Source organism: Bufo gargarizans, chromosome 6 (assembly GCF_014858855.1).
Source record: "Bufo gargarizans isolate SCDJY-AF-19 chromosome 6, ASM1485885v1, whole genome shotgun sequence".
Taxonomy (NCBI): domain Eukaryota; kingdom Metazoa; phylum Chordata; class Amphibia; order Anura; family Bufonidae; genus Bufo; species Bufo gargarizans.
Window position 1 is genome coordinate 61,926,012 of NC_058085.1, and position 144,179 is coordinate 62,070,190.

The 144,179-nt window shown below is 47.4% G+C and overlaps 3 protein-coding genes across 7 annotated transcripts in view; 2 read left to right on the top strand and 1 right to left on the bottom strand.

Annotated features, from left to right (window-relative positions):
- XYLT2 (xylosyltransferase 2) overlaps positions 1-3,097 on the bottom strand; it is an 11,653-nt gene extending 8,556 nt beyond the window's left edge. Inside the window, exons 1-2 of one of the 2 annotated variants that reach the window (XM_044296584.1) lie at positions 2,829-3,097; positions 676-1,087 (exon numbers count right to left, since the gene is read on the bottom strand). In XM_044296584.1, coding sequence (XP_044152519.1) covers positions 676-1,087; positions 2,829-2,960 — 544 coding nt within the window. In that variant the 5' untranslated portion in view covers positions 2,961-3,097. Of the gene's footprint in view, positions 1-675; positions 1,088-2,822 lie in introns of both variants that reach the window. The other variant, XM_044296583.1, reaches the window with a different exon arrangement.
- Positions 3,098-40,118: 37,021 nt separating this feature from the next.
- On the top strand, positions 40,119-97,987 carry RAB37 (RAB37, member RAS oncogene family). 4 transcript variants are annotated; one of them, XM_044296134.1, is made up of 10 exons: positions 40,119-40,272; positions 44,191-44,301; positions 66,725-66,835; positions 69,666-69,707; positions 79,388-79,454; positions 79,529-79,581; positions 85,540-85,605; positions 86,931-86,987; positions 95,767-95,843; positions 97,081-97,987. In XM_044296134.1, exons 1-10 carry the CDS (start codon positions 40,213-40,215, stop codon positions 97,181-97,183), a joined length of 747 nt encoding a protein of 248 aa, XP_044152069.1. In that variant the 5' UTR covers positions 40,119-40,212; the 3' UTR covers positions 97,184-97,987. The 4 variants fall into 4 exon arrangements, with proteins under 4 accessions (XP_044152069.1, XP_044152071.1, XP_044152072.1 ...); XM_044296136.1 differs by lacking the exon at positions 66,725-66,835; XM_044296137.1 differs by lacking the exons at positions 40,119-40,272; positions 44,191-44,301 and adding an exon at positions 46,027-46,109.
- A 34,228-nt stretch (positions 97,988-132,215) lies between these two features.
- Positions 132,216-143,006, top strand: SLC9A3R1 (SLC9A3 regulator 1). The gene is made up of 7 exons (XM_044297140.1): positions 132,216-132,538; positions 133,270-133,305; positions 134,898-135,059; positions 137,639-137,792; positions 140,237-140,277; positions 140,356-140,463; positions 142,081-143,006. Exons 1-7 carry the CDS (start codon positions 132,257-132,259, stop codon positions 142,252-142,254), a joined length of 957 nt encoding a protein of 318 aa, XP_044153075.1. The 5' UTR covers positions 132,216-132,256; the 3' UTR covers positions 142,255-143,006.
- Positions 143,007-144,179: the final 1,173 nt, after the last annotated feature.

Consider the following 144,179-nt stretch of genomic DNA (forward strand, 5'->3'; position numbering starts at 1 on the left):
TATGCCGGCCTGGATTCCTGCTGACAGCAGGAGCGCACGGCGTCATTGGTTGTTATGGCGCTGTGCGCTTCATGCCGCCGCTGCACTACAGTAATACACTCGTATAGATCATACGAGTGTATACCACACCTGTATAGTTTTTTTTGTTTGTGTTTTAATACTTAAAAAAATATATATAAAACCTGTAGAAAGAGAATTTTTTCTTTGCATCATATACTATGTGAGGACTCATTTTTTGCTCGGCGATTAGTACTTTTCATTGACACCATTTTGGGATGTGTATGACTTTTTGATCACTTTTCATTTAATTTATTGTGGGAGGTGAAGCGACCAAAAACGGCGAACTGGACTTTTCTCCCGTTCAGCGTACAGGATAAACATTTTTATATTTTAATAGTGCAGGCATTTAGGCACGCGGCGATGATTATGTATTTTTATTTTAATTTTGGGGAAATTGCACTGACCGGAATCTGTCTCATAGGAATGAATAGAGAAGTGACTTCCTGTCAGTTGGAGATCACTGTGCTGGTCACATGACACAGCTGAGGATCAGAAGAGAGGTTATAACTTTAATAAAAGTTAACTTCACTACAGTTTACCTTTGAACCATGTACCTTTCTGACAGGTCAGAAAATGAAAAAAAATTTGGGAGTGTTTCTTTAAATCCCAACATACCTCTTATCTGGCAGTAGCCTGGCAAGCTCTTTGGCATGAGCAGTCCCTTCTGGTGTAAACACACCAAATTGGCAATCTCCCGCTGGCACTTTTGGGTGGGTGCTCTTGCCAGGGCGGACAAGGCATCCTTCCCTTTGATGTCACATTTTGGGGTGAAGCGGTCAGTGGGGTGAGGTCCTTCCACACTTCCCGTGTCCCCATCTCTGGTCAGATTGGCCCAGGTTTCTTGCGGCACATGGATACGGGTGCTCAGCTTGGACTTCGTATTAGCCTCTTTCGCCACTCGGGCTACCTCATTGCCTGCTCGCCCTCCCTTCACTCTCGATCTCCAAGATCTGCGCCCTGCCGAGCTGTCGGGGTCCTTGGAGTGTTCTGCCTTATCTGGGCTCCTATTCCTCTTCTCTGGGGCGTTCTGGAATACAAAAAGTTGTCACGGCAAAACAAGAAGGGAGCGGGCGAACAAAGACGCCAAGAAACCGCCGGGTGCTCGTGTATCAGCGCTGCCAGGCTCTCAAAGCCAAATTCTGCCTTATTCATTCACTGGCTGGTTACCTCCCACTACAACAGCTCGCCCCTGTCAATCGTGGACCATCACCGGGAAATTCACCGAAAAACCAGGAACAGTGCCGCATAGGGCTAGCTCAGCTGAATGTAATGATACTTTTTACTTACTGATCTGCTGCTTCATTCTAGAGAAAAGTACTTTAAACCCATATCCAAACGAGCAGTTAAGTGCACTGTGGGCGGGTCCAAGACACTCTGTGCACCCTTGCCCCTCCCTCTCCTTGACTGGCCTTGTCAATCAAGGAGACAGAGGGGTTGGCAAGGGTGCACAGAGTGGCTTGGCCCCACCCACAGTGCACTTAACTGCTCATTTGCATATGGATTAAAAGTACTTTTTCTCTAGAATGAAGCAGATCACAAAAGCTAGTGTTACATTCAGCTGAGCTAGCCCTACAAGGGACTACGGCTGGTTTATCAGTCAGTCCTTTAAGGAGGAGCTCTCCCCTCTCCTAACATGTCTGTTCATTCTGGAGCATCTATTCTTATGACTCTAGGTTCTGCCATTCCTCTATTATTCCTGCTAGAAGTTTACAAATGAAAATCGCCAGCAGTCTGCAGTAAAGGCTAGGTGTGTCTGTCCAATCAGTGCTGCTGGTGTCAAACTGTGCAGGGACACTCCCCCAACTGGTATCACCCATCTGTACCTTTACTGCAGACCGCTAGCAATTCATTCATAACTTCCAGTAGCAATAATAACGGAATGACACAACATAGAGTCATAAGAGAAGATGCTCCAGAGAAGAGCTGACAGGTCCTCATTAAAGGGGTTGCTTACTTTTGGGAATGGGGGGGGGGCCTTACCTTCTCCGCAGCTCCCCCAGGATGTAAACTTGCATTCTGACGCAGCTGCAGCCAATCCCCGGCCGCAGGGGTGACCTGCTCCCCCTTCTGTCATGCGAATGGCTACAGCTGCGTCAAAACGGACGTTTACATCCTGGGGGCACAGGGGCGAGAAGGAGCTGGGAGCAGGTAAGGAGGCTTCCCTTTCCCAGGTCTGTCAAAAACACCCCCAAAGGTGCACAACCCCTTTAAAATTGACACCTGTCAGCCACAACATGTAATCCTCGCTGCGGGAGACCCCTGCAGTAAGAGCGCCATATGCACGTGCTTCTCTCTCCTACTTGTAGCGATTGGTGGGAGGTCTCGGCGCTGACCCTTTAAATAATTAGAAGAAAAAAAAACTATACACCCTGTCCTAAACCCCCACTGCTGCAACCAGTCACTGGCCTCAGTGGTATATGGCATAAGCGATTGGCTTCAGCGGTCACACATGGCATATGGGTACATCCCTGCTATAGTCCAGCAAAGGGGCTGGAGGTGGAACAGAGGGGGTGCCCTTTAATGGCACGATATACCTGCACCAAGGGGTGGCAAACATTGGGCGTCCTCTATCAGGGTGCCAATGTGTACCCAAATGCTAAAACTGCACTGGCAGCCATTATACCTGTCCATCATAAAGGGTTAATGTACTGCCATTCCGATCCCTTCAGAAACATATGGCTCCGGGCACCACTGATACACAAGCCCCAGAAGGAGGTGCACCCCCATCATCCTGGCATCACGTGTGCCCCACACACACATACTCTTACAATCTCTCCGTCCTCTTCCAGCCCGCTGAAGCTCCACACCACCAGGCCCTGGACCAGCAGCAGAGCCAGCGCGGCAGCGGCCAAGTATTTATAACGGCGCCCCAGCTTCAGCACCCTGCCGCTGGCTGCCATGTCCGCCGTGTGCCCGTCAGTCACCGGTGAGTTAGTGGCAGCAGCAGCTCCGCTCCCAGCACCTCCCCGCAGTGCGCGCCCACAGCCACATAACTCCGCACTGGCGCTCCTAACAGTGCTGGATAGTATTTGCCCAAAAGCAAAATGGCCGCCGGCTCTAGTCGTGCAGGGACACGTCATCAAGCGGCCGAAAGTGACTTCCGCTGAGCGAACGGAAGTTCGACGTGGCGTCTCTGGTTGCCTGGCAACCTGTGACTAAAAAACCACGTGGCAGTGGGGTTTTTATTTTTTATTTAATTTTTTTTTATTCTGTACAGATCACATTGTAGTGTAGGAGTAATTCGCTGTTAATTAACAGTCTGCTGTAGAGGCAAATTATCATAGTTACATAATGACTTGGGCTGTGACTGGTAATTAGCTCCGAGGGATAATAAAGCTCCATGGAAATTAGGGCAGAAGAGCTGTTTACAGTTGGGTCTCATAAGGCTCTGTTCACACAGTATTTGTCTTCAATCCGCTCAAAAATGCTGCATGTTTTTTGAACATCCAGCAGGGTTACCAACCAGATTTGTTTCCTTTTTCTGGACAACTTATCCCAAAATCATGGACATGTCTTTTTAGTTTTTTTTCCACAGAAACTGGAAAAAAGTTGCCTATTTTTCGGACTGTGGATAAATTTCTGGACGGTTGGCAACTCTGGTGTCAGGCTTTATTCAGATGTGGGTTTGGCGCAGTTTGTAGCCTACCCATTGATGTCAATGGGACACGTCGGTTCTGCTTCCTTGTGGTGTGTGGATTTTAACACTTTAATGATCAGATCCTTTTGCATTAGGCTACTTTTACACTAGCGATTTTACTGGATCTGGCAGGTTTCAGCAAAAACACTTCCGTTACTGATAATACAACCATCTGCATCCGTTATGAATGGATCCGGTACGCCATTCAGTCGGCGCAGGCACACTGAGAGGAGGACGCTCGCTCGGCCGCTCCATCCTCAATGCGCCTGCGCCGATGACGTCACATCTACACCTGGCGCAGGTGCACTGAGGAAGGAGCAGCCGAGCGAGCGTCCTCCTCTTAGTGCGCCTGCGCCGACTGAAGACCTGTACCGCACAGGCGCCAGCTTTTGAACACAGACAGTGCTAGCCTGAGGACGAACGTGTTCGCTGGCCCTGTTAATCAACATGAGGAGGGGGCGTCTTTATGAAAGGAGGATGCGGCTGCTACCAGCAAGTAGCCGCCCTACTCGCTGGTAGAGAGGTAATTTACATATTATAAAAGTCGTTTTTTTGAAGAAACTGCTGAACGAAAATGAGTAAGAGCATTATATATTGATATATCGCAGTATAAGGAATTTAAGTAGCCAAAAAGGTTGAAGGCGGGTGGGGAGGGGGTGATGTTATTTACATGGGACTGTATGTTGGAAGGGACAGGAGAGATAGTGTGATGTTATTTACATGAGGCTGTATTTTGGAGGGGGCTGTAGATAGAGAGGGATGTTATTTACATGGGACTGTATATTGGAGGTGGCTGGAGCGATGGTGTGATGGTATTTATATGGGACTCTATGGCAGAGGGAGGGAAATAGTGTTATTTACATGGGACTGTATGGCGGAGGTGCTGAGGAAATATAATTTCTGAGGACACTAAAGGGAGAAATGTAACTACAGGGGGCACTGTGGGGGCATTTTAAATCTAGGGGCTCTATAGGAGGGCGTTATCACTGTTGGGTCCAGTAGGGGGCAGTATTACTAATGAGAGCATTCTAGAAGGGAATTACTATTGGTGGGAATATGAGGAGTACTATTACTATGGGGGCACTCATTTTTCTTCATGATAGTATTTGGGGGTACAGAAAAGTGAGGAAGCTAAGTTGTCTGGACCGAATGGAGAAGATGATGACAGGGAAGATCTACATCAGAGGAGACATCACCTAGGAGGAACTGGATGTGAGAGGTAAGTGCTGCTGTTGTTCAACTTAGAGAATTAGCCCATATGTATTGGTGCTTGGGCCCCAGATCTTTTGAGACCCTAGCAATGCCCCTGATCGCAACCACCCCTTAATTGGATAACATTGGCTACATTGCTTTATTAAAAGGGTTACCACATAAATATAAATTAACCACAATAAATTATTTTAAAAATCCCAATAATAATAAAAATTCCCTAATTTACTAATTAATGGCTCATTATTTACACCAAAATAAAATGATTAAAATTAGTTTCTTATTTTGTGTTGCTCATTTTAATATATAATATGTATAGTTTCACATGAACAGCGATAATGGCGACAGTTTCTTTTGACGTAGGTGTTTTTATTTCTTAACTTTTTCTTTTATTTGTATTTTAATATATATATATTTTTTACATTTATTTTTGCTACATAATATGTGCAGCCAGCCAGTCGCAGGGGCAAAACACGTGAGGTGTACAGTGTCGGCCAAACATAAGGTAGTAGGGTGTATACCCAGTAGAACAATGGATAGTGTTGTTGTAGGTATACATCAGCTGAGGCAATAAAGTAGGCCAATCATTTCTTGTAGCAGGTGGGACTGCTCTTAAAGGGAACCTGTCACCGGGATTTTGTGTATAGAGCTGAGGGCATGGGCTGCTAGATGGCCGCTAGCACATCCGCAATATCCAGTCCCTATAGCTCTGTGTGCTTTTATTGTGTAAAAAAAAAACAACGATTTGATATATATGCAAATTAACCTGAGATGAGTCCTGTACGTGAGATGAGTCAGGGACAAGACTCATCTCAGGTTAATTTGCATATGTATCAAATAAGTTTTTTTACACAATAAAAGCACACAGAGCTATGGGGACTGGATATTGCAGATGTGCTAGCGGCCATCTAGCAACCCATGTCCTCAGCTCTATACCCCAAATCCCGGTGACAGGTTCCCTTTAACATCTCAATGAGGGTTTGGTTCATCTTCTCACAAAGTCCATTCCCTTGGGGATGATATGCTGTGGTCCTGATTTTCTGACAGTTGTGAAAAGTACATAGTTCTTTAAAGAGTTGTGATTCAAAGGCAGATCCCTGATCTGTGAGGATTCTCTCTGGACATCCAGAAAGCATCTGCAGTTGTTTTTGCGGTCAAGTCTTTCACAGGCACAGCTACAACAAATTTTGGGTAGTGGTCAATGATGGTCATAGCATAGGTATAACCTGAGCGACTTGGTTCCAATTTCACATGATCAATTGCGACTATTTCTAGCCGTGTTCTGCTCACAATGGAATGTAAGGGAGCTCTTTGCTCATGTTTCTCACCTTTTCCAACAGCACAGGTGGAACATTCTCGACACCATTTTTCAAAGTCTCCTCTCATCCCGATCCAATAGAATCTTCTACGGTTGGTGGCTTCTGTTTTCTGCATGCCAAAGTGTCCTGATTGATCATGGTACATCTCCAGAATGATTCTTGCATCACAGCGTGGTATTAGAATTTGGTATAGACGATCCCATGTAACTGGATCTAGAGTTCTTCTTAGTAGTAGGCCCTTTTGTAGAAAGAGGTGTTTTCTGTGCCTCCATAACTTGGACAACTCTAAGTTTGCATTCTTCCTGCGGATTCCCAAATATCTTTTTGTGAAGTATAGCCTTCCTTGGTTGGCAGACGAGATAAAGCATCCTCATTTTCGTTTGCATTTCCTGTTCTGTATTTTACAGTAAAATTATAATTAGCAAGGCGTGAGGCTTATCTTTGTTCCAAGCTCCTAACTTGGCTGTGTTAAGATGTGCTAGTGAATTGTTACCAGTGAAGGCCATGAAGGGTGTTGCGACAAGGTAGTCTTTAAATTTTTCTGTGACAGCCCACACGAGTGCGAGGAATTTTAACTTGAAGGAACTGTAGTGTTGGTCATTCATTTCACTACCTCTAAGTGATCTACTAGCGTAGGAAATGACTCTTTCTTTACCTTTTGTACTTGTGACAAAACAGCTCCTAGGTCTTTCTTACTTGCATCTGTATAAAGATGAAATGGCTGTTGATAATCCGGGTAACCTAAGATCGGTGGTTCTGTTAATTTCTTCTTAAGGAGCTGGAAGGCAATTTCTCTTTCAGTTTTCCACTCCACAGGTATGGGAGTTTTCTGGTATCTTTTAGGATGCCCTCTCAAAAGTTCCAATATTGGCTCTGCAATTTGGGCAAGTGAGGAATGAAACGTCTGTAAAATCATGTGAAGCTGAGGAAACTTCTTACCTCCTTCACCGTAGTAGGAGTAGGCCAATTACGGACGGCGGCTATCTTCTCTGGATCCGGTTTAACACCTTCAGAGCTCACGATATACCCTAAGTATTTAACTTCTGGTTTCAGTAGATGACACTTGGATGGTTTGACTTTAAGTCCATGCTTGATGAGAACTTGAAAAACTTGGGTCAGATGTTTCAAGTGATCTTCATAGGATTTGGAGTAGATGATGACATCATCTAAGTACAACAGGACGGTTTCCAAATTGTTGTGGCCCAGACAACGCTCCATGAGTCTCTGAAAAGTTCCAAGCGCATTGCAAAGTCCAAAAGGCATGCAGTTGAACTCAAATAGGCCCATAGGAGTAGTAAATGCAGTCTTCTCACGATCTTCAGGTGCCATTGGTACTTGCCAGTATCCACTGGTTAAATCGAGAGTAGAGAAGTGGGCTGAAGATCCTAAAGCTGTCAAGGATTCCTCTATGCGTGGTAAAGGATAAGCATCTTTGTGAGTAATTTAGTTGATTTTTCTGTAGTCCACACAGAATCTGATGTTGCTGTCTTTTTTTCGACCTAGAACTAGTGGTGCAGCTCATGGGCTATGGCTGTCTTTGATGATGTTTGAGTCTTTCATCTCTTGAATCATTTGCTTGACGGATTGGTACATAGTAGGTGGTATAGGCCGACACCTTTCTTTGATCGGTGGATGTGAACCTGTAGGAATGGAATGTTTTATGATATCCACTTCCCCATAGTCTGTAGAATGTTTGCTGAAGGCACGGTGATGTTCTTTAACGACTTGCAACACACCTTCTACTTGGTGTTCTGGTGTGGAGGCCTCTCCCACATGAAGTTCTTTCCACCAGGGGGTGTTTAAGTTCTGACCCTGTGAGTGTGGTTTCTTGAGATCTGTAGTCACACTGAGGACGTCCTGAAAGGTGATTTGGATCAACTGTGCAATGGGACGGTATTTGGTTAACGTTACACTGTGATCACTCAAGTTGAGGAGACGAATAGGCACTTTACCTTCAGTGACAGTTACCAGGCTTCTTGCAGCTCTGACTTAAGGATAGTCTTCCAAGACAACGGCTCTACCAAGGCTTGGTAGTCTTGACCTTGAATTCTAACTACAGCTCGGCACCACAAGAGGGTTTCGGTGTTGGGCTTGAGAATCACTGGTTGATTGTCTCGGATGCGGACACAGCAAAAATTCTCCTTTCTCATTAGCTAATCTCTGTTGCGCACTCAGTACACGGATGGTTTGCTGGATTACCTTCTTAGAAGCAAAAGAAGCAGTAGGCACTGACTGGTGTAAGGCTTCCAACATTTCAGCGTAGCAATTCCTAAGGACATTCATGCCTAGGACTATAGAAGGGTTGTTGTTATTTTCCTTTACTTGCACTACAATAATGCCTTGTTGGGATAGGATGGTTCTTCCTATTTGAATGGTAGGTTCCCAGTAACCCAGTATTGGTACAGGTTTGCCGTTACTGGCTATGAGACTCAGCCAGGATTCTAGTGGCTGGGTAAGTTGATTTTGGTCCCAGTATTTCTCAAATGCTGTTTGTTGTATGGTAGTGACTTGGGATCCTGTGTCAACTAGGGCAACAAAAGGAACTCCATTTATTTGAAGTGTCACTTCTGGACGGGATCCTACATATCTTGGCATCCAATAAGGATCTTCTGGACCTATTGATCTACCTCCCGAGGGTTGGTCCCTGACCTCGGGGGTCGCCCGTTTAACTGCCAGCAGGTGGCTTCAGTATGGCCTGGCTTGCGACAGTATGTACAGATAGGCCGCCTGGGGGTACTAGTGCCTGAATTTCTGGAATAAGTCTCTTTATAATCAGGGGAGAAAAGCCTTCTGGATACTGGTTTCTCATCCTCTAGTAGTAATATTGGCTTTTCCCATTGTTCCAATCTCTTATGAACTTTCTCCAGACTTTTAGTCAGGAATTGGACTTGCTCAGTGTCATGGAACCATGAACCAGACGTACAACAAGAGATAAGTGGAAAATAAGAAGGTTTTATTGAAGAGCAAGCCGTAAGCAAAGTCCGAACGGATGGCTAAACCGAAGCAGGGTCTTGCGGAGACAGAGGTCAGGAACCAGAAGGGTAGTCAGACGAAGCCAGGAACAGGAACCAACGGGGTAGTCAGACGAAGCCGGAATCAGGAACCAACGGGGTAGTCAGACGAAGCCGGAATCAGGAACCAACGGGGTAGTCAGACGAAGCCGGAATCAGGAACCAACGGGGTAGTCAGACGAGGCCAGGATCAGGAACCAGAAGCAGCAGCAGTCTTGGAAGCATGTGAACACAGGAGGACCAAGCAAGGAACTGAAGCCACAGACCTCCTATATATATGAGCTGGGCATCCAGCTCCTCCCAGTGGGAAGGAGGAGCCGCAGGGTGGGAGGCTACAAGAAAACCCAGAAACCAAGATGGCCGCCAGCACATGTCAAACGAAGGGAACAGCAAGGAGGTAAGACCATGACAGTACCTCCCCCTCAAGGGCCCCTCCTCCGCGGAGTAAGGAACGGTTTCTGAGGGAAGCGTGCGTGGAAGGCTCGGAGCAAGACAGGAGCATGGACATCTGCGGAGGGAACCCAGGAACGCTCCTCTGGACCATAACCACGCCAATGGACCAAAAACTGCACCCGGCCGCGGACCAGGCGTGAGTCCAGGATATTGCTCACCTCATACTCCTCACGATTGCCCACTTGGACCGGACGAGGCCGAGGAATCGAGGAAGTGAAACGATTACACACCAGTGGCTTCAACAGGGAGACATGAAACACGTTGGAGATCCGCATGCCAGGAGGAAGCGCAAGGGCATAGGCTACCGGGTTTACCCTGCGAAGCACTCGGAAGGGACCAACAAAGCGAGGCGCCAGCTTGGGAGTGGGCACTCGAAGGTTGAGGTTGCGGGTGGACAACCATACGCGGTCTCCGACCTGGTAGGAAGGAGCGGGCGCTCGTCTGCGATCAGCCTGGAGTTTCTGGCGCTGCGCAGAGACCTCAAGGGACCTCTGGATCCGTACCCAAGAAGCACGTAGGACGGAAAGGTGATCCTCCACAGCCGGAATATCCTGGGGAGAGAATACCTCCGGTAACACGGCAGGTTGGAACCCATAATTGGCCATGAAGGGAGACGTCCCAGAGGAAGAGTTCACCGCCGTGTTCCTGGCAAACTCAGCCCAAGGCAGGAGGTCAACCCAATTGTCTTGGTGATCGGAGACATAGCAACGAAGGAATTGCTCCAAGGCCTGATTGGATCGTTCTGCGGCCCCATTGGACTGAGGGTGGTAGGCCGAGGAGAAAGAGAGATGAATCCCCAACTGGGAGCAAAAGGCGCGCCAGAACCTGGACACAAACTGACTCCCCCGATCCGACACAATCTCCTTGGGCAAACCGTGCAACCGGAAGACCTCCCTGGCAAAAATCGAGGCCAACTCTTGTGCAGAGGGTAACTTCTTGAGAGGAACACAGTGGCACATTTTGGAAAACCGATCCACAATCATGAGAATGACCGTATGGCCTCGGGATGCAGGGAGGTCCACAATGAAATCCATCCCCAGGTGTGACCATGGACGCTCCCCGGTGGCTATGGGTTGCAAAAGGCCCAACGGAAGGTGCCGAGGGGACTTACTCTGGGCACAAACGGAGCATGCCGCTACATATGCGGCGATGTCGGAACGTAGAGAAGGCCACCAGAACAGACGTGAAACCGCCCAGGACAGCTGATTCTTTCCAGGGTGCCCCGCGGCCTTGGAGTTATGGTAGGTTCGCAACAACCGAGTGCGCAACTCCTCAGGCACAAAACATCTGCCGTTGGGTCTCCCAGAGGGAGCACCAGATTGAGCCGCCAAAATCTGCTCACCCAGAGGAGAAGTCAGGCTGGTGCGAATAGCGGCCAGGATCTGATTCGGGGGTATGACCGTAGTCGGAATCGACTCCTCCCCGGACAGCTCGGAGTACTGCCGTGATAAGGCATCCGCTCTGATGTTCTTGGAGCCGGGTAGGTAGGAGACCACGTAATTAAAACGTGACAAGAACAGAGCCCATCTGGCCTGACGTGGTGTCAATCTCTTGGCCTCAGAGAGGTAGGTCAGATTCTTGTGGTCCGTCAGGATGAGAACCGGAACCACCGAGCCCTCGAGCAAGTGCCTCCATTCTTTAAGGGCCTGCACGATGGCCAATAACTCCCTGTCACCAATCTGATAGTTGCACTCCGCGGAAGACAGTTTCCGGGAGTAAAACCCACAAGGAAGCAGAGGACCCTCTGGTGTTCTACGCTGAGACAGGAGGGCGCCTACTCCCGTCTCAGACGCGTCCACCTCGAGGACAAAAGGCAACCCAGGGTTGGGATGCGACAGAATCGGAGCCGACACAAAGGCGGACTTTAGAGCCTCAAAAGCTCGGATGGCCTCGAGCGGCCAGACCTGAGGATTACTGCCCTTCCTGGTCAGATCCGTGAGAGGCTTGGCTAGCATGGAAAAGTCCCTGATGAACTTCCGATAATAATTGGCGAAGCCCAAAAAGCGCTGCAGGGCACGAAGCCCACTGGGCTGGGGCCACTGTAAGACAGCCGAAACCTTCTCAGGATCCATGGAGAACCCCTCAGCGGAAATGATGTAACCTAAGAAGGTTACCTGGGATCGGTGAAATTCGCATTTCTCAAGCTTACCGAACAGCTTGTTCTCTCGTAAGCGTTGCAACACTCGTCTGACATCCAGAATGTGGGCCTCCATGGATGCAGAATATACCAAGATGTCATCCAAATAGACCACCACACACTGCTGCAACAGGTCACGGAAAACATCGTTGATGAATTCCTGGAAGACTGCGGGCGCATTGCACAACCCAAAGGGCATAACCAAGGATTCATAATGACCGGTCCTGGTGTTAAACGCGGTCTTCCACTCATCGCCCGCCTTGATCCTTACCAGGTTATATGCCGCCCTCAGGTCGAGTTTGGTAAAGACCGTGGCCCCTTTGAGGCGATCGAACAGCTCGGAAATCAAGGGTATCGGGTAAGCGTTCTTGATCGTGATGCGATTGAGACCCCTGTAATCGATGCAAGGCCTCAACTCGCCGCCCTTCTTTTTCACAAAGAAAAATCCAGCCCCTGCCGGGGACGAGGATTTGCGAATGTGTCCGCGTGAAAGCGCCTCCCTCACGTACTCCTCCATGGCCTCATTCTCCGCTACCGACAGTGGATAGACTTTGCCACGAGGAGGAACGGCACCGGATTGTAACTCTATGGCACAATCGTATGGGCGGTGCGGAGGTAGGGCAACCGCGCGCACCTTATCGAATACATCCCGGTACTCTTCGTATTCAGGAGGCAACAGAGAGTCCGAGGAAGTACACAGCAACTTGACAGGCCCATGGATGCAACTAGCCCCACACTGCGGTGACCACGAGAGGATCTCGACCGATCTCCAATCGAAAGTCGGATTATGCTTCTGGAGCCAGGGGTACCCCAAGACCACCGAGTAGTGTGGAGACGAAATAACCTGGAGACAGACCGACTCTCTGTGAACGGCACCAATGGCTATCCCCACTGGAAGGGTCTCATGAGTCACGTGTGGCGGCAGAAGGGGTCTGCCGTCTATCGCCTCAAGAGCCAGTGGGGAACCTCGAGGCTGCAGAGGAATGGAATTGGCGGCAACGAACACTCTATCAATGAACAAACCACCAGCACCAGAGTCCACCAACGCCTGGGTCGTCACCGAGCCCCCGACCCAGGAGAGGACAACCGTGATCAGTGGTTTGTCAACACGGGAAACCGGGGACGAGGAGACTCCACCCAAGATCTGCCCCCGACAGGACCTCAGGTGCGAGCGTTCTCCCGGACGGTTCGGACATGCCAACCGAAAATGCCCACCGAGACCACAGTACATGCATCGGCCCTCGCGTCTCCGGAGTACCCTCTCCCCCTCAGACAGGCGAGCAAACCCCAGCTGCATGGGTTCACCCCCAGACAAGTCATCCCCAGGAGGCGTGGGAGGAGAGGGAGGCACGGGTGGGACAGCAAACGTAGGCGCCAATCTGTTAGGAGACCTCCGCAGGCTCTCCTTAAAGGAAGGTCTCTCCCTGAGTCTGGTGTCAATCAAAATCAGGAAAGAAATAAGAGACTCGAGCTCCACTGGTAGGTCCTTAGCTGCAACCTCATCCTTCAAGGCATCCGAGAGACCATGAGAGAAAGCAGCGACCAGAGCCTCATTATTCCAGCCCACCTCTGCTGCCAGGGTACGAAACTCAATGGCGTATTCAGCTACGGATCGTGAACCCTGTCTGATGGACATAAGGAGCTTCGCAGCAGAGGCAGCACGAGCCGGCACATCGAATACCTTCCGAAGAGAAGCAACAAAACCGGAAAACTCGGCAACCACCGGATTGTTGTTCTCCCATAAAGGGCTGGCCCAGGCCAAGGCCTTGTCCGAGAGCAGCGAGATCAAGAAGCCCACCCTTGATCTCTCAGTAGGAAAGGCATGTGGCAGCAACTCGAAGTAAATGCCCACCTGGTTAAGGAAACCTCGGCACTGAGTTGGCTCTCCCCCAAAGCGCTGTGGAAGGGGGGCAGAACCGGTCATACCCTGAAACACCACAGGCGCAGCAACAGGTGTCAGGGTAGACTCTGGCGCAACAACCGGAGCGGCAGTAGGAGCGGGCCCAGGAGCGACAACCGACCCATCGGCAACGGAAGCTAAATGAGCTGTGCGTTCAAGCAGGGTTTGCAACGCCACAGCGAACCGACCCAACAGGTGATCCTGCTGATCAAGTCTGGCAACCAGCGTAGGTAGCGAGGGTGGCCCTGTACCGTCAGAATTCATGGCTTGGTCCTAATGTCATGGAACCATGAACCAGACGTACAACAAGAGATAAGTGGAAAATAAGAAGGTTTTATTGAAGAGCAAGCCGTAAGCAAAGTCCGAACGGATGGCTAAACCGAAGCAGGGTCTTGCGGAGACAGAGGTCAGGAACCAGAAGGGTAGTCAGACGAAGCCAGGAACAGGAACCAACGGGGTAGTCAGACGAAGCCGGAATCAGGAACCAACGGGGTAGTCAGACGAAGCCGGAATCAGGAACCAACGGGGTAGTCAGACGAAGCCGGAATCAGGAACCAACGGGGTAGTCAGACGAGGCCAGGATCAGGAACCAGAAGCAGCAGCAGTCTTGGAAGCATGTGAACACAGGAGGACCAAGCAAGGAACTGAAGCCACAGACCTCCTATATATATGAGCTGGGCATCCAGCTCCTCCCAGTGGGAAGGAGGAGCCGCAGGGTGGGAGGCTACAAGAAAACCCAGAAACCAAGATGGCCGCCAGCACATGTCAAACGAAGGGAACAGCAAGGAGGTAAGACCATGACACTCAGTGAGGGCAGCAACTGCGTCAGGAATTGGGGCTTGAGTTGCCTGACTGACGACAGGTAAAGGTTTGACAGGGGTGACCTGCTGTGTTACTGGCACTACAGCGGATCCAACTGGTTCTGTTGGTGAGCTTTTTCCCAGTATACTGATAGCTAGTTCTTTAAAATCTAGGAAAGCTGCACTTGGATGCTTCTAATAGCGCTCCTGACTAGCGGTGCTTCTCTCTGAAGTGGCAAGAGTGAGTTACAGTTAGCGATGGTTACTTGAGGGCAGACAGGCAATGCGATGCGCTCCGGCAGCTTGCCGCTGTAAATCTCGCGATACTTTGGGGATGCACGCACGTCACACTGTCCTCCCGTGCGCGGCGTCTCCCTTTGATGTGGCCACAAGCAGAGGAGGCGGTGCTGCGTTTTCATACAGGGCTGGCCTTTTAGAACCCACACAGTACAGGTAGGATGGGCTTTGACCAAACAGTTTTGCATAAAGGGGCGGCACACTATTTTCCCGCTCTTCTGGGGGTGTCGCCAACTTGTCCACAGTGATGGCGCAGTATTTCTTTTTAAACAAGAGCTCCGGCGCCCATCTTAATTGCATTTAAACCGTCTATTCACTGACAGCAAGCAGTTATAGTGACACACAAATGTTGGATTTTCTCACTTTTAACACTGCGGTTTTGATGCTGAGGACTAGTATAGCCCCTCCATACACTTTTCAAGCAGTTTAAACAGTTCTGTAGCCCAAAACAGCGCACAATAAGCAAAAGTCTTTCAATCAAATAAAGGGGCTTAGTCAAATGCGACAGTCTCTCAATTATGGTGCAGGGGTTAATATCCTGTTCGTGACGCCAATAAAAAGTTATGCAGCCAGTCGCAGGGGCAACACGTGAGGTGCGCGGTGGACCGATGAGGGGCCAAATAATATAACACTAGTGATGAGCGGGAGGTGCCATATTCAATTTCGCGATATTTCGCGAATATTCGATTGAATATTCGTCTTATATTTGTCGGAATCGAATATTTGTCATTTTTCTATTTGTCGGGAATAATATACGATTTAATTATTCGCGTATTGCGATTTTTCTTTTGACAGTATAAGGCAACGTTCCTGTGACTATGGCTAGGCTAATATGTGTATTTTACGATTATTCATAATATTGCTCTAACTTTGTCTTTTAGAATATTACGAATATTCTAAAAGACGAAGTTAGAGCAATATTACGAATATTCGTAAAATACACGTATAGATTGTAATTTAGCTAATATAGTGCTATAATCTTATTTTTTTTGTCTAATTTTTTTTGCCTCTTCTGAACTTCAGTTTTGGAAAATATATACACAATAAAAAAAAATACTATAGCACTATATTAGCTAAATTGCAGTCTATATGTGTATTTTACGAATTTTCGTAATATTGCTCTAACTTCGTCTTTTAGAATATTAAGAATATTCGTAAAAAACACATATAGACTGCAATTTATGTGTACTGTTATTCCACTTTGGCATACTGCTCATGTAACCATGAGTGTGTTAGAATATACCATCGGATCTGAGCTTTCACGATCTCAGGGAAAACTCAGATCTGATGGTATTTTCTAACCCACAGGCGTTCCCATGGTGACGGGGACGCTTGTCGGGGAGGAGTATGAGAACAACTGTACAGATAGGAAAAAAATAATGCCAAAATTCTAAATAACGAATATATTTACTATATTGCTATGTATTTGTTTTTTAGAATATTGGTCAATTTATTTTCCATATGAAAACATGATTCCCCCTGCTCAAGTTGCTTGTGGGCCAATGGCTTATTGACCCACAAGCAAGAAGCAGGGAGGAATCATATTTTCAGATAAAAAAAAACATGAATATTCGATTTCGCGAATATATAGAACTATATTCGAAATATTCGCGAAATCTCTAAGTTACGATATTTGAGAAAAAAATTTGCAATTTGAATATTCGCGCTCAACACTATATAACAGACAGTTCATCAGTGTACTCACGGTTAGCAGATAGCCTCCCTGGGCCGGCAGCACAGTGTTGAGGTGGACAGCACGAAATCCTCCGTGGCACGCTCTGTGTAGGGAAGCATCAGCCAAGATGGTGGTTGAGGTGCCCTTGATGTTAGGGCGGCTGAGTCCCTTGATGGTTTTTGTCGTGACGCCAGTATTGTTAATGGTGGTACAACCAATAGTGGTAATAATGAGGTAGACAGTGGTAAGGTGCAACTCACAACTTTTACTTTTGGTGACTTTGGTTGCAGTAGTACAAAATACTGTCTTTTGAAGGTACAAAGTTAATTCTGCAAATCCACTGTTTCTAGGCTTTTCAGTTTTTTTAGTTTTGGGAGCAGTGGGATATTTTCAATATCAGTGTAATTGGGTGAGGTTGCCGGAGGCTGTGGTACCCTTCACCTCAATATCCCAAAGGTCCTTCACGCCTGGTTTGCGGCTTTTATCCTTTGGATGTATATAAGTCTGTCCTTTTGTCCTTGCTGGACTAAAACTTTTCCTCAGAGCTGAAGGGCTGGATCTGCACCTTTTTACTCTCTCAGTATCAGTCTACTTACTGATCTCCACACTGAACTCTGGTCTGACTAACTAGGCCTGACCTAGGTATATATAGGACCTGAACTATATCCCCATCTAGTGGTGGGATGTATAAATTACACCTAATCTGCCTGGTAACAGGGATTTTGCAGATACATACACACAAAATCATACATTACAACATAGTACTGTTGACAAGGTAAAAAGTGCTTTTAAGCAGTGCCCACACACGCGTAGTGGGACGCTGCATATGTCTTCCATGATGGTGCTTGGTCATAATAAAGTTAAGGCCGAATGCACACGGCCGTTTATTACGGCCGTGAGCGGTCCGTGGAACCGCGGCCTGGATCCCTCTTGAGAGCAGGAGCGCACGGCGTCATTGGTTGCTATGACGCCGTGTGCTCCCTGCTGCCGCCGCAATACAGTGATACACTGGTATAGATCATACCAGTGTATTACTGTACTGTGGCGACAGCAGGGAGCGCACGGCGTCATAGCAACCAGTGACGCCGTGCGCTCCTGCTCTCAGCAGGAATCCAGGCCGCGGTTCCACGGACCGCTCACGGCCGTAAAAAACGGCCGTGTGCATTCGGCCTAAAGCCATGAGAGGGGAAATTATAAAATGCACTGTATAAACAAAAAAGTAGTTTTCCCATTGAAATCAATAGAGGAGTGTTGAAAGCAATTTCCACACATATTTTAGGCGCAGAATCTGCGCCAAAATCGTTGACTGAAAATCTGTATTCGCGCAGTCTAAATACTCATCAGCATCATGTTAGCGGTCTGCCATGACACGCCACCTGTATTCTATAACAGTACCTGCAGGACCGCGCCAGTAAATTTTACCCAGCATCATGGCTCTTACGAGTAAAGGCCCCTGCTTCTGATAATAATTATGTATTAAAGGGGGTCTCAGCTTAAAAATCACTTCCCAACTAAGCATAATGCCTTCTAGAGCTGGTTCACCGTGCAGTAAAAACACCATTCGTATTAAAATCCATGTCTGTCATGAGGAGTATTTTGTTTTTTTTAAAAATATGTATGCTGATGAGGATTTCGGTGCACTCTGGGCGGGGCCATGCCATTTGGTGCATCATTACTCCGCCGCTTGCCCCGCCCATCGCTTCCCACTCTGCTTTGATTGACAAGGCCAGGTTTCACCTGCAGCCTCGCTCTGAAATCCTGCGCCGATGGTGCAAACTTTGGCACCTGCGCAGTACAGTCCATCAAGGCCAGGACTTAGGGTTGCTCTCGGCACACGCCTCAAAGTTTAAAATATCAGCGCAGGCATGGGATTTCAGGCCCAGGAGCAATGATGCAGGGGAAACCCGGGCCAGTCAATTCAAGGGGTTTTCCAAGATTTGTATCTGATCGGCGGGGGTCCGACACCCAGGAGACCTCCGCTGCTCAGAGTAGCGCCGCTGCCTTCTCTCAAGTCACCAAGCGCAGCGCCGTACATTATATAGCGGTTGTCCTTGGTATCGCTCTCAGCTCCATTCACTTCTATGGGGCTGATGAATGTGCCGTCACTGGCCTAGGGAAAGCGGAGAGGAGGCCGAGGAGCTACAGCGAGCGCTGGTGTCTTCTCAAGCAGCTGATCGGTGTGGATTTAGACAAAGAAAGCCATGTTTGTTGTACGGGGAATCAGCCCTGCGGGGCTTTCGTTTGGAAAGTGATATTTTAGCTAGCAGATACTGAAAAAGTCAAAAAGTGGGTCAAAAACGGTATAAACAAGGACTGTCCACCAAAATAAAAAAATCAAGTAGCCTAATGGGGTGGTCTTATCAGAATGTTGTAGTTTTTATTGGTATGATTTTGGGTACATACAAAAACTTTTAAATCAATAGTTATTCAATTTATTTGGAGGCGAGGAGACGAAATGATTACTCGGGGTCTGTTGCTCAGTATCCCCGTCTTAGTGTCTTCTTCTGGTCACTCATGCACACTGGCATCGGTCCCTATCTGCAGACATCTAGGGGGACTGACTGCTCTCGTTATATACAGTTTGTAACTGAACTAGAACCAGAGGCGCATCTTTAATGAGGCAAGGTGAGGCGGCGCCATCTACGGGAAAAAGGGGGCGGTGGGGGCAATGTGAAACAGTAGTTCACAGTAATAGCGCAGTACTCTATGCACTGTCACTGTGCTGGAGGAACAGTCTCGCTCTCAAGACATGCCACACATGCACTGCTGTGGTATATTATGGAGGAGCGAGCGGCATGACCCTGCTCCCCTCTGACAGCTGCCTGACTGCACTGCACACTGCATGGCCAGCCTAAGAGCGCTCCACATCCACAGAGCGACAGAGCACGGCCAGCCTAAGAGTGCTCCACATCCACATAGCGACAGAGCACGGCCAGCCTAAGAGCGCTCCACATCCACAGAGCGACAGAGCAGGGCCAGCCTAAGAGCGCTCCACATCCACAGAGCGACAGCGCACGGCCAGCCTAAGAGCGCTCCACATCCACAGAGCGACAGAGCACGGCCAGCCTAAGAGCGCTCCACATCCACAGAGCGACATAGCACGGCCAGCCTAAGAGCGCTCCACATCCACAGAGCGACAGAGCACGGCCAGCCTAAGAGCGCTCCACAGCCACAGAGAGACAGAGCACGGCCAGCCTAAGAGCGCTCCACATCCACAGAGCGACAGAGCACGGCCAGCCTAAGAGCGCTCCACATCCACAGAGCGACAGAGCACGGCCAGCCTAAGAGCGCTCCACAGCCACAGAGAGACAGAGCACGGCCAGCCTAAGAGCGCTCCACATCCACAGAGCGACAGAGCACGGCCAGCCTAAGAGCGCTCCACATCCACAGAACGACAGAGCACGGCCAGCCTAAGAGCGCTCCACATCCACAGAGCAACAGAGCACGGCCAGCCTAAGAGCGCTCCACCTCCACAGAGCGACAGAGCACGGACAGCCTAAGAAAGCTCCACATCCACAGATCGACAGAGCACAGCCAGACTAAGAGCGCTCCACATCCACAGAGCGACAGAGCGCGGCCACCCTAAGAGCGCTCCACATCCACAGAGCACGGCCAGCCTAAGAGCACTCCACATCCACAGAACAACAGAGCACGGCCAGCCTAAGAGCGCTCCACATCCACAGAGCCACAGAGCACGGCCAGCCTAAGAGCGCTCCACATCCACAGAGCAACAGAGCACGACCAGCCTAAGAGCGATCCACATCCACAGAGCGACAGAGCACGGCCAGCCTAAGAGCGATCTACATCCACAGAGCGACAGAGCACGGCCAGCCTAAGAGCGCTCCACATGCACAGAGCGACAGAGCACGGCCAGCCTAAGAGCGCTCCACATCCACAGAGCGACAGAGCACGGCCAGCCTAAGAGCGATCTACATCCACAGAGCGACAGAGCACGGCCAGCCTAAGAGTGCTCCACATCCACAGAGCGACAGAGCACGGCCAGCCTAAGAGCACTCCACATCCACAGAGCGACAGAGCACGGCCAGCCTAAGAGCGCTCCACATCCACTGAACGACAGAGCGTGGCCAGCCTAAGAGCGCTCCACATCCACAGAGCGACAGCGCACGGCCAGCTTAAGAGCGCTCCACATCCACAGAGCACGGCCAGCTTAAGAGCGCTCGACATCCACAGAGCAACAGAGCATGGCCAGCCTAAGAGCGCTCCACATCCACAGAGCGACAGAGCACGGCCAGCCTAAGAGCGCTCCACATCCACAGAGCACGGCCAGCCTAAGAGCGATCTACATCCACAGAGCGACAGAGCACGGCCAGCCTAAGAGCGCTCCACATGCACAGAGCGACAGAGCACGGCCAGCCTAAGAGCGCTCCACATCCACAGAGCGACAGAGCACGGACAGCCTAAGAAAGCTCCACATCCACAGATCGACAGAGCACGGCCAGCCTAAGAGCGCTCCACATCCACAGAGCACGGCCAGCCTAAGAGCGATCTACATCCACAGAGCGACAGAGCACGGCCAGCCTAAGAGCGCTCCACATGCACAGAGCGACAGAGCACAGCCAGACTAAGAGCGCTCCACATCCACAGAGCGACAGAGCACGGCCAGCCTAAGAGCGCTCCACATCCACAGAGCATGGCCAGCCTAAGAGCGATCTACATCCACAGAGCGACAGAGCACGGCCAGCCTAAGAGCGCTCCACATGCACAGAGCGACAGAGCACGGCCAGCCTAAGAGCGCTCCACCTCCACAGAGCGACAGAGCACGGACAGCCTAAGAAAGCTCCACATCCACAGATCGACAGAGCACAGCCAGACTAAGAGCGCTCCACATCCACAGAGCGACAGAGCGCGGCCACCCTAAGAGCGCTCCACATCCACAGAGCACGGCCAGCCTAAGAGCACTCCACATCCACAGAACAACAGAGCACGGCCAGCCTAAGAGCGCTCCACATCCACAGAGCGACAGAGCACGGCCAGCCTAAGAGCGCTCCACATCCACAGAGCAACAGAGCACGACCAGCCTAAGAGCGATCCACATCCACAGAGCGACAGAGCACGGCCAGCCTAAGAGCGATCTACATCCACAGAGCGACAGAGCACGGCCAGCCTAAGAGCGCTCCACATGCACAGAGCGACAGAGCACGGCCAGCCTAAGAGCGCTCCACATCCACAGAGCGACAGAGCACGGCCAGCCTAAGAGCGATCTACATCCACAGAGCGACAGAGCACGGCCAGCCTAAGAGTGCTCCACATCCACAGAGCGACAGAGCACGGCCAGCCTAAGAGCACTCCACATCCACAGAGCGACAGAGCACGGCCAGCCTAAGAGCGCTCCACATCCACTGAACGACAGAGCGTGGCCAGCCTAAGAGCGCTCCACATCCACAGAGCGACAGCGCACGGCCAGCTTAAGAGCGCTCCACATCCACAGAGCACGGCCAGCCTAAGAGCGCTCGACATCCACAGAGCAACAGAGCATGGCCAGCCTAAGAGCGCTCCACATCCACAGAGCGACAGAGCACGGCCAGCCTAAGAGCGCTCCACATCCACAGAGCACGGCCAGCCTAAGAGCGATCTACATCCACAGAGCGACAGAGCACGGCCAGCCTAAGAGCGCTCCACATGCACAGAGCGACAGAGCACGGCCAGCCTAAGAGCGCTCCACATCCACAGAGCGACAGAGCACGGCCAGCCTAAGAGCGATCTACATCCACAGAGCGACAGAGCACGGCCAGCCTAAGAGTGCTCCACATCCACAGAGCGACAGAGCACGGCCAGCCTAAGAGCACTCCACATCCACAGAGCGACAGAGCACGGCCAGCCTAAGAGCGCTCCACATCCACTGAACGACAGAGCGTGGCCAGCCTAAGAGCGCTCCACATCCACAGAGCGACAGCGCACGGCCAGCTTAAGAGCGCTCCACATCCACAGAGCACGGCCAGCCTAAGAGCGCTCGACATCCACAGAGCAACAGAGCATGGCCAGCCTAAGAGCGCTCCACATCCACAGAGCGACAGAGCACGGCCAGCCTAAGAGCGCTCCACATCCACAGAGCACGGCCAGCCTAAGAGCGATCTACATCCACAGAGCGACAGAGCACGGCCAGCCTAAGAGCGCTCCACATGCACAGAGCGACAGAGCACGGCCAGCCTAAGAGCGCTCCACATCCACAGAGCGACAGAGCACGGCCAGCCTAAGAGCGATCTACATCCACAGAGCGACAGAGCACGGCCAGCCTAAGAGTGCTCCACATCCACAGAGCGACAGAGCACGGCCAGCCTAAGAGCACTCCACATCCACAGAGCGACAGAGCACGGCCAGCCTAAGAGCGCTCCACATCCACTGAACGACAGAGCGTGGCCAGCCTAAGAGCGCTCCACATCCACAGAGCGACAGCGCACGGCCAGCTTAAGAGCGCTCCACATCCACAGAGCACGGCCAGCCTAAGAGCGCTCGACATCCACAGAGCAACAGAGCACGGCCAGCCTAAGAGCGCTCCACATCCACAGAGCACGGCCAGCCTAAGAGCGCTCCACATCCACAGAGCGACAGAGCACGGCCAGCCTAAGAGCGCTCCACATCCACAGAGCACGGCCAGCCTAAGAGCGCTCCACATCCACAGAGCGCAGCCAGCCTAAGATGCGGACAGCACACAGCAGTCTTCTCTGCTGGAATTCATACCGTTAGGGTACTTTCACACTTGGGGCAGAGGATTTCGGCAGGCAGTTCCGTCGCCGGCATTCTGGCAAGTGTTCAGGATTTTTGGCCGGAGAGAAAACTGCAGCATGCTGCGGTATTTTCTCCGGCCAAGAAAACGTAAGAGGGACTGAACTGATGCATCCTGAACGGATTGCTCTCCATTCAGAATGCATTAGGATAAAACCGATCAGTTCTTTTCCGGTATTGAGCCCCTAGGATGGAACTCAATGCCGGAAAAGAAAAACGCTAGTGTGAAAGTACCCTTAGTGTAAAACTAGCCTGCGCAGTTTTTCCAGATGTAAAAAAGTCAGAAGGTCAATGTGTGTTTTTCCTTCCAAATATCTGCATATCTTCATATAGTCTCCCAGTATCTTCTGGCTGCGCATTAACCCTTTCCACAGCACAGTGCAAATAAACCGGAAATATTACAATAAACATAAAATGCAGTTCAGCACTATGAAACAATATAGGTGCACACAACAGCATAAATGCCAGTGCAGGTTATACCTTCAAAGTGCAATAAAGTAGGGCGTTGGCTTTACATACCGTAATAGCAATAAGGGCAAATGTTCACAATTATCCATAGTCCAAAGTACCCAAGCTCCGGGGCACTGTGCTGGATAGATAATGCATTTGTTTCAGGCTTCATGCACACGACCGTATGTATTTTGCGGTCCGCAAAAAATACGGATGACGTCCGTGTGCATTCCGTATTTTGAGTAACGCAGGAGCTGGCCCCTAATAGAAAACAGTCCTATCCTTGTCCGTAATGGGTTCTATTTTTTTTGCGGAATGGAAAAACGGAAACGGAATGCACACTTTTTTTTGCGGACCCATTGAAATGAATGGTTCCGTATACGGTCCGGAATATATATTTTTTCATTTTTTAACCCCTGAATTGACATTTTAGTAAGCATTCTGTATTAAGAATGCTATTATTTTCCCTTATAACCATGTTAGAAGGGAAGATAATACAGTGATTAGACTTTAATGGGGTCCGACGTTGCTTTCATCCCCATCATCTCCTAGCAACCATGAGTGAAAATCGCACCGCTTCCGCACTTGCTTGCGGATGCTTGTGATTTTCACGCAGACCCATTCATTTCTATGGGGCCTGCGTTGCGTGAAAAACGCAGAATATAGAACGTGCTGCGATTTTCACGCAACGCACAAGTGATGTGTAAAAATCACTGCTTATCTGCACAGCCCCATTGAAGTGAATGGGTCCGGATTCAGTGCAGGTGCAATGGTTTCACCTCACGCATTGCAACCGCGCAGAATTCTCGCCCGTGTGAAAGGGGCCTAAGGGTTACATAAAATCATAAATCAATATAATGCTATGCAACCCCGTCAGTGCTGGGAGGTCAGGGCAGGAGCTCTGGCTGTATGTCCAATCAGAGCGCAGAAGGGGTTAAACTGGGAAAATTATTGACGTGCTTAATGGACTAAGAGCGGAGGTTTAGAGAAGCGGACGCGGAGACTGGCAGAGCACGTAGCTCTCAATTATCAGGACAAAGTGAAAATACTAAGTGCAGTCTGCGAAAGGATGCAATCTAATAAATGCTCATTACTGCACGGGGAATACAAAGGGATGGGCAGAAGTGTTACACCGCCGGCCTCTACATAACTTCGGCGCATCCACCGCCGATTCTAAATGTCAAGCAGCTTCCTTGCTGGCGTAGATTTAGACCATTTTCTACACCTAAAACAGGCCTAGAAAATGATAGAAGAGATGAGCCTGCTGCCCCACCTCCTTCCCCATCCACATTTTAGACCTGGCGTGAGCGGGAAAAAGAGCGAGCTCAACAATCTGCACCAGAAATACGCCTAAGGCTACTTTCACATTTGCGTTCGGGGCTCCGCTTGTGAGTTCCGTTTGAAGGCTCTCACGAGCGGACCCGAACGCATCCGTCCAGCCCTAATGCAGTCTGAGGGGATGCGGATCCGCTCAGAATGCATCAGTCTGGCAGCGTTTGGCCTCCGCTTAGCAGGCGGACACCTGAATGCTGCTTGTAGCGTTCGGGTGTCCGCCTGGCCGTGCGGAGGCAAACTGATCCGTCCAGACTTACAATGTAAGTCAATGGGGACAGATCCGTTTGAAGTTGACACAATATGGCTCAGTTTTCAAATGGATCCGTTCCCCATTGACTTTCAATGTAAAGTCTGGACGGATCCGACTGCGGCTACTTTCACACTTAGAATTTTTTTTACAATATAATGCAGACGGATCCGTTCTGAACGCAAGTGTGAAAGTAGCCTTACAGAGGATAGTAAATAACCCCCATGTCTTTAGTGTGACATCACTGTGTGTATTATCCCAGTATTTTATATCACTGTGCACATTATTCTGTATTGTGACATCACTGTGTACATTATCCCACTACTGTGACATCATTGTGCACATTATTCCTGTACTGTGACATCACTGTGTGCATTATCCTGTACTGTGACATCACTGTATACATTATCCCTGTACTGTGACATCACTGTGTACATTATCCCAGTACTGTGACATCACTGTGCACATGATTCCTGTACTGTGACATCACTGTGTGCATTATCCTGTACTGTGACATCACTGTATACATTATCCCTGTACTGTGACATCACTGTGTACATTATCCCAGTACTGTGACATCACTGTGCACATGATTCCTGTACTGTGACATCACTGTGTGCATTATCCCTGTACTGTGACATCACTGTGTACATTATCCCAGTACTGTGACATCACTGTGCACATTATTCCAGTACTGTGACATCACTGTGTACATTATCCCAGTACTGTGACATCACTGTGTACATTATCCCAGTACTGTGACATCATTGTGCACATTATTCCTGTACTGTGACATCACTGTGTACATTATTCCAGTACTGTGACATCACTGTGTACATTATCCCAGTACTGTGACATCATTGTGCACATTATTCCTGTACTGTGACATCACTGTGCACATTATTCCTGTACTGTGACATCACTGTGCACATTATTCCTGTACTGTGACATCACTGTGTGTATTATCCCTGTACTGTGACATCACTGTGTGCATTATCCCTGTACTGTGACATCACTGTGTGTATTATCCCTGTACTGTGACATCACTGTGTACATTATCCCTGTAGTGTGACATCACTTTGTACATTATCCCTGTACTGTGACATCACTGTGTACATTATCCCTGTACTGTGACATCACTGTGTGTATTATCCCTGTACTGTGACATCACTGTGTACATTATCCTGTACTGTGACATCACTGTGTACATTATCCCTGTACTGTGACATCACTGTGTGTATTATCCCTGTACTGTGACATCACTGTGCGTATTATCCCTGTACTGTGACATCACTGTGTACATTATCCCTGTACTGTGACATCACTGTGTGTATTATCCCTGTACTGTGACATCACTTTGTACATTATGCCTGTACTGTGACATCACTGTGCACATTATCCCTGTACTGTGACATCACTATGTGTATTATCTCTGTACTGTGACATCACTTTGTACATTATCCCTGTACTGTGACATCACTGTGCACATTATCCCTGTACTGTGACATCACTATGTGTATTATCTCTGTACTGTGACATCACTTTGTACATTATCCCTGTACTGTGACATCACTATGTGTATTATCCCTGTACTGTGACATCACTGTGCGTATCATCCCTGTACTGTGACATCACTGTGCACATTATCCCTGTACTGTGACATCACTGTGTACATTATTCCAGTACTGTGACATCACTGTGTACATTATCCCAGTACTGTGACATCATTGTGCACATTATTCCTGTACTGTGACATCACTGTGCACATTATTCCTGTACTGTGACATCACTGTGCACATTATTCCTGTACTGTGACATCACTGTGTGTATTATCCCTGTACTGTGACATCACTGTGTGCATTATCCCTGTACTGTGACATCACTGTGTGTATTATCCCTGTACTGCGACATCACTGTGTACATTATCCCTGTAGTGTGACATCACTTTGTACATTATCCCTGTACTGTGACATCACTGTGTACATTATCCCTGTACTGTGACATCACTGTGTGTATTATCCCTGTACTGTGACATCATTGTGTACATTATCCTGTACTGTGACATCACTGTGTACATTATCCCTGTACTGTGACATCACTGTGTGTATTATCCCTGTACTGTGACATCACTGTGCGTATTATCCCTGTACTGTGACATCACTGTGTACATTATCCCTGTACTGTGACATCACTGTGTGTATTATCCCTGTACTGTGACATCACTTTGTACATTATGCCTGTACTGTGACATCACTGTGCACATTATCCCTGTACTGTGACATCACTATGTGTATTATCTCTGTACTGTGACATCACTTTGTACTTTATCCCTGTACTGTGACATCACTGTGCACATTATCCCTGTACTGTGACATCACTATGTGTATTATCTCTGTACTGTGACATCACTTTGTACATTATCCCTGTACTGTGACATCACTATGTGTATTATCCCTGTACTGTGACATCACTGTGCGTATCATCCCTGTACTGTGACATCGCTGTGCACATTATCCCTGTACTGTGACATCACTGTGTGTATTATCCCTGTACTGTGACATCACTGTGCGTATGATCCCTGTACTGTGACATCACTGTGCACATTATCCCTGTACTGTGACATCACTATGTGTATTATCCCTGTACTGTGACATCACTGTGCACATTATCCCTGTAATGTTGCATTACAGTGTGCATTATTTCTGTATTGTGACATCACTGTGTGCATTATTCCTGTATTGTGACATCACTATGTGCATTAACACCAAAAAATAAATGGGCAAATAACAATACAATTTCCCGAGCTAAGCCGATAAATAATAAACACCAAAAAGCAGCAGCCGAGATGACGGTAAAATAATGAATCTTTATTACATAATTACAATAAAATCACATGATTAAAAGATTAGATCTGTGGTCGTACAAGAAATACATAAGGCACATAGCCAAAGCAGTGAGTCACTACGGACGGCACATGGTTACTATTATAAAAAAATATTAACCATAGGGGGCTTTGGTACATCCATGATTTAGGCCTCATGCACATGACCGTATGTATTTTGCTGTCCGCAAAAAAACGGATCCGCAAAAAATATGGATGACATCTGTGTGCATTTCGTATTTTGCGGAACAGAACAGCTGGCCCCTAATAGAACAGCACTATCCTTGTCCGTAATGCAGACAATAATAGGACATGTTCTATTTTTTTGCGGAACGGAAATACGGACATATGGAAACGGAATGCACACAGAGTAACTTCAGTTTTTTTGCGGACCCATTAAAATGAATGGTTCCGCATACGGTCCCCCAAAAAATGGAACGGACACGGAAAGAAAATACGTTTGTGTGCATGAGCCCTAAATGAGAATAGATATGCATGCCTGTGGTTATTTGGGAAGATGGCAGAGGGTATCTGGAGAGGCTCAAGAAGGATTATCACCATCATTACCATTGCCTATACATAACTGTTGTGAAAAAACCTACTCTGTAAAATGCACACAGAGTTAAGGCTACATGCACACGAACGTTGTTTGTTTCCGTGTCCGTTCCGTTTTTTTGTGTGAATAGGATGCAGACCCATTTATTTCAATGGGTCCGCAAAAAAAGCGGACAGCACAACATGTGCTATCCCCATCCGTATGTCCGTTCCGTAGCCCCGCAAAAAAAAAAAATAACATGTCCTATTCTTGTCCGTTTTAGGCATTATTACAATGGATCCGCAAAAAAAACGGATGGCATACGTTTTTCTTTTGCGGATCCGCAATTTTCGGACAACAAAACACATACGGTCGTGTGTATGTAGCCTAACTTCCGTTTTCTTTGTGGACCTATTGAAATGAATGGTTACGCATACGGTCCGCAAAAAAAACTGGAACGGACACGGAAAGAAAATACGTTCGTGTGCACGAGCCCTTATACTTCGGATTGTTCTCTGGTCTCACTGGGCGCTTTGTACTTAGCCCTTGGTCACTGAATTATATTACGTTTTTATACCATATATGAGTGTTGCCAGTATGGCTGATATTTATTATAATAGTAACCATGTGCCGTCCGTTACGACTCCCTGCTTTGGCTATGTGCCTTATGTATTTCTTGTACGACCACAGATCAAATTTTTTAATTATGTAATTTTATTGTAATAAAGATTCATTGTTTTACCGTATTCCTGACTGTTGCTTTTTGGTGTGTTTTTATCACTGTGTGCATTATCAGACATCTCTGTGTGCATTATCCCTGTACATTACATGACAGAGAGTAAAGACCAAAAGAATCATCATTTTTATTGTTCTGAACTGGCTGCTGAAGGTAGTCACAGAGGTGTGAGGCCCCATTCCAAGGTCTGCTATGGGGCCCCATGGTGACTTGTGATGCCCCTGCTTGGATGGAATAGAGTCACAAGTCTATAATGCAGCGGATGAGAACACAGTGAACACATTAAAATGAGATTACGTCCTCATTTCCCCTCAAATATCTGCGTTTCATCCTCCAGCCTCCTGTCTGTGCCAGCGTAATACACCAGGGAAACGCATTTAGTCCATGGATTATTCTGCAGGAAGTGAAAAACATGGAGCTATGAAGCTATCACAGTCTAGAAGAAGAAAAACGACCACAATGTCTGAAGACGTTTGCTGACCTTACACGTTAGATTTCAGAAGGGCCACCTGATGTCTATGGAGGCTTCCCAACTCTCCCTCAAAGCCGCGGATGTTGGGGACAGAGGGATCCGGCTGTTGAATTTCAATCCAATCCTTTTGTTCTCAGGAAAGAAGTCTCTTCCAGAGGAGTCTGACAGCGGTTAAAAGGGTTGTCCCATCTGGATTTTCATGGCAGATCAATATGGACCATCTCCTATAAAAGAAAAAAAAAACGGGGCTCAACTGTGAATGGAGAGCATGACACACATGTTTGTCCACCTCTCCATTCACTGCTATGGGCTCTGCTACTTTCAGTAGTCCCATAGCAGTGAAAGGAGAAAGCCCTGCATGCACGTCTTGCTCACCATTCATGGTGGCCCCCGTTCTTGAGACAGGAGCAGGTCCCTATCGATATGCCATAAATGTCCAAATAGAAAAACCCCTTCAAAGCCTTTTTCCATGGAAAGATGATCAGTCGACTGACTGTTCTTGCCCCATGTAGACATGTCCCGCAATCAGCAAACAACGATAACTGGCGATTGAAAATAAAAAGTAAACAAGCGCTGAGAGATGGGAGGAGGGAAGTAGTAGTTGTGACACTGATAGGAGTAGTGGTGTTTCAGGGTAGCTGTCCTCACTCCGTTGCTCCGTAGGGCCATGCAGAGAATATCCTCGGAGCACATCCTGGACTTTCTGGGGCTCCTGCCTGGTATTGGGTGGGGTATCCTGGATGTTAGGTAGATGGGTGCAAGGCAGGAGGGCAGATGTAAGGACCGGTGAATGGATGGTGGAGTCAATGACCAGGCTGAGGATGATAGGAGTTGCAGTAGATACGGCAGCAATAAGCACAGTTCTGGTGCATTTTACAGAGTATGTTTTTTCACAACAGTTATGTATAGGCAATGGTAATGATGGTGATAATCCTTCTTGAGCCTCTCTAGATACCCTCTGCAATCTTCCCAAATAACCACAGGCATGCATATCTATTCTCATTTAGGGCTCATGCACACAAACGTATTTTCTTTCTGTGTCCGTTCCATTTTTTGGGGGACCGTATGCGGAACCATTCATTTTAATGGGTCCGCAAAAAAACGGAAGTTACTCCGTGTGCATTCCGTTTCCATATGTCCGTATTTCCGCTCCGCAAAAAAATATAACATGTCCTATTATTATCTGCATTACGGACAAGGATAGTGCTGTTCTATTAGGGGCCAGCTGTTCTGTTCCCCAAAATATGAAATGCACACAGACGTCACCCATATTTTTTGCGGATCCGTTTTTTGCGGACAGCAAAATACATACGGTTGTGTGCATGAGGCCCAAATCATAGATGTAGCAAAGCACCCCCTATGGTTGATATTTCTTTATAATAGTAACCATGTGCCATCCGTAGTGACTCCCTGCTTTGGCTATGTGCCTTATGTTTTTCTTGTACGACCACAGATCTAATCTTTTAATCATGTGATTTTATTGCACACAAAGGTATTTTCTTTCCGTTCCGTTTTTTTGGGGGGGACCGTATGCGGAACCATTCATTTCAATGTGTCCGCAAAAAAAAACTGAAGTTACTCCGTGTGCATTCTGTTTCCGTATGTCCGTTCCACAAATAAATAGAACATGTTCTATTATTGTCCGCATTACGGACAAGGATAGGACTATTCTATTAGGGGCCAGCTATTCAGTTCTGCAAAATACGGAATGTACATGGACCGCAAAATACATACGGTCGTGTGCATGAGACCTAACTCTTTCTTTAATTCTCAGTCTGGTGTCTGTAAATAGTAGATCCAGATGTTCAGTCTGTCTCATAGTGTGGTGGGACCTGAAGGCAATTAACCCTCTCCACAAGCAGTAAAGTCTTATTGCCATAAACATGTGGTACCTTACTGTCTTTGTTCTGTACGACCTTACTGGTTCTAAACCTTCTATAAATGTTCGTTCTCTTTCTCTCAGGGGTAGTTCTTTGAGTTCACTTGCCTTCAGGCAGCTTTGAATGTAAGGAATTGTAGAGCACATACGAAAGTGTTTGCATCTGTTTTTATTCTAAAAAATGCTGTTTAGACTGTCTTTTTTAGTCGCATTTTCTACTGAGAATTTTGGAGGCTTTTGTGCCTCGTCGATCTCTTACAGGGGGCAGCACCCGATCTCTTACAGGGGGCCGTGATCCGAACAATTAACCCCTCAGGTGCTGCACCTGAAGGGGTTAATTGTGCTATCATAGCCCCCTGTAAAAGATCCGGGCTGCCAGGCAGCAGGGGGCAGACCCCCCTCCCTCCCCAGTTTAAATTTCATTGGTGGCCAGTGTGCCCCCCCTCCCTCCCTCTATTGTTTTAATACATTGGTGGCAGTGTGCGCCCGCCCCCCCCTCTTCCTCCCTCTATTCTTTTAATACATTGGTGGAAGTGTGCGGGCTCCCCCCTCCCCCCAGATCATTGGTGGCTGCGGAGTTCCAATCGGAGTCCCAGTTTAATCGCTGGGGCTCCGATCGGTAACCATGGCAACGAGGATGCTACTGCAGTCCTGGTTGCCATGGTTACTTAGCCTTAGCAATGGTAGAAGATTCATATTTACCTGCTGGCTGCTACGATGTCTGTGTCCGGCCGGGAGCTCCTCCTACTGGTAAGTGACAGCAATGCGCCGCACAGACCTGTCACTTACCAGTAGGAGGAGCTCCTGGCCGGACACAGACATCGCAGCAGCCAGAAGCCAGGTAAGTATGATGCTGCCACCAATGATGGGGGGGGGGGGGGCGCACACTGCCACCAATGCTATTATTACAATAGAGGGAGGGAGGAGGGGGGCGGGGGGGGGGGGGGCGCACACTGCCACCAATGCTATTATTAGAATAGAGGGAGGGAGGGGGGGGCACACACTGCCACCAATGCTATTATTACAATAGAGGGGGGGGGGGGGGGCGGGGGCGCACACTGCCACCAATACTATTATTACAATAGAGGGGGGGGGCGGGGGGGCGCACACTGCCACCAATGCTATTATTAGAATAGAGGGAGGGAGGGGGGGGGGCACACACTGCCACCAATGCTATTATTACAATAGAGGGGGGGGGGGGGCGGGGGCGCACACTGCCACCAATACTATTATTACAATAGAGGGGGGGGCGGGGGGGGGGGGCGCACACTGGCCACCAACGAGTTAACTACAGGGGAGGGAGGGGGGCCCACTGGCAGCAGGGGGCAGTCATGTACACAGGTTTTCAGTATATTCTAACCTGAAGCGTCCCCATCACCATTGGAACGCCTCAGTGTTAGAATATACGTATTTACAAATGCCTATGCAGGCAATAGAAACCTATCTTGGCCCGGGTTAATTTAATACTTCACTTTTATTAAACACATCGTTAAAAAGTGTCACTGTTCATTGTGATTCACATTTGAAGAGACACAGACAAAACACAAAATAACTGCTGAGGTATTAAAAACACAGTTATGGCCCACCACGAGAGATGCTGTATGTCATCGATTGGAGGCGATATAGTGAATCGCTCACTCCAATGATAGGGAGAACAGCAGAATCAGTTCCATATACCCACAAGGGGTGATATTAGTAATTACCGACTTAATTGGTATTGACAAATGTCAATGGTGGGAGACTGATGTCATCATACCACTTATGTACTGATGGGCTATTTGCCAGTCTACTGTTTGCCAGCATACAGGGCTCTTGTCATATATGCCCTGGACTGAAAAGGTATATGGTCCTGCTAGTGCCAAGGAAATTCCTGTGAACCAAACACAGCCACTATTATTTATTAACTGGGTGCATAACCACGTATCGGTGTGCTGTTACCAACACCAGTTGGTTAGCAACAATAAGCGACAGATCGCACAAATTGTTGCCCATTAGATATATGGGGGGATTTGTGGCATCCACCCTCTATATAATTAGGCATACTCTGGGGTAACTGACACTTAGATAATGGCAGTGGCTGTACTGTTGGTGAGTGGGATGTGCAAGCTGCTGGTGAATACCAGACAGTTCAAACCAGCACAATCGAAGCTCACGGCTAGTGCCAATGAGATGCCAATGAACGAACCCAGCCACGGCTTGTTGCTGACTAGGTGCGTTCCCACGTCTCAGGATACTGTTACCAGCGAAACCTGGTTAACAGCACATAAGGCAACAACTAGAGCAAAATACTGCCCTTTATTACGGAGGATTTATGGCATCCACCCTCAATACTGCCAGGACGTGATCATGGTGCAGTTTAACCCTAAACAGAGGCGATCGCTATACTGTTATAGCCTAAATGTACAGGCTGCTGATGAACCCAACCGGTTGGAGTCAGTGCAGTCAGAACTGATGTGATCTGTGTCTGACTAGAAACGCCGCCTGTTAGTGCGGTTAGACAGATCAGATGGCATACACAGGGCTGGCAGGACTGCTGTCCTCCTATGAGTGTGACCAGTCATGAACACTGGACGGGTCACTAATGATGATCGTCAGATAGGGGCCACATATCTGCTGATTAAAACCTAAGACTGCCCCCCAACATGTTTCGCCAGTCTCGCTGGCTTCCTCAGGGGTAACGGGCAGCAATGAATGAAAACCTACACCGGAAGACTAAATAGTGTCCTCGTGATTGACAGAGACGACTGACCAGTGATGGAGGCAAAACATTACAGTAACCAATTGCTGTAAGCGGAGCAGGCTGACATCATCTCCCTGTGCCAAGCCTCTCCATTAACTCCCACTTAACGTCATCACGGCGTCACACTGCCACAGAGGGCATGCGCCGGAACTCCGACATGAGCTCTTCACTGGAGCGGCTCAATGCGTATGCGCTGCGCAGCGAAAGAATGCGCGCGGACTCTGAATAAACCGGATCTCCCCGCAGGGCTCAACTGCATCATATCTGCCATCACGAAGGTGGGAAATGGTTGTGACTGTCATTGTGGGAAAAATAGAAGATAATTCACTGATGTTAGACTAGAAGTGTGCTTGGCACAGGGAGATGATGTCAGCCTGCTCCGCTTACAGCTCCGCTTAAGTGTCAGTTACCCCAGAGTATGCCTAATTATATAGAGGGTGGATGCCACAAATCCCCCCATATATCTAATGGGCAACAATTTGTGCGATCTGTCGCTTATTGTTGCTAACCAACTGGTGTTGGTAACAGCACACCGATACGTGGTTATGCACCCAGTTAATAAATAATAGTGGCTGTGTTTGGTTCACAGGAATTTCCTTGGCACTAGCAGGACCATATACCTTTTCAGTCCAAGGCATATATGACAAGAGCCCTGTATGCTGGCAAACAGTAGACTGGCAAATAGCCCATCAATATATAAGTGGTATGATGACATCAGTCTCCCACCATTGACATTTGTCAATACCAATTAAGTCTTGCCGGTAATTACTAACATCACCCCTTGTGGGTATTTGGAACTGATTCTGCTGTTCTCCCTATAATTGGAGTGAGCGATTCACTATATCGCCTCCAATCGATGACATACAGCATCTCTCGTGGTGGGCCATAACTGTGTTTTTAATACCTCAGCAGTTATTTTGTGTTTTGTCTGTGTCTCTTCAAATGTGAATCACAATGAACAGTGACACTTTTTAACGATGTGTTTAATAAAAGTGAAGTATTAAATTAACCCGGGCCAGTTTCTATTGCCTGCATAGGCATTTGTAAATATGTGTATAATTAACCTTGCCCTGGTTGGTCCTGAATTTATGGATTAATGTGTTAGAATATACTGTTGGATCTGAGTTTCACGATGTAGCTCATATCTGACAGTATATTCTAACATAGAGGCGTTCCCATGGTGATGGGGACGCTTCAAGTTAAAATATACCATCGGATTGGAGAAAACTCATATCCGATAGTATAAAAGAACTCCAGACTTTACATTGAAAGTCAATGGGGATGGATCCGTTTGAAATGGCACCATATTGTGTCAACGTCAAATGGATCCGTCCCCATTGACTTGCATTGTAATTCAGGACAGATCCGTTTGGCTCCGCACGGCCAGGCGGACACCAAAACTACTTTTTTTTCATGTCCGTAAATCCTCCAAAAATCAAGGAAGACCCACGGATAAAAAAAAGGGTCATGGATCACGGACCTACGGACTCCGTTTTTGCGGACCGTGAAAAAATACTGTCGTGTGCATGGGGCCTAAGGCTGGTTTCACACGAGCGTGACGGATTAGGTCCGGACGCAGGGTGCGTTCAGTGAAACTCGCACTATTTTGCAAACAAGTTCAGTCAGTTTTGTCTGCGATTGCGTTTAGTTGTTCAGATTTTTCCGCGCGGGTGCAATGCGTTTTGATGCGTTTTTCACGCGCGTGATAAAAACTGAAGGTTTACAAACAACATCTCCTAGCAACCATCAGTGAAAAATGCATTGCATCCGCACTTGCTTGCAGATGCAATGCGTTATTAACGCAGCCCCATTCACTTCTATGGAGCCAGGGCTGCGTGAAAAACGCAGAATATAGAACATGCTGCGATTTTCACGCAACGCAGAACTGATGCGTGAAAAACAAGGCTCATGTACACAGACCCATTGAAATGAATGGGTCAGGATTCAGTGCAGGTGCTATGCGTTCACGTCACCATTGCACCCGCGCGGAAAACTTGCTCGTGTGAAAGGGACCTAAGGGTCCATTCACACATCCGTGTGTGTTTTGCGGATCCGCAAAACACGGACAGCGGCAATGTGCGTTCCGCATTTTGAGGACCGCACATTGCCGGCACTAAGAGAATATGCCTATTCTTGTCCACTATTGTGGACAAGAATAGGACATGTTCTATTTTTTTCAGGATCGGAATTGCGGACCCGGACCCATAGAAATGTATGGGTCCGCAATTCTGTTCCGCAAAATGCGAAATGGAATTGCAGATGTGTGAATGGAGCCTAAGGCTTCTTCCACACGGGCGTCCCGGATTTGCTCCAGATGCGTCCTGTGTGCATTGCGGGAAAACCGCGCGAGTATGCACGCAATTGCAGTCAGTTTTGACTGCGATTGGGTTCCGATGTTCAGTTTTTTCCGCGCGAGTGCAATGCGGTACCCAGACCCGAACCCAGACTTCTTCACTGAAGTTCGGGTTTGGGTTGAGTGTTCTGTAGATTTTATAATTTTAATCTTCTATCTTCATTCAGCAGGTCCTGCGCTGACGTCACCGCGCTCACCACGTGCTTTTGCAGGTCCTGAAAGAAGAAGCAAGAAGAAGATGCCGGCTGCGCAATCAATTGGAGGAGGTGAGTTAATTATTATTTTTTTTTAACCCCTCAATCCACAGTTTACTAAGCATTCTGTATTAGGAATGCTATTATTTTCCCTTACAACCATGTTATAAGGGAAAATAATACAGGGAATAGACTTTAATGGGGTCCGGGGTTGCTTTCATCCCTATCATCTCCTAGCAACCAGCACTTGCTTGCGGATGCTTGCGATTTTCACGCACACCTATTCATTTCTATGGGGCCTGTGTTGCGTGAAAAACGCAGAATATAGAACATGCTGCGATTTTCACTCAATGCACAAGTGATGCGTGAACATCACCGCTCATGTGCACAGCCCCATAGAAATGAATGGGTCAGGGTTCACCTCACGCATTGCACCGGCGCAGAATTCTCGCCCGCGTGAAAGGGGCCTCATTTCTACCCCACTCCAGGGCGGATGTACTTTTTCAGTGTTGAAACGTAAATTATTCGCATTAAAAGTCGCACTTTCAGGGGAACATGTAACTTTTTACAACACAGATGCAACTTTTTTCATGCGCAAATAAATTATATAAGTGAATATGAACATGTCTAACTAAAAAACAACCACCAGAGGGCAGACTAATAGCAGTACGCCAGATCTAATTCATTAACAGCAGCATTTCATGCTCCGATGCGCTCCCTTGCCCTAGATCGCGCAGGGCAAGGGCTCTTTTGTTTACAATAACACAGTGCTGGGCAGAAGCTTCCGCCTGGCAGTGTGTTCGGTGACATCACCGGCTCGGATGGGCATGCTTTAGCCGTCAGTGCCGGTGACATCATCGGGCTTCCTGGCAGCCCCATGGAGAGCCCGGTACGACACCGGAACTGCCTTTGCCCTGCGCGATGCTCATGTCAGGGGGGCTGCCTGGGTGAAAATGGAGGTATGTCCGGGTTCAGCTCTGAACCTGGACAACTTCTTTAATAAATACTTGGCAAAAGTAAGACAGACAAATGAAACACAGGCGAGCTTGATAAATGTGTCCCTGTGTTTTCCGGCTTCTCTTCAGGCCTCACCCCTGAGGAGCTCAGACACGCACGGGTTGCCTCTAGCTCTGCTCAGCTCAGACTCCTGGACCAGCCCATCACTCTGGGAAACTGGCCCAAAGCTGCCAGTGTTAACTATTTCTTGCCTATACATAACCATGTGGGATAATGAAAGAAGGGCTTTAATAACAAACCACAACATTTAAAGGGGGTTTTATCAGACTTTACTACTGATGACTTATATCCTCTGGATAGGTCTTTATTTATATTTAATCGGTGGTGGTCCGGGACCCCTGCCGATCAGCTTTTTCAAAAGTCACCAGTGCTTCTAGTAGTGCAGCAGCCTTCTCCACTCTTACCAAGCACAGCGCCATCCATTCGATAGTGGCTGTGCTTGGTATGGCAGCTCAGCCCGATTCACTTCAAAGGGGCTGAGCTGTGCCTAAGCCATGTGACCGATGAACGTGACGTCACATGGTCTACTCTAGACTGAGCTGAATGAAGGCCGCGGCACTGCTGCCTTCTCAAACAGCTGATCGGCAGGGGTTTCGGGATGCACTATGTATCCCAAATGGTTATGTATGGGCAACAAATAGTTAACACTGGCAGCTTTGGTCCAGTTTCCCAGGGTGATGGGCTGGCCCATGAGTCTTTGCTGAGCAGAGCTGACCGATGGCGGTCCCTGGTGTCGGACCCCTACTGATCAGTTACAGAGGATAGATCATCAGTAGTTAAAGTCTCGGAAAACCCAATTTAAAGGGGTTTTCCCATCACATACAATGGGGGGCATATCGTTATGACCCTATTTTCTGATAGGTGCGGGTCCCACCTCTGGGACCTGCACCTACAACGAGAACGGAGCGGGGAAATGAACGGAGGGCGCACTGCGCATGCACAGCCACCCTACATTCATTTCTATGGGTGTGGGCTCTGCTATTTCCGTCTGCCACATAGAAATGAATGGGAGCAGGGGCTGCGGGGGGGGGGGGGGGGGGGGGGGGGATTGCAGTTCACTCCCATTTACTTGTATGGGAGCAGCGTGGAACAGTGGTGGAAACCCGGAGTCCTCCAGCCACAGCCTTCCCCGCTTCGTTCTCCTTATAGGTGCAGGTCCCAGAGGTGGGACCCACACCTATCAGACAATGGGGGCATATCCTAGCGATTTGCGGTCCCCAATGGATGGTCACCATTCGTGCGGCTGTCGCATATGGATCCAGACCGATCCAATTTGATCCGTCTGCACCGCACAAAATATAGAACCTGTTCTATTTTTTTGTGGTGCGGAGGCACGTAGAGAAACCCCACGGATGCACTCCGTAGTGCTTACGTGGGGTTCCGTGCCTCCATTCCGCACTGGACCATCCAGATTGCGAACCCATTCAACTGAATGGGTCCGCCTCGCGGTGTGCAAGCGGCCGATACCCGTATACTGCGGACCCGCTGTAGCATGAGCCCTGACTCTGTGGCATGAGGTTAACTTTTTACCATTAAATTAACCCTTTGCAGTGATCCTCTGGGTCACTGCAGAACCAATACCCCACTCATGGAAAGCTTGGGTGTTGTAGGGTTGTACAGAAGGCTTGTGGCCAAACTGACCAGCCTTGGAGATGGCACAAAAAGAACCAGAAAAGAACTCTTCTATTATCGGCTGCTTGCCTGGACATCAGGAGTTAAATGGCGGTAAGATGCCAGGCTGCTTTTACTCGTAAGAAGCAAACGAGAAGGAAGAAGAGGCTTGTCATTACCCAGGAAGGAAGAAAGACACATATTCTATAATAATAATAATAATAATAATAATAACCATCCCTACAGTATAATACACTGTATTACATATAATAATAGAACAATGTAAAAATGACCATAAAATGAATAATGATAACCGTCCAGGCGTGAGAATATGATTCCTCGCAGCGTTCCTTCTATTCCTGGCACGGTTTATGTAACAGTCAGATGGGAATTGGAGCCCCCCCCATCGCATCCACCACCTACGTCTACAAGAAAGGCAGAGCTGCTCACTTTGCTACAGAGGCAACTAAGACGGGTCTGAGGGAAGCGGCAGCAGCCTGGAAGGAACCGCACAGACACAATGGAGGAACAGGCGGATATAAAGCAGCTCTCCAGCTACAATGAGGACCTCCAGCATAAGGTGTGTACAGATCATTATAGACTGTGTAGCTGCGGGGTTCTGCCTTATGATTATGTCATCATCATAAATAAGATATGGTAAAATACATTTGCACATCACAGTAACTGTAAGGTGAAGTGCTCGGGGTGGAAAAATGCGAGAGCGGATGAACAAGGCGTGTGTGCAAGGGAACGCTCCCATGTTTAAAAAGATAGTCTCCCCATAGCAAAACTTAGTATGGACCCCACCCAGTTTCCCAGTACACATGCGCCAATCTCTCCCAGGCAATGCAGAAAGCAAAGTGCCAACTGACAAATTTACTTTTTTTTTTATTAAGTGGAAGAAATTTTTGCTAAAAGGATAACTGTCATATTTTCATTAAAAAACCCACAATTTTAACATGTTACTGCTGCAGCAGCATTATGCTGCTGTAAAACGCCCGACGCCCCAAGAAGTACATGAGCTTCTTTGGGGCATCTTGTCGCGCGTTCCCGTACATAGACTTCCGGGAACACTCGACAATGGGCGTTCGCTTGTCTCTGTATGCGCGATTGCAAACGCCGGTACAATCGCGCATACAGAGCGCGACATCCCGAACGCTCAGGTCTGAACCCAGCGTCAGTTTCTTCACATACCACTGTTTTCCTTCAGTTTTCCCCTGGCTGTTTTGAATCCTACATTATGAGGATCTTCTTAATATGGCTCCTCTGCCAGTTCTCTGAGGCCAAAACTGCTTTCCCTCAGGTTACATACAAACTTGCTGTAGCCAGCAGCTTCCTGCCAGCCAATCAGATTGGATTACTGAGAGACACGCCTCCTCACTCTGAAGCCTAATGCAGGCATGCAGTGTGAAGGACCGCCCCTCTGTCTTCCTAGTCGGAGACAGATGAGCCCTAGCAATGGTCTTTTAACCCTTAGGCCACCAGCTCCGTACATGTACGGCGCTGGTGCAATGAGTAAACATGACGCCCGCTCACACGTGCAGCGGGCGTCATGGCTGGCAGATATCTGCTGTTTCATACAGCAGAGACCTGCGGCTAATTACCGTGACCGGCAATAATGCCGATCACGGTAATTACATGCTTTAGATGCCGTGATCAAGTGAGATCACGGCACCTAAATGCGCAAAAACCCGGAAGCTCAAGCTTCTGGGCTTTCTACTTATGCCCCATGTGTCAAATCCGGGCATAGATAGTTGCGCTGAATACTGGTAGCTTTACTGAGTAAGCCAACAGTATTCAAATTGCAATTCTTATTTTGGCCACCAGATGGCAGGCCAGGATAAGAAATGAGCAAAAGTGAGCATAATAAGCTAATAATAAATTCCTGATAAACCAAAATTTTTAAAATAAGCTCATATATGAGGCACATAATGTTCACAAAAAAAGTTCAAAAAAATAAATAAAAATATATAAAAGTTTAAATCACCCCCCTTTCCGTATAATTAAAAAATAAATACCTAAATAACAATAAATATAAACATCATGGGTATCACCGCGACCGAAAATGCCCATACTAATAAAATAGAGAATTTTTTTTTCCAATACAGCGAATGGCGTAATGGAAAAAAGGGTCAAAATGGCCAATTTGCCATTTTTTCATTGCTGCTCTTACACAATTTTTTTTATAAAATGTGATCAAAAAGTCACGCATGCTCCAAAATGGTATTAATTAAAAATACAGATTGTTCTGCAAAAAATGAGCCCCTATACAGCTCAGTAGACAAAGTATAAAAAAATTAGAATATGGTGATATAAAAAAATTAAATTCTCAAAGTTTACATTTATTTTTACACTATTTAGACATAAAGAACCTATACATATGGGGTATCGTTATAATCGTACTGACCCAGAGAGTGAAGGGCATGGGTCAGTTTTGCCGTAAACAAAATGCCGTGGGAACAAAACCCGTTAAACGGTGGAGGGATTGCGTTTTTTACCGCTTCCCACAACATTTTATGCCATAAGTAATGGTGGCATTAGAAAGTACAACTTGTCCCGCAAAAAATAAGCCCTCATACAGCTATGTGACCGGAAAAATAAAAAGTTATGGCTCACGGAATATAGGGAAGAAAAATGAAAATGCAAAAATAAAAAAAAATCCGGTATCCAAAGGGTAAAGAGCAGTGGACTGCTCTCCATTCAGAATGCATGGGGATAAAACTGATCAGTTCTTTTCCGGTATTGAGCCCCTAGGACGGAACTCAATGCCGGAAAAGAATAACGCTAGTGTGAAAGTACCCTTACTCAGGTATACATGCCTAGCTCTAATAAACTAGCAAATAAATAAAAAATATGACAGTTATCCTTTAAGAAAATTGTAATTAAGAAAAGTCACCTTTGGTCCCGCCCATTTTATCAGTCAGATAAATGTGACCTGTGACCAATCATCTGGCACTCAGCATACTGTACTTCTCTATGTATTTATACCACACAAGTGATATATCGATATATTATATAATATATAAAATAATAATAATATAAATATACTATAGTAGATTCTAATATATTAGAAAATTGGTTGCCCTCAGCCACCACTAGGGGGAGCTTGGTGCATAGGAATTTATACCATTGTTACCATTGTCTAGGAGCTATAATAATGTGTTTGTACTGAGCTCCCCCTAGTGGTGGCTGAATGAAAATGAAGCATTCTGTAAATGATGAAGGAGTTTGGTGTTGGACTCCCCCTACCCCCATAGCAGTTGCGCCACTGTTCCTGCCCCTATTGACAGGAGTCGTAGTGTGGTGAACAGCAATCTGTCGTTGACTGGGTGCTGAAGTCGGAGCCCCATTCCATAAGTCATCATTTTAAGGCCTCCTGCACACGAACGTGTGCGCCCCGTGGTCCATTGCGGCAAAATGCGGGCCGCAATGCACGAACACCGTCCGTGGGGCAGCCGCAGCGGATCGCGGACCCATTAACTTTAATGGGCTCGCGATCCGGCTGTTTTAAAAAAAAGATAGACCATGTTCTATCTTTTTGCGGAACGGAAGTACGGGACGAAACCCCACTCCGTAGTGCTTCCGTAGGGTTCCGTTCCGTGCTTCCGTCCCGCACCATTCCGCATCTCCGGATTTGCAGACCCATTTAAGTGAATGGGTCCGCATCCGTGATGCAGAATGCACAGGGAACGGCACCCGTGTATTGCGGATCCACAAATGCGGTCCGCAATACGGAAACGGGGGCGCACATCTTCGTGTGCAGGAGGCCTAAGGAGAACTCCGCCCTCCAATATGGTGAAGACAATTCAATTTATGCAACGTTTCAGTCCGTACACAGACCCATAAGACAGTTTGCCATTGTACTTAGTCCTGAATTTGCCAGGATAGTCTGGAATTTCTCCGGCAAATCCTGTTTGTTCCATGCAAAAAATGGGCAGGACTAATGCAAACCTTACTTAGAATGGGCGTTCCTGGGCATGTTTGGGGCGTGCCAGGGATCGGGGCTTAAAGGTAACTGGTCGCTAGGATATGCTATTAATGTCAGATAGGTACTATTCCCACTTCTGCGACCCACTCCGACCTCCAGAACGGGTCCCTCAAAGTGAAGGGAGACCACACCGCCCATGACGACCACCCTCTGTTCCGAAAATAGCTGAGCGCGGGCTTACCGACAATCCCGAATTTTCAGACAGTCCAGGCAAATTCGGGCTGTGCTCCCCGCAATCATGTATTTCTGTGATTGTTCAGAATTAGATGGCTGCTTTCACCCTAACAGTGCCACCCCTGTCCACAGGCCGTGCATGGTATTGCAGCTCAGCTCTATTGAAGTGAATGGGGCTGATCTGCAATACTGCACACGGCCTGTGGACAGGGGTGGCGCTGTTTTGTAAAGAAACATTTTATGTACATCCCTGACAATCCCAACATGGCTTTTGAGCTTTTCGTTCTAATAAGGTTTCTCTACTCACCTATATTTTTCCGTTCTGCTTTGAATTAGACAATTCTGGTAGGAGACAGCGCGGTGGGGAAGACCTCCTTGCTTGTGCAGTTTGACCAGGGCAAATTTATCCCGGGATCGTTCACATCTACAGTGGGCATAGGATTCACGGTAAGAGAAGTTTTTATTTTTTAGGGGGTCGGAAAACTCCTTTAGGGCTCATGCACACGCCCGTTGGTCGGCTGTTCCGTGCTTTGGGGGCTGCAATTTGAGGTCCCCAATGCACGGGCAACATCCGCAGACGGATCCAGACCCATCCAACATGTTCTAGGCACGGACAGAAACTACAGAGCGCTTCCATGGGGTTACCGATATTGCGGATTCACTTGATGCGGGGTGCACATGGCCGATGCCCGCATATTGCAGACCTGTTGTTTGCGGGCCGCAATACGGTCACGGCCAAAGAAAGGCCCTTAGGCTGGATTCACACCTAGTGTTTGGGGGACACCATGAAATTCGTAGATTTTTTGTTTTTTTTCAAGCACTTTTTTTTTGTCACTTTTTTGGACCTGTCTTTTTTTCCGGGTGTACTGTTCTCTATAAAGAAGAGTATGGGAAAAACCTTACCCGGAACATGCTGAATTTAGAAGAAAAAAACCCAAAAACATGGACTCAAAAAGTGCAATGCAAGTGAAGAGAAATGACACAAAAACGTATTGTTTGTAGGGAATACCGCTCCCTCCATTCAGGTCTATGGAGGTTATGGGAAAAAAAACGCTTGGTCTCATGCACATGAACGTATTTTCTTTCCGTGTCCGTTCCGGTTTTTCTTTGCGGACCATCTCCAGAACCATTCATTTCAATGGGTCAGCAAAAAAAAAAACGGAAGTTACTCTGTGTGCATTCCATGTCTGTATGTCCGTTCTGCTAAAAATTAGAACATGTCCTATTATTGTCCGCATTACAGACAAGGATAGGACTGTTCTATTAGGGGCTGGCTGTTCCGTTCCGCAAAATACAGAATGTACACAGACGCCATCTGTATTTTTTGCAGATCCGTTTTTTGAGGACCGCAAAATACATACGGTCGTGTGCATGAGCCCTAAAGGGCATCTGTCAGCAGTTTTGTACCTATGACACTGGCTGACCTGTTACATGTGCACTTGGCGGCTGAAGACATCAGTGTTGGTGCCATGTCCATATGTGTCTGCATTACAGAGAAAAAAAATTATGTTTTAATATATGCAAATTAGCCTCTAGGAGCAATGGGGGCGTTGCCATTACACCTAGAGGCTCTGCTTTCTATGCAACTGCCGCGTCCTCTGTACTTTGAGGCTAGGTCTACACAACGACATTTGTCGCGCGACAATTTTATAATGATAGTCTATTGTATTGCACTGCAACATGCTGCGACTGCGACGCGACAGTCGCAGAAAAATCCGTCTCGAATGAAATTTTTGCGTCACAGTCGCAGCATGTTGCAGCGCGACACCATAGACTATTATTATAAAAATTGTCGCGCGACATTGGTGCGTCAAAATGGTGTCGCCGTGTAGACCTAGCCTTATTGACTTTGAGGGCGCGGCAGTTGCAGAGAGACCTGAACCTCTAGGTGTAATGGTAACGCCCCCGTTGCTCCTAGAGGCTCATTTGCATATATTAAAACCTCATTTTTTTCAGCAATGCGGGCACATATGAACATGGGACCAACACAGTTGTCTTCAGCTGCCAACAGGTCAGCCAGTTTCAGAAGTACAAAACTGCTGATAGATGCCGTTTAAAATTTAGTATACAATTCTATGTACAGCTCTGGAGCTTCTGTTTTTTCCGGCACCAAAAACTGCAAAACCCTCAAAAGCACACAAAAAAAATCCCCAGGTCTGGTTTCACTTCTGCTGGATGTTATCCAGGAAATCACGCACCAGACCAGCCGGAGGCACCCGACCGAGTCCTGCAGCCAACCATGACCAAAGCTATAGGTAAAACTGTACCACTTAGTGTGCCAGAATCTGCCGTCACCTCTCTTGACATGTCTGTTCTAGTAAATACCAAAGAAATAACAATTCTGGAGCATCTTTTCATAGAGCTCCTCTGTTATTCCTCCTGGAAATGTACGAATACTGTGCCCTTGTCAGTTAGGTTGTCTTCCTACGCAGTCTGACACGGTTTACCGGTGACAGACTGTGCAGGGAACCGCCTGGTAACATCCAGATGTGGATTTCTGCATACATTTCCAGGAGGAATAACAGAGGAATGGTATAAGACTCATAAGAATAGATGCTCCAGAATTATTATTATATGGGGAGTACAATTATGTACTGAACCAGACATGGTAAAGTTCTGGCTGACAGATATAAATCCGTTTTTTCAGTTTTTCTTTATTTTTTCCTTCCTGTGTGATCACATCAGTCAGACAGCCGTTAGATAGCAGATATGTGCTACTCAGATGTGTATCGCCCTGTCAGGCCCACAACAGCCGTCTGTTAAGGAGTATGGAGGGTTGCAGGGGTCATAGGGCCCTAAAAATAAGGGGGGCAGTTATTGATGACGATGAAGGATGGAACTGGGGGCTGTGGAAAATTTAGACTGGGTTCATGCGATGGATTGACCAATGTAAAAATCAATCGTGGATTATAGTCTCTGCTGCAATTTTCCGATTTAAATGCGGCAGATCCGTCCACGGTTTTCAATGGGCAAATCCGGGAGCAGAGGTGCCACGTTTTCTGTGTACATTATCCCTGTACTGCGACATCACTGTGTACATTATCCCTGTACTGTGACATCACTGTGTACATTATCCCTGTACTGTGACATCACTGTGTACATTATCCCTGTACTGTGACATCACTGTGTGTATTATCCCTGTACTGTGACATCACTGTGTGCATTATCCCTGTACTGTGACATCACTGTGTACATTATCCCTGTACTGTGACATCACTGTGTGCATTATCCCTGTGCTGTGACATCACTGGTGCACATTATCCCTGTACTGTGACATCACTGTGTACATTATCCCTGTACTGTGACATCACTGTGTGCATTATCCTGTACTGTGACATCACTGTGTGTATTATCCTGTACTGTGACATCACTGTGTGCATTATCCCTGTACTGTGACATCACTGTGTGTATTATCCCTGTACTGTGACATCACTGTGTGCATTATCCCAATTACTGTGACATCACTGTGTACATTATCCCTGTACTGTGACATTACTGTGTACATTATCCCTGTACTGCTGACATCACTGTGTGCATTATCCCAATACTGTGACATCACTGTGTACATTATCCCTGTACTGTGACATTACTGTGTACATTATCCCTGTACTGCGACATCACTGTGTGCATTATCCCAATACTGTGACATCACTGTGTACATTATCCCTGTACTGTGACATTACTGTGTACATTATCCCTGTACTGCGACATCACTGTGTACATTATCCCTGTACTGTGACATCACTGTGTGCATTATCCCTGTACTGTGACATCACTGTGTGTATTATCCCTGTACTGTGACATCACTGTGTGCATTATCCCAATACTGTGACATCACTGTGTACATTATCCCTGTACTGTGACATCACTGTGTACATTATCCCTGTACTGTGACATCACTGTGTGTATTATCCCTGTACTGTGACATCACTGTGTGCATTATCCCAATACTGTGACATCACTGTGTACATTATCCCTGTACTGTGACATCACTGTGTTTATTATCCCTGCACTGTGACATCACTGTGTGCATTATCCCTGCACTGTGACATCACTGTGTGTATTATCCCTGTACTGTGACATCACTGTGTGCATTATCCCAATACTGTGACATCACTGTGTACATTATCCCTGTCCTGTGACATCACTGTGTTTATTATCCCTGCACTGTGACATCACTGTATACATTATCTCTGTGCTGTGACATCACTGTGTGCATTATCCTGTAATGTGACATCACTGTGTGTATTATCCCTGTACTGTGACATCACTGTGTACATTATCCCTGTACTGTGACATCACTGTGTTTATTATCCCTGTACTGTGACATCACTGTGTGTATTATCCCTGTACTGTGACATCACTGTGTGCATTATCCCTGTACTGTGACATCACTGTGTGTATTATCCTGTACTGTGGCATCACTGTGCACATTATCCCTGTACTGTGACATCACTGTGTGTATTATCTCTGTACTGTGACATCACTTTGTACATGATCCCTGTACTATGGCATCACTGTGTACATTATCCCTGTACCGTGACATTACTGTGTGTATTATCCCTGTACGGTGACATCACTGTGTGTATTATCCTGTACTGTGACATCACTGTGTGTATTATCCCTGTACTGTGACATCACTGTGTGTATTATCCCTGTGCTGTGACATCACTATGTGTATTATCCCTGTGCTGTGACATCACTGTGTGTATTATCCCTGTGCTGTGACATCACTATGTGTATTATCCCTGTGCTGTGACATCACTGTGTGTATTATCCCTGTGCTGTGACATCACTGTGTGTATTATCCCTGTGCTGTGACATCACTGTGTGTATTATCCCTGTACTGAGACATCACTGTGTGTATTATCCCTGTGCTGTGACATCACTGTGTGTATTATCCTGTACTGTGACATCACTGTGCACATTATCCCTGTACTGTGGCATCACTTTGTACATTATCTCTGTACTGTGACATCACTATGTACATTATCCCTGTACCGTGACATTACTGTGTGTATTATCCCTGTACGGTGACATCACTGTGTGTATTATCCTGTACTGTGACATCACTGTGTGTATTATCCCTGTGCTGTGACATCACTATGTGTATTATCCCTGTGCTGTGACATCACTGTGTGTATTATCCCTGTGCTGTGACATCACTGTGTGTATTATCCTGTACTGTGACATCACTGTGCACATTATCCCTGTACTGTGGCATCACTTTGTACATTATCTCTGTACTGTGACATCACTATGTACATTATCCCTGTACCGTGACATTACTGTGTGTATTATCCCTGTACGGTGACATCACTGTGTGTATTATCCTGTACTGTGACATCACTGTGTGTATTATCCCTGTGCTGTGACATCACTATGTGTATTATCCCTGTGCTGTGACATCACTATGTGTATTATCCTGTACTGTGACATCACTGTGTGTATTATCCCTGTGCTGTGACATCACTGTGTTTATTATCCCTGTGCTGTGACATCACTGTGTGTATTATCCCTGTACTGTGACATCACTGTGTGCATTATCCCAATACTGTGACATCACTGTGTACATTATCCCTGTACTGTGACATTACTGTGTACATTATCCCTGTACTGCGACATCACTGTGTACATTATCCCTGTACTGTGACATCACTGTGTGCATTATCCCTGTACTGTGACATCACTGTGTGTATTATCCCTGTACTGTGACATCACTGTGTGCATTATCCCAATACTGTGACATCACTGTGTACATTATCCCTGTGCTGTGACATCACTGTGTACATTATCCCTGTACTGTGACATCACTGTGTGTATTATCCCTGTACTGTGACATCACTGTGTGCATTATCCCTGTACTGTGACATCACTGTGTTTATTATCCCTGCACTGTGACATCACTGTGTGCATTATCCCTGTACTGTGACATCACTGTGTGCATTATCCCTGTACTGTGACATCACTGTGTGTATTATCCCTGTACTGTGACATCACTGTGTGCATTATCCCAATACTGTGACATCACTGTGTACATTATCCCTGTACTGTGACATCACTGTGTTTATTATCCCTGCACTGTGACATCACTGTGTGCATTATCCCTGTACTGTGACATCACTGTGTGTATTATCCCTGTACTGTGACATCACTGTGTGCATTATCCCAATACTGTGACATCACTGTGTACATTATCCCTGTACTGTGACATCACTGTGTACATTATCCCTGTACTGTGACATCACTGTGTGTATTATCCCTGTACTGTGACATCACTGTGTGCATTATCCCAATACTGTGACATCACTGTGTACATTATCCCTGTACTGTGACATCACTGTGTTTATTATCCCTGCACTGTGACATCACTGTATACATTATCTCTGTGCTGTGACATCACTGTGTGCATTATCCTGTAATGTGACATCACTGTGTGTATTATCCCTGTACTGTGACATCACTGTGTACATTATCCCTGTACTGTGATATCACTGTGTTTATTATCCCTGTACTGTGACATCACTGTGTACATTATCCTGTACTGTGACATCACTGTGTGTATTATCCCTGTACTGTGACATCACTGTGTGCATTATCCCTGTACTGTGACATCACTGTGTGTATTATCCTGTACTGTGGCATCACTTTGTACATGATCCCTGTACTATGGCATCACTGTGTACATTATCCCTGTACCGTGACATTACTGTGTGTATTATCCCTGTACGGTGACATCACTGTGTGTATTATCCTGTACTGTGACATCACTGTGTGTATTATCCCTGTACTGTGACATCACTGTGTGTATTATCCCTGTGCTGTGACATCACTATGTGTATTATCCCTGTGCTGTGACATCACTGTGTGTATTATCCCTGTACTGTGACATCACTGTGTGTATTATCCCTGTGCTGTGACATCACTATGTGTATTATCCCTGTACTGCGACATTACTGTGTACATTATCCCTGTACTGTGACATCACTGTGTGCATTATCCCTGTACTGTGACATCACTGTGTGTATTATCCCTGTACTGTGACATCACTGTGTGCATTATCCCAATACTGTGACATCACTGTGTACATTATCCCTGTACTGCGACATCACTGTGTACATTATCCCTGTACTGTGACATCACTGTGTGCATTATCCCTGTACTGTGACATCACTGTGTGTATTATCCCTGTACTGTGACATCACTGTGTGCATTATCCCAATACTGTGACATCACTGTGTACATTATCCCTGTACTGTGACATCACTGTGTACATTATCCCTGTACTGTGACATCACTGTGTGTATTATCCCTGTACTGTGACATCACTGTGTGCATTATCCCAATACTGTGACATCACTGTGTACATTATCCCTGTACTGTGACATCACTGTGTTTATTATCCCTGCACTGTGACATCACTGTGTGCATTATCCCTGTACTGTGACATCACTGTGTGTATTATCCCTGTACTGTGACATCACTGTGTGCATTATCCCAATACTGTGACATCACTGTGTACATTATCCCTGTCCTGTGACATCACTGTGTTTATTATCCCTGCACTGTGACATCACTGTATACATTATCTCTGTGCTGTGACATCACTGTGTGCATTATCCTGTAATGTGACATCACTGTGTGTATTATCCCTGTACTGTGACATCACTGTGTACATTATCCCTGTACTGTGACATCACTGTGTTTATTATCCCCGTACTGTGACATCACTGTGTGCATTATCCTGTACTGTGACATCACTGTGTTTATTATCCTGTACTGTGACATCACTGTGTGTATTATCCCTGTACTGTGACATCACTGTGTGCATTATCCCTGTACTGTGACATCACTGTGTGTATTATCCTGTACTGTGGCATCACTTTGTACATGATCCCTGTACTATGGCATCACTGTGTACATTATCCCTGTACCGTGACATTACTGTGTGTATTATCCCTGTACGGTGACATCACTGTGTGTATTATCCTGTACTGTGACATCACTGTGTGTATTATCCCTGTACTGTGACATCACTGTGTGTATTATCCCTGTGCTGTGACATCACTATGTGTATTATCCCTGTGCTGTGACATCACTGTGTGTATTATCCCTGTGCTGTGACATCACTATGTGTATTATCCCTGTACTGTGACATCACTGTGTGTATTATCCCTGTGCTGTGACATCACTGTGTGTATTATCCCTGTGCTGTGACATCACTGTGTGTATTATCCCTGTACTGAGACATCACTGTGTACATTATCCCTGTACTGTGACATCACTGTGTGTATTATCCCTGTGCTGTGACATCACTGTGAGTATTATCCTGTACTGTGACATCACTGTGCACATTATCCCTGTACTGTGGCATCACTTTGTACATTATCTCTGTACTGTGACATCACTATGTACATTATCCCTGTACGGTGACATCACTGTGTGTATTATCCTGTACTGTGACATCACTGTGTGTATTATCCCTGTGCTGTGACATCACTATGTGTATTATCCCTGTGCTGTGACATCACTGTGTGTATTATCCCTGTGCTGTGACATCACTATGTGTATTATCCTGTACTGTGACATCACTGTGTGTATTATCCCTGTGCTGTGACATCACTATGTGTATTATCCCTGTGCTGTGACATCACTGTGTTTATTATCCCTGTGCTGTGACATCACTGTGTGTATTATCCCTGTACTGTGACATCACTGTGTGCATTATCCCAATACTGTGACATCACTGTGTACATTATCCCTGTACTGTGACATTACTGTGTACATTATCCCTGTACTGCGACATCACTGTGTACATTATCCCTGTACTGTGACATCACTGTGTGCATTATCCCTGTACTGTGACATCACTGTGTGTATTATCCCTGTACTGTGACATCACTGTGTGCATTATCCCAATACTGTGACATCACTGTGTACATTATCCCTGTACTGTGACATCACTGTGTACATTATCCCTGTACTGTGACATCACTGTGTGTATTATCCCTGTACTGTGACATCACTGTGTGCATTATCCCAATACTGTGACATCACTGTGTACATTATCCCTGTACTGTGACATCACTGTGTTTATTATCCCTGCACTGTGACATCACTGTGTGCATTATCCCTGTACTGTGACATCACTGTGTGTATTATCCCTGTGTTGTGACATCACTGTGTACATTATCCCTGTACTGTGACATCACTGTGTTTATTATCCCTGCACTGTGACATCACTGTGTGCATTATCCCTGTACTGTGACATCACTGTGTGCATTATCCCTGTGCTGTGACATCACTGTGTGCATTATCCCAATACTGTGACATCACTGTGTACATTATCCCTGTACTGTGACATCACTGTGTACATTATCCCTGTACTGTGACATCACTGTGTGTATTATCCCTGTACTGTGACATCACTGTGTGCATTATCCCAATACTGTGACATCACTGTGTACATTATCCCTGTACTGTGACATCACTGTGTTTATTATCCCTGCACTGTGACATCACTGTATACATTATCTCTGTGCTGTGACATCACTGTGTGCATTATCCTGTAATGTGACATCACTGTGTGTATTATCCCTGTACTGTGACATCACTGTGTACATTATCCCTGTACTGTGATATCACTGTGTTTATTATCCCTGTACTGTGACATCACTGTGTGTATTATCCCTGTACTGTGACATCACTGTGTGCATTATCCCTGTACAGTGACATCACTGTGTGTATTATCCCTGTGCTGTGACATCACTGTGTGCATTATCCTGTACTGTGACATCACTGTGTGCATTATCCTGTACTGTGACATCACTGTGTTTATTATCCTGTACTGTGACATCACTGTGTATTATCCCTGTACTGTGACATCACTGTGTGTATTATCCTGTACTGTGGCATCACTTTGTACATGATCCCTGTACTATGGCATCACTGTGTACATTATCCCTGTACCGTGACATTACTGTGTGTATTATCCCTGTACTGTGACATCACTGTGTGTATTATCCCTGTGCTGTGACATCACTATGTGTATTATCCCTGTGCTGTGACATCACTGTGTGTATTATCCCTGTGCTGTGACATCACTATGTGTATTATCCCTGTGCTGTGACATCACTGTGTGTATTATCCCTGTGCTGTGACATCACTGTGTGTATTATCCCTGTGCTGTGACATCACTGTGTGTATTATCCTGTACTGTGACATCACTGTGCACATTATCCCTGTACTGTGGCATCACTTTGTACATTATCTCTGTACGTGACATTACTGTGTGTATTATCCCTGTACGGTGACATCACTGTGTGTATTATCCTGTACTGTGACATCACTGTGTGTATTATCCCTGTGCTGTGACATCACTATGTGTATTATCCCTGTGCTGTGACATCACTGTGTGTATTATCCCTGTGCTGTGACATCACTGTGTGTATTATCCCTGTGCTGTGACATCACTGTGTTTATTATCCCTGTGCTGTGACATCACTATGTGTATTATCCCTGTGCTGTGACATCACTGTGTGTATTATCCCTGTGCTGTGACATCACTGTGTGTATTATCCCTGTACTGTGACATCACTGTGTGTATTATCCCTGTGCTGTGACATCACTATGTGTATTATCCCTGTGCTGTGACATCACTGTGTGCATTATCCCTGTGCTGTGACATCACTATGTGTATTATCCCTGTGCTGTGACATCACTGTGTTTATTATCCCTGTGCTGTGACATCACTGTGTATTATCCCTGTGCTGTGACATCACTGTGTGTATTATCCTGTACGGTGACATCACTGTGTGTATTATCCTGTACGGTGACATCACTGTGTGTATTATCCCTGTACTGTGACATCACTGTGTGTATTATCCTGTACTGTGACATCACTGTGTGTATTATCCTGTACGGTGACATCACTGTGTGTATTATCCTGTACGGTGACATCACTGTGTGTATTATCCCTGTACTGTGACATCACTGTGTACATTATCCCTGTACTGTGACATCACTGTGTGTATTATCCCTGTACTGTGACATCACTGTGTTTATTATCCCTGCACTGTGACATCACTGTATACATTATCTCTGTGCTGTGACATCACTGTGTGCATTATCCTGTAATGTGACATCACTGTGTGTATTATCCCTGTACTGTGACATCACTGTGTGTATTATCCCTGTACTGTGACATCACTGTGTGTATTATCCCTGTACTGTGACATCACTGTGTGCATTATCCCTGTACTGTGACATCACTGTGTTTATTATCCTGTACTGTGACATCACTATGTACATTATCCCTGTAGTGTGACATCACTGTGTTTATTATCCCTGTACTGTGACATCACCGTGTTTATTATCCCTGTACTGTGACATCACCGTGTTTATTATCCCTGTGCTGTGACATCACTGTGTACATTATCCCTGTACTGTGACATTACTGTGTACATTATCCCTGTACTGCGACATCACTGTGTACATTATCCCTGTACTGTGACATCACTATGTGTATTATCTCTGTACTGTGACATCACTGTGTGTATTATCCCTGTGCTGTGACATCACTGTGTACATTATCCCTGTACGGTGACATCACTGTGTGCATTATCCCTGTACTGTGACATTACTGTGTGTATTATCCCTGTACGGTGACATCACTGTGTACATTATCCCTGTACTGTGACATCACTGTGTGCATTATCCCTGTACTGTGACATTACTGTGTGTATTATCCCTGTACGGTGACATCACTGTGTTTATTATCCCTGTGCTGTGACATCACTGTGTGCATTATCCCTGTACTGTGACATTACTGTGTGTATTATCCCTGTACGGTGACATCACTGTGTTTATTATCCCTGTGCTGTGACATCACTGTGTGTATTATCCCTGCACTGTGACATCACTGTGTACATTATCCCTGTACTGTGACATCACTGTGTGTATTATCCTGTACGGTGACATCACTGTGTGTATTATCCTGTACGGTGACATCACTGTGTATTATCCTGTACGGTGACATCACTGTGTATTATCCTGTACGGTGACATCACTGTGCGTATTATCCTGTACGGTGACATCACTGTGTATTATCCTGTACGGTGACATCACTGTGCGTATTATCCTGTACGGTGACATCACTGTGCGTATTATCCCTGATCACTTATGGCTGACGGTGCCGCTGCCGCCTCCCCGGTTCTCCCGGCCGCGCCGTTCACCTGGCTAGAGCAGTGACAGTACATGACTGCTGCAGCCAATCACTGGATCAGCAGAACCTGGCTGGGAGAACCGAACCGGTAACTGGATCTATTACCGCTCTATTCTATATTGATGACTATTTAGTCCCCATTGTTGCTGAAACCATATGCATCTAGATTTAACTACATTTTAAATAAGGCAACTGCATCAAAAACTGGGCAAAAAACAAAGAATGCTTTTTTCAGTGCCGACTTAACCACACCATCTGTATACAGCCTAATGAGAACCTGCAGCTGGCATTTCTGGCAGGCACCTTCTGACACTCAGCACTTGCGCAGTTTTATGCGAATAGCCACTATTTTAATAAGCTTCAGCTATGTTACTTAAGGAAAACCGCACCGTCTGAATATCCCCTGCATTGCTCTCAGCCGTACAGGTGAGCTGACCGCAGGTGGCCGGATACACACAGGAGGCGGAGCCCCTCGCGAAGAAGCGCCTAATGGGCGGGGACTAATTATAAAGCGGGCGGGGCATGGTATAGCAACCAGCGACTAGTGGTAAGAATGTGGGCGGAGTATACTAAAGAGGCGGGCGCGGTCGCCTGACACCACGCCCACTCTATTGGAGTACGGGCGCAGTCTCCGCCCAGTTCCTGGTTTGTGTTTGGCTGTCACCTGGTAAGATGTGCGAGATGCTGAACGGCGAGTTGTCCGCTCCGCTCACCCGCCCGAAAATGAGCCGCTACCAGAGCTCCATCTACGACCTGACGTACAAGGTGCCGTATGCATGTACTTACCTACCTGTTTGTGGTCCGCGGGTAGGTGATGGCTGTGACCAGTATGGCTACTGGTGTGGACCGGCAGAGTGGGGGTTAATCGTGAGACGGATGTTGCGGTCCGGCCACTTCTTATCTTATGGCGGTCACGTGAGGCGCGCCAATACTGTGTCACCCCCTGGTGTCCTGTCCAGTGCCGCCCCTCCCCCCGGTACAGCTGTCATGCTGGGGCGGTAGGTATGACTGCCAGCTGTATACAGTGTGTACATCTGGGGCTCACCTGCCTGCTGTGGCTTGTGTTGCTAAGCAACAACCCTTAAAGGATGACAACCCGAGCGTGCACTGGTCAGTGAAGCTCAGCACGCCTTATGCACGCTTGGTGCGGTCCACAGTACAATGGGGATTTATTATTTAAAAGCATGTTCACACAGTGCGGTAAAAAAAAACGTCAGACACTTCTACACCTGGCCGGTGGTTGCTGCTGTCCTCCATACTGCTGCGGTACTATGTGCTGCACTGTGGTATTAGGTTCTGCTGGGGCGGTATATGGTGCTGCACTGTAGTACTGCAGGCCCCGCCTACTTGCCTTGCCCCATCTTGTGTCAATTTGGACTCCCCTATGGGGCCACTTTTTTTTTTTTTTTTTCCAAGTCCACTTTTAAGTTCCCAATCTGCCCAAAGGAAGGTTCATGTCTGGGGTGTGTATAGATGGTGGGATCTGGTTTGGGGTGTGTATAGATGGTGGGATCTGGTCTGGGGTGTGTATAGATGGTGGGACCTGGTCTGGGGTGTGTATAGATGGTGGGACCTGGTCTGGGGTGTGTATAGATGGTGGGACCTGGTCTGGGGTGTGTATAGATGGTGGGACCTGGTCTGGGGTGTGTATAGATGGTGGGACCTGGTCTGGGGTGTGTATAGATGGTGGGACCTGGTCTGGGGTGTGTATAGATGGTGGGACCTGGTCTGGGGTGTGTATAGATGGTGGGACCTGGTCTGGGGTGTGTATAGATGGTGGGACCTGGTCTGGGGTGTGTATAGATGGTGGGACTGGTCTGGGGTGTGTATAGATGGTGGGACCTGGTCTGGGGTGTGTATAGATGGTGGGACCTGGTCTGGGGTGTGTATAGATGGTGGGACCTGGTCTGGGGTGTGTATAGATGGTGGGATCTGGTCTGGGGTGTGTATAGATGGTGGGATCTGGTCTGGGGTGTGTATAGATGGTGGGATCTGGTCTGGGGTGTGTATAGATGGTGGGATCTGGTCTGGGGTGTGTATAGATGGTGGGATCTGGTCTGGGGTGTGTATAGATGGTGGGATCTGGTCTGGGGTGTGTATAGATGGTGGGATCTGGTCTGGGGTGTGTATAGATGGTGGGATCTGGTCTGGGGTGTGTATAGATGGTGGGATCTGGTCTGGGGTGTGTATAGATGGTGGGATCTGGTCTGGGGTGTGTATAGATGGTGGGATCTGGTCTGGGGTGTGTATAGATGGTGGGATCTGGTCTGGGGTGTGTATAGATGGTGGGATCTGGTCTGGGGTGTGTATAGATGGTGGGATCTGGTCTGGGGTGTGTATAGATGGTGGGATCTGGTCTGGGGTGTGTATAGATGGTGGGATCTGGTCTGGGGTGTGTATAGATGGTGGGATCTGGTCTGGGGTGTGTATAGATGGTGGGATCTGGTCTGGGGTGTGTATAGATGGTGGGATCTGGTCTGGGGTGTGTATAGATGGTGGGATCTGGTCTGGGGTGTGTATAGATGGTGGGATCTGGTCTGGGGTGTGTATAGATGGTGGGATCTGGTCTGGGGTGTGTATAGATGGTGGGATCTGGTCTGGGGTGTGTATAGATGGTGGGATCTGGTCTGGGGTGTGTATAGATGGTGGGATCTGGTCTGGGGTCTGTATAGATGGTGGGATCTGGTCTGGGGTGTGTATAGATGGTGGGATCTGGTCTGGGGTCTGTATAGATGGGGGTTTGTATAGATGGGGGGGGGTCTGGAGTCTGTTCATGTCTGGGGTGTGTATAGATGGGGGTCTGGTCAGGGTTCTGTATACACAGGGGTCTGTATAAATGGTGGGATCGGGTCTGGGGTCTGTATAGATGGGGTTTTGGTCTAGGGTCTGTATAGATGGTGGGATCTGGTCTGGGGTCTGTATAGATGGGGTTCTGGTCTGGGGTCTGTATAGATGGGGTTCTGGTCTAGGGTCTGTATAGATGGGGTTCTGGTCTAGGGTCTGTATAGATGGGGTTCTGGTCTAGGGTCTGTATAGATGGGGTTCTGGTCTAGGGTCTGTATAGATGGTGGGATCTGGTCTGGGGTCTGTATAGATGGGGTTCTGGTCTAGGGTCTGTATAGATGGGGGGATCTGGTCTGGGGTCTGTATAGATGGGGTTCTGGTCTGGGGTCTGTATAGATGGGGTTCTGGTCTGGGGTCTGTATAGATGGGGGGGGGTCTGGAGTCTGTATAGATGGGGTTCTGGTCTGGGGTCTGTATAGATGGGGTTCTGGTCTGGGGTCTGTATAGATGGGGTTCTGGTCTGGGGTCTGTATAGATGGGGTTCTGGTCTGGGGTCTGTATAGATGGGGTTCTGGTCTGGGGTCTGTATAGATGGGGTTCTGGTCTGGGGTCTGTATAGATGGGGTTCTGGTCTGGGGTCTGTATAGATGGGGTTCTGGTCTGGGGTCTGTATAGATGGGGTTCTGGTCTGGGGTCTGTATAGATGGGGGTTTGTATAGATGGGGGGGTCTGGAGTCTGTATAGATGGGGGGTCTGGTCTGGGGTCTGTATAGATGGGGGGTCTGGACTGGGGTCTGTATAGATGGGGGGTCTGGACTGGGGTCTGTATAGATGGGGGTTCTGTTTTGGGGTCTTTATAGATGGGGTCTGACCTGTTGATCTGTATAGATGGGGTCTGTATGAATAGGGGTCTGCTCTGGAGTCTGTATAGATGGGGGTTTCTTTTTTGGGGTCTGCATCAATGGAGGTCTGGGGTCTGTATAGATGGGGAAGGGGAGTCTTGTATGGGGCCTGTATAGATGAGGATTTTGGTTTGGAGTCTATTGATGGGGCTGTGGTCTGAGGTCTATATAGAGGGTGTAGGATTGGTCTGGTCTGGGGGTCTGTATAGATGGGGGTTCTGGTTTGGAGTATATAGATGGGGTCTGTATAAACAGGAGTATGGTCTGGGGACTGTATAGATGGGGGCTGTGGTCAGAGATCTATATAGAGGGGGTGGTATTGGTTGGCTCTGCGGTCTATATAGATGGGCGGGTCTGGTCTGGAGTCTGTATAGATGGGGGTTCTGGTATTGGGTCTGTATTGATGGGGGGGTCTGTATAGATGGGGGCATCTGATCTGGGGCCTGTATAAAGGGCAGGGGGGGGGGGGGGAGGGTATATCTCTTTAGCGTCTAGGGCTATCCCCCCGGCATGCAGATGTTCTCTAGATGGAGAGGGGTTAAGCTGCTGCCAGACACCTCATGTTCAAACCTGCATTTGCCACCATTTTCGCTGTCCGGTGCAGCTCAGGGTGGTGGTAGTAGTCCTGTACTATCAGGCAGAAAACCTTTCATTTCCTATATAGTATATAACATATTACTGAGCGCATTGCCCTGCATAGAAGGGTGGTACTCCCAGCTGCCATTGAAATCATCTTGTCTTCCAAACATAAGTGGTACTCCCATAAAAGCAGCTCAGGATGATGGTGGTTGTAGTAATATCATCCCCAAATATGCAGTCGAGTCCCAACATTATGACCATCAGATAATATCCAGAGTAACCGCCGTGTGCAGCACGGACAGCAGGCCCGGGGTGACTCCATAAGGTCCTGGACGGTTATCACAGGTATCTGGAGCCATGCTGCCTGCAGTGCATCCCACAGCTGCTGGAGGGGGCATGGGAGGAACCACAGAGCGAACACGACCATCGAGGTGCTCCCACAGAGGCTCAACTGGGTTCAAGTCTGGGAAATTAGGGTCCAGGGTAGTACTTGGAAGACTTGGTCATGCTCTTCCAACCAATGTCAGACATTTTTAGCCGTGTGACATGTTGAAGTGTCTTGCTGGAAGATTCCATCTGCCCAAAGGAAGACAATCGGCATGTATTGGTCTATGTGATTTGCAAGGATGGACTCATAACCAAATCGGTGGAGATAGAGTGCCTTCCACGTGGCTGAGTGGACCCAGAGAATGCCACCAACATTCCCCAGACCATAACGCTGCCACCACCAGCTTGTGTTCTTCCAGAAATTGGTGCAGGGTGTTTCTTCTCTGTTTCTCGCCTAACACGCCAACATCCATCCGTTCCACAAAGCAGAAAACGTGACTCATCGGAGAAGACAACCCTTTACCAATCAGTGGAGGTCCAATTTCGATACTGCCATGAAAATTGAAGTTTTTTCTGCCAATGCAACTTCTTTAGCAGAGGGGCAGAGACCATCCGTCTGCTCTGGAGCCCCATAGACAGTAGGGTTCTCTGAACTCCTGTGTTAGATACACGTCTGGTAGCCCCCTGGTTCATTTTGGAGGTGACCTACTCCACCATAGCATGTTGCTCTGCTCTCGCGCACTTTTGGAGCCAACGGTCACCTCACATCAATGGCACGTGGTGCTTCGCAGTTTTCACGTTTCTCCACTCACCATACACTTTCACCACAGCAGCTCGAGAACATTTCACACTGTGCAGTTTCAGAAATACCGCCACCCTCTGCGGTATTTTTGCAACTCTAATAAATCGCCCCTATTACCCATGACAAAAACGAGGGTTATGTGAGCAGGCAGACTATCACACACTTTGTATACCCACCGAGCCACCTCAGCACACAGGCCTTCCTTCATGGCCTACACACTGCTGACGTCGAAAGTAGGAAGTGGTCAGAATAATGAGACTTTATGATGTGGTACACTGGTTGTTTCCAAAGACAGATGGTACTCCCATTTAGAAGACACTCAAGCTGGTGGCGGTACTCCAACCCCACATCCAACTGCCATTTCCTAAAGGGTGCAGCACATGTCAGTCACAATCTGATGGCTGTGCGGCTTTCGAGTCCGATTTTTTTATTTTATTTAAAAAAAAATTATTGACGCACAATTTTATTGGTGAGACGGGCGTGTTTTTTTTAAAATGTTTTGTTTTTTGCAAAGTATAATTTTGGTGTCGAAAATCGTGATACTACACTACTGGTGTCCGTATCAATCTCTAAATACCGGTATCGTGACAACCCTAGATACATGCTCACGGGGCGCCTGGTGCCAGCTGTGTCGCACAAGTGACACCCACCTGCAACGTCTGCGATCGGAGATAATTCTGATCCTGGTCATTTATCATCTCAGTCAATAGAGGCCGCAGCACCTGAGAGGTTAAACAGAAGTAAGAGGCCACCCTCTGCTCTCCAATTGGCCACCTATGACCCAATCGTAGGGTGCTGAACCCGGGGGGCATGTGATTTATAAAATCTGTAGCACGTACATTTATTTCACATTTTCGCTCCTTTTAATGTGAGGGGTGAGATCCATGGTGACATCCGCTGGGCCCCTTGTGCCCTAAATCCTGACAGGACTCCTGTGAGAGACGTGAGAGTCCTGCTGACCCTGCCCACACAGGATTATTGAGAGTTGTCCCTGCGAGGCGAGGACACAGAAGGCTGTCAATCATCCTTTGTGGGCGGGGTTAGCAGGACTCTCACCGTCTCTCCTAAGAGTCCTGTCAGGATTTACTCTCGTTTTTACTCCAGCTCCAAAAATCCTCCAAATCATACAGACCAATATTTCGCAGAGCTCTGCTGCCCCCCGTCTATCATATCCTGCCCTTAGAAATCACCTCTCAGGTTCGCTTTAAGGGGTTTTGCAGATCACACAAACCAGCCTTGAAGAAGAATGACTTGCCGCCCTGAAGGCGCGTGGATCGGCGGCTCGGGGACCTGGTCACTGCTTCCGCCAACATCACGTTCTTTACCAGGTTTCCGTCCTAAGCTATGAAGGGGATGAGGCAGAACTATCCCTCTCTGTGGCGCATGCGCAGACTCCTGAATGCACCTCATCTGCGCATGCGCCGGGAGACAAATAGTCCTGGTCCCATCCACAATGGAATTGATGTAACATCCATAGCCGAGGCTGGAAACCTGATAAAGGATGCCATATTGGCGGGAGCTGCTAACGGAATGCCTCATAAAAGTTTGCGTTTTGCATTCCGTCCTAAAATTTCGTTATAGCTCTGTTATAATGAAACCCTATAACGGAATTTATAACGCGAATGCGGACTTGCCCTTGTAGATCGAAAAACAGACATGCTGTTGATCCATCTTAGGCCTGCGTGCATGACTTTTTTTTCGGATTTCAGACGGACATGGCTAAGGCTACTGTACTTTCACACTAGCGTTTTTGCAGCATCTGACAGGGTCCAGAAAAAACGCTTCCGTTACTGATATTACAGCCGTCTGCATCTGTTATGAACGGATCCAGTTGCATCATCTTTAACATTGCCAAGACGGATCCATCATGAACTCCATTGAAAGTCAATGGGGGACGGATCCATTTTCGATTGTGGCAGAGAAAACGGATCCTTCCCCATTGACTTGCATTGAGGGGAATGCTCCGCATCCCAGGACGGATAGCAAACTACAACATGTTGCGGTTTGCTCTCCGGTCTGGGAACGCAACTAAACGGAACGGAATGCATTTTGGAGCATTCCATTCTGTTCAGTTCAGTTTTGTCCCCATTGACAATTAATGGGGACAAAACTGAAGCGTTTTTTCCGGTATTGAGCCCCTATGACGGATCTCAATACCGGAACACTTAAACGCTATTGTGAAAGTAGCCTTAAACACACGAAAAAATGTACATAACTGATGCAGAATCCGAAGAACGGAAAAATAAACGGTGATGTGAACTTGGCCTTATGCGTTGTGTTGTCTTGGAACCCCCCAGAGGGTGGCGCTGTGTCATTGGACAGTCTTCCACCCCTGAGCGGTGACAAGGACTGAGCTGCAGTGTCGTCTGATGTTTGAGGAGCAGGCGGGCAGCGTGGGGACGTGGCAGGTGTGAGGTGTACAGTTTCAGGTGTGTGTTTTCCATCAGGGAGGGGTGGAACACTCCTGTGTGTGATTTGCAGGTCACTGTTTGTGCGCTCAGCAGTCAGGAATAGCCTAACCGCGACTAAAGCCTCATTCACACCTGTGTCCGTGATGAAATCCGTGATGGGGTTGACAGTGATGCCTCTGTGAAGATGTCCGTGATGGATCCGTGTTGGGTCCGCGTGTAGTGTTGAGCGAACTTGTGTTTTAAGTTCAGTGTCTAAAGTTCGGCTTCGGGTTATCGAAGTATCCCGTTATGGATTCCGCTACCATGGACCATAACGGAATTTGGAATCCATAACAGGATACTTCGATAACTTGAACCCGAACTTTAGACGCCGAACTTAAAACACAAGTTCGCTCAACACTACACGCAGACCCAACACGGATCCATCACACGTGTCTTCCGTGTTTCACTGACACTGCACAGCTGAAAATTAATTTTCATAGCATCTCTTCCCCACAAATTGCGATCCACAATGCACGGGTACCAACCTTGTGCCTGCCGTATGCCGACCCATTCTCTTGAAAGTAGTCTTCCGATCCGTGCCTTCGTTCTGCAGTGTACCGTATCTCCCGGATTGCGGAGCCATTCGAGTGAATGGGTCCGCATCCGTCATAAAGAGCACACACGGCCGGTGTCCGTATATTACAGACCCGATGTTTGCAGCCTGCAATACGGGCTCCGGACCACAACAGTCGCGTAGAACTAGGGTTGTCACGATATAAAATTTTTGATTCGATTTCAATACCATAAAAAAGTATTGCGATACTCGATAAATAAAAATAAAATAAAACACAAAGACATTCTGCATTTTATGGAACGTCTGGCTCGCATGCCTTTTGTTTTTCTGTTCACTGCATAGGAGATATTTTTTTTTTTATATTTTAATAATTCTGACTTTTTCAGGCGTGGCGATACCTAATATATATATATTTTTTATTGTGTTTATATTATTTTATGTAAAATTGGGAAAGGGGGTGATTTTAAACTTTTAATATTTTGGTGTTTTATTTAATTTAATTTTTTACTTTTTCCTTAATAACTATTTCCCCCCTTAGGGGCTAAAACCCTTGTCATATTCACCCTAATAGATCTCTATCAGGGTGAATAGGATGTCACACTGTCCCTGCTGCTCTGTGCATTGTACACACAGCAGCAGGGAGGTTACCATGGCAGCCAGGGCTTCAGTAGCGTCCTGGCTGCCATGGTCATCGACCGGAGTCCCGCCATTTCACTGCTGGCGCTCCGATCGGAAGCTGCTACCAATGAATATAACAATGAGGAGGGGGGAGAGACCCTGTGGCCACTGCCATGTTTATAATTGGGGATGAGCGAATCAACTTCGGACGAAACATCCGAAGTCGATTTGCATAAAACTTTGTTCTACTATACGGGGCAGGAGCAATAACTTCGACTCATCGGAGCCAATACATTTTAATACTGTACAGAGCTCCTGCTCCGTACAGTATTAGAACAAAGTTTTATGCAAATCGCTCATCCCTAATTTTAATACTGGGGGGGGGGGGGGCACTGCGCCACCAATAATTATAATTTACCCCTAAATACAAATGTAGGCAGCGGGTGCCAGCCGTATCACATACCTAGCACCCGGCCTCAATGACAGGACAGGACGATCTGCGGCAATTAACCTCTCAGGTGTGGCCCTGGGGGGTTAGTTGTCCCGTTTCGGTGCATTGATGTGCCCTGTCATTGAGGCCGGGTATGTGCAGCCTAGTATCGGAAAATAGCAAATCCTGGTATCTGATCGATCCGGATGGAAAAGTATTGATTGGTTATTGAATATTTGATACCCAGTGCCCTACGTGGAACCCTACGTGGAACATGGATGAAAAACGGATGGCATCCATGTTTCATCCGTGTTTTTCACGGACCCATAGGGGGAGATTTAGCAAGTGGTGTAACGGAAAACTGGCTTAGTTGCCCATAGCAACCAATCAGATTCCACCTTTCATTTTCAAAAGGAGCTCTGAAAAATGAAAGGAGGAATCTGATTGGTTGCTATGGGCAACTAAGTCAGTTTTACTTTACACCAGTTTTGATAAATCTACCCCATAGTGTAATAAATGGATTCTCTGCACTATGGGGCTCATTCACTAAGGTGTAAAATAGTCGCCAGTCCCCTTTTTTTAACCGCCCGTGCGGCAATATGTAGGCCCGTTTCACACTTCAGTTGTTAATTCCAGTATTGAGATCCGGCAGAGGATCTCAAAACCAGAATTAAACGGATCCGTTTTGGTTTTGCACATCAGGACAAATCCGTTCCGTTTGGATGCAGTTATGTGAAATCAAAATGGAACAAACCGGATCCGTCACTAAATATATTGAAAGTCAATGGAGGACATATCCGTTTTTTTAGGCTCCTAAAAAAACAAAACCGTCACCATTGACTTACATTGTTTTTAGTGATGGATCCGGTTCCTTCCGTGTCGATGACCGGTTTTGTGCTGACAGAATGCTAACTAAACGGAACAAGTTTTTTCCAGTTTTGAGATCCTCTGCCGGATCTCAATATCGGGAAAACAACACAAGTGATAAACGGGCTTTAGCCGCAAACCCGGTTTTACACGGTATCTGCCAGTTGGGCATGATGGGGGAATGTCGGGGCTGTGCCAGGGCCGGGGCTCCAGTCCTGGCAAATTTACTAACAATTACACCTGGCGTAAATGTAAGCGAAAAACTACGCCAGCCTCAATAGTTTTTCCGCATGTGAGTGGTAGGTCCACGTTAATGCAGTGAGGTCACATGGTGGTATACGTGGCATGGTAACGGGTATTTACTCTCACAGGTCATGCTGCTAGGAGACTCTGGTGTTGGAAAGACGTGTTTTCTCATCCAGTTTAAAGACGGGGCATTCCTCTCGGGCACCTTCCTGGCAACTGTGGGCATTGATTTTCGGGTGAGAGTTCCCCCTCGAGCGGTCTGTTCTTTTGGATGCTTGCAGCATCTCTTAATCTGCTTTCTGGCGGTCTCGTCTTGCCTTCGGTGTAGTCTCCTTCTGGTGCCTTTCCTATTTTCGTCTACGTCCGGACACCATCCCTTCCGGCTTCTTCTGTTCTCTAATATCTTATTCTGTATTTTTAACTCTTTGGTGACCTTTAGTACAATGCAGGTTTCCTCCAGCTTTTGCTCTTCTGTCTATGTCACCTTTGATTATTTGCTCCGTGCATTTACCGTCCTGTAATTAGACAGTTATGACAGCTGGAAATGGAGAGCATCCGGCGGATCCCACGCACTTTGTCACAGTTCATTTTCTCATCATACAGAAATAAGATCTAATCACCTTGAAGGATGCGACCGCTTATCTTCACCTTGTATTCTGCTTTCTGGAGACAGCCGGGGTTCAAGGGGTCTTCCTAGCTTAGACATGCGGGTTCCAGACATGCGGTCGGGGTATGGTCAGCACCAGGCACAGGTGCAGTCACCTCTCCATTCCTTCTCCACCCGGATGGAGAGGGACGGGGGTATGGTCAGCACCAGGCACAGGTGCAGTCACCTCTCCATTCCTTCTCCACCCGGATGGAGAGGGACGGGGGTATGGTCAGCACCAGGCACAGGGGCAGCCACCTCTCCATTCCTTCTCCACCTGGATAGAGAGGGACGGGGGTATGGTCAGCACCAGGCACAGGTGCAGTCACCTCTCCATTCCTTCTCCACCTGGATGGAGAGGGACGGGGGTATGGTCAGCACCAGGCACAGGGGCAGCCACCTCTCCATTCCTTCTCCACCTGGATAGAGAGGGACGGGGGTATGGTCAGCACCAGGCACAGGTGCAGTCACCTCTCCATTCCTTCTCCACCCGGATGGAGAGGGACGGGGGTATGGTCAGCACCAGGCACAGGTGCAGTCACCTCTCCATTCCTTCTCCACCCGGATGGAGAGGGACAGGGGTATGGTCAGCACCAGGCACAGGTGCAGTCACCTCTCCATTCCTTCTCCACCTGGATAGAGAGGGACGGGGGTATGGTCAGCACCAGGCACAGGTGCAGTCACCTCTCCATTCCTTCTCCACCTGGATGGAGAGGGACGGGGGTAGTGTCAGCACCAGGCACAGGTGCAGTCACCTCTCCATTCCTTCTCCACCTGGATAGAGAGGGACGGGGGTATGGTCAGCACCAGGCACAGGGGCAGCCACCTCTCCATTCCTTCTCCACCTGGATAGAGAGGGACGGGGGTATGGTCAGCACCAGGCACAGGTGCAGTCACCTCTCCATTCCTTCTCCACCCGGATGGAGAGGGACGGGGGTATGGTCAGCACCAGGCACAGGTGCCGTCACCTCTCCATTCCTTCTCCACCCGGATGGAGAGGGACGGGGGTATGGTCAGCACCAGGCACAGGTGCAGTCACCTCTCCATTCCTTCTCCACCTGGATAGAGAGGGACGGGGGTATGGTCAGCACCAGGCACAGGGGCAGCCACCTCTCCATTCCTTCTCCACCTGGATAGAGAGGGACGGGGGTATGGTCAGCACCAGGCACAGTCACCTCTCCATTCCTTCTCCACCCGGATGGAGAGGGACGGGGGTATGGTCAGCACCAGGCACAGGTGCAGCCACCTCTCCATTCCTTCTCCACCCGGATGGAGAGGGACGGGGGTATGGTCAGCACCAGGCACAGGTGCAGTCACCTCTCCATTCCTTCTCCACCTGGATGGAGAGGGACGGGGGTATGGTCAGCACCAGGCACAGGGGCAGTCACCTCTCCATTCCTTCTCCACCTGGATGGAGAGGGACAGGGGTATGGTCAGCACCAGGCACAGGTGCAGTCACCTCTCCATTCCTTCTCCACCTAGATGGAGAGAGACAGGGTTATGGTCAGCACCAGGCACAGGGGCAGCCACCTCTCCATTCCTTCTCCACCTGGATGGAGAGGGACGGGGTTATAGTCAGCACCAGGCACAGGTGCAGTCACCTCTCATTTCCTTCTCCACCTGGATGGGGAGGGATGGGGGGGGTATGGTCAGCACCAAGCACAGGTACAGCCACCTCTCCATTCCTTCTCCACCTGGATGGAGAGGGACGGGGGTATGGTCAGCACTAAGAACAGGTGCAGTCACCTCTCCATTCCTTCTCCACCTGGATGGGGAGGGATGGGGGGTATGGTGAGCACCATGCACATTTACACACCTTCATTCATTCTCTTCCTGGATGGAGAGGGACAGGGTTATGGTCATTCGTTCTCTACCTAGATGGAGAGGGACGGGAGTGGGGGTATGGTCAGCATCAATCAGCTGTTTGAGGAGACGGCGGGCGCAGTGCGCATGTCCCGTCTCCCTTCTCTCTTCCTGTCTGCTGCTGCTGTCGTCCCCTAGACATACAACGAAAAGCAGGAAGAGAGAAGGGAGACGGCACATGTGCACCGCCTCCCCATACAGCTGATCGGCGGGGGTCCCAGGTGTCGGACCCCCGCCAATCTGATATTGATGACCTATCCTGAGGATAGGTCATCAATATTAAAAAGCCTGGACAACCCCTTTAAGGGTGCTATTACACTTGCATTAGCGTCCACTAATCCTTGCACTTGCGCTGCACCTAGACCTGCTGCTGTCAGACCCCTGATCTGATACTGACATTACTGATGCTGGTCTTGAGCATAGGTCACCAGTATCCAAGTATTGGAAATCTCCTTCTACGTTTTTTCACGCTGGTTAAATGCCGCTTATCTATAGTGGTGACTGTATGTGATCTGATAAAGTTCGGTCCTCACTCTCCTCCTCTCTCTTCTCTGCAGAATAAGGTGGTCACTGTGGATGGACTGAAGGTGAAGTTACAGGTAAGGAATGATACATCTTCTCCGCACATAACCGTGTCTCCAAGAATCGTGACAACAGGAGCAACCTTGCATGTGCCTTCTGCGATTCCAGGGGTTAAAACTGAGGTCCCAATCCTTAAAGCATATAAGACGATACCAGCATGATGGCCACAAAGTCGGCAGCAGGGACTTTTCCCCGGCTTTAGTGCTTTTGATCATAGAGAGAATGACTATTGGAAATATATTGAGGAATTGCACGGCTGCTTTTTTCTAGAAACGTCGCCACGCCTGTCCATGGATTGGGTCTGGTATTGCTGCACGATGTTGACGTGATTGGCGTTTAGCTGCAGTACCGCACACAGCCTGTTGATGAAGTGTGGTGCTGTATTGTAAAGAAAGCAGCCATGTTTTTCAAATTCTACTACAGCTAAAGACAAAGATCTGAAGCATGAGGAGGCGAGGATCATGATGTATCAATACTCCACATTCAAGGGCTGAGCTGCAATTCCAGCCGTGACCATTGAACAAGGGGGGAACTGTTTGTGGAAGAAAGCAGTCGTGTTTTTTTTAATATCATACAATCCTTTAAAGGGGTTCTTCAGGACTTTCAGATTGATGGCCTAGCCTCAGGATAGGTCATCAATATAAGATCGGCGAGGGTCCGACTCCTGTCAACCCTGACGATCAGCTATTTGAGGGAGCCACAGCACTTACCGGAGCACTGGTGAGCTCCAAGCACAGCGCCATCTGTTGTGTAGTGGCCGTGCTTGGTATCACAGCTCAACCCCATTCATTTGAATGGAACAGACCTGCGCCTAGGCCTGTGATGGCTAACCTCCAGCACTCCAGCTGTGGTGAAACTGCGACTCCCAGCATGCTCCATTCATTTCTACGGAGTTCTGAGAACAGCCAAGCAAGTGTGCATCTTGGGAGTTGTAGTTTTAGCACAGCTGGAGCACCGGAGGTTAGCCATCACAGGCCTAGGCTATGTGACTGATGAACGTGACGTCACTGGCCTAGGAAGAGGCCTAAGTAATGGAAGAAGGTGGCACCAGGAGGCATTATGGGAAGAACAAAGGGTGGTGTTCTGGGCAGTGTTTTCCTGAGAAACCTTGGGTCCTGGCCTTCATGTGGATGTGCCATCTGCCACCTACCTAAACGTAGTACATTAAAGTACATTCATGGCAGTGCCCTCCTTCAGCAAGATAATGCCCCGGCCGCCCTGCAAAACTATTCAGGACTTCAAGGTGATGACTTGTCCTCCACATTCCCCAGATCTCAGTCTGATCCAGGGAGGCTGCATCTCACAAGTTACAGGAACAATAAAGGATCTGCTGATGACGTCTTGGTGCCAGATCCTACAGGACTCCTTCAGAGGTCTTGTGGAGTCCATGCCTCGAAGGGTCGCGTCCACTTAATATACTCCCATAGGTATATGTCCCTGTCATGTACACGTACGCAGTGAGGGTATTTGTTACACCTTATGACTATGTAGGCAAAAATGGAGAATGTCTGAAAGGAAAACAGGAAGAGAATGCAAATCTCATGCAAACCCGTTTACGCCTGCACACTGGGGGTCATTTACAAAGACCGGCGTTTTATTCCAGTCTTTGTTTTCCCTCAACGTTGCTGGAGGATTCGTCTAATTTAAGACGAGGCGTGCGCCTCGTGCTAAATTAGGTGCACCGCCGGGAGTCCGTGCGCCTGGAATGAAAGCTACCCGGCTTAGTTTTCACTCCTTTTTTTTTTTTACAGCAGTTTCCAGGAGTAAAAGATGGTAAATTTGTCAGGGCCAAAGTCCTGGGCCCCTCCACTGAGTGACGAGGACGGCACAAAAACACCTGTGCCACAAAATATTACCGCATGGGCGTTGCAAAATGGGGTGTTGGGGCTTTTTTACGTCAAAAAGTGGCGCACTTAGTAAATGACCCCCCGCTGTGCCAAAAACTGACTCTTTATGGAACTGGAGTACGAGGCACTAAGCTCACCCCCTGATGTCAGCAGCGGCACTACAGCTCCTGCAGTCACGAGAAGACGGGCATCCATAGGACGATAAGTCAAGTTACAAAAAGTTGAGGAAGTTTTAGTTTTGCAGTAGTGATATGTATATCTTGCATCACCCTGCATATCATATGACTAACCACACCGTGCGTAGAGTACATACAGCAAAAGAGCAACTTGTTTAATTAGGCTATAGGGATTTAAAGGGATTTTCCGTGAAGACTCGTCTTTCTGGAAAGAAAAAGAAAATAGCCCAGAAAATCTAATTTAAATATAAAAAGAAGCATTACTTTCCCCTCCAGTTCTCCTGGCGCTGCCGATCTGACGCTGCTCCAGTCCCCATTGCTCTCCACTGCCCGTCCCACCGGATAGACCCACTCATCCATAGTGGTGACCTGCCTCAGCCAGTGACATTTCTGCCACTTCGAGCATTGTGTCAATTAGAGAGCTGTTGGGAATGGAATAGCAGAGGTGGAGTATCGATGGAGGTGAGTAAAGCTTCTGTTTTTAATGGTTATTAGCTTTTTTTTTTTTTTTTTCTTTTTAGAAAACTGCTTTATAAGGCCTCTTGCCCACAAATGTAAGGGCTCCGTGCCCGTGCTGTGGACCACAAATTGCACCGACCGTGGGGCAGCCGCATGCAGATCGCAGACCCGAGCCATAACAGTATGTCACCTGGGTGAGGCCTGAGGGTGTACGCAGTGACACATCTCATCAGGACCACTACCACTCCTATCCTCTGCACCGCCTCCTCAGGGGCTTGATAAAAAAAACAACTTGCTACCATACATTGTGTCCCCACACAGTCTGAAACAATCTAATCATTCCTGGCTATGTAGGACACACTGCTTTGACAAGGGGAATAGCAACACCCAGTTGCCAGTGAAGGCTACTTTCAGATTTGCGGCAAAGCTATCCTTCAGGCTGTTCATCAGCCGGCCAAAATCCGTTGCATGCAGTGGTTTTTTTTTCCGGCCAAATCCCGCCATATTCGCCGGGTAGAGGCCAGATCTCCGCCGAACCCCATTGTAGTCAGTGGGGCAGGCAGGCATTCCAGCATTGTCAGATCCAGAGAACCCTGGCAGGCTGTTTTATGCCGGATCAGAAGCCTGGAGAGCTGTGTGCAAATGTGAAACTAGCATTAGTCATATATTTGTAGGAGGAATAATAAGAGGACAGGCACAACGCAGTGTTATGAGATCAGATTCTCCTTATGGCCTTCTCGCAGCTTACCATGTACAGCACCATCTACTTGATAGTGGTTGTGCTTGGTACTGCGCCCAGGCCCATTCACTTCAATAGGGCTGGGCTGTGCCTAAGCCACGTGACCCATGACTGTGGCATCACTGACCTAGGAAAAGGCCTAAGCGCTCACAGAGTGCCGTGGCCTATTCATACAGCTGATCCTGGGGATGGGCCATCAATATGAAAATCCTCGAGAGCCCCTTTAAGCTTCTATGATCAGCTATTTTCTGCAGAGGGAGCTGCATCCGGATCATAGGCCTTCTGGGTCTCCCAGAGTGGGAGCCATTCTTGCAGTGCAGCTCTTTCTTTTGACTCATAGAGAGGGTTTCTGTCCCCTATGCCCCCTGTATGTCATCCATATGCCCTTATAGGAAATACCCTTTAGTCCATAGTGCAGTAACCCAGAGTAGGCGGTAACTGCAAATGTTTTGTAACATAATGTTATGTATGCCCAGCATGGCCTGGTACGGTTGGCAGGCACAGGGTTAATCACCCTGTTCCACCCATTTCAAGAGTGGGCTGGTCCTACTTCCTGACTAGAGATAGCGAGTAGACTAGTAGATAACGAGGAGAGAGGAAGCAAGTCCATATGTTCCTTCTCCTTAGGTCTCAGAATCCGGAGACTAACCGATCTCTGTGAAAGCTAATGCTACTGCTACAGCAAGAAAGAAAGAAGTACTCAGAATCTGCATGGCCAAGCGTAGGAATCGGCAAGGTAATCTGCAACTACAGCTAACCAGACGTTTCTGCTTGTGAGGGACTACAGTTAAGACACCCTTCACACCTAACCATGTCCTGGGCAGACATGCCTCTAAAGACACATATCCCTCAGCGGACACTACAGCCATAATTGCCAGATTACAGTCAGCCTCCATATCCTGCTATCTATCTGGGAGAGAATTTCACATTGAACAATTGGAACTGTGTTTTGATATAATTAGATGTACTACTACTCCTACTTTGCACTTCAGTAAAGAGAGACTTTTATTCTTCTAACGCTGGCCTGATTCCTACTACACCGTACTCCGGCCAATGCACTACATGCCCTGCCTTGCGCCCATGTGGACAGTTAACATCCCGGGTACTCCAACTACCATCAGGCAGGAAACACCAGCACCAGGGTGTACCCTCAGGGAGGAAGGAATGGGTGTACCCTCCATTAGTTCCACGGGACCCAGGAGGCAACAGCCTGAGGGATACCACTGTGACACATCATATCGTTAGAGCTACTACCACTCCCATCCTCCACTCATGCTCCTCACGGGTTGCTGCAATGGAATGATAGGCAGAAATAAGCTACATTCACATCTATGGCTGACTGTCCCGGCAGATAATGCCGAGAATCGTCCGCGGCATGCAGTGGTGTGTTTGCCGGCGAGCGGCCAGATCTACAGTGGGATGTGAAAGTTTGGGCAACCTTGTGAATCGTCATGATTTTCCTGTATAAATCGTTGGTTGTTACGATAAAAAATGTCAGTTAAATATATCATATAGGAGACACACACAGTGATATTTGAGAAGTGAAATGAAGTTTATTGGATTTACAGAAAGTGTGCTATAATTGTTTAAACAAAATTAGGCAGGTGCATACATTTGGGCACTGTTGTTGTCATTTTATTGATTCCAAAACCTTTAGAACTAATTATTGGAACTCAAATTGGCTTGGTAAGCTCAGTGACCGCTGACCTACATACACAGGTGAATCCAATTATGAGAAAGAGTATTTAAGGGGGTCAATTGTAAGTTTCCCTCCTCTTTTAATTTTCTCTGAAGAGTAGCAACATGGGGGTCTCAAAACAACTCTCAAATGACCTGAAGACAAAGATTGTTCCCCATCATGGTTTAGGGGAAGGATACAGAAAGCTGTCTCAGAGATTTCAGCTGTCTGTCTCCACAGTTAGGAACATATTGAGGAAATGGAAGACCACAGGCTCAGTTCAAGTTAAGGCTCGAAGTGGCAGACCAAGAAAAATCTCGGATAGACAGAAGCGACGAATGGTGAGAACAGTCAGAGTCAACCCACAGACCAGCACCAAAGACCTACAACATCATCTTGCTGCAGATGGAGTCACTGTGCATCGTTCAACCATTCGGCGCACTTTACACAAGGAGATGCTGTATGCGAGAGTGATGCAGAGGAAGCCTTTTCTCCGCCCACAGCACAAAAAGTGCCGCTTGAGGTGGGCTAAAGCACATTTGGACAAGCCAGCTTCATTTTGGAATAAGGTGCTGTGGACTGATGAAACTAAAATGGAGTTATTTGGCCATAACAAAAAGAAAAACACCTGCTACCTACAGTAAAATATGGTGGTGGTTCCATCATGCTGTGGGGCTGTGTGGCCAGTGCAGGGACTGGGAATCTTGTCAAAGTTGAGGGAAGCATGGATTCCACTCAGTATCAGCAGATTCTGGAGACCAATGTCCAGGAATCAGTGACAAAGCTGAAGCTGCGCCGGGGCTGGATCTTTCAACAAGACAACGACCCTAAACACTGCTCAAAATCCACTAAGGCATTTATGCAGAGGAACAAGTGCAACGTTCTGGAATAGCCATCTCAGTCCCCAGACCTGAATATAATTGAAAATCTGTGGTGTGACTTAAAAAGAGCTGTCCATGCTCGGAAGCCATCAAACCTGAATGAACTAAAGATGTTTTGTAAAGAGGAATGGTCCAAAATACCTTCAACCAGAATCCAGACTCTCATTGGATCCTACAGGAAGCGTTTAGAGGCTGTAATTTCTGCAAAAGGAGGATCTACTAAATATTGATTTCATTTCTTTTTTGTGGTGCCCAAATTTATGCACCTGCCTAATTTTGTTTAAACAATTATAGCACACTTTCTGTAAATACAATAAACTTCATTTCACTTCTCAAATATCACTGTGTGTGTCTCCTACATTATATATTTAACTGACATTTTTTATCGTAACAACCAACGATTTATACAGGAAAATCATGACGATTGACAAGGTTGCCCAAACTTTCGCATCCCACTGTAGTTATAGTCAGTGGGGTCTGGCGGCACTCTCTGGCATTGCCGGACCTAGAGAACTCTCTGCCGGAGAGCACAGCCGCAGATGTGAAACTAGCCTTAGATAACGAGAATGGTTTGCTGTACAGAACATCTTGGTATATGCACCATTAGGACAATCTGGTGGAGGGAGGGGGGCACCTCCATAACATAAAGGGGTCATACCACACATTTAAAACTCTTTTAAAACCTTTTGTGGGTGGACAGCAGCTCCTCAAGCACCTGCATCTTCTCCACTACATAGAAAATCGTCCCTCACAAATAGCCCCAGAGATACAGATGGTATCTCACGCGCCCCCACAATGTCCTCCACAGTCTAGAGAGAGATATAGCGATTTATTTCTATGAATGAATGGAAGGTGTCTGGGCTATGGAAAGCAGTCAGGGCTCATGTGTATGTGATGGTGCTGCCTCTGAGCCTAGGTTCTGAACACTGCATACATTTCCAGTTAGCCAGCAGGTGGCAGCATTTTGGAAATGTTCCCTCAGAGCATAATACGCACAGCGAGTGTTCATTCTTCTTCTGAGATTATGAACTGTCTGCGTGTACCTTAGAAGATGCCAGATGCTTCCTTTGCTCATCCCTATTTACATGTCTCCCCTGCTCCCAGCCACTTGTTATTAGTGGTAAGCATTACTCTACCCGGAGCAGAGTAAGACCTCTTTCAGACGGGCAAGATTTCCGCGCGGGTGCGATGCGTGAGATGAACGTATTGCACCCGCACTGAATCCGGACCCATTCATTTCTATGAGGCTGTGCACATGAGCAGTGATTTTCACGCATCACTTGTGCGTTGCGTAAAAATCGCAGCATGCTCCTCTTTGTGCGTTTTCCACGCAACGCAGGCCCCATAGAAGTGAATGGGGCTGCGTGAAAATCGCAAGCAAGTGCGGATGCGGTGCGATTTTCACGCACGGTTGCTAGGAGACGATCGGGATGGAGACCCGATTATTATTATTTTCCCTTCTAACATGGTTATAAGGGAAAATAATAGCATTCTGAATACAGAATGCATAGTACAATAGGGCTGGAGGGGTTAAAAAAAATAATAATTTAACTCCCCTTAATCCACTTGTTCGCGTAGCCGGCATCTCTTCTGTCTTCTTCTTTGCTGTGCAGTAGGAAAAGGACCTGTGGTGACGTCACTGCACTCATCACATGATCCATCACCATGGTAAAAGATCATGTGATAGACCATGTGATGAGCGCAGTGACGTCATCAAAGGTCCTATTCCTCAAAAAAAGAAGACAGAAGAGATGCCGGCTGCGCGAACAAGTGGATTAAGGTGAGTTAAATAATTTTTATTTTTTTTAACCCCTCCAGCCCTATTGTACTATGCATTCTGTATTCAGAATGCTATTATTTTCCCTTATAACCATGTTATAAGGGAAAATAATACAATCTACACAACACCTAACAGTACCAAACATGCCGATTTTTCTCACGCGCGTGCAAAACGCATTACAATGTTTTGCACTTGCGCGGAAAAATCGTGCATTTTCCTGCGACGCACCCGCATCTTATCCGGGCCAAAAACATGACGCCCGTGTGAAAGATGCCTAAGTGCACATGTTGGGGTTGTTGTAGTCCCAAACCGTTTACACTCACGCCTATGTTCAGAGTGCAGGTACATGGTGAGAGAGAGAGGCAAGTAGCACTAGGCCCACAACTTGTTACCTGTTAACTTTGCTAATATCCGTTATTGCGACATATTTCCACATCACATCTCATGCACCTAACAGCATGTGTTATCTGATCGGTGGGGTCCAGCACCCAGGCCCTCAGCTGTTTGAGAAAGCACCGGAGCTTGCAGTAAAGCCGCGGCCCTCTCTCGGCTCACATTACACAGCGCCGCACATTGTATAGAGGCTGTGCTTGGTATCGCAGCTCGGCCCCCGTTCACTTCAATGGGGCTGAGCTGCGCCATGTTCACGTGGCCGATGTACAGTGACATCACATTGCTTAGGAAAAGCTGGAGAAGGCCGCGGTGCTACTGCTAGTGCCAGTGCCTTCTCAAGCACAGGGTGTCGGGCCCCCACCCATCAGATACTGATGACCTATCCAATGTCGTACCCACAACTAAATACTTTACCTAGTTTATGCTACAAGGAGACAATCGAGAGTGTGATGGTCGAGCGTTTGCAGTCCCGCTCTATTAATTTCAGTGGAGATAGCTGAGAACAGCGCTCGACTATCTCCAGCAGCCCCGTAGAGATGCATGGAGTGGAAGTGTGCATGCTCAGCCGCCACTCCGCCTTAAAAGTGCTCTCTAAATTAGTTTCTATGACTGATTGCATATATGATCCGTTCCCTAAATTTGCAGATCGTGAAAGACCGTTCGTAGTAAATAAATGAAGTATTTCCAGGTTATCCACATGAGGTTTGCGCCACTTGGCGGTGACGTGTCCGTTATCCTGGGCCTGATGCTCACTGTGGGATGGCTGTATGCTCCCTTCCCCTGCTTCTTCTGCAGCTTAAGCCAATAATGAGAGAAGGGGTGTGTTTCAGACTACCGCCATCTCTCTATAGACTCCGTAGTTATACGTAGTCACTGCTCACAGTCCCTAATGTTGAGCTAAAAAGCCGCCAGGGAGCAAGATCCAAAGAAATTAAATAGCAGGTGATCATCTCCTGTAGGTTCTGACGTGCAGATCAATACGAGCACCTGACTGGAGGGTCGCTTTAAAGAGTCACTGTTAATTTCATAGAGAATGGTGTAATTAGCACATTTTAAAATCACTTTATTTATAAAATCTGCTTGCATCCACCTAAAAAAAAAAAGCTGTAAAGTCATGGCCATTAGGGGGCCTCATGTCCACCTAATTAGCAGTCCACTGTCTGTTGTCAAGTAAGATCCATCCCTGGTAACAGAGACACAGGAGATGGCAGAGAGGAAGTGGGGGCGAGTCAGAGCTAGCTGAGATCCTGATGGAGCTGCTTCTACACTGCTTCTGAAGAGCTCCTGTGTGTCTGTAAGTCTGATCGCCCCCTCCTTATCAGCTTTCTGAGCTCCCTAGAAGAAAATAATATAGTGGGAAGTGAGGTCACTGCATACAGTACTGGCAGAAAGGAGACATCCCCTGCTTATGAGAGAAATGTATCTAGCTGTGCAGCTGAAACAGGGAAGATACTAGGGAAACCTAAAAAAGACCTTCACAGTTATGATTCTACAATGAATCACAGCCATTTTGCAAACTTAAAAAAACAACAACTCAGGTGTGCTTTAAGACCACGGCTTGTACACCACATGGTTGGTTTGGAGTTAATGTTGGGTTTAATGCATTTTGTTGCCTGGCAGGTAAGCTCTAAATATCCTACATGCAAGCGACCCTGCTTATCATTGGTCCTCGACTCACTGACTGCCTATGGGTTTCATACAAAATTCATTGACCGTTTTATTATTTCATATTCTCATCCTGCAGATCTGGGACACGGCCGGTCAGGAGCGCTTTCGAAGTGTCACCCACGCTTACTACAGGGATGCTCAGGGTATGTGAACCGGCTGATGATATGGAGGATGCAGACAATAACTGGTGCTGGTAACTTTTCTCTCCTACCCCCAGCTCTGCTCCTGTTGTATGACATCACAAGCAAGACGTCCTTTGACAACGTCCGTGTATGTAACAGTATTATCCGAAAACTCAACCTGTCTCTACCCTGTCCCTGTCCTAGCTCAGTGAAGCCTTACCCATGCATCCAGTGTCTTATGTGTGCAGGCACTCGACCCATATACATTTCCCTCAGGGCTCATGCGTACTGACTCAGTGCCCGTATTGCGGACCCTAAACGGCCGGTCCGCAATATACAGCCACTGGTCGTGTACACTCCGTGGATGTGGACCCGTTGATTTGAATGGGTCCGCAATCGGCAACATACGATCGAAAATAGGACTTCACCTATCTTTGGCGGAGCGGAGGCACAGATTGGAAGCCCACGGCGTGGACTTCCGATCCGTGCCTCCACACAGCAAAAAGATAGAACATGTTCTGTCTTTGGCCGTATGTTGCAGATTGCAGACCCATTCAAGTCAATGGGTCTGCATCTGCAAACGTTGAACACGCGGCCAGTTCCCGTGCATTGCAAACCGCTATTTGCGCTTCCTCTTGTGTGCATGAGCCCTTATACTGTGTGATACCTGAGGGAGCAGTGCATGACTCGGAGAAAGAAGTAGTCAAGCACCGCCCTCTCAGGCCCTGCACCAGGCATAGTGTATCAGCTTGGCATTAAATGTTCCTTTAACTAATTGCAACTGAAAAGCAACAAAACAATATAATATAGTAGTACAATAAGGATTAATTTGCCACTTGTTGAAGGACACCTTAAGGGTACATGCAAATCTGTGCGGTCAATCCGCATCAATTGGTGCAGATTTGCATGCAAATTTGCGTGCGGATTTGGTGCGATTTCGGTGTGGATTTTCCGCATGCAGATTTTGAAGTGAATGAAGAAAATCCGGTCAGGAAAAATAAAATAAATTGACATACTGCGGATTTTAAAATCCGCACCGCAGGTCAAAGTCTGCATCGTGTGCACTGAGAATTTCAAATTCTCATAGAATAAAATGTACATGACCTACAGTGCGGATTTTCTGCACGCAATCCTGATCGTGTGCTTTTAGCCTAAAGGGGTTATCCAGATTTTTATTTTTTTTATTTGCTCCCCTGCCAACATCACCTTTAGGGCTCATGCACACGACCGTATGCCCTCCGAGACGTACGGTCCGTGAGCGGGCCATATGTCCCGGAGCGGCATACATCGTGCGCATGGGAGTGCAGACCATCATAGGTTACTATATATATGATATTTTGAGTGAGGGACAATAGTCCCGCGGGCAGCCTGATGCACACAGCATCATTGAAACAGATGATGCAGTGCGCTCCCGTGTGCTCATGGACCGTATGTCTTGGAGGGCATACGGTCGTCTGCATGAGCCCATAGAGAAATCCATACTTACCTGCTCCCTGCTGCTCCATTCCCCGCTCCGTGGCTCTCTCTTCACTTCCGGTCCCTCTCTGTCAACTTCTTCGCAGACAGGGTCATGTGTGCCACTGCTGCCAGGAATGGCCTCAGCGGTGACAACCCTAAATGCGGCACATAATTGCCAGGTCACGTGCCAATTGGGGCCATTTCACCGCTGAGGCCAGTCATTGGCTGCAGTGACGTTTGCGACCTTGCCCGCGCAGAAGTTGGTAGATTTGGAAGAACACAGTAAACACAGCCCAAGAGCCTCAGAGCTGGAACAGAATGATGGAGAGCATTTGAGTATGGATTTCTCCACAGATACTGCTGGCTGCGGACCAAAGTAAAAAAAAATAAAGGGACTGTCCACTTTACACATCCTTTTTTAATATAGTAGTCCTCCGACAATAAGCTGGTCACAGGGTGTCCTCCTGCTGCTGCGATGTGAAGTAATCTGTGGGTGGAGTCTGGCAGCAAGTGTGCAATTTCTCTGCAGCGCCTCCAGAGGGGAGATGCAGTATTACATGCTTCCTACTTAGAGGAAAAGAGATTTTGTCCAGCTTGTACTTGTGGTAATCCAAGGCTTCTTTATTGAAAATTCAGTATAAAATCCAGGTACATTAAGCAGAGTCTACATGTTTCGGGCACAATGCAATCTTAGCCCTTACTCATGACTGATGCTTCCTACTTAAATTTACAGGACCTATGACATCCTCCAACAATGGCAGTGGCCTTTACTTGGTTGTAGCCGCCTCTCTTAAGGGTCCGCTGCATTTTTTATTTTTTTTTGTCTAGGTCCTCCAATTCCTTAGCAGAGGCGGTTCGAGGTGCCGATTCTCAACAGCACAGGCAGCGTCACAGTGTTCTGGTTTACCCCCCGCTGTTGAGAATTGACTTTTGGGATTGCCCCCTTGACCGTACACGGCCTCTGCATATTAGGGGCCAAAACTACCAGCTCAGGAACAGGGGGCCTAGGAGAAAGAAAAAAACCAGTAGAGCAGGGGTCAGCAACCTCTGGCACTGCGGCTATTGCGAAGCTACGACTCTCTGCATGCTTACATGTTTGACTGTTTGTGGGACTCCCATAGAAGTGAGTGAAGCATGCTGGGAGTTGTAGTTTCACAATAGCTGGTTTGCCAGAGGTTGCCGATCCCAGCACTAGAGGAATCTTTGTCTGGAGTGGAGGCTACAGCCAGGTAAAGGCGGCTGCCATTGTTGGAGGATGTGACATGTAGTATGTAAAGGGATTGTGATGGCACCCATCTCTAGAACGGGGCCCCCGAAGTGAACGAAAGTGCACCACGCATACGCAGACTGCTCTCCTTCAACTCCTATGGGAGTTCAGAAAATAGCTGAGCAAGCAAAATGAAATGAATGGAGAATTCACCGTGCAAGTGCGGCCACCGCTTCATTCACTTCTATGGGACTGCTGGAAAAAGCCGAGACGGCGCTTGGCTATTTTCGGAACTCCCATAGAATTGTATGGAGGGCGGCTGCGCATGCGCAGTGCGCTCTTGTTCACTTTAGGGGCTCCCTGAGGGGGGAGCCGCACCTATCGGACAATGGTGGCATATCCTAGCGATATGCCACCAATGTCTGAACTGAGAGAATCCCTTTAGGGACTGCACGGACATGCTGGGTCCCCCAAAACGAAGGCGAGCATCCTGAATGGGATGACTGTAAGCTCAGATTTCCCCACAACCCCATTTAAAAGGATTTTAGTTAACCCATTAAGTACCAGGCCCAGTTTTGGTTTTGCATTTTCGTTTTTTCCTCCCCACGTTCCAATAGCGATAACTTTTTTAGATTTTTTTTCGTTCACGTAGCCATATGATGGCTTATTTTTTGCGGGACAAGATGCATTTTTTTAATGGCACCATTTAATTTACTGTTATTGGAAAACAGGAAAAAAATTCTTTTGTGGGGTGAAATTGAGGGAAAAAAACACAATTTCACCAAGGATCTTCGGGTTTTGACATCACGGCGTTTACTAAAAATGGCATGACGTTTTTATTCTGCAGCTTAATTCGAACCTAGGGATACCAAACTTGTGCAGTGTTTTTTTTTTTTTTTAACTACTTTTAAAATAATAAAAAACCTTTTGGGAAAAAAAAAATTCTGACAGCCATAACTTTTTTTATATTTTAGTTTACAGAGCCGTAAGCGGACTTGTTTTTTGGCGTAATGAACTATAGTTTTTATGGATACCATTTTTGCAGTAAATATGACTTTTTGATCACCGTTAATGGGTGAGATTTTAGTAAAGCTCATCCGAGAGCTGCCGAAAATTTCTGCAACCATCGTGAAACGCACTGCAGATTTTAAGTCCTCAGCATGTCAATATATGTGACGGATTTCACCCGCGGATCTTACCCTTTGCAATGGAGAGTGTGAAAACCGCAGCATTTCCACCGAGAACTCTGCAATAAAACCTGCATCATCTGGTGCGGATTTTGCTACTGTGGAAAATCCAGAGCGGCCGCACTGTACGTGCACTCGGGGAGCGTCCATACGAGATGGGAAATGCGTATGAGTTACGGATTTGGTCATGGCCTTCGCTGCTGATTTGCTGTGTGCAATACTCAGTGGATATCTGCAGCATACATGGAGACTGCCGAGGATTGAAAATCCGCACCGCACGTCCGTTTACACTGCGGATTTTTCTCCCTGCACATGGATAAGCTTTCCTAAAATCTCATCCATTTTGCTGGTACTGCAATACGCTACAGATCTCCCACGAGCAATTCGGCAGCGTTTCAGTCCGGTGTGGATGTGCCCATAACGGCGGCATAGGTATAGGCAGCATCTCTGCAATTTGCGTAACGCAGCTGCTCTAGTGAAAAGTTAAATCGTAGCGGCCATGTTATGCAAACTGCACAGGTTTGCATCAGAGCACGCTGACCGGTCAGCAGAACGTGTGCCGGAGCAATATTGCCTGTCTGTAACAAACAGCCATGCGGCCTGGGGGGTAGTGTCTTTCTGAGGCCCAGAGATGCCATAATAACCTATTGGCACCCATCCATGGGTAGCGATGGGATGAGAGAGGGTGCAGCGTTTAAGGGGTTAATCGTCCAGTACCAGTAGTAACTCCCATCCTGGCCATTGCAGCGTTTTGTCTGTATATAGCCTGGCGCATGCACAGCTCATGTGTCCATGCCATGAACTATGGCAATGTAAAGAAGTCACAGCTAAAATGGACATGGGCTAAACTGTTCCTGTACCGCATGGCCGGATGCCACCTTTCCCTGTCAGAGCTCATTGACTATAATGGGACCCTGCGCATACACCCCAAATGCAGGGAGAGGTTAAAAAAAATAAGAGGATCTCGCATGGGAATAGTAGGAATTATTGAGATGAGGTTGATGGCTTTAAAGGGGTTGTCCGAGGAATTGTCATAAATTGAGAAAATAACCCGTACTCGACTACTTCCAGGGCCTGAACTCCGATCCTCCCCATCGCTGCAGGATTGATGTGCCCGTATACCCCAGGCACCACTGCAGCCAATCCCTGGCCTTAGCGATATACGGCACATGACCAATGAGGCTAGTGAGTGGCTGCAGCGGTTACTTGGAGCATGCAGACTCATCAGCCTGGCGGGAGGATCGGCGCTGGAAGCGGAGGAGGATGAAATAGGGGAGTATAGGTCATTTATTGTATAACTCAACCTGCCCCTTTTAAAATGGTTTTCTGGGATTTTAATATGGATGACCTATTGTCGGGATAGGTCATCAATATCCGATGTTTGAAGAGAAGGCTGCGCTTGTGTGAGCGCCGCCTTCCTTTCATTGTTTACCTGCTCAGGTGTAATTACAAGCCGTCTATGGGCCGGCTTCTTCCTATACACTTGAGAGCAGCCTTCTCTTCAACCAGCTGATCGGAGGTGGTCCCGGGGGTCTGACCCCCACCGATCTGACATTGATGACCTATACAGAGGATAACTCATCAATATTAGAATCCCAGAACAGAAAAACCCTTTAATTAAACATTTTGCATCAAAAGTCCCAGAGAGGTCAGATTTAATTTGGCGCTTCGCACAGTTGATGCCCCCCTGCTCCGTTCCGGCTCCTGTGGTCTCTTCGCTGGTCATCGGTCCCTTTCTGTCGGTTTCCGCACAGACCGGGTAGTGTGCACCAAAGCCAATATTACTCCACTTATCTGGAAAACACTAGAAAAAGGATCATGTCGTCGGTGCCTTGGTATACTGACTGCACCGAGGGCGGTTTTCATTAGATTTTCTCGCAGTTGTGTTTTTTTTAGCAACTGTTCCTATTGTATTGAAACCTGTGAGCAGAATTGTCTGAAAACTGCAACAAACACATGTAAACACACCGCTATACCAGTGCAGTAATGATACGGCTTGTGGATACGCCCATATCATGGCTAAACGTTGCGGTAGTATGCCGCATGGCCGAGTACCACGTGGCAAAACGGGTAACTAGCGGGGCGGCACGCTGCTGCAACATGTGAACCCAGGCTTAGGAGGAGAAGAAGTGCCCGTCGTTAGCTTAATTATTAGTATTTGTTGTGCCCCGGGTGTTTGGTGTACTGCGTGTCTTATCGTCTCGTCTCTTTCTTTATGTGTTTCTTGTTTCTTTGTGACTTGTGCGTTTTTCAGGCCTGGCTTACAGAGGTTCACGAATATGCTCACAAGGATGTGGTCATCATGCTGCTCGGCAATAAGGTATGTGTAACTTCCTGCTATGCCGCAGATCTCTGCATTGTGACACCCGCTCTGTTACCCCAGTTATATGTATACAGGACAGTTCTTACTTTTACTGCACATACATTTAAAGGGGTTATCCATTATTAATATAAAAATTACATCAGACATCATATAGCGCATGACCATCTCTAACAAAGCTAGAACCAGCCCTGTACCTCACATGGATCCAGAGATCTCCCCATGCATTGCTCCAGATGCTCTACTTGATCCTTTTCAGGCTGAAAGCACTCGCTGTGTGCCCATTATAAGGCGGTGTAATGTTTCTTTTGCAACTCTCTCCCTATCACAGCTCAGGGGACGCATCCTTTCCGCTGCAGCTCTCTCCCTATCAGAGCTCAGGGGGGGGTGTCCTTTCTGCTGCAGCTCTCTCCCTATCACAGCTCAGGGGGTGTGTCCTTTATGCTGCAGCTCTCCTTATCACAGCTCAAGGGGCATCTTCTTTCTGTTGAAGCGCTCTCTTTATCACAGCTCAGGGGGCGTCTCCTTTCTGCTCAAGATATTTCCTTATCACAGCTCAGGGAGTATGTCCTTTCTGCTGCAACTCTCCTTATCACGGCTCAGTGGGCGTCTTTCTGCTGCAGTTCTCTCTCTATTACTGCTCAGGGGTGTGTCCTTTGTGCTACAGCTCTTTCCCTGTAACTGTCACAGCTTCTAACAGTTGATACAGCTGGTAGCAGTTGAATACTGAGCATGTACGATGGTGGATGTGCAGATTACCATACAGATTAAACACCTGGGGGCGCCATTATGATAAAGTCAATAGAATATCTCACAACTGGAGCATATTTGTAACGGAAAGTAAATTACAAAAGTAACTAGTTTTTGATGCTGAATTAAATTAAGCCCTTCAAGACCTCCGCTGTATATGTACGGCGGAAGATGGAGTCCTTAAACATGGTGCCCACTCGGCCTACAACAGCCACCGGGTTTCTGCTGTTTCCAACCTAAGGTCACATATAGGCCACTAGGTGGCAGCACTGTATTGAAAATGAACATAGCCACTAGTGAACACAATGGGAAATCTAATGACTGCCAGTTAAGGTCACCTGCTCTGGCGGTGCGAGAGACAGAAAGGGGAAGAGACCGAGTCTAGCTTGTCGGGAGAATAGTCACATAGTTACAAGACCGGCGAGGGTTAGATAAGCCGGACCTGACGCTGGGGAGGCGTTACCAAGAAGGGCGTTATCCAGATAGGACAACCCGCGTAACTGCTATAGCGCAATCATACTCCATGATGCTTTCCAGTCCAGTACAGATTTGTGACATCTACTTTCTGGTTGCAGTGTGACATAACAAGTGGACGTGTTGTTCGAACAGAAGATGGGGAGTCCTTGGCGAAGGTAGGAAGTGTATGGAAAGCTGTGAACCCCATTTTGGAGCATACTTATTGGTTCACACTATGCTGATCCCCCCTCTATGATTAACTGTGATCGGCGGGGAAGGCTGCTGCTGGCCATCGGTGGTAACATGTATGCAGACAAGTCAGGTCCATCAGTTTTCCATTCTATCCACAGAATAGGGAATAAATATCTAATCAATGGGGGGTCCGGCTGCTGGGACCCCCAGTGATCATGAGAACGTAGGTCCTGAAGTGCCTCATGGGAATGGAGCGCTGGTGCGGAGGTGTAATATTGTTTATTCTCATAAATCCATAAAAAGTCAGACCCATCACAGCAGTGTCACACATGACGCTATTATATCTAGATGCCCTGCATGATGGATAGATAGATATGAGATAGTCTAAATTTATCTTTCCTTGAGTCCAAAGGCAGAACATTCAAAGGGTTAATGTTTTGCTCCTCGCATCTGAGACAGAAGATAAATAATTAGAAAATCAGACTAATTAACCCCCCTATAAAAGAGGGCACACCCATTTGGCAGACGTGTTTTTTTCCAAGCAATGTCTTTTTCAGGGAGGGATATCTGTGCTGCCTTTGGACTCAAGGAAAGATAAATTTTGGTAAGCAAATTTAGACTTTCCCTATCGTCCTTCAGGCAGCACAACAATAAGGCCCCTTTCACACGGGCGAGTATTCCGCGCGGATGCGATGTGTGAGTTGAACGCATTGCACCCGCACTGAATCCCGACCCATTCATTTCTATGGGGCTGTTCACAAGAGCGGTGATTTTCACGCATCACTTATGCGTTGCGTGAAAATCGCAGCATGCTCTATTTTGTGCGTTTTTCACATAACGCAGGCCCCATAGAAATGAATAGGGTTGCGTGAAAATCGCAAGCATCCGCAAGCAAGTGCGGATGCGGTGCGATTTTCACGCATGGTTGCTAGGAGACGATCGAGATAAGGACCCGATCATTATTATTTTCCCTTATAACATGGTTATAAGGGAAAATTAATAGCATTCTGAATACAGAATGCATAGTAAAACAGCGCTAGAGGGGTTAAAAAAATAAATAAAAAATAATTTAACTCCCCTTAACTCCCCGTATTAAACAAGGGAGGGGGGGGGGGGGGGGGGGAGTCGAAATCGCAGCCTTAATAATCACTTGTCTGTCAAAGGCTGAATCGCAAGCACCAGATACATCCAACTTATATTGTTTTGTAAAGGTGCATGGAGAAGACATGTAGAGACCCCTGCATATTTGATCCAATGCCTCCCCCCCCCCCCTCTTTTCTCTGCCGAAGCGACTAAGTGGAGCGAGTTGAGTGTGCTGTGACTCCACCTGGTAACTGGTTCTTGAAATTTAGAAGCAGACTTTAATAGTATTCAGTGTAGGCTTGCTGGCTTTTATAGTTCTCTATAAACAGCTGGTCAGCCGACCTGAAGGACCCCGGTTCTCCAATGACCAGTAGATGAAGCTTCTCTAGTTCTGCTGGTTGAGGATTCTGATGAATTTCTTAACTTACATTCATGTCAGATAAGACCTTTGGGCATCAACCTTAAAATCAAGTCTTCTTGATGTACTTTCAGATATGGCCCTTTACATGATAGAGCTTGCAAAGTCTGACACCTTCTTGGCTGATGCAATTGCCAACAGAAATAAAGCCTTCCAAGATACAAACCTTAGTAGTCCTTCTGTAATTTAATTGAATAAAGAACGTTAAAAAACCGCATGAATGCACAAAGGCTCCATCTACGCAAGCAGTGGCAGCCGTGAAATGCACTCTTAGGCCCCTTCACATGGGCGAGAATTCCGCGCCGGTGCACTGAATCCGGACCCATTCACTTCAATGGGGCTATTCAGATGAGCGGTGATTTTCGCGCATCACTTGTGCGTTGAGTGAAAATCGCTGCATGTTCTATATTAACGCAGGCCCCATAGAAATGAATGAACGAATGGGTCTGTGTGAAAATCGCAAGCAAGTGCAGATGCGGTGCGATTTTCACGCATGGTTGCTAGGAGATGATAGGGATGAGCAACCCCATTAAAGTCTAATCACTGTATTATTTTCCTTTATAACATGGTTGTAAGGGAAAATAATAGCATTCTTAATACAGAATGCATAGTAAAATGTGAGGGGTTAAAAAAAAAAAAAAAAAAAAAAAAAAATTATTTAATTTACTCACCTTATCCTCTTGTTCGTGCAGCCTGCATGTCTTCTTTCTTCTTCTTTCAGGACCAGTGATGGCCAGTTCGCAGTGTTCGCCTGCGAACACATGCGGACTGCCATCTTGACGCACAAGTCCGGCGATGCACAGGTAAGCCCTTACCTGTGTCTATGCCGTGAGCCGCTCTGAAATCAAATGCGGTCAGTGGGAGCAGGCAGTTCCGAGAACAGCCCGATGAAGGCCCCCGGTGGGTGTTCTCGGAACTGCCTGCTCCCGCTGACCGCATTTAATTTCAGACTGTCTCGCGGCACAGGCAGCACAGGTAAAGGCTTACCTGTGCATCGCCGGACTTGTGCGTCAAGATGGCAGTCCACGTGTGTTCACAGGCGAACACTGCGAGCTGGCCATCACTGTTCAGGACCTGCAAAAGGACCTTTGATGACATAATCACGCTCACCACGTGGTGAGTGCGGTGACATCAGCGCAGGTCCTGCTGAATAAAGATAGAAGGATCTTCATTTAGCAGGACCTGCACTGACGTCACCGCGCTCACCACGTCGTGAGCGCAATTATGTCATCAAAGGTCCTTTTGCAGGTCCTGATAGAAGAAGAAAGAAGACATGCCGGCTGCGCGAACAAGAGGATGAGGTGAGTTAATTTTATTTTATTTTTTTAACCCCTAAAGCCACATTTTACTAAGCATTCTGTATTAAGAATGCTATTATTTTCCCTTATAACCATGTTAGGCTACTTTCACACTTGCGTTCAGAACGGATCCGTCTGCATTATATTGTAGAAAAAAATTCTAAGTGTGAAAGTAGCTTCAGACGGATCCGTCCAGACTTTACATTGAAAGTCAATGGGGGACGGATCCGTTTGAAAATTGAGCCATATTGTGTCAAATTCAAACGGATCCGTCCCCATTGACTTCCATTGTAAGTCTGGACGGATCCGTTTGCCTCCGCACGGCCAGGCGGACACCCGAACGCTGCAAGCAGCGTTCAGGTGTCCGCCTGCTGAGCGGAGCGGAGGCCAAACGCTGCCATCCTGATGCATTCTGAGCGGATCCGCATCCACTCAGAATGCATTAGGGCTGGACGGATGCGTTCGGGGCCGCTTGTGAGAGCCTTTAAATGGAACTCACAAGCGGAGCCCCGAACGCAAGTGTGAAAGTAGCCTTATAAGGGAAAATAATAATCTACAGAACACCTAACCCAAATCCAAACTTTAGTGAAGAAGTCCGGGTTCGGATCTGGGTTCCACATTCAGTTTTTTATCGCGCGCGTGCAAAACGTATTGCACCCGCACGATAAAAACTGAACAACTCAAAACTGATGGAAATTGGGTGCGCACTCACGTGGGTTTCCCGCAGTGCACACGCAACGCATCCGGAGCAAATCCGGGACACCCGAAAAACGCCTTAATCTCAGCTCAATCATCCCATGGAACACCCGATGGGGGAAAATAAACTCTGGCAACCACTTCCAGATCAGTCATGCCATGCAGTGAATTCTAGAGCACCCCTCCAGCTCTATAACATGCATCTAACTCTGGAAACTTCCAGCACTTCATATGATACATGGTGCTCCAGCTATATAATATCCGGCTTAGCAGCCATACCGGCCTTCACAGCAGCAGCAGCAGGAGCCTCTGTATGTGTGAGCTTCATTGTCCTAGACAGAAGAAAAAATATACGCCTGCCTAGTGGGTGCGCCCTCCTTTATAGGGGGGCTAATTAGTCTGATTTATCTTCTGTCCTAGACGGGAAGAGCAAGACATTAACCCTTTATGTTGTGCTGCCTGAAGAACGATAAGGAAAGATAGATAGATGGATATTAAATAGATAGATATAGAGATAGGCAGAAAGATAGATAGAATCACACAGCAGTTATAAAGGGGGGCCACAAAAAACAGCTTTGGTTTCCCTTGTGTGGTTTGTACAGGGTAATGGTTTTGGGCCTCATTGGCCTCTGTTGTCTATACCAATCAGTCGGGGCTCAGCTTTCATCCTCCCAGTGCAGGGTAAGAACTGAGTGGTGCCCATCGTCTCCCTCCTACCAGTGGACTGGTATTGTGTGTGGACACGGTGTTATAGTGGAGGCTATGTACAGATAGGAGCATTCACAGAAACAGCGGACTGTTCTGCCGGGCAATTTCTTGATATCATGTGACGTCACGACGCTGGGAGCATCAGGCCTTGCTGCCTCCAGTGCGAAGAAAGTATTTCCTCACATGCAAGTATTGTTTTAAAGGATCTGTAGGCTCTACTATGGGTGGAGGGCTGAGAGAGGACCGTTATATATACCGGGGCACAATGGGGAGCGCATAAATGTACAGGGGGGCCTAAACAGGGCAGTATGGGGCCATTTGGTGACCCATTTGGTGCTCAGATTGTGGGTCGAATATTCTTTGAAAATGTGTACATGGACATCTTCAGTTAATTATGTGCGCAGTTCACTGATGACGAGATGGCTTCTTTCAGCAAGACGAGATGACTTGCCATATGTCGCACTCAGTGCCGCGTTTATGCGGTATTCACAGAAGATTGTACGGTGAGCAAAGGGTTGTGGCCTCCACGGGTACCACACCTAACAGAGCGCGGCTATTTATCTACTTATGAAATGAATATCCAGACACTGCCCAAACTGAAACATCAAATGGAAATTCAAGTCCAGAATATGGAACGTGAGGTGCAGAAGGTGTGGATGAACATGATAGGATGGGCAGGACTCTGCATGGCCTCTGGCGGAAGCCACTTCCAGGACCTTCTTTAGCGGGGAAGTATGTCCTTCTTCCATTATCCTGTACAAACCACACAGGGGGTCTAAGCAGAATGAAGCATCACTTATTGCAAAAATGCTTTCAGATAATACATTTGGAGCCACAGTCCAATGTGGGTAAGTATTCATTGGGAGGGAGGCTGCATTATTCGATGAGGTCCACCATATTAAATTCAACTCTTGGCTAGAATTTACTCAGAAACACACTGGAAGGGTTCACTTTGACCTTTCTTTGCCCGTTGAGGAGTTAAGCAAGGTCAGAGTTTCCTAAAGTGCTTCATGTGAAGTGTTTTATGTGTCATTTGGTTTAACATTTAATCCAGTTTAATATTTTATCCAGTCTTGGTGGACACTCTGAAAAACCGCAGTTCTTCACCTCAATGTAGGATTCACCATTTTGTACAGAAGCTTCATGGTTGATAGATCAAGGCATGAGAAGAGGGCACTGTGAGAAAGGATGCACACCATGCACCCCAAACTTTCAGAAACTTTTGCTGGAATCCTCTATTTTTAAAGACAACATTTTCATACATAGCAGTCTGATCTACTAAGGCTTTCCATTGACTAAGGCTAGAAGGACAATCCCCTATCCATCGCCTTGCCCGCCATAAACAATGCTTCCCTCAAAAAGAAAAAAGACAGACCCCAGGGATTGGGTGCTGTAGGACTCTTAAAAGGGCATCTATAACCTCTCTCCAAAACAAGTTCACATAACTAGAGGCCCATATTATGCCATCCTCTTGTGGGGAACCACACCGATGACAATTGGAATACGAGAGGCGACCCATGGAATCGCTCCATCCCTATTGTGAGCGTATCCCTGTCATTTCCAGAATACGCTGCCCTCCAAGTTTAGCATGAGACAACAATAAATTATCCCACAGAGGATCCTCAGAAGGCAGGTCTCTCTCTATAATGCCTGGGGTACTTCACCACCCTCCATTCATGGTTAGTTAGACAATGCAAAGGAAGAGGTCTCTTAGATATCTCAGAGATTCCCTCCAATATAGGCCAAAGAGAAGTGATCTGCAAATGATGTCTTAGTCTGGCGGGCCATGTTGAGCAATACACAGTATGGTTCACCTTAAATGGGGAATCCTACATTGAGGTGAAGAAGTATCACCTGCGCCTGCGGTTCTTCAGTGTCCACCAAGACTGTATGAAACGTTAAATCATGTGCATTCAGCTGAATGGTGGACTCATCGAACACATCATGGAAAGCACTTTTGGAAACTCCGACCTTGCTTAAAGGGGTTATCCCATGACTATTGTAAAAATGATAATCAGACATCATATAGGACATGACAATGTCTTTCTAACAAAGCTAGAACCAGCCCTGTACCTCACATGGATGCAGGGATCTCCCCATTCATTGCTCTGCTAGATTTATGTCAAGTTGACAGCTCAAGGGGAGTGTCTTTTCTGCTGCAACTGAGGGGGCGTGTTTCAGCTCTCCCTATCACAGCTTAGGAGGTGTGTCCATGCTCTCCCTATCACAGCTCAGGGGGCAGTTCAAAGATGAAACTGAGCATGTGTGACCATCTCAGTGAGCAGGACAAAGAAATAAGAGAAAAAAAAAAAACATCATGTTTTTGGTGTGACAACCCCTTTAACTCCTAAACGGGTAACCGATCAAAATGGAGACTTCCAGTCTGACTAATTTCTAGCCAAGATTGATATATCACATGACCCCCTTCCGATTGGAAAAACCTGAGCTGAATTCAATATGGCGGATTTCAAAACTTTTCCACCACCAGATAATGCAGCCTCCCTCCCAGTTAATACTTTTACACATTAAAAGTCAATTTTCTACAAATTACACCAGTTAAAGGGAGTTTCCAGACTTTCCCTCGCCCTGTACCTAATTCATTTTTGTGCGCCGAGTCCAGCATGGAGCATTGACTGAATTCTGCACATGATGCATCAACATGAAGAGGTGAGTGCCAGACTAATGATACATCTTTCTGTATAGATAAGTGATGTATTTACTAGGTTACTCCCATTTCTCAGGTTATAGATTCATTCAGTGTGCAGACTGTGAAATGCTGCACCTAAGCTTTAGGCCTCTTTCATACAAGCTGGTTTTCCGTCCAGATGCAGTATGTGTAGTGAACGCACAGCATCCGGACTGAATCCTGACCCATTCATTTCTATGGCTCTGCGCACAACACGCATAAGGCTACTTTCACACCAGCGTTTTTGCTGGATCCGTCATGGATCCAGCTGTATTATGTCTTCTATAGCCATGACGGATCCGTCTTGAACACCATTGAAATTCAATGGGGGACGGATCCGTTTTCTTTTGTGTCAGAGAAAATGGGTCCGTCCCCATTGACTTACATTGTGAGTCATGACGGATCCATCTTGCTCCACACCACATCGCGGACAGAAAAACGCTGCTTGCAGAGTTATTCTGTCTGCGATGGAGACGCAACCAAATGGAACGAAATGCATTCTGGCGCTTTCCGTTTCGTTCAGTTTAGTTTTGTCCCCATTGACAATGAATGGGGACAAAACGGAAGCGTTTCCCCCCCCCCCCCCCCCCGCTATTGAGATCTTATGACGGGCATCCAGATGTGAAAGTAGCCTAATCTCCGTGTTCAGGGAAAAATGGCAGCATCTTGTATATCGTGCAGCTCTGGCTCCATAGAAGTGAATGGGACTTGTGTGAAAACCGGAAGACGTCCGGATGCAATGCCTTTGGCTACTTTCACACCTGCATTTACATTTTCCGGTATTGAGATCCGTCATAGGATCTCGATACGGGAGAAAAACGCTTCCGTTCTGTCCCTATTCATTGTCAATGGGGACAAACGTAACTGAACAGAACGGAGTGCTCCAAAATGCATTCCGTTCCTTTCTTATACCGGAGAGCAAACCGCAGCAAGCGGAGCAAAACGGCATGACCCACAATGCAAGTCAATGGGGACGGATCCATTTAACTCTGACACAATAGAAAACGGATCCGTCCCCCATTGACTTTTAGTGGCGTTCATAACGGATGCAGCCGGTTGTATTATCATTAACTGAAGTGTTTTTGCTGATCCCTGACGGATTAGGTAAAAACGCTAGTGTGAAAGGCAAGTGATGGGTGCTGGGAGATGTATTGTTTTTCTTCAGTTTTTCCTCACGCTTGTAAAAAACGTATGCAATCCGAATGGAAAAACGCACACCCTGAATGCAATGAATAAAACTGAATTTGTGTGCAAAACTATCCGTTTTTCCATAAACGGATCCTGACACAATCCGTATCGATCATGTCAAATAAGCCTTAGGCTACTTTCACACTAGCGTTCGGGCGGATCCGTTCTGAACGGATCCGCTCATAATAATGCAGACGGAGGCTCCGTTCAGAACGGATCCGTCTGCATTATTTTTAGCATAGAACAACTAAGTGTGAAAATAGCCTAGTACGGATCCGTCCAGACTTTCAATGTAAAGTCAATGGGGGACGGATCCGCTTGAAGATTGAGCCACATTGTGGCATTTTCAAACGGATCCGTCCCCATTGACTTACATTGAAAGTCTGGACGGATCCGCACGCCTCCGCACGGCCAGGCGGACACCCGAACGCTGCAAGCAGCGTTCAGCTGTCCGCCTGTCCGTGCGGAGGCGAGCGGAGCGGAGGCTGAACGCCGCCAGACTGATGCAGTCTGAGCGGATCCGCCTCCATTCAGACTGCATCAGGGCTGGACGGCTGCGTTCGGGTCCGCTCGTGAGCTCCTTCAAACGGAGCTCACGAGCGGACCAGCGAACGCTAGCGTGAAAGCAGCCTTAGCTGTAACCGTGTGATCATGAGTTTAATTCTGTATTGGTTCTTAATCTTTAGGATTACGGCATTCCATTCATGGAAACCAGCGCAAAGACCGGTGTAAATGTGGAGCTGGCATTTACGGCTATAGCTAAGTAAGTCTGGTAGGTGGTCATGGTGTGATGGGTGCGTATAGTTGCGTATTCCGTGTGAATGTATGGAACGCTTGTTGTCATGATGTTTTTCTATTGTCAGCCATAGATTTTACCCTATGTATCCTTGAAAATCCGCCTCCTCCCTACTGTGGGTGAATGGGGTCATGAAAACCCCCATCCATATGCATTGTTTGCGTAGCAAATCCACAGTAATGGCGCCACACCTTTACCTGGGAGAAAAAACATATTCTAGGCAGCTCCCTACATAATGCCCCTAAATGAAATATATATCAATTTATATAATAGCCTGTGATCTCATAGATACCCTTTGCACTATTACCATATCCTATGCCCCTCTGTATATGCTCCAATCCCCCCATATACACCCTATGCTACTGTAAATACACAACAAGTTGCCACCTCTATACACGTTGTACCACCATATGCACTCTGTGTCCACCGTGGATACTATGGCCCCTGGCACAATATTGTATGTGTAGTCTTTTCACATGGAATGTGGTTTGCGAGTGTCAAACCGCAGGTGGCCATCCGCCACCGATCCAGTCTAGTGCTCTGTGAGCTTAAAGGAAATCTGACATTAGTTTTGACCATGCTAAACTACTGACAGCAGCAGGTAGGGGCTGGGTTGAGCGGTAGAAACATATCTTTTGTGGAGGTTTATTATCAGGAGCAGTGTAAATATTAAGTTTTATTCTGCCAGATTCTGCTCCTGCAAGTTCCCAGACTGCGGAGATTCACTATGAAGTGCCCTTTACAGTCCCTCCTCTCTGCTCTGAGTGACAGCTGTTTTGGTCTCCTGGTTGGATGCCACAGCTGTCACTCAGAGCAGAAGGGAGGGTCTGTGAAGCTCCACCTCCTGGGCACTTGAAGCAGCAGCACCTGGCAGCGTAAAAGTTTTTAATCTCACTACTCCTGACCACAACTCTACAAAAGGTATGCGTGTCTTGCTCTCTCCAGCCACTACCTAGGGCTGTCAGAAGTTTATCCTGATCAAAACTGCTGACAGATTCCATTTAGTATATCTTTCGTGGCTGCACAAGTTGTCTACAATGTGTCAGTCTGCTATTTAGCTCAGAGGATGGAGGGACACTCGTTTAGCCTCCACTGGAATAATAGATCCCTATGGATACTTGGACATCACAAACCTTATGTGAACACGACCTTACCTCGAAATGTCCGGCACAACAGACTTCATACCTCGTGTTTTCCTACACAGGGAGCTGAAGCAGAGATCCAGTAGTCCAGATGAGCGTAAATTCGTAATCCACCAGTACATTGAGTCACAAAAGAAGAAGACTGGCTGCTGCGGGCTCCTCTGATTGCCTTGCGATGGAAGCAATGGCGGCTCAAGAAGAGACTAAATCCCTTTGATCCAGAATTGACTGAAGAGCAATGGATATTATCTGATCCAATGAAACTGCCAAACTCAGGGTCCGTAGGATAAGCCCTGATGCCTGGAGAGGAAGCCCCTCCAAGATTGTTTACTCACAAGAAGCCTATTGCCTTTAGGAGTCTTGTAGAAATGCGCCTGAGGAGTTTGTTTTTTTCCTCTTCTGTGGGATCCAATGACTGAGGACCTCATTTAGATAAAAAACCCTTCCTTCTGCGCAAAACTACAGTGCCAAAACGGTTTACACGGGCAAAGGGTGTCCCAAGCCTTTTCTATAACTAACTGATAACTGGTGTTACGTCTATAAGTCGCTTCCCGGCATCTATAGTACCGCCATATATTGCACAGCTCGGCCTTGTTTACAAGACATGAAGAATTCCCGTATGTTTACTGTGGATAGGAGACATTTCCGAAAAGTCTCATGATGTGCTCGTCACATTTACTGCCATATTCTCCTGTCACCCGTTCACATTTCTATATATCTTCCCCATTGGCTGTTTACACGTTGAGCACTAGAGGTGGATATTTTATCCGGAACCAACTGTGCGATTTATTTTTATTGCTTTATAATCAAATATGCTGATGTCAATTACTTTCTAGGTACATGGGCTGATTTGCCGTAGATACAGACCAGATTCCTGTGTCAGACGGATGAGAGTCTAGTATTATAAGTGCATGCTCATGGAAAAAGGCCTGTATTGTTGTGTAATAAAAGGTTGTGCGATTTTTGTAATATACTGTGTGCATCCATTTTTGGAATTCTTTATTTAAAGGGGTTTAGAATATTAATGATCTATCCTCAGGATAGGTCATCAGTATCTGATCAGCGGAAATCCCGGTGACGGGGGCGGACTGGCAACTTGAAGTGGCTCTGGAAAAAAAAAAAACTAACAGTGGCCCCATGTTGTAGGTTGGTCCAAATTGACAGGAGGAGGGACAACAGAAGTAGGCGGGATCAGCAATACCATAGTGCAGAACAAAGTACCGCCCCTGCAGAACCATATGCCGCAGTGCAGCACAAAATACTGTGACCCTACGCCACAGTATGAAGCTGTATCATTGTTCTGATGACAGCAACACAGTTGAATTCAGGAGGGGGACCTGCGGCCGCTAGTCGGATGCCTAAGTACCTGATGCTCCTACATTAATTAATGCTGAGAGCATCAGATGGCTAGCAGCCATGTGGAGGGCTCAGGTGGCCCCCTGGGCATTGGCCCACCAGGAATTTTCTCTGTAGGGTCTATGGCCCTGCCCGATGACCTCACAACTTACCAACCACAGCGTCGTACATTGTATAGTGGCTATACTTGGTATTGCAACTTGCCATGTGACCGATGATCGTAACATCACTGGCGTGGAAGAGGCCGCAGAGCCTCAAACAGGTGATAGGCTGGTTGTCGGACCCCCGCCAATCTGATGTTGATGACCTATCTTGAGTTTAGACCGTCAACACTGCACTCCTAGAAAACCACTTTAATCAAAGAACGAACATCAGCAAAGTTTAACCACTTGGCATAATGTGTTTAAACTCGATATCGATGCAAGTAGTGGAAAAAGATAAAAAATACAGAATACACACCTTTTTTATTGTATTGTTTGTATATTATAGGATACGAAATAGATTTGCTATTGGCTTTTATTAATCATTTTCTCCGTCTGTCCATCGTCAGACCATCTCTGTGTTAAGGATATCGAATGATCCCTCACAGAGCTCGTCTGATGGATTTCACACTGAATGGGACTGAGCAGCCTGCAGTGTAGAAGACAGATGACGATTTCTAATGGAAAAAAAAACATTACCGTTACAGATATATTTTCTATCCTGTAATCCAATGCAAAAAAACATAAAAATTACCCCAAAGCAGTCCATACTCAAGGTTATATTGACATTCTAATATTTCTTCTCTTCCCTATCGTCCAAAAACCATAACTTTTTTATTTTTTTCATCAAGTCTATGAGGGCTTGTTTTTTGTAGGATTGGATTTATTTTTCTAAATATTACAGGCTATAGCTACTAGAGAGGGGTCGTTGATCCAGGGAGTTATTCTGATTGTTTGATTGGAGTCGGGGAGGAATTTTTTTCCCCTTAATTGGGGAAAATTGGCTTCTACCTCACAGTTTTTTTTTGCCTTCCTCTGGATCAACTTGCAGGGTAACAGGCCGAACTGGATGTCCTTTTTTTGGCACCATTTAAAGAGGTTTTGAGAGAATAGAATATTAATGATCTCTCCTCAGGGTAGGTCATCAATATCAGATCGGTGGCTGTCCGACTGCCGGCACCCCTGCTGATTGGCTGTTTGAGGAGGCTGTGGTGCTCCGGTGAGCGCCGCGGTCTCTTCCTAGGCTACGTGATATCACGTTCATCAGTCACATGGCCTAGGCGCAGCTGAGCTGCAATACCAAGCACAACCGCTATATAATGTACTTGGTATGCTGTGACTGGGCCTGAGCACTCACCCGAGCGCCGCGGCCTCTTCAAACAGCTGATTACTGGGAGTGCTGGGATTCGGACCCCCACTGATCAGATATTGATTACTTATTCTTAGGATAGGTCATCAATATCATGAGACTAGACAACCCCTTTAAGTTGGCCATGCACAATTGAAAGTGGCTAATTTTGGCTATTTAAATTCTACAGGAACATCCAGCGTTCGGCATCAGCCACTGCAGTAGACAATGCTAGTGCGCACGCTTGGTTCTCAAGGCAGCTGCCAGGACGGGACGCTGAAGGCATGACCGGTTTCTACTGCGCAGACGCCTAACGCTGGACGTGGAGTCTGCGGAGTAGAAAACTAAAGGGGAGGGCGCACAGCCAGCAGGACGAAGTTTGCTAATGGAGACATTTAGTGATGTCATCTAGAGAATGGTGGCTCAGTGGTCAGCACTGGCGTCTTGGGTTCTAATTGTTGTCCTTGGGTTCTAATCCAACCACGGACAACATCTGCATGGAGTTGGTATGTTCTCCTCGTGTTTGCGTGGGTTTCCTCCGGATACTCCGGCTTCCTCCCACACTCCAAAGACATACTGATAGGGGACTTAGACTGTGAGCCCCATTGGGGACAGCGTGATGCTAATGTCTGTAACGTGCTGCGGAATATAGTAGTGCTATATAAGTGCATATATAATAGAGAGGCCATCGCTGCCAAAACAGTGCACAGGCACGGTTTATAGGAGCAGCAGCCCCATCCTAAACTAGCAGGGCAGAAACACTATGGAAGAAATGTACTGAAGATAACAGGAGCTGGAACAGGAAACCAGTAAGTAAACTATGAATACTGCAAAGTAGCCAACCCCTTTAATTTTAGTGACCAATGCCAGGCAGCTGCTGTCAAGGCTAATCAAATGATGGGCTGTAGCAAAAGTGGCAGAGATACTCATCACAAGAACACAGATCTGCCTATACAAATTACTAGTCGGACCACACATGGAATATTGGGGGTCGTTTATCAAAGATTGGTTCTTAGGTCAGTTAGCCTCTGCGCTGCCAGAGGAAGCACCTAATTTATGACTAGGTGCACCTCCGTCAATCCATGCGCCTGGTATGAAAACTACGCCAGAACCTGACTGGAGAATAGTCTTTACTCCACTTTTATGCCTGTGTCCAGAAGGAAATGTTAGTAAATTGGATCTGATGCTCCTACTCCCAAGTGGCAAGAACGGCGTGAAAAATATTGTAACACGGGTGTTTAAAAAAAAAGGGGTCTTGCGACTTTTTTCATGCCAACAACTGGCATAGCAATGTTCCTAAATGCCCCCATTGTGTACAATTCTGGGCACCTGTGTATGGAAGGACTTTGCTAACCTAGAGCGGCTGCAGGGAAGGGTGACCAAGAGAACTAAGGGAATAGGGGGTTAGCAGTAGTAAAAGAGGTTCTAAAAGTTAGGGCCCTATTACACCGCCCCATTTCCGGGCAGTGCAAGCGCCAACGGATGATAACACGTCCATCGGCGCTCATTTGCATATGTCTGATGCAACCTGAATGTCCTGATAAGTGTTGAGCAAATCGAGCTTCGGATCCAAGATCCAAAGTCGATTAATTCAAAACGTTGTTTTAATTCTGTACGGAGATCCGTATGTCCTCCGGCCAATTGAAATTCGTTATCACCGAAGTCTCGCAAGACTTAAATAACTATTTTATCAACGTACCAGCCAGTACCAAAGCCGACTTCGGATTCAAGTTTAGAAATCAAAGTCCGAAGTTATTTACCGAAGTCCCGCGAGACTTTGGTGAGAAATGTCCCCCGCCTGAGGCCATACATTTGAATGTTGTACAGACACTGATCTCCGTACAGCATTCAAATGAAGTTTTGAACTAATCGACTTTGGATCTTGGATCCGAAGCTCGATTTGCTCAACACTAGTCCTGATGAAAGATGCCCATCAGCGTGTTTGCTCATTCTTCGGCTGCTCGATTATACAAGCCGTTTTGGGAAGCATTCCTATGAACCCTGGTTCCCAATACCAGTATTTTTCGCCCCCTAGTGCCCCCCCCCCTCCAAAAAAAAAGTAGGGGTCACAGCTGTGACCTCACACTGTGCACGCTGGGTCACAGCACAGCAGACTGACGAGGAGGAAGACCAAGCACGGGAGGTGAGGAGCGGCGGCGTCCGAAGCAGGAAAGGTGAGTGTTTTTTTTTATTTCATATAAGGCTGATGGACACTGCTGGGGGAATATATTAGGCTACTGGGGGCTGAATAGAGACTACTGGGGGCATATATGAGGCTACTGGGGCATATATGAGGCTGCTGTGGGCTAATGAGAGGCATGGGGCCCTTATCGGAGGTCTGATTGGGGGTCATTTACATTGGGTCTGAGCTGAGGTCTGATTGGGGGTCTGATCTGAGGTCTTATTGGGGTATTATTAACATTGGGAGTCTGATTGGTGGATTGACCTGAGGTGTCATGAATTTTTTTTTTTTCTTATTGTCCCCCTCTAAAACCTAGGTGCGTCTTATAGGGCGAAAAATACGGTAATTGACTGGAAAATCTTGCAGTCTAATAGTACCTTTAGGTTTGTTTAGTCTGGAAAAAGACAGCTTAGGCCAAGTTCACACTTCAGTTATTTCCATCAGTTATTGTGAGCCAAAACCAGGTGCAGGTCAAAAACCGCCCAGGTGCAAATTTTTCCATTACACCTGATCTCTGAGTCGGCTTCACTACTGATTTTGGCTCACATTAACCCTGGTTTCACACCTAAGCGTTTCTCAAACGCGCGTTTCTATGCGCATTTTTGTCGCGCGTTTTTATGCGCGTTTTTTTTAATAGTGAACGCGCGTTTGGGTGATTGACAGCAGTGTTGTCCAAAGAGTCTATGGCCCAAACGCGCGTCAAACGCTCCAAAAAAAGCTCCTGTACTTGTTTGAGCGTCGGGCGTTTTACAGCGCGTTCAAACGCGCTGTAAAATGCGAAAATGTGAACCAGCCCCATAGGGAAGCATTGGTTTTCATGTGTTGCGCGTTTTACAGCGCGTAGGAACGCGCTGTAAAACGCTCAAGTGTGAACTTAAGAGCTCATGCACATGAACGTATTTTGTTTCTGTTCCGCTTTTTTTGCGGATAGGATGCAGACCCATTGATTTCAACGGGTCCGCAATAAATGTGGACAGCACACCGTGTGCTAGCCGCATCCGTATGTCCGTTCTGTAGCCCCTGACATGTCCTATTCTTGTCCGTTTTAGGCATTGTTACAATGGATCTGGAAAAAAAAAACGGATGGCATACGGATGTCATCCATTTTTTTGCGGATCCGCAAAACACATACGGTCGTGTGTATGTAGCCTTATGGCTCATTCACATGAACTTATTTTTTTTGTCTGTGTCCATTCCGTTTTTTTAGGCCCGTATGCAGAACCATTTACTTCAATAGAGCGGAAAAAAACTGAAATGACTCAGTGTGCATTCCGTGTCCGCATGGCTATTGCGCATAAAAATAGAAAATGTTCTATTATTGTCCACATTACGGACAAGGATAGGACAGTTCTATTATGGGCCAGCTGTTCCGTTACGCAAAATGCGAAATGCACGCGGCCAGTATCCGTGTTTTGCGGATCCGCAACTAGCAGACTGCAAAACAACAGCGGCCTTGTGCATAAGCCCTTAGGGTAGATCTAATATAGTATATGAATGGACAGTACAGATATCTTGCTGATGGTCTATTTATTCCTAGGCCTGTAAGGCGGCATTCACATCTGCGGCAAACTGATCCAGCTGCCCGATCCGCACTAATGCCAGCTGTCTGCCGGACCAAAAACCGCTGCATAAACCGTGTTTGTCTGGCCGAAACCCAGCATTTATGCCAGAAAGTGGCCGGATCATTACAGTCCCAATGGGGATCCGGCCGTGACCCATAGGATTCGGCGAACAACCGCGGATGTGAACGCGTCCTAACCATGACAAGGGGGCATCCTCTGCGCCAGGAGTAGACATGAGTGAATCGATTTGTCTCATCAGCAAACTTCTTTACTTGTGAGGGGCTGTCCCCGCAGGTGAGTAGCTCCCACCTGCCGCTAGATAGACAGCGCCAGATGGCGCGATACAGCGGGTTACCTCTTAGGATGTTTCTCATGGCCTTAGTAAATGACTAATCATAGGGAGCTGAATGCACAGTCCTGATTACTCCCAGTAACATTAGTATCTGCTGTTACTTTGTGTGGACACGTGATTTATATTGTAGAACGCGTTACACATTAACTTCTCTGATATCAAATTCTGAAACCAAGTTGCGAAGTTAACATGGGATCATTGTGATGTACGTTTATGCACTAATTAGGCGCATTAATCAATAGTTTATTAGGGCGTGGTGACATGTTGTACCTCTGTTGTGGTTTCCTTGTGTTTTTCTGCAATTTACTCTAGTGCTACTTTTAATTAGCCACAAATTGCATGAATTGTATTAAAGTGGTGCAATAATACAAGGCACGTAATACATATGATGCAACTGGCCACATAAGTAGTTTGCATTTGTCTAATATCTGCATACATGAATGCCTAAAGATGTGGCATGTCAGATATTTACATACGTGTATAGATAAGGGTTTGCCTTTTGCACCAAAGTCTCGCTGTGTAGCGTTGCTATCATAGAAATGAATGGGGTCACAGCGCGGCTCGCACATTTGCAGCGACCCCAAAATCGCAAAAAATCCAGCAGAGTTGGATTTTTGGGAGATTCCAGGGTTGGGGTTCCTGGCAAGCGTGCGAGCCGAGCTGTGATCTCATTCATTTCTATGCCAACAACACAGCAAGACTGCGGTGCAACAGTCGAACCCTGATGTGCACAGGTAAGTAAATATCAGACGCCACCTCCTTTACGCATACATGTATGTAGATATTAAACATACGCCACCTTCGCATGTGTACATTTTTGTAAGTAATTTGTGCCCAAAAATAGAGCATGAAATTTTTTTCAGAACCAGCAACATGCCCTAATGGGGTCACAAACCAGTGGGAGTGCTGACCCCTGTCCGTGGGCGAGACAATCTACACTGGGCACATGAGCATTAGAACTGAACCATAGAGCAATGGAAGAAGGTGGGTTGGTCTGATGAATCCCATCATATGGACAATGTGTGTGTCACTTACCTAGGGAAGAGATGGCACCAGGAGGCACGATGGGAAGAAGACAAGCCAGTGGAGGCAGTGTGATCTTCTGCTAGTGCCAGAGCAGAGGGTGGGAATGATTGTGGCCCCGATGATGATGTGTCACAGTGTACTTCCTCAGACCGTCACTCCCTGGGGTCGGTGCAGTCAAGGAGGGGCACCATTTGTTCAAATGGGGCACTCCCTGTAGATTGGGCTCCAGCCTCATTATAGTTTTGGGTGCCCTTGATTCAGGTGGTTGCAAGGCAGGACTTGAAATAGTGCTATGGCCAGCATATGGTGATAAAAGGGTCAGTAACCATGCCAAAAGTCTTTTTTACTGTGCACCAAATAGGAGTTGTAGTACCTCCAGCCACTATCTGTACACAGTGCATATTCTACCCAGATGTCTAAGCATGAGCTAAGCAAGTAGTTTGCAGCAATGGTCCTCAAATTATTCTTTCTCTTGCTACAATCTCTAGTAGCAACCGTAATCTGTCACATTGTCTGCCATTCACATGACTGTGCGCAGTTCCAATAATACGACTGGCCAAAATTGTACCTGAAGTGTGCAGGGTGTCTGAACTCATTATCCCTCCATTGCAGCAGGGTTTGAAATGCTGTATGCTTATCACCTTACTGACTATAAAGTTAGAACGCCTAAATCTACCAATCTGGAGTGCATAGGGCGTCTTAACTTGTTTTCCCGATGCAGCTGCAAAGTCTGCAATGCCCTAAGCTGGTTATCTTGCTGACTGTCACTCTGTAGCCATGAAAATTCTCCAAAATGTTCTCTCTCCCTCTCTGTGTGATGGTAGCGGGGGATCTGTTAGTCCATAACTGAATGCCTGAGAAGAGGAGCACATACTGTTTGCTACCTACCTCCTCCAGACCCGTCCTCACACTCCTACTCCTAGCACAACTAGAATCTTCTCTTGGAAGTAGGGGGTGGAGCGAGCCTAAACCCTAAGCTCCAGAGAGGGCTGGGCCAGGATTGTTAGTCCTGGCAACATCTAGCTGGAATATTCTGAGCATACGTGCATTACATTAAATGAAGTGTAGAACACTACCTTAAGAGAGTTTTCTGAGACTTTGCATCCTCAGGATAGGTCATCAGTATCTGATCGGTGGGGGTCCGACACCTAGGACCCCCGGTGATCAGCTGTTTGAGAAGGCATTGGCGTTACCGTGAGTGCCGTGGCCTTCTCTCAGCTTACCAAGCACAGCACCGTCCATTGTATAGCGACTGTGCTTTGTAAGCCCTGTTCACTTCAATGGGACTGAGCTGCGCCTAGACTACGTGACCGATGAGCATGTCGTCTCTCAGCCTAGGTTAGGCAATGAGAAGGCCAAGGCTGTACTGCGAGCGTCACTTCCTTCTCAAATAGCTGATCGGTGGGGGTTCTTGGTGTCGGATCTCCACTGATCAGATACTGATGGTGTATCCAGAGGATAGGTCATCTATATTAACATCTCAGAAAACCCCTTTAACAGCACATTATCAAACAATTGCAGATACCCCTTTCCACTGGGGTACTGCTCCAAGAACCCTTGGGTCCTGGCACTCATCTTACTTTGACACGTTCCACCTACCTAAACATCGCACAGATCAAGTACATGGCAGAGGTATTCCCTTATGTCGGTGGCCAATTTCAGCAGCGCAACCAATGTGAACACACAGAGCTGCAGTGTAAAGCATGGGGAGAAGCAGCAGTCCAAGTGACACATAAGACAGGTGGCGTGCTTTCCGAATACCTCAGACTTCTCTAGTAAGGGCTCATGCATATGAACATTTTTTTTTTTCTGTGTCCATTCCGTTTTTTTTTTTTTTTTTTTTGTGTGGCCCATATGCAGAACTATTAACTTCAATGGGCCCGCAAAAAAAATACGGAAAAGGATTCAGTTTGCATTCTGCGTCCGGCAAAAAAAAAAAAACTATCCTCTTATTGTCCACATTACGGGTAAGGATTAGACTGTTCTATTAGGGGCCAGCCCTTCTGTTCCGCAAAATGCGGGATTCTACCAGACCGGTATCCGTTTTTGCGTTTCCGCAATTTGTGGACTGCAAAACACCCAATGGTCGTGTGCATGAGCCCTAAATGTGATACTGATGTGTAAAGCTTTTCCATGGTAAGTGAGCATGTAAAGGACTTTTAGAGTAAAGTTCAACCTGATGATTGCACTTATTGCGCCGCTATCAAGTAGCATTGGTGATTTACATTAGTTATTGCTCAAGTGTTGACATTCTGCAAACCGACATAGAATATGATTACGAAAGATGACGACAACAAAGGAAACTACAGCTATCTGCGTGTGACGGATTCACACACTATGACCCTTCTGCACTTGGACTGGTTGCTGCAAACTTTTTCTATGGGAAATCATTAAAGGGAGGGTTATTACTGATAAGGCAAAATGTCATGTACCGTATCACTGATGATACCATTCGCTTAGCGATCTGTTGCTTCATTCTAGAGTACTTTGAATCCATAGGCAAAAGAGCAGGTAAGTGGCTTGGATGTGTCCTCTGTGCACTTAACTGCTCATTTGCATATAAATTAAAAATACTTTTTCTCCAGAATGAGGCAACATGTCACAAAGTAAAAAGGTATCACTACCAGGGCGGACAGGCCCTAGACCCTACAGGGAAATTTTCAGATGGGCCGATGCCTAGGGGGCCAATTGAGCCCTCCTCATGGCCTCCAGCTGAATACCTAATGATATGATGCTCTAACGGGGGGGTGCAACTGGGCGGCGGTCCCTGACCTACGTAAGTGCAGAGCGGAGAGGACAGAGACAGAGAGGGAAACGGACAGCCGCGGCAAAGAACGGCACACGTGCCGTATCCGGATGGTAGGACAGGGAAGTCCGTGAGTCGCTGCTGTACAAAGGGGAAAGGCAGGAGACAGATCAGAAAACGAGCCGAGGTCAAATCCGGGAGGTAGCGACAGTACTCAGGGAGCAGGCAGTAGGCAGGTCAGAAGACGGAAATAGGTCAAGTCCAAGAGGTCAAACAATGCAGTAACGTGGAATATACACAGCCTAAATGACTCAATCACAGGCAACCTGTGGCCAGCAGGTTGCCTGTTTATATAGTGGAGGAAAGGTGGAAGCAGCACAATATGTGGAAATGTGATGTGGCCAGCGTCACATGACCCATCCTCCCTGCCTGTAGCCGAGCACCGAGTGGCCAGCTCGGCAATCAGCCCCTCCTGGTACCTATGGTGATGGGGAACGCTGACCTCTCCTGCAGGAGGAGTGCGGCCGGGCGCGCAGCATCCCCCGTCACCATAACAACGGAGATGCCGGGAACCAGGAAGCGCAGCTGCGTCCGTGCTGCAGTGAGATCGGGGAACGCCGGCAGCGCAGGGGAACAGAAGCCCGTCGCCTGCGTCCCATTACAGTACCCCCACTTCCACGGGGGGCCTCTGAACCCAACAATTGCGGGAGGGGCTTCTCAGGGTGTTCCTGGTGAAACTTAGCAATTAACCTGGAAGCATGCATCCCCGGGACCTCTCCTCAGGTCCAAAACCTTTCCAATGGACCAGATATTGAAAGGAATTTCTAACCTTTCTAACATCAATGATCATAGAGATGATGAAATCCTCCTTACCCTCAACCTCCACAGGTAGGGGAGGAACCATGGTTGACACATATCTCTTGGGTAACGATTTATGAAACACATCATTGATACGAAGGGAGCTGGGCAGTGGTGTATCTTGGTTTTGTGCTGCCCTAGGCGAGACTAAACTCGGGCACCCCCCTAATATAAATTTGACCCACCCCTTCCTGTCAAGGCCAAACCCCTTTCTCTCTAAACCCCACCCCTTCCTATGTGCAATCCACAGATCCCCCCCCTAAAGAGTGCCATCCACGGATCCCCCTCCCCTAAATGGTGCCATCCACTGATCCCCCTCCCCTAAATAGTGCCATCCACGGATCCCCCTCCCCTAAATCGTGCCATCCACGGATCCACAGATTCCCCCCCTCCCCTAAACGGTGCCATCCACAGATCCCCCCCCCCCTCCCCTAAACGGTGCCATCCACAGATTACTCCTCCCCCTGACGCTCACAGGAAAACATTTAAAAACGAATCAGTAACCTAAACTTTATTCATTAGTGATGTCTTTACTGTATACCTTACTCTGTCTTTCAGCTTCGGTAACAGCAGGCAGTGCGGGCGGGCGGCGCTCACTCACTGACGTCACGCGCCTGCTCCTCCCACTAGGCGGCGCAGGCGCGTGATATCAGTGAGTGAGCGCCGCCCGCTTGCACTGCCTGCTGTTACCGGAGCTGAAAGACAGAGTAAGGTATACAGTAAAGACATCACTAATGAATAAAGTTTAGGTTACTGATTCGTTTTTAAATGTTTGTTTTCCTGTGAGCGGCGGGGCCCTGTATATTCTAACCCCCAGGCAAGCGTCCCTGTCACCATGGGAACGCCTGGGGGTTAGAATATACCATCGGATTTGTGTTTTCACGCTCTCACTGAGAGCGTGAAAACTCAGATCCGATTGTATATTCTAACCCCCAGGCAAGCGTCCCCGTCACCATGGGAACGCCTGGGGGTTAGAATATACCATCGGATCTTCTGAATATACCGGAGGCAGATGAGACTGATGGGACAAGGGGCAAACAAGGCATTTTGCCACCCCATTGGCAAGTGTCGCCCTAGGCAAATGCCTTGTTGGCCTCGTGATAGATACGCCCCTGGAGCTGGGTAGTTTCACTCTAAAAGGGTTAATAACCTCAATAATATCATATGGTCCTAGGAACAATGTTTCAAAGAAAGATTCTTGGTCGACAACCACACTTTATCGCCGACTACAAAATTTACTCCCTTGGAACGTTTCTTATTGGCTTGTTTACGCTGAATCTCCTGGGCCTTTTCCAGGTTCACTTGAACCTGTGCCCAGTCTGGGCACAGTCTAGAGGTGAAAGAATCTGCCTGCGGGTTGAGTGAGGACACTGAGGAATTAGAGCTGAAACGAGGATGAAAACCACTATTACAGAAAAAAGGAGATACCCCGTGGACGAATTAACCCGATTGTTGATGGCAAACTCTGCCAACGGGAGGTATCTCACCCATAAAAGCTGATACGAACTGAACGCCCCTATCAGAGACTATATTTTCAGGGACACCATGCAAGCGTACCACATGTTCAAAAACAAGGATGCTAAGGTTTTCGCATCAGGGAGCTTACTTAAGGGAACAAAATGCACCATCTTGCTAAAACGGTCGACCACTACCCAAACTACTGACCTCCCCTCGGAAGGGGGGCAGGTCAGAAATAAAATCCATGGAAATGTGTGACCATGGCCTGCAGGGAATAGGTAGAGGTTGCAGTTCACCAGCGGGAAGTGTCCTCGGGGTTTTAGATCTAGCACATACCTCACAAGCCAAAACGTAAGTTCGCACATCTCTAGACAAAGTGGGCCACCAGAAAGACCTCAACAGCAACTCCTTAGTGGCAGCGATGCCTGGATGACCGCACAGAACAGAGTCATGACACTCACCCAAAAGTCGAAAACGAAGGTGCCCGGGAACAAAGAACTTATCTGAAGGTTTCTGTGGAGGAGCAAGTTGCTGAGCCCGTTGGATCTCTGAGGAAAGGTCCGAGGATACAGCTGCCACAATGATGTTCACCGGCAAGATGGGTTCAGGAGGGGTGTCAGGAGGTTGGACGGCATTAAAACTTCGGGACAAGGCATCTCCCTTAACATTTTTACTTCCTGGTCTGAAAGTAACAGAGAAGTTAAAACGTGTGAAAAACAGTGCCCACCTGGCTTGCCTAGGATTAAGGCGTTTGGCCGCTTCGAGAAACACTAAATTCTTATTATCCGTGAGAACAGTAACACAGTGTTTGGCCCCTTCTAAAAAGTGCCTCCACTCCTCAAATGCCGATTTAATGGCCAGTAACTTGCGGTTCCCAATATCGTAATTTCTCTCCGTGGGAGAGAATTTGCGAGAAAAGAAGGCACACAAGGTCTTAAATTCGTGAAGTTGGAAGATCCCTGGGAGAGGATGGCCCCCACACCATCCTCCGAGGCATCCACCTCCACCATGAAAGGTTCCTCGGGATTCGGCTGAATCATAACTGGGGCCATTTGAAAACAAGTTTTAAGAGTTTCAAAGGCCTGACAGGCTTCAGACGACCAGTTGACAAGATCTGACCCCTTCTTGGTTAAATCAGTTAGGGGCTTGGCAATGACAGAATTTTTTTTTATGAATTTACGTTAAAAGTTGGAGAATCCTAAAAAGCGTTGAAGTGCCTCCTGCAGGATCAGTGCGGCCGGGCATGCAGCGTCCCCCTTCACCATGACAATAGAGACGCTGGGAACCAGGAAGCGCAGCCGGACGCACGAGCGTCTGTGCTGCAGTGAGATTGGGAATGCCGGCGGCGCAGGGGAACAGAAGCCCGCCGCCTGCGTCCCATAACAAGTATATTGTGCTGCACTGTGTTATATGGTTCTGCTGAGGCAGTATATTGTGCTGCACCATGTATTTGGTTCTGCTGGGGCAGTATATTGTGCTGCACTGTGGTATCTGGTTCTGTCGAGGCAGTATATTGTGCTGCACTGTTATATGGTTCTGCTGAGGCAGTATATTGTACTGCACTGTGTTATATGGTTCTGCTGAGGCAGTATATTGTGCTGCACTGTGGTATTTGGTTCTGCTGAGGCAGTATATTGTGCTGCACTGTGGTATTTGGTTCTGCTGGAGCAGTATATTGTGCTGCACTGTGGTATTTGGTTGTGCTGGGGCAGTATATTGTGCTGCACTCTGGTATTTGGTCCTGCAGGGGCAGTATATTGTGCTGCACTGTGGTAGTTGGTGCTGCTAGGGCAGTATACTGTGCTGCACTGTGGTAGTTGGTGCTGATGGGGCAGTATTTTGTGCTGTACTGTGGGATTTGGTTCTGCTGGGGCAGTATTTTGTGCTGCGTTGTGGTATTTGGTTTTGCTGGGGCAGTATATTGTGGTGCACTGTGGTATTACTGATCCCGCCTACTTGTGTTGGACCCGCCATCTGTCAATTTGAACCCGTCCTCAGCATAGGACCTCTTTTTAAGCTACCGATCTGCCCATGATCATTACATTCAGATGAGCTAGCCCTACAAGGCATTGTACCTGTTTTAACTGTGAATTTAATAGTGACAGATAGAGGTTCTCCCATGAATAATGTAAAAAATTTAAAAGATACATCATATAGGACATGCCAATCTCTTTCTAACAAAGCTAGAATCAGCCCTGGACCTCACATGGATCCAGAGATCTCCCCATCCATTGCTCTGCTAGATTTATATCAAGCTGACAGCTCAGGGGAGTGTCTTTTCTGCTGCAGATAAGGGGGCGTGTCTATGCTCTCCCTATCACAGCTCAGGGGGCGTGTCTATGCTCTCCCTATCACAGCTCAGGGGGGAGTTGGAGGATGAAACTGAGCATGTGCGGCCTTCTCAGTGAGCAGGACAATGAAATAAGAAAAAAACAAACTGCAGGTGGCGCTACACAGATACCTTTTATTTAATAACTCAGTGGCTATGCAACATTTTTAATTACAAGTAAATACAAAAGTATTCAGATCCAGGTGCTGGCTTGAAAACTGTAAAATATTTTTTGTGGGACAACCCCTTTAAGCCAGAAAAATGGCATATAAGTCACAAATATTTGCACAAGTATCATTTGCGCAAAAATTTCGAGAGATATTTGTATTTTCATGCTACTGGCCATTTTCTCAAAAAGTGGGTATAGCTTTGCTGGATGTGAAGTGGCCTCCTACCACTTGACAAATTTACTATGATTTATGCCAGAAACTGAGCTGGTGTAGATTTACTTTTCTGGAACATGGACTGGCAGACTGGCATAGTACGGTATTAAAGCTATGGTGCCAATAATCAGAGTCATTATCATTTCTGCAAATTCAGTGAAGCAGTGCATTGAAATGTATTAACCCCTAAGGCCTCATGCACACGGCCGTTGTTTTGGTCCGCATCCGAGCCGCTGATGCGGACCCATTCACTTTACTGGGGCCGCAAAAGATGCGGACAGCACTCTGTGTGTTGTCCGCATCTGTTGCTCCGTTCCGCGGCTCCGCAAAAAAAATATAACATGTCCTATTCTTGTCCGCGCTTTGCAGACAAGACTAGACATTTATATTGAAGGCTGTCCGTGCCATTCCGCATATTGCGGAACACGCACGGACACCATCCGTGTTTTGCGGACCGCAAAACACACCACGGTCCTGTGCATGAGGCCTTACACTGCATTTTTTGCCGCTTTGCTTATTGGCAGCTATAGCTTTTTTATTTGATTTCTTTAGGGGGAATTGTAGTTTTTGTTTTGTAGATTTGTTTGTTTTTTCACTTTTTTTTTTCACTTGGTCACCATGTCAGACATGTATGAAACGTCTGGTTGGGAACAATGGTATGACAACCCCGTCCCCATCCTGTGCACTGATACGTATGGAATTTGATGTTTATAATAAAAAGGTAGGCAACATGAAATGATTAGAGGATCAGGTTATAGATAGGCTCATTTCCACGCATTTGTTCCTTCAAATATCAAAGAGATGAGCTTGAAAACTATTATTGCTTGTGTTTTAGAAGGCTCTTAAAGTTCCAGCAAGAGCACCCTAATCTGCACCAGCCAATGGCTGGCCATCTTGGGATACTTAGGGCACCTTCCCCTATAGGAGGGTGCCTGAGCAATAGGTTCTAGTTGGCTAGTGTCCTCAAAAGGTGTTCTGTTCTAAGTTTGTCTGCCCCTTGATAGACTTCTGCTTGTTTTTCAGAACTCACCGTTTGCTGCCTGACCTGACCTCTGCCTGAGATCCAGAACTGCCCATCCTGACTTCAGACTGTTTATCTGATCGCACAAACTCTGCCTTCCCTGACCTCGGCATGGCCCTGACTATAGTTTTGCCTGATCCCTTCCCTGGTGCTTCCTTACTGGTGACTCTTGACCCCCCTGGGTGAGAAGTCACTTGAACACAGACTACTCCAGTAGGTAGTGGCCTGGTGGCAGAGTTCAGATCCCTGTACAGGGGTGAAAGGGCGAAAACTCGTAAGGGGTGCGGGCATGTAGATAATGCACTTAGGAACAGCCCTAACTCAAATCTGTTCAAGTGGTACAGAAGATCCACATCCACTTCATAACACTTCAAAAGATGAAGAGATAGCTGTCTCCGAATGAGAGTATATGGGCACTTTTATTTGGACTCTCAACACAAAGGACTCTTTAAAGGGGTTGTCCCATTATCAACACTTATTACCTATCCACAGGAATGTCTGCTTGCTGGCCGTCTGACCACTAGGACCCTCACCAGTCACAGAAACGGAGGTCCCATGATGTCCCCCATCTGAATGAAGTGGTAGTCATGCGTCCGTCCTGCCGATTAATTCAGCTTCTATGAGACTGCTGAAGATAGCTTAGATGTGTACTCCATTTAAACAGAGGACACGGGACCGCCATTCCTGGTATCAGTAGGGGTATTGATGGTTGGATCCTGTGGATAAGCGAAGGGATTATGGGACAATACTTTTAAGAAAGTGTATTTTCTTCCCAGATCTTATTTATGAGAGGACAACCCCATTCACAATAATAATATCTTCTTTAGGTATGTGGGGGGATGTAACATATGTTGTAAAAAAAATATTTTTATCTCAATCTTCAGTAATACGCGAAGTTTCTCTTCAGTGCCATAAATGTTTAGTCAGAAGATTGTAAATTTTATTGTGTTGGACATTTCCATCCATGCATAGGATGCACCCTAGCAATTACACATGGGAATTGGGACCCTAACGAAATCTGGCAAGGAGCCTAATCTCCACTCAGGCTGGCCGACCTCCCTAAACCCTATTTGATGAACCTAACGGGCCCCTGATATCTGTTCAGACTGGTTACAGGTAATCAAAAAGACCAACAATCACTTAAACATCTTCTTAGTGCTGACCTCAGCATCCTTGATGGGCAGAAAACCCAGTATCTTGTACAGCTGTATGACAACATGAACACCGCGTGGATGATAAGGCTGATACCTCATGTTTCCCATAGTCTTCAGGTCCAGTAACATGGCCGTGGTCTACACATCAGCTCTGAGATGAAAACACTGATGAACACTTTTATCTTTGCCTGGCTTTTAAAACATTATCGTCATGAGGGAAGTTCGGCTGCTGCATGTGAGGCGTACATTCCCTCCTAACATTCCTTGGATACTTCAGGCTGCTCATTAATCCAAGGAGCAAAGTTCCCCTGCTGAATCCCATAATCGCTCACTAATACAAACTCCACGTTCTTTTCTTCTTCAGCATTCATACAGGGGTTGTCTTGTAACAACATAAGCCTTATTAGGGAATAAGAACTCTGGGGGAATGTGTTTAGGACCCCTTCTACCTACAGACCTGACCTGTCAAGTATGACATGGTTGGTAACTCATTGGACTGCTCACCAGAAGTTTCAGAAGGCATTCAAGTGATGGGCCTGGCCAGACCGGCTTCAATGGAAAAAAAGCAAACTATAATGAAAATGGGGTCACTACAAAGTGTGACTTAAAAAAAAAAAAATACTTTATATAGCAGATGACTGCTAAGAATTAAAAGGGTTGTCTCACCTTGAACACCTCTGGGACCCACACCTATTGCTAAAACAAAGCTTCCAAAGAGAACGAAAGCAGACCGCACATGCACGGTCACCGCTCCATTCACTTCTATGGAACTGCCTGATATAGTTGAGCTTGGCTATTTTCGGCACTCCCATAGAAATGCACAGTGCGCTCTAGTTCTCTTTGTGGGCTTCGTTCTAGAAATAGATGTGGGTCCCAGAGGTGGGACCTGCACCTATCTAACATTCATGATATTTTCTAGAGATATGCCACCAAAGTTCGAGGTGAGCCAATCCCTTTACTTGTTTCCCAAGAGTTGGAGTGAGGACAGCCACCATGAACCTAGGGCCAGATGTAGGCCTGTTTTCAGACTCCTGGTCCTCAATCGGGTACAAGGCCAGGATGGATGGACAGAAGTCTTCCTTTGTAGTGGCTAGAAGACCTAGAATGTCCTACTTTTTAGAGTGAAGCAAGAGGCCACCCTCGTGAACCACTACCTCTCCAATCAGTGCCACAACTACCACCCCCTACCTCCTGGCTATTGCTGAAATGGGTATATGGTCATCATTCAGGTTGGTTTGTGTGCTTAGAGACGCTCTTTAGCTCCATCTCGGGTGGACACAGCATATCCGTAAATTATACAAGCAGCCATTAATTTACATGGATGGCCCGTTAGTTGCTCGTGTAGGGGAAATGTGTGGCTTTCTCCAGTGAAAACAGCTGATGGTCGGGGGTTAAAGAAGTCGGACCCACGGTGAACAGCTGATTGAAACCCCTTTACCTGAGCTCTTATAGTACAGGTAGGTTCTCCTAAATCAAGTCACTCTACTGAGCCTGGTATAAAACAAATCACCAGAGCAACCTCTCTGCAGATAGTAATCTAGAAGGAAATGATGAACTATTTTAGCCCTGAAGGCTTCAGGGCTTCCAGCCACTTCTGGGACCGTAACCTACCGGGAGAACAAGGATCTTCTGATCACCAAACAAACTAACAACAAACTACCCTGACTCAGCCCTTTTTATGAGGCTGGTAGATGGACATAGGTCCACCCCTAGTTCAGTGTGTGAGTGTTGTGTACTAGCTGGGGAAGAGAGACGAGCTACATGTGTTCACTCCTCACAAAACTAGGTCCGAGTCCCAGAGAACCATCAACTCTAAGACATATAGAGCAAGAAAGCTATTGCTACAATAAAGTACTCCAGAGAAAGAAAAGGAAGAGCAAGAAGGTCCAGAATCTGCGAGGTTGTGCACTGGAGTTAGTCAACAAGATTTTGTGTTCGCTTAAGAATTTGCTGCTGTAAAGTGGAAAATTCCCTATACGCCCTTCTACGTTTTGACACTGGTTTTGGCCAGTTGGCAAGAACCTTATTTCAGCCTGAGGGTGCATTCACACAACCATAAGTGTATTGCGGTCCGCAAATTGCATATCTGAAAAACACGGATACCGGCCATGTGCGTTCTGCATTTTGCGCACCCCACATGACTGGCACTATATAGCAAATGCCTATTCTTGTCCACAATCAAGAATAGGACATGCTCTATATTTTTCGCGGGGGGGCGGAACGGCACAATGGATGTGGACAGCACACTGTGTACTATCTGCATCTTTTGCGGCCCCATTGAAATGGGTCTACACTCGTTCCGCACGGATGCGGACCCACAATTATGGTTGTGTAAATGCACCCTTAAAGGGGTTGTCCTTGTTCAGAGCTAAACCCGCCACCAGCACTAATGGGTGGTCATTAGCGCTGCCCTACCCTGTAAAACAGCCTAGGGCAGCGCTAAAGACTGCCCATTTGTGCTGGTGACGTCACTGGGACCACTGCTCGGCGGAAGCCTCTGCCTAGCATACTCATGAGAAGCCCGGCACGTCATCGGCAGTAAACAAACAGACCTTGCCCTGCCCGATGCAGAAATGCTCCGATGCTCCACTCATACAGGGTAAATATTTAAAAGAAGAAAAACTGCTACAAGAGGACATAGTTTTAAATTAGAGGGGCAAAGGTTTAAAAGTAATATCAGGAAGTATTACTTTACTGAGAGAGTAGTGGATGCATGGAATAGCCTTCCTGCAGAAGTGGTAGCTGCAAATACAGTGGAGGAGTTTAAGCATGCATGGGATAGGCATAAGGCCATCCTTCATATAAGATAGGGCCAGGGGCTATTCATAGTATTCAGTATATTGGGCAGACTAGATGGGCCAAATGGTTCTTATCTGCCGACACATTCTATGTTTCTATGTAAATGAGTGAAGGGGAGCTTATGTCCGGGTTCAACAACCCCTTTAAATTCTCCAGAGAGAGAAAATGAGAGACATTGGAAAGACAGAGAGGAATACTACAACCCCCATCATTGCTGCTATCCATACATTGATATTAGGGAAGAATTACGCTGTGATTTGTTTGGAGCTGTCCTTTAATACAGTTGGACGTACTACAACACCCATTCTGCCTTTTAGTAAAAAGAGACTTATTTATTTTCTACCACTTGCCTGGTTACTGACTCCAGCCCCATACTCGACCACAGCACCTACATCTTCTGTCTTACACCTGTATAACCCTCATAACACCAAGGGCACCCCAACTACCATCAAGCAGAAGCCCGAACACCAGAGTGTGCCCTGAGCGGAGAAAGGGTGCAGCTTCCTTTCACTGCCCGGCCATAGGGAGCATTGTGTGAGGATTGCCTCTGTGAATAGTTACTGCAGCCAGAGCCACTACCACTCCCGTCCTCCGCTCCCCCTGGGCTCACGGCTGCTCCATCCAGGAGAAACTCAAAGTAGAAGTAGATGCTTATGTTTAGGGCTCTGTCTATTGAGATCCATTTGTTTTATGGAAGCAGCCAAGTGCGGGCAGCCATCATGTAAAGTATCACCCGTCAGATTCATAGCTGAGCCGAGGGGGCAGCTGTCATTGCGATCTGCCAACTTGGTGGCTGTACAGAGGTATAGTGCTGTTTAGCTGCACAGGGGGCCCAGGAGGAGGGGCCCTTCCTATCTATAGAGGAGTAGAAGAAGTGCCCAGGTTGCAATGCTAAGCTTAGCATAGGGCTTAGCAGGCCAATGAAGGCTGAGCTTAGTGGGGGGGGGGGGGGGGGGGGGCAGAGCTTATGGGTGCAATGGGGTGGAACTTAGTGATGCAGGAGAAATGTTGGGACCCTAGAAAGGCCAAATCCACCCTGCATATTACACCGGACGTGAAGTCACTCTTCAGGACAAAGTATAACGCTACGATCACAGTACAACGGAGCCGTGGGCTAGAACATTGCCTGGCAGTCATATATAACGGTAAAAAAAAAGGGCATTGAGTATCGGAGGAGATTCAGAGGGAGGGGATATACTCCTTTAATTAACACGGCAGTATTATTTTAGCTACTTGATTGCACTATAACTTCGGCACTGTACAGCACGATTATAATGAAGACTTGTTATGGCACTATTACTAGGGTACTGTACGGCACGATTATAATGAAGACTTGTTATGGCACTATTACTAGGGCACTGTGCGGCACGATTATAATGTAGACTTGTTATGGCACTATTACTAGGGCACTGTACGGCACGATTATAATGTAGACTTGTTATGGCACTATTACTAGGGCACTGTGCGGCACGATTATAATGTAGACTTGTTATGGCACTATTACTAGGGCACTGTACGGCACGATTATAATGTAGACTTGTTATGGCACTATTACTAGGGCACTGTGCGGCACGATTATAATGTAGACTTGTTATGGCACTATTACTAGGGCACTGTACGGCACGATTATAATGTAGACTTGTTATGGCACTATTACTAGGGCACTGTACGGCACGATTATAATGTAGACTTGTTATGGCACTATTACTAGGGCACTGTATGGCACGATTATAATTTAGACTTGTTATGGCACTATTACTAGGGCACTGTATGGCACTGTTAGGCATCTAGACCTGTTATGGCATAACATACTAACCAACATTTAAAGGTGTTCCCTAGGCTTTTAATATTGATGAGCTATCATCAAGATAGGTCATCAATATCAGATCGGCGGGGGTCCGACACCCAGCACCCCCGCCGATTAGCTGTATGAAGGGAAGGGCCGCGCAGTGTTCACGTGCCTTCTCCCTTTTCCCCTTTGCTGCTGGTTTGCCATAGACATAGCCAGGGGAGCACCCAGGAATTTTGTCTAGGGGGGGTCCGAAAGGCAAAAAAATGTGGCATGTGCAGGAAAACAACAATGCGTCGCACGAAGCGCGCCAAATTTTTGGGGCCCCGCCTATTATTAAAAGCCCCTCCTACATATAATAGGCCACTCCCAACAAACACTGTACAGCTGACATTCTATAGTTGCGGCCTGTCTCTACACATCATACGGAGAGAGGGGGAGGTCTGTCCTGGCTGCACTGCCTGCTTCACATCATACAATAAACAGCCGGCTACAGCCAGGAAGCTCCACCGCTCTCCTCCCTCCCCAGATCCTGCTCAAGGCCTGTGGTTCCCCCCACCATCTGCCACCCGCCCGTGGCCTGCTGCTCCCCTTGACCGTCCTCACCCAGCTCTGAATCCTCCTTCTGCAAATGGCAGGGAGAGGAGCCGGAGCCTCTCCTCTTCTACATAGCGCCCCATACCTCTTACATCCAGTGATGTCACCTTTGTTGTAGACGTTCTCTTTCCTCATCTTCTCCATTCAGACCAGACCGCCATGATGATTTTTCAGCCATCTCCCGTTTCTGCAGAGATTAACAAACAGACATTAGTTTCCCACATTTCCATCATCTTCACATCTTCTGAACACCCTTTCCTGCCACCCCCAATACTGTGCCCGCTGTGCCCCCAATACTATACTGCAGAAACAGTCCCCCTGGAAATACTACTGCCACATAGATGGTGCCCCCTTCAACAATTATTCGCACACAATGCTCTAAAAAAATAACTGCGCCCAGACACTAATAGTATAAAGATAATGCCCCCCAAAAATTATTGTGCTAAGCTGATACTGTGGCAGGGTGCCCCCCAAAGTAACAGTGCTCCCCAAAATAGAAATAATTCTCTGCCAGAGCACACTTAGTAGTAATAATGCCCCTATAGTGCCCATACTAGTAATCATGTTCCTCATAGCCCCCCAGTATTAGCAAAGCTTCGCATAATACCTCCTAGTACTAATAATTCTCCCTACAATATGACAGTACATGAAATACCCCCGCTTAGTGCCCGCTGTTGAGCTAATGTCCCCATAATGTATGCCAGTATAAAATACCCCTATATAGTGCCCCAGTAAATGCCCTCATAGTGCTCCTCTCCCCCTTCCCCATAGTGTCCCCCATAATATGCCTGTAAAAAATGCCCCTTCTAAGTGCCACCATATTCCCCAATAGTGCTCCTCTCCCCCATAGTGCCGCTCTCCCCTATAGTGCCGCTCTCCCCTATAGTGCCTACCATAATGTGCCAGTAAAAAAATGCCCCCTTAGTGCCACTAGATGCCATAATGCCCCCATAATGTGCCAATAAGAATAAAGGCCCCTTTAGAGCCCCCACTTCCCCTTAGTGCCCCCAAATAATGCCCCTATAGTGCCACCAGATGCCCCTAGTGCCGTTCTCCCCTATAGTGCCCCCCATAACGTGTAAAAAAAAAAAAAAGCCCCTTTAGAGCCCCCATAGTGCTCCTCTCCCCCATGGTGCCCCCCAAATAATGCCCCTATAGTGCCACCAGATGCCCCCTAGTGCCGTTCTCCCCTATAGTGCCCCCCATAATGTGTAAAAAAAGCCCCTTTAGAGCCCCCATAGTGCTCCTCTCCCCCATGGTGCCCCCCAAAAAATGCCCCTATAGTGCCACCAGATACCCCATAGTGCCATTCTCCCCTATAGTGCCCCCCATAGTGTGTAAAAAAAAAAAAAGCCCCTTTAGAGCCCCCATAGTGCTCCTCTCCCCCATGGTGCCCCCCAAATAATGCCCCTATAGTGCCACCAGATGCCCCCTAGTGCCGTTCTCCCCTATAGTGCCCCCCATAATGTATAAAAAAAAGCCCCTTTAGAGCCCCCATAGTGCTACTCTCCCCCATGGTGCCCCCCTATAATGTGCCAGTAAGAAGTGCCACCCAAAAATAAAAATACCACCAGATGCCCCATAGTGCCGTTCTCCACTTTAGTGCCCCAATAGTGCCAGCTCCCCCCCTCCAAAAAAAATATACACTGATACTTACCTCCATCAGCAGCGATGCGATGCAGGTCTCTTCCGGCCTGTGTCCGTCCCTGCTGTGTGCTGCCCGACTCAGGCAGCGCGATGATGACGTCATCGCGCCGCCTGAGCCGGCCTCTGATAGGCTGCAGGCATTAGTGCCTGCGGCCTATCAGAAGAACAGGGGAGGGACACACCTCTCCCTCCCCTGCTCTGCCGCAGCACAGGCATCTGTATCGCTGTCCTAAGGACAGCGATACAGATGGATTAGATATGGAGATGAGCACTTCCACAATGGAAGCGCTCATCTCCTACTGCCCCCCCCCCCACCATCGCCGCCGCCGCAAATGCCCGCAATTATATCCAGGGCCGCGCCGCCTGTGGTGATCAGCGGTGCGGCCCTGAAGGATAAAAAAAATAAAAATTTGGGCTGGTTGTTCTAGGGGGGGTCCAGACCCGCTGGACCCCCCCTGTAGGTGCGCCACTGGACATAGCAACAGCGAGCAGGAAGAGAGACAGGAGACAGCACATGCACACTGTGCGCGCCTTCCCTTCATACAGCTAATCGGCGGGGGTGCTGGGTGTTGGACCCCTGCCGATCTGATGATCTATCCTGAGGATAGCTCATCAATATTAAAAGCCCGGAGAACCCCTTTAAGCTGGTAAAATCGGGGCATCTAAAACGTGCCCCTGAGAATACCCCGACTACGCCCGGGAATGCCAACTTTTGGGTGAGCTAACATTAATCCTGCCCATTTCCAGTCAGGTAGAATCTGAATTTCCCAGGACTGTCTCTAAAAATCAGGGACAGTCCTGTCAAATTTGGGACAGTTGACAATTATGTTATAATCTATACATTTTGTGGCACTATTACTTGGGTGCTGTATGGCACGGTTATAATTTAGACATCTTAAGGCACTATTATTTGGGCACTGTATAGTCTGGCTAGATTGTAGACATTTTATGGCACTGTTACCTGAGCACTGTATCGGACGGTTTTAATTTAGACATCTTATGGCACAATTACTTGGGCACTGTATAGTCTGGCTAATTCGGAGACATTTTAGGTCACTATTACTTGGGCACTGTATGGCACGGTTACAATTTAGACATCTTATGGCACTACATAGTCCAGCTAGGTGGTAGACATGTTATGGCACTATTACTTGAGCACCGTATAGTCCAGCTAGGTCATAGACATTTTAGGTCACTATTACTTGGGTACTGTATGGTCTGGTTACGTCGTAGACATGTTACGGCACTATTATTTGGGCACTGTGGTCCATTGCAGGACCCTTCCGTAAGGGCTCTCCATTAACCATTCCCTATCCCTCCGGGCCAGAAGGTTCCTGCAAGGGACTGGGACAAGTAGCAACCCTCAGCCGAAGGTATGCCGCTCTGTGCTCCGGCTTTCGCCTAGGCTGCCACCCAAGGTGTTAGCTGGAGCTCAACAATCTGGGTCTGGACTCTCCTCAGAGGGAGAACCCAAGGGGTTTTGCAAGTGGGTGAGGCACCTGATGGCCACAAACCCCCCCACCCCCACATCTCAGGGGTTGCCCATAAGGGCGCCACAACACTGAAAATCCTAGTGAACAAACAAATGTGAATAGTGCACAGTGAACATAAACATAAATAATGTGAATGTGTGCCATAACGGCCCAGACATTCGACCGGAATTATAAAAATTCCTCAAAGCAAAGAGAGGATGTTACGGCACTATTACTTGGGCACTGTATAGTCCGGCTAGGTCGTAGACATGTTACGGCACTATTACTTGGGCACTGTATAGTCCGGCTAGGTCGTAGGCATGTTACGGAACTATTACTTGGGCACTGTATGGTCCGGCTAGGTCGTAGACATGTTACGGCACTATTACTTGGGCACTGTATAGTCCGGCTAGGTTGTAGACATGTTACGGCACTATTACTTGGGCACTGTAAAGTCCGGCTAGGTTGTAGACATGTTACGGCACTATTACTTGGGCACTGTATAGTCCAGCAAGGTTGTAGACATTTTATGACACTATTAGGGCACTTTCACATTAATGTTTTTACTGGATCCGGCAGGGTTCAGCAAAAACGGCTTCCGTTACTGATAATACAACATGTCTGCATCCGTTATGAACAGATCCGTTGTATTATCTGTAACATAGCCAAGACGGATCAGTCATGAACTCCATTGAAAGTCAATTGAGGGACTGATCCATTTTCTATTGTGTCATAGAAAACTCTGCATCCCAGGACGGAAAGCAAACCGCAGCATGCTGCTCTCCGGTATGACAATGGAGCGGAATGCATTTTGGAGCACTCTGTTCTGTTCAGTTACGTTTTGTCCCTATTGACAATGAATGGGGACAAAATGGAAGCGTTTTTTTTCCCCCAGTATTGAGACCCTATGACGGAACTCAATGCCGGAAGGCTACTTTCACACTAGCGTTTTTTGCAGATTCGTCATGGATCTCCAAATATGCTTCCGTTACAAAAATACAAACGCATGCATCCGTCATGAACGGGTCCAGTTGTATTATGTCTTATATAGCCGTGACGGATCCGTCTCTAAAACCATTGAAAGTCAATGAGGGACGGATACATTTTCTATTGTGTCAGAGAAAAAGCATCCATCCCCATTGACTTACATTGTGTGTCATGATGGATCCATCTTGCTCCGCACAACATCGCTGACAGAAAAACGCTGCTTGCTGAGTTATTCTGTCCGCAATGGGGACGCAACCAAACGGAAATACATTCCGTTTCGTTCAGTTTTGTCCCCATTGACAATAATTGGGGACAAAACAGAGGCATTTTCCCCCACTATGGAGTTCTTATGACGGATCTCAATAGTGGAATTGAAAACACTAGTGTGAAAGTAGTCTTACTTGGGCACTGTATAGTCCGGCTAGGTCGTAGACATGTTACGGCACTATTACTTGGGCACTGTATAGTCCGGCTAGGTCGTAGACATGTTACGGCACTATTACTTGGGCACTGTATGGTCCGGCTAGGTCGTAGACATGTTACGGAACTATTACTTGGGCACTGTAAAGTCCGGCTAGGTCGTAGACATGTTACGGCACTATTACTTGGGCACTGTATAGTCTGGCTAGGTCGTAGACATGTTACGCACTATTACTTGGGCACCGTACAGTCCGGCTAGGTCGTAGGCATGTTACGGCACTATTACTTGGGCACTGTATAGTCCGGCTAGGTCGTAGACATGTTACGGCACTATTACTTGGGCACTGTATGGTCCGGCTAGGTCGTAGACATGTTACGGAACTATTACTTGGGCACTGTATAGTCCGGCTAGGTCGTAGACATGTTACGCACTATTACTTGGGCACCGTACAGTCCGGCTAGGTCGTAGGCATGTTACGGCACTATTACTTGGGCACTGTACTAGTCCGGCTAGGTCGTAGGCATGTTATGGCAATATTACTTGGGCACTGTATAGTCCGGCTAGGTCGTAGGCATGTTACGCACTATTACTTGGGCACCGTACAGTCCGGCTAGGTTGTAGGCATGTTACGGCACTATTACTTTGGCACCGTACAGTCCGGCTAGGTCGTAGACATGTTACGGCACTATTACTTGGGCACTGTATAGTCCGGCTAGGTCGTAGGCATGTTACGGCACTATTACTTTGGCACCGTACAGTCCGGCTAGGTCGTAGACATGTTACGGCACTATTACTTTGGCACTGTATAGTCTGGCTAGGTCGTAGACATGTTACGGCACTATTACTTTGGCACCGTACAGTCCGGCTAGGTCGTAGGCATGTTACGGCACTATTACTTTGGCACTGTACAGTCCGGCTAGGTCGTAGGCATATAGGGCTCTATTACTTGGGCACTGTACAGTCCGGCCAGGTCGTAGGCATATAGGGCTCTATTACTTGGGCACTGTATAGTCCGGCTAGGTCGTAGACATTTTAGATCACTATTACTTGGGCACTGTATGGTCCGGCTAGGTCGTAGACATGTTACGGCACTATTACTTTGCACTGTATAGTCTGGCTAGGTAGTAGGCATGTTACGCACTATTACTTTGGCACCGTACAGTCCGGCTAGGTCGTAGGCATGTTACGGCACTATTACTTTGGCACTGTACAGTCCGGCTAGGTCGTAGGCATATAGGGCTCTATTACTTGGGCACTGTATAGTCCGGCCAGGTCGTAGGCATATAGGGCTCTATTACTTGGGCACTGTATAGTCCGGCTAGGTCGTAGACATTTTAGATCACTATTACTTGGGCACTGTATGGTCCGGCTAGGTCGTAGACATGTTACGGCACTATTACTTTGCACTGTATAGTCTGGCTAGGTAGTAGGCATGTTACGCACTATTACTTTGGCACCGTACAGTCCGGCTAGGTCGTAGGCATGTTACGGCACTATTACTTTGGCACTGCACAGTCTGGCTAGGTCGTAGACATGTTACGGCACTATTACTTGGGCACTGTATAGTCCGGCTAGGTCGTAGGCATGTTACGGCACTATTACTTTGGCACCGTACAGTCCGGCTAGGTCGTAGACATGTTACGGCACTATTACTTTGGCACTGTATAGTCTGGCTAGGTCGTAGACATGTTACGGCACTATTACTTTGGCACCGTACAGTCCGGCTAGGTCGTAGGCATGTTACGGCACTATTACTTTGGCACTGTACAGTCCGGCTAGGTCGTAGGCATATAGGGCTCTATTACTTGGGCACTGTATAGTCCGGCTAGGTCGTAGACATGTTACGGCACTATTACTTGGGCACTGTATAGTCCGGCTAGGTCGTAGACATGTTACGGCACTATTACTTGGGCACTGTATAGTCTGGCTAGATTGTAGACATTTTATGGCACTGTTACCTGAGCACTGTATCGGACGGTTTTAATTTAGACATCTTATGGCACAATTACTTGGGCACTGTATAGTCTGGCTAATTCGGAGACATTTTAGGTCACTATTACTTGGGCACTGTATGGCACGGTTACAATTTAGACATCTTATGGCACTACATAGTCCAGCTAGGTGGTAGACATGTTATGGCACTATTACTTGAGCACCGTATAGTCCAGCTAGGTCGTAGACATGTTACGGCACTATTACTTGGGCACTGTATGGTCCGGCTAGGTCGTAGACATGTTATGGAACTATTACTTGGGCACTGTATAGTCCGGCTAGGTCGTAGACATGTTACGGCACTATTACTTGGGCACTGTATAGTCTGGCTAGGTCGTAGACATGTTACGCACTATTACTTGGGCACCGTACAGTCCGGCTAGGTCGTAGGCATGTTACGGCACTATTACTTGGGCACTGTATAGTCCAGCAAGGTTGTAGGCATGTTATGGCAATATTACTTGGGCACTGTATAGTCCGGCTAGGTCGTAGGCATGTTACGCACTATTACTTGGGCACTGTACAGTCCGGCTAGGTTGTAGGCATGTTACGGCACTATTACTTTGGCACCGTACAGTCCGGCTAGGTCGTAGACATGTTACGGCACTATTACTTGGGCACTGTATAGTCCGGCTAGGTCGTAGGCATGTTACGGCACTATTACTTTGGCACCGTACAGTCCGGCTAGGTCGTAGACATGTTACGGCACTATTACTTTGGCACTGTATAGTCTGGCTAGGTCGTAGACATGTTACGGCACTATTACTTTGGCACCGTACAGTCCGGCTAGGTCGTAGGCATGTTATGGCAATATTACTTGGGCACTGTATAGTCCGGCTAGGTCGTAGGCATGTTACGCACTATTACTTGGGCACCGTACAGTCCGGCTAGGTTGTAGGCATGTTACGGCACTATTACTTTGGCACCGTACAGTCCGGCTAGGTCGTAGACATGTTACAGCACTATTACTTGGGCACTGTATAGTCCGGCTAGGTCGTAGGCATGTTACGGCACTATTACTTTGGCACCGTACAGTCCGGCTAGGTCGTAGACATGTTACGGCACTATTACTTTGGCACTGTATAGTCTGGCTAGGTCGTAGACATGTTACGGCACTATTACTTTGGCACCGTACAGTCCGGCTAGGTCGTAGGCATGTTACGGCACTATTACTTTGGCACTGTACAGTCCGGCTAGGTCGTAGGCATATAGGGCTCTATTACTTGGGCACTGTACAGTCCGGCTAGGTCGTAGGCATATAGGGCTCTATTACTTGGGCACTGTATAGTCCGGCTAGGTCGTAGACATTTTAGATCACTATTACTTGGGCACTGTATGGTCCGGCTAGGTCGTAGACATGTTACGGCACTATTACTTTGCACTGTATAGTCTGGCTAGGTAGTAGGCATGTTACGCACTATTACTTTGGCACCGTACAGTCCGGCTAGGTCGTAGGCATGTTACGGCACTATTACTTTGGCACTGTACAGTCCGGCTAGGTCGTAGGCATATAGGGCTCTATTACTTGGGCACTGTATAGTCCGGCCAGGTCGTAGGCATATAGGGCTCTATTACTTGGGCACTGTACAGTCCGGCTAGGTCGTAGACATGTTACGGCACTATTACTTTGCACTGTATAGTCTGGCTAGGTAGTAGGCATGTTACGCACTATTACTTTGGCACTGTACAGTCCGGCTAGGTCGTAGGCATATAGGGCTCTATTACTTGGGCACTGTACAGTCCGGCTAGGTCGTAGGCATATAGGGCTCTATTACTTTGGCACTGTACAGTCCAGCTAGGTCGTAGGCATATAGGGCTCTATTACTTCGGCACTGTATAGTCCAGCTAGGTCGTAGACATTTTAGATCACTATTACTTGGGCACTGTATGGTCCGGCTAGGTCGTAGACATGTTACGGCACTATTACTTTGCACTGTATAGTCTGGCTAGGTAGTAGGCATGTTACGCACTATTACTTTGGCACCGTACAGTCCGGCTAGGTCGTAGGCATGTTACGGCACTATTACTTTGGCACTGTATATTCCGGCTAGGTCGTAGGCATGTTACAGCACTATTACTTGGGCACTGTATAGTCCGGCTAGGTCGTAGGCATGTTACAGCACTATTACTTGGGCACTGTACAGTCCGGCTAGGTCGTAGGCATGTTACAGCACTATTACTTGGGCACTGTATAGTCCGGCTAGGTCGTAGACATGTTACGCACTATTACTTTGGCACTGTACAGTCCGGCTAGGTCGTAGGCATATAGGGCTCTATTACTTGGGCACTGTACAGTCCGGCTAGGTCGTAGGCATATAGGGCTCTATTACTTGGGCACTGTATAGTCCGGCTAGGTCGTAGACATTTTAGATCACTATTACTTGGGCACTGTATAGTCCGGCTAGGTCGTAGGCATGTTACAGCACTATTACTTGGGCACTGTACAGTCCGGCTAGGTCGTAGGCATATAGGGCTCTATTACTTGGGCACTGTACAGTCCGGCTAGGTCGTAGGCATATAGGGCTCTATTACTTGGGCACTGTACAGTCCGGCTAGGTCGTAGGCATATAGGGCTCTATTACTTGGGCACTGTACAGTCCGGCTAGGTCGTAGGCATATAGGGCTCTATTACTTGGGCACTGTACAGTCCGGCTAGGTCGTAGGCATATAGGGCTCTATTACTTGGGCACTGTATAGTCCGGCTAGGTCGTAGACATTTTAGATCACTATTACTTGGGCACTGTATAGTCCGGCTAGGTCGTAGGCATGTTACAGCACTATTACTTGGGCACTGTACAGTCCGGCTAGGTCGTAGGCATATAGGGCTCTATTACTTGGGCACTGTACAGTCCGGCTAGGTCGTAGGCATATAGGGCTCTATTACTTGGGCACTGTACAGTCCGGCTAGGTCGTAGGCATATAGGGCTCTATTACTTGGGCACTGTACAGTCCGGCTAGGTCGTAGGCATATAGGGCTCTATTACTTGGGCACTGTACAGTCCGGCTAGGTCGTAGGCATATAGGGCTCTATTACTTGGGCACTGTATAGTCCGGCTAGGTCGTAGACATTTTAGATCACTATTACTTGGGCACTGTATGGTCCGGCTAGGTCGTAGGCATGTTACGGCACTATTACTTTGGCACCGTACAGTCCGGCTAGGTCATAGACATGTTACGGCACTATTACTTGAGCACTGTATAGTCCGGCTAGGTCGTCGGCATGTTACGGCACTATTACTTGGGCACTGTATAGTCTGGCTAGGTCGTAGGCATGTTATGGCACTATTACTTGGGCACTGTACAGTCCGGCTAGGTCATAGACATGTAGGGCTCTATTATTTGTGCACTGTATGGCACAGCTATGTAAGCGCCACACTGCAGCATTACTGGCAGGGGGATAGCTATAGGGGGTGCAGAGGTAGCAGTCGCTACCAGGCCCAGGAGCCTGAGGGGGCCCAAAGACCCTTGTGCCACATAAGACACTGGCATTATAGAAAGTGCATACTGGTCAATTTACACCTCTGGCTGGAGGTAAAGGGTTAGGTCAAGAATTTGGAATGATGGGGCGCCCTTTCAATGTTTGCCTCAGGCAGCAAGAAGGATATGTGCTCCCCTGCCCCTTGGCAACAAGCACTGAGGGACGGGGGCCCAAGCTGAACTCTTGCACCAGGGCCCATGAGCTTTTAGCTACGCCCCTGATTACTGGGCAGCAGGGGCGGACTGGGCCGGGAGGCAGGGGGGCAATTGCCCCCCGGGCCTCTCTGTCAGCTCATTGTCCCGGCCGGCTGGGCCGGAATTATATGTGACTGCACACTGCAGCCTGCCCTGCGGAGGGAGACGGGGAGCTGGGGAGGCGTGCGGCCGGCAGCCTATCAGAGAGGCCGCCGGACCGGCGCAGGCGACGAGATGACGTCATCGCGCCGCCTGACTGAGCCGCTGCGCGGCCGTAAAGTAAGGAGCAGCGCTGGAGGCGGGACGGGAGTATTTCAGTGAAGGTGCTGGACTCGGCTGGAGGTCGGAGGTAAGTATAAGTCTGACTGGCTTTTTTTCCTCCTTATTTCTGTCACTGATAGGGGGGCCTATCTGGCTACTGGCACATTATAGGGGGGGGGGGGCCCTATCTGGATACTTGCACATTATAGGGGGGCCCTATCTGGCTACTGGAACATTATAGTAGGGGGCCTATGGGCTACTGGCACATTATAGGGGGGCCCTCTCTGGCTACTGGCACATTATAGGGGGGGTATGGCTACTGGCACATTATAGGGGGGTATGGCTACTGGCACATTATAGGGGGGCCCAATATGGCTACTGGCACATTATAGGGGGGCCCAATATGGCTACTGGCACATTATCGGGGGGCCCTATCTGGCTATTGGCACATTATAGGGGGGGTATGGCTACTGGCACATTATAGGGGGGGTATGGCTACTGGCACATTATAGGGGGGGTATGGCTACTGGCACATTATAGGGGGCTATGACTACTGGCACATTATAGGGGGGCCCAATATGGCTACTGGCACATTATAGGGGGGGGCCCTATCTGGCTACTGGCACATTATAGGGGGGCTATGGCTACTGGCACATTATGGGGGGGTATGGCTACTGGCACATTATATAGGGGGGGCTATGGCTACTGGCACATTATAGGGGGGCATATGGCTACTGGCACATTATTAGGGGGGCCTATGGCTACTGGCACAATATATGGGGGGCTATGGCTACTGGCAGATTATAGGGGGGCCTATTGGCTACTGGCAGATTATAGGGGGCCTATTGGCTACTGGCACATTATAGGGGGGCCTATTGGCTACTGGCACATTATAGGGGGCACTATGGGGACATTAGCTCAACTGGAGACATTACAAGGGTGTATTTTTGACACTGTCTATTATAAGGAGAATTATTACAACTGGGAAGGGGGCATTATGGTGGGCTTTATTACTCCCCCATGGTATGAGCCCCTAGTAGCAGCACCAGCCTCTCCCTGCTCTGCTATCCCTCTGCCCCTTCTCCAAATCCTTATTATGATATTTTTCTCATTAGGATAAAACACATCAGCTCCGCCGAGCCCCCGGCCAAAGTGTGGAAGTGGCGTCCGAGATCCCCAAGGGCCAAGCCAAGTAATTGTAAGTTTTCATATGAAATATGTTTATGTTATACACACATAGCATACACTGTGCCCCACAATATACAGCTGACGAAAGTGTCAAGGGGGGGGGGGGGGTCAGGAGGAGGCAGGGGAAATGGGTAAGCAGGAGGGGCTCAGTGGGTCTCTGCGTGTTACTTGCCCCCTGGGCCAAAAGTTGCCAGTCAGCCCCTGCTGGGCAGTACTGCGGCTGTCATGCTGCTCTCTCGCTCTTTTCCACTACAGACGGGGCTCTTGCTTTCCTCTCTCCTCAGGAGGCTGCTCGTCCCCTGGGACAGAGGCTCCACATTCCTCCGCACAGAGACCGGACCCGGGCCAGATGTCAGGTTGGTGACACGGTCTGGGGCAGAGCCCTCCGCCGGTCACGTGGTCCCGCGGGATACTCATACTCAGGGTCATGTGAGCGATCTGCAGCTATGAAACAAGAAGTGGGTGCGGCTCACACTTTCCCTCATTTGCATGATCGCTTCTCTTTTGACTTTCTGGTCCAATCAGAGTCCAACCTTCCTTTCACTCCGCCCGCTGATTGGTCCGGCCTGCTGTCAGTCTCGCGCTCGCCCCGCTGCTGATATAAGTGACGGTCCCGGAGAGTTTCTGGACAGTAGAAAGTGAGGTAACGGGAGGAGAATGGCCCCGGAACGGACGTGCGTCCTGGAGAAAGGGCCCGCGGGCTACGGCTTCCACCTGCACAGTGAAAAGAACCGGCCCGGGCAGTTTGTGAGGCTGGTGGAGCAGGGCTCAGTGGCGGAGAAGTCGGGGCTGCGGGCGGGGGATAAACTAATCCGGGTGTGCGGGGAGGATGTGCAGGAACTCGGGCACCAGCAGGTGGTCAACAAGATCCGGGCCGTGACTGAGACGCTCATCCTGGAGGTGGAAGGACCCGAGGAGCCAAGTCAGGAGACGCCTCAGGTAGATATGGTCACTATGTGATGGTCCTTGAAGCTGCGTGACGTCATCAGAGTCTGCTAGAATGTGTCACCATCTGCAACTTTGTTTCAGCCCCATCAAGTCAAAGTTGTTAGACAGTGCCCAGGTCCTTGTCAGAATAGGATGCTGGTTGTCGTCATGGGGTGTCCTATGAAAGTTTGCAGTGCTCTTCTCTATGCAATTAATGCTTTTTGGCCCTTCCAGTTTCAGGAAGTGCAACAGATTTACAGAATCTTCTCCTCCACTTTGCATCTTTGATACGTTATGCATGGCCCCGGCATGGTGCATTGGTGTATGCCGCCATCTTGGTGAACACAGCATTTGCTATTTTTTTTTTTGTCCATGTGCCAGTCTTCATACGTGTTTTGGTTTTATTGGGGAAAATCTGAGATCATGTCTAGACACTGGGTATGGCTGTTGCATAGCAACCAACCATGCATGCACTGGGTGACAACCGCCAGTCTCCATTATTCTGTCTGATCGGTTGTCACGGAGACATATGGGCACCTAAGCCAGTCTGCAGTATGGAGACGGGGCTACTGCTTTGTAGATTTCGCAGTCTGATGACCTCTCGGTGCTGCAGCTTGACCGACACCCCCCCACCTCACCCCAGAAAGAGGGATAGGGGGCTGTTTTGTAGGCGCCGCTGCACCTCATAGCATGAGACAGTTATTTTGCCCTTTTGAGCTCATGAATATCTGTTCTGTTTTCAGACTGTTAAAGAGACGCCTGCATCTGTTACCGTCACGGTGAGTATATGTAGATATAGATATATATTGTATGAGCCCCTTCATGCAGGACAGGGATCAGCAACCTCCAGCCTTCTGAAACTAGAACTCCCAGAATCCTCAGTTCACTTCTATGGGAGTTACAAGAACTGCTGAGTAAGTGTGCATGCTGGGAGTTGTAGTTTCACAGCAGCTGGAGCCTCTGATGTGGGAACACATGCGATATTATATAATACACCGCTCTCAGAAAGTGAAAGAACTGGACACAGTGGGGGTTCTAAAGGGCTCAGGTGCTGGCGCACTGGCTGCGTACAAGATACGGCTAGTCACGTGTATGGCGCGTCAGTGGACAGACTGGGGTCACAGAAGGTAAGAAAGCCCTAGAGGACCTGTCGCCCTAATACGTCGGTCTTATGAAATAATTGTATTCCCCGTGACGTAACAGTTCTGGAGTATCTTTTCTTAGAACCTCTGTTATTCCTCCTGGAAATGTGAGAATAAAATGGCGCCTGGTTGTATGTAACTTTATTTTTTTTCCCCTTGTCAGTTGGGCTTCTCTGCACATTCTGTCGCTCACTGAACAGTGTAGGTAACACCCAGTTGTCAGTTCATTCATCGTTTTCCAAGAGGAGTAACAGAGGAATGGTATAATACAGAGTTATTATATTGTAAAAAATGCAATTAAAGACTTAGAAGGGCTGACAGATCCTCCTTAAAGGGGACATCGAGGGTACAGGCGCCACATGCTGGGCGAGACGGTTGCTGAGGTAAGCGTCTGATGCTCGGCCAGTTCTAGGAGACCTCCATGATGCTATCAGGGCGTCAGATGGCTGCAGTAGAGTCTCTCCAGTATGCCTACACAACACCCTGAACACAAGGGACCTGCTTTACTAATGCACCTCAGGTGGTGCGCCCCCTGTCGGTAATAATGGGTGCAGTGCGGGAAGTGCTAGCTCGGGCTACAAGACACTCCAGACGTTAGCAGGGTGGGGTGGGGGGTCTTGCAGCTACGTTCTCCCTGACCCAGATAGATATGCATTTAAAGGATATGTTGCAGATTAAGCGTACGTTTTTATCTTTGCAGTCCACCCGTAGCTGAGTCTTTCTGTGCATGTTCTGCGGCTTTGTCTTCTCCACCCTCTCCCCTCTCTGTCAACGTCTCGGTGGCTTCAGCACTTCCTCTTGTGTCACTGCCAAGTAGCTGCTCAGCGGAGTCCTCCCCCATATCCTATGTGTATGCAGCGCAGGTCGGAGGCAAAAGAAAAGTGTTGCCCTGTTTACGAAGCCTCAGAGTTTAATACAGTCCCGTCTTGTGCACCCTCCTTGAATTTCCTACTGATGTCAGTAGTGCCCAAGTCCAAGATGCCTGAAGATAATGGAACGGATTTGGGTGGCATGTTTAGGCATGCAGGGAAGGATATGGATGGCATACAATGAGTTTCAGTGCCCTGACTGGCCGTCATCCAAGTGCAGCGTTGAGGGTGTGCCTTCTAAGGGACCGTGCCTCCCATCCTAATCTTATTTGCTTGGGTGGTACTTGGGACATTTAGGTGACAACCTTGACAAATAACCGTGAATGTGGACACTATGACTGCAAGTTTCTCTGTCTCCAGAGCGAAGGACGTCCTAGGTTGTGTACCATGAAGAAGGCCTCCGGCGGGTACGGGTTCAATCTGCACAGTGACAAGAATCATCCCGGACAGTATATCCGAGCAGTGGATCCTGACACACCTGCCGAACGAGCTGGATTGCGCCCAAAAGATCGTATATTGGAGGTATGGGGTCTTACTAGGCAACGGTTCTTTAGCTATAGAGGACATCAGATGCAAGGCCATAATTGAATTGCTTCTGAATAATCTTATAGATGGTCACACAAGTAACTGCAGATGACTTGTTCATAGGCTGTGGACACCTTCCAAGTTTTTTTTTTTTTCTCTTAATAGCTTTATTTGAAATTTAGCACAATTTGGCTTGTGCAGCTTCTGTTTCACAGTACACAGCAGCTGCAGAAAGCCATCGTCCGACTGCTCGATCACTAACCCTTGGCCCTCTTGTACAAAGCTCTATGCTGATCAAAGTTCACCTTTTGCTTTGGGAATAAATCTGCTTAGTGGGTCATTCGAGAGGTTGACTGTGAACAGCGTTCTGCAGTCTGATCTGTAAGTGATGCACAGTAGCTGCAGAAGTCAAACTATGCAATATTTTTAATAAAAAGCTATTGCAATTTATTTATTTTTTAACCCAAAATACATGTAGTTCAATCGTTCAAAAAATGCCTCTGAAGATGTCCATAGCCTCTTATTGCTAGGGGACGAACAGATGGAGTACATCTGGACCGACCCTTGGGATGGTGCTCAGACAATTTACGCTGAAGATCACATAGTTGGTGTAAAAGAAGCAACGCTGGGTGATGGTTATGACCAGTTTGCCTGGCTCGTTGGTGTTGCGAAGATATTATTCAGGGTTAGAAGGAGTTAATGATGGCTACTCCACCCGGATAATCTGCCGCCCAGCTAGGGACGGATAACGCAGCGCGGGTCCTTACACACCATGCAAATTCTTCGTTCCTAAGCAGGTTCAGGACCCTGCGAAAGATGAACATGCAAACCAGGGGTTGTCACTGATGTCGGGTGGCACTCTGAATTCAGTGCTGTACGACAACCACTTTAGGATTGGCATATAGGGGGCATATGGGCTGAAGCTATTGGTATGACATTTCATTTTATGGGATATTAATTTTATAATAATTGCCATTGAAATCAACATTATGTCCAAACTTCCTCTCCAGCTGCTGAGTTCAATCTAGTGTTCTCTGCTGTCGGCCGTTCAGGATGGACGGTGCGCCCTTCAGTAGGATTAGGAGACTGATTATTTAAGGAGCCTTTATACATAACTTTTTGGGGATTGTGTGGTCTTGAAGCTTCATGTATATGTGACTTCATCAGTTCCATCCTGATGTCTTCGTTTTATTCCCAATTATACTTTCACACTAGCGTTCATGGGTCCGTTCGTGAGCTCCGTTTGAAGGGGCTCACGAGCGGACCCAAACGCCTCCGTCCAGCCCTGATGCAGTCTGAATGGAGCGGTTCCGCTCAGACTGCATCAGTCTGGCGGCGTTCAGCCTCCGCTCCGCCTACCTCCGCACGGACAGGCGGACAGCTGAACGCTGCTTGCAGCGTTCAGCTGTCCGCCTGGCCGTGCGGAGGCGAGCGGATCCGTTCAGACTTACAATGTAAGTCAATGGGAACGGATCCGCTTGAAGATGTGACCCTATGGCTCAATCTTCAAGCGGATCCGTCCCCCATTGACTTTACATTGAAAGTCTGAACGGATCCGCTCAGGCTGCTTTCACACTTATAATTTTTTCTAAGTTATTAATGCAGACGGATCCGTACTGAGCGGAGCCTCCGTCTGCATTAATATGATCGGATCTGTTCAGAACGGATCCGATCAAGCGCAAGTGTGAAAGTAGCCTTAAAGGTAGCAAAAAATCAAATAATGTAATAATAAATATTCAAATAATTAAATAATAATTTAATGAGGTTGACCAATTTAGGAAACCCATTTTCATATCCGCTGTTATAGAATTATGAATTATTGGGAGGGGGAGTGTCTTCTGTTCAGGATCTTCATGGCTTGGCCGGTTACAAAGAGCATCTCTCTGGAGGACCTGTTCTGTATAACAGACAGCCCATTGCAGGGGTCCTGCATTTTTTTTTTTTAAACTGATGATCTATTCTCTGGATAGATCATCAGCATCTGATCGGCGGGGGTCTGACACCCGGGACCCCTGCAGATCAGCTGTTTGAGAAGGCAGTGGCGCTAGCAGGAGCGCGGCGGCCTCGCTGTTTGCCGCAGGCCCTGTGACGTCATGACTAGTATCGATGGCCTAGGCGGGGTTAAGCTCTGTTCACTTGAACAGAGCTTAGCCATTTATACTAGTTGTGACATTCGGCCAGCGGTAAACAGCGATAAGGCTGCAGCGCTCCTGCCAGCGCCACTGCCTTCTCAAACAGCTGATCGGCAGGGGTCACGGGTGTCGGACCCCCGCCGATCATCAGTTTAAAAAAACTGCAGAACCCTTTTAAATGAAAATTGTGCAATGCTTAAAAGGGTAGATTGTTATCGCCTATCCACAGAGGGGATAACTATTAGATCAGTGGGGGTCCTACCATTGGGGGCCCCGTACCCCTGCAGCACCCCTGAAATGAATGGAGCAGCCAGAGGGGCATTTCTTGATTGGTTTATTGTAAACAGATTATCCAAAAGCAGAGAAGTCCTTTATTAACCCTAAAAGATGACTGTTTTCTGTTACCTGTCTCTCTATACTGATGATTCGTCTTATTGCTTTCAGGTCAATGGGGAAAGCATGCTTGGAAAACCACATGGCGACGTGGTGAATGCCATCAAATCAGGGGGTGACGAAACGACTCTGCTTGTGGTGGATCCGGAGACGGAAAAGTACTTCCAGGAATGTCATGTGACCCCTGGACGGGAACACTTGACAGGTGAGTGAGATGGGATTGTGAGGGATTGGCGCCTGCTTCCACCCCCCCCCCCCCCCTCCCCATCTACAATCTGCTTAACCCGATTATAAGGAATGAATGTGAGCTGGATGTTCTGTTACATGTGGGGGCTGCATGAAGGAGTTGAGCAATTTGCTCATCTAGCAGTTTGGTAGGAGCTTTTGATCTGCGCCCTTCCTGACTTTTGAGCCGCTGACACACAATACAGGATTTGTTTTTTTACTCTTTATTACTTTTCTCCCTACTGGGTTACTATGGGACCTTCAGAATAATCCCCTACATATTACTGCCGACGCCTTCTTGTAATCTGAAGTCTGGCGGTGAATGAATGTGGCTGTACAAGCGTGCTGATCTTATTTCCCACTACTTATATTGCGCCGACATATTCCACAGCACCGCACAGAGGCTGTCCCTGTCCCCAGCGGGGTTCACAATTTTATCTATCTTATACACATTAGGGAGAATTTTAAAAAAATAATTATTTTTATTTTTTTGTATCCTGACCTCCATAACTTTTGTCTATAGAGCTGTGTGGGGGCTTGTGTAGTTTTTATTGATACCATCATGCAGTGTGTGACTTTTTGACCACTTTTTATTCAATTTTTCGGGAGTTGAAGTAAAAAAAAAATATATTTTTTATTTATGGCATTCACCATGAGGGATTAATGTTTTTGTTTTAATGGTTTGGTCAATTTGGGACAGTGATCTTTTAGTGTGTGTGTGTGTGTGTGTGTGTGTGTGTGTGTGTGTGTGTTTTTTATTTTATTTATTTTTTCTTCTTTGCATTTGGCGTAAGGGGATGTGTCACGGATGTTGTTGCAGAAAGCTGGAACTTATAAATAAACATCCGACTGGCTTGATCCCAAACTAAGGAGCATATGGGTGAGCCCTATAAAACCCCTAGAGCTCTCCCTGACTGCTATGCCCATGCAAAGGTCTTAATGGTAGACTATTGCATGCCCCCGTACCTTATACTATGTGACACCTGAAAACCCCTACAATAGTGAGGGGACACTACCACCGGCTCCCTGCACTTAATACGGACGGAGTCAGGGTCACCTAGAATCAAGCCAGCAAGGAAACACAAATAAAGGAAACAGACTTATCTGAGGAATCAGCAGAGGCAGCATCCAGCAGTGAACAACTCCTCCAGGAAGAAGTATAAACCACAAAGTGAGGCAGTATGGGAGGGAATATAAAGGGAGACAATCAGTGCAAAAAGGTGACAGCTGGGAGAAGGAAAGGAGATGACAAAGTGAAACCAAAACAAAGAACGTCATGCAAGAGGTAGCAAAGAACGTCTAACAGACCTTCTCACAGAACTGGTGGTGACAGGATGATTTGAATCTTTATTATTTTTAGGTCCCTCTAGAGGACTAACATTTGATCATCTGATTGCTTCTCCCATAGACTGCAGTGATTTTAACTTTGCAGCCTTTGAAAGATTAGCTGTGTTCCCATGGAGCCCTGCCACAGAGGCTGTCATAGCATCCAAACCGCTCCCTTGAGCCATTCAGTCCCTGGTGGTGCAGTGCTTCTAGGGTTTTGATGCTGTGGAGTATGGCACTTGGTGGGTTAAATATCCATGATTGGCGTTATCGCCAATCATGAACATTGCCTCTGAGTGTCTGCTGTGTAAAACAGGAGGTAACTGACGGCTGTGGTCATCTTTAAACGACTGTTTTCACTTCAATGGGACCGCAAAAGATGCAGACAGCACTCTGTGTGCTGTCCGCATCCGTTGCGCTGTTCCGTGGTCCGCAAAAAAAAAAATATAACCTGTCCTATTTTTGTCCGTTTTGGGGACAAGAATAGGCAGTTATATTAATGGCTGTTCCACAAATAGCGGAACACACACGGACGCCATCCGTGTTTTGCAGATCCACAATTTGTGGACCGCAAAACACAAGGTTGTCTGCATGAGGCCTTAAAAAAATGAACCGATACTCAATCCTGTTCACACTACTTCTTCCTGTGCTGCACAGTGGTTCTCCCCGTCACCGACATTATTTTTCTGGCTGCAGCAGTGATGTTATGCACACAGTGATGCTGTGTACAGCTGAGGCAGTGATTGGCCCGTGTGCACACTACATCTCTGCTGCAGCCAGGAAGACTAGATCAACTGCAGTGTGGATCGGAGCGCAGCAATGGAAGAAGCAGGAGGAAAAGGGGTGAGCATTGATTCTTTGGTCATTTTTAGACCATTTGCAGGGGCTGCCAGAGGTATTATTTACCTCGGACAACCCCTTTAATCTGCCTTGGGGTCACATTTATTTAGCTTTATTATTTATTACAAATGTGGACATTATTTTGCACGGTAGTAACCACTGCGATCTGTGTTGTATGTAAGAAAAGTATTTGATTTGGGTTTTTAAGTGGCAAAATTAAAAAATATAACTTTTTTTTTTTTTTTTTTTTTTTTTAAGGTCCTTTGCCGAATAAATTTGCTAATGGAGACATTGAAAAGGTAAAGCTGTGTGCTGTATCTTCGCAGTGTCCTTTCTGGCTTGTGTGATTATTAACATTTAGTATCCCCTCGTTGTAGGAGAAGTTAGAGGAGGAGCATTTGGAGAATAATGCTGATGGAGACTCCCCGGTGTCCTCTCCAGAGCCTCTGCCACTAGATATGTCACCCACCCAGAATAGCCAAAAGGTAACTTTAGCACACTTAACATTGTTGTAGGTAAAGTCAGGACTACCTGCCGCCATAAAATGCAGTGCAAACTAGGGTTGTCATGATGCCAAACTTTAGATTAGATTTCGATACCATAAAAAAACAAAAAAATTACCATTACACCTAGAGGCTCTGCAACTGCCGCATCCTCTGCACTTTGACAGAGCTAGTGCAGAGTCTCTAGGTGTAATGGAAACGCCCCTATTGCTCCTAGAGGTTAATTTGCATATATTAAAACATAATTTTCCTCAGCAATGCGGGCACATATGAACATGGCACCAACACGCATACCTTCATTTGCAAAGCGCCCATCAGCCATGGGTACAAATCTGCTGACATATGCCCTTTTAAGGAATGACTTCCTGGTGCCTATAAGTTCTCCTCACCCTAATCTTCTAGACTTAACTTACCTGCTAATTGAAGAATCTGTAAAATGGTAGCAAAACTCTCATCCAGTTACCTGCTGTAAGTAGGCTCCCCAGTTCAACCCTTAGGGCTGTTTAACACGAGCGGATGCCGTGCGTGGCATCCGCTCCGTGAATGACAGCCAAGACCCGATGCAGACTGCAGAGGCACGGAGCAGTAACATGACTGATAATGCTCCGTGCTTCTCTGTGACCTCTTTACTACGAAATCAGTGACCACTTTATCTCACTGTGATTTCATAGTAAAGAGGTCACAGAGAGGCACGGAGCATTATCAGTCATGTTACTGCTCCGTGCTTCTGCTGTCCGCATCGGGTCTTGGCTGTCTTTCACGGAGCGGATGTCACGCACGGCATTCGCTCTTGTGAAACAGCCCTTAGGGTAGGACATTGCAGCAAATTTCTGGTGGGAAAAGTCTGCCAAGTTTCAGGATTTGCCTTGGATTTTACCCCGTGCACTATAAAGGGTGAAATCCACAGCGAAAATCTGTCTTTTCTGAACAAAAAAGAGCTTATTTGAGAGCTGGAAGCCTGCGGTATAACAATCATGTGCATCTTTTTTATTTTTATTTTTTTACTTCTGTGTGAGGATTAGGTTTTGAAAATCCCATCCGCTTGGGTTTGTACTGTAAATCTGTGTGAAGCCACACTGCAACTTTTCCACATCTGACCTTTGTTAAGGGTTGCACGCCCTATGCAGGGGTCATTCACATCACATTTCGTTCGTCACTGAGTGTTCTGCCAGGCAGGTACCTTTTTAAATACTTGTCTTCAGACGTATCCCGTGGCCGATCCATTCACTTTAATGAGGTTAGCGGGTCCCGAGTGATTACTCGTTGGATTCTTTGACCTGCTTTCCTTCTACGTCTGGACACAATAGCACGGTAGACTGGATTGTGTCCTCAAAAAGACTCTGGCATTGGATCTGTTAAAGAATACCTGCTGCATGTAAAGGCACCCCTATTCGGGAATCGTGACGTGAACAGCTCCTTACAGACGCCTTGTGTATTGCAAACACTTCACCCTGTATTGTGTAATTCCGTTGTTTTGTAACCTTCATGCTTTGTTACTTCTGTGTATACCAAGGTCATCTTTAATCTTTTTGTATTTAATGGAAACAACACCTGTGAATCTAAAATTTAACATGTCATATATTTTTTTTTAATTTGTAGGGTATTCCAGATTCTGCCCAAGCGCCCAACGACGACACCGTGCCCACAGCCGAATCCCTCGATCTTAACATGTCACTGGCCGCAGCAAAGGAGCGAGCCCACCAAAAGCGTTCCCAGAAAAGGGCACCCACTATGGACTGGAATAAAAGAAAAGAAGTTTTTAGCAGCCTGTGAGGCACTCGTCTGCACCACGCGATATTCCTGTCACCTGAATCGGCCGTTCTGTACGTCCCGTTCCTGTTCTCGGCAGAGACTGGTTATTTACCCCTGTTCTGTGGGGTCGGTCGGTGAAGGAAGACGCTTGTTACCCGGTGAATCCGTCCATTTATCTGGAGCTCAAATGTTGGAGCGCTAGTGGGACAACACAGCAGTAGCGCTCCATCCTAGTGCAAGCGATAAAGTTTTGAATGCCACCTGCAGGCGTCTGGTCAGCGTGGTTCTGATAGGTCATGGCTATTGAGGTCATTGATCCCAATGGCTGAATGACTCTTCTGTTTGCCCACAGCACTGCTAGTGCCTGCATATTCCCATATACTGCAGAGACCCACAGCCATTTGGCTCAATGACCCCAGTAGTCAAGTCGATTCTCCAGAAATGTCACTTCGGTGTCGTGTAGGCATCAGACTGCTCAAGCCTTTCATTTTCTGGCTGGAGCACACTTTATTATTTTTTTTCTTCTGTATTAAGTGGTCTTTCTCTTAGAAAGTTCCATTTCGGAGACTCTAAGGTCCTGCTGAATTTCCAGTTTTGTTTTCACAGATTTATATATTGTTTTTTTTTTGCTTTTTTTTTCAGTTGTTTTCCTAATAATTTGTTAAACTGTGACCAGATATTTTGCTATGTAGCGGAATACAGATATCTTTACTTTTAACAGTTGTGCTGTGTTATTGAGTTGCTGTGGTGTGAAAATACATATTAAAAGCTGACATCCATCTTGACACCTCTTCTAGTACAGAGCAGAAACTGCAGCAGATCCTCTGCTTTTTTAACCTTTTCCATTACAAAGGCCGAAAGCCATGTGTATAGGCTGACCGATCCATTTATGCTGCAGGGTTTTCAGCGGTGTGTCTCTGGATTCACTGGTACTGTAAAACGCAATGGATCTCTATGGTGAACAGATGGAAAAAAGACAGTGCAGCAGCACCCTGCAGGGTGCTGCTGCATTGTCTCTTTTTTTTTTTCCTCTAGGTCTTTGCCTTGGCGGCGTGCACCTGCGCACTGGGAGGTGCTGACTAACCCCATTTTTATGGTGAACGGATGTCATTGTACGGCATCGGTCTGAGGCATTCGTTTTTTGTATACGTTAAACAGATGTGAAAAAATGTGGTGTGAACCCAGCCTAAGCCTGTTTAGTGGGATATGATGTAGTTGTCTGGAGCCTTTTCTGGTGTATTCGTCAAATATAGACCTTTACTGTGATGTGAACAGTCCCCAATAATTAGAGGTTGTATACACTACATGAGATCATTAAAGGGGTTGTCAGGGGTTCAGAGCTGAACCTGGACATATCCCCATATTCATCCCTCCAGCCCCCGATATGAGAAACATAGAATGTGTCGGCAGATAAGAACCATTTGGCCCATCTAGTCTGCCCAATATACTGAATACTATGGATAGCCCCTGACCCTATCTTATATGAAGGATAGCCTTATGCCTATCCCATGCATGCTTAAACTCCTTCACTGTATTTGCAGCTACCACTTCTGCAGGAAGGCTAGTTCATGCTCAGATGCTGTTCCTTGTCCTGCAATTGAACACCCTGCAATTTTGCACGTTCTCCCACTAAGAAATCATGGAGGGGTCTGAAATTCATATTGTAGGTGCATTCCCAGAATTAAAAAAATAAAAATAAAATTCAGGAAATCACATTGTATGATTTTTTTATTTTATTTTTAAAGAATTTATTTGTCTTGCACTGCTGAACATAAGTATTTGAACACCTGAGAAACAGCAAGAATTCTGTCTCTCAAAGACCTGTTACTGTGCCTTAAGTCCACCTCTACTCCACTCATTTAATCTAACTTAGTAGCACCTGTCTGAGCTCTTTAAAATCCCCTGTCTACCCCAGTCAGTCAGACGCCAACTACTGCCATGGGTAA

Excerpts from the sequence above, each read along its gene's own strand:
- SLC9A3R1 (XM_044297140.1), top strand. The coding sequence starts at position 132,257 with ATGGCCCCGGAACGGACGTGCGTCCTGGAGAAAGGGCCCGCGGGCTAC. Across the intron at positions 137,793-140,236 it reads TGGACGGGAACACTTGACAG|GTCCTTTGCCGAATAAATTT; the intron begins GTGAGTGAGATG and ends TTTTTTTTTAAG. Across the intron at positions 140,278-140,355 it reads CTAATGGAGACATTGAAAAG|GAGAAGTTAGAGGAGGAGCA; the intron begins GTAAAGCTGTGT and ends CCCTCGTTGTAG.
- RAB37 (XM_044296134.1), top strand. The coding sequence starts at position 40,213 with ATGGAGGAACAGGCGGATATAAAGCAGCTCTCCAGCTACAATGAGGAC. Across the intron at positions 85,606-86,930 it reads TCATGCTGCTCGGCAATAAG|TGTGACATAACAAGTGGACG; the intron begins GTATGTGTAACT and ends TTCTGGTTGCAG. Across the intron at positions 86,988-95,766 it reads ATGGGGAGTCCTTGGCGAAG|GATTACGGCATTCCATTCAT; the intron begins GTAGGAAGTGTA and ends CTTAATCTTTAG.